We start from the raw sequence: 144,179 nt of genomic DNA on the forward strand, positions 1-144,179 counted from the left end.
CAGTTTACACTTACTGCGTCACCACTGACTAGCTTTACTGTATAGTTTATGCCATAGCATGGATGCTGCGGTAGCGCACAGATGACTGCGGTGGGAATGCGGCAGTTTATCTTCTTCCATCACAGTGCATTGCATTAAAGAGACTCTGAAGCGTCGCTAAAATCATTTTTTTATTTGAAATCCCTGTTAAAGGGAACCAGAAACCAGAGAGGATGAAGACAAGCTTTTATACATATCTGGGGCTTCCTCCAGCTTCATACGCCTGGATCGCTCCCGCGCCGCCGTTCTCCGCTGCCTGGATCCGCCGGTACCGGGTCCCGTCATTGCCACGAGTCGGCCGGCGGACGCGGCCAATTCTCCGCATCACAGGGGGCTCCCTCCATACAGGTACGCGTGTGGCTGCTTACTGCGCAGCCGCATGCATACGGTTATGGAGGGAGCCCCTGTGATGCAGACAATTGGGCGCCAGTGACGGCGCTACACTGGGGCTTGCCGGGGCTGAAGCCCCAGCTGACAAACTGTAAGCCCCTATGAAAGCCCCCCCAGTCGCTGCTGCCCCTGCCGCTTTGCTTGGCTCGCCTGTGGCCTCAACCCCTGCAGGGTGCTCGGGTTGGGCGGCTGCCGCCTGCCCCCCATGTTCCCCTCCCTCTCATCAGACCTGCAGATCAGCGCGGCGAGCGGAACAAGCAGAACTACAGACAGCGTGGGACCCGACTACGTCATAATGCGGAAGTGACGTCACTCGTAACCTCCTGCATATGAACTGACTCGCGCGGCTGCTCACTGTGTGCCGCTCTGTCAGCCGGGTCCCACGCTGATCTGAGGTCTCTGTCCCTGCTCGCCGCGCTGATCTGCAGGTCTGATGGGAGGAGGAGGGGGGAGAGAAACACTACCTACCTACATAACCACTTACTGCTACCTACCTATCCTCTCTACCTACCAGAAACCACCCACTTCTGCCTGCCTACCTACCTACCTACCTAAACCTTACCAACCTACCTAACCACCCACTGCTACCTAAACTTTACCTAGCTACCCAAATAACCACCCACTCAAACACTGCTACCTACCTACCTATCCGCACACTTACCTACCTGCCTACCTAAAACCTCACAAGCTCCTACTTATCTACTTTAACCCACACATTGCTATCTACCTACCTAAAAAAAAAAAAAAAAATGGGCTACCTACCTACCCACACAGTGCTATCTACCTACCTAATACACTGCTACACACCTACCTAAACCCCACACACTGCTACCTACCTACCCACCCAACCACCACCTGGGGACACCCTACTACCTGTACTGGGGGGGGGGGGGGCACCTTACCACCTACTGGGTGCAGAGTCACTGACTTCTAGTCAGTAACACTCAGTCACATCCAGTGGCAGTGAGTGACCCAGGCACCCACGGACAGCGCACAGGACTGAAGGCTGGACTCTGGAGCCGAGCCAGTCAGTCAGCTAGACAGCCAGCAGGACTCAGGAGTCGAAACTCCGACAAGGTGGGTGTGGTGGGTCAGGGTGTCCTGTCCTGTTTACTCCAGCCAGCCAACTGCTAAATTGTTTTTTTGCAACTGTGCACCAGGCAGCCACCCAGGCCTAGGGCAGCTCAGCAGGCACCACCACCAACCACCAGGCCTGACTCTGAGCACCCCCCTGGGGGGCCTCAGAACACCCACCACCCAGGCCTGAGCTGTGCTGCGGCCCCCAGCCCACCACCAGCCATGCCTTAGCTGCCCTGGGGCCCCCAACCTACCACCACCACCAAGGCCTGAGGCCTTCAGCCCACCACCAGCTAGGCCTGAGCTGCCCTGGGGGTCCCAGCCCACCACCACCAGCCAGGCCTGAGGCCTCCAGCCCACCACTAGCCAGGCCTGAGGTGCCCTGGGGCCCCCAACCTACCACCACCACCAAGGCCTGAGGCCTTCAGCCCACCACCAGCTAGGCCTGAGCTGCCCTGGGGGTCCCAGCCCACCACCACCAGCCAGGCCTGAGGCCTCCAGCCCACCACTAGCCAGGCCTGAGGTGCCCTGGGGCCCCCAGTCCACCATCACTAGCCTGACTACATATACTGGGGACATCTATACACCTGGGGACACTGGCTGTCTGTCATTATGTGCATTAACTGGTGAAATGCTGTCTCTCATTACATGCATTTACTGGGGAAATGCTGTCTGTCACGTGCATTTACTGGTAAAAAGCTGTCTCTTATGTGCATTTACTGCAGAAACGCTGTCTGTCATTACGTGCATTTACTGGTGAAAAGCTGTCTCTTATGTGCATTTAATGGGGAAATGCTGTGTTATTACATGCATTTACTGGTGAAAAGCTGTCATTACGTGCATTTACTGGTGAAAAGCTGTCTCTTATGTGCATTTACTGGTGAAAGGCTGTCTGTCATTACGTGCGTTAGCTGGTGAAAAGCTGTCTCTTATGTGCATTTACTGGTGAAAAGCTGTCTCTTATGGGCATTAACTGGTGAAAGGCTGTCTGTCATGTGCATTAACTGGTGAAAAGCTGTCTCTTATGTGCATTTACTGGAGAAATGCTGTCTGTCATTATGTGCATGAACTGGTGAAAAGTTGTCCCTTATGTGCATTTACTGCGGAAACGCAGTCTGTCATTATGTGCATTAACTGGTGAAAAGCTGTCCCTTATGTGCATTTACTGCGGAAACGCAGTCTATCATTATGTGAATTAACTGGTGAAAAGCTGTCTCTTATGTGCATTTAATGGGGAAATTGTCTGTCATTACATGCATTAACTGGTGAAAAGCAGGCTCTTATGTGCATTTACTGCAGAAACGCAGTCTGTCATTATGTGCATTAACTGGTGAAAAGCTGTCTCTTATGTGCATTTAATGGGGAAACTGTCTGTCATTACATGCATTAACTGGTGAAAAGCAGGCTCTTATGTGCATTTACTGCAGAAACGCAGTCTGTCATTACGTGCAATAACTGCTGAAAAGCTGATTCTTATGTGCATTTACTGGTGAAAGGCTACCTGTCATTATGTGCGTTTACTTCATTTTTTTTTTCCATGTAACTACGTTAGCTGGTACAACTACATTACAGTTAGCCCCGCCCACATGACATCATGACCACGCCCAATTTTTCGCAAAATTCCCCTCCCCCCCGAGCCCGGCCTGCCAGCCCTCGTGCCCCCTTTGAGCCCCCCCAAAAATCTGAAGCTGGAGCCGCCTTGGGCGCGTCCGCCGGGAAGTGACGGGCCCGGTACCGGCGGATCCAGGAAACGGAGGATGGCGGCGTGGGAACAATCCAGGCTTATGAGGCTGGAAAAAGCCCCCAGGTATGTATAAAATCTTTTTTCTATTTTACAGAAGCATTCCTCTCTGGTTCCCTTTAAACAGGATTGCAGCACCTAAAACGTTGCATCCCCGCGGCTGAAAATTCAATTAATCACCCCAAACTCCCTGGGGCTGATTGCGGGGCTCCTGCTTCCGTGGAGAGGCAGAGTTTTGGGCTGTAGCTCTGCCTCTACACCCGTCCGTCTGTGGCGGATCTCCGCCTCTCCCAGCCCCTCTCTGTCTTCTTTCACTGAGAGGGGCGGGGAGAGGCGGTGATTAGGGCTAATTGACGCGCATGGAGGCAGAGCTACAGCTCAAAGCTCTGCCTCCCCCAGGCAGCAAAATGCACGACCAAGAAAGTTGTGGATTTTGCCCGGGGTGTTAGGGGTGATTAAGTTTGTTTTCAGCCACTGCGTTTTAGGTGGTGCAAACACCATTTTTAAAATAAAAACATGATTTTAGCGAGGCTTCAGAGTCTCTTTAAAGGGAAGCTTAACTGAGAGGGATTTGGATGTTTCCTTTTAAACAATACCAGTTGCCTGGCAGTCCTGCTGATCTCTTTGGCTGCAGTAGTGGCTGAATCACACACCTGAAACAAGCATACAGCTAATCCAACCTGACTTCAGTCAGAGCACCTGATCTGCATGCTTGTTCCGGGGCTGTGGCTAAAAGTATTACAGACACAGGATCAGCAGGAGAGTCAGGCAACTGGTATTATTTTAAAAGGAAAAATCCATATCCTTCTCAGTTTAGGTTCCCTTTAAGTATGAAAGCCTCATAGTGTAAAAGTCCCCCACCCACACCACACACACAAATACACACTCACACACAGACACACACAAGATTGGAAAATCGAAAAATTGATAGTAATTCAAATCAGACATGTAGGAAATAATCGATCTGGCAGGTAAATCTGTCAGACAATTGTATGGTGTGTACCTAGCATTAGGCATGTCGCCCATCGCTGAGCCCTGGGGCAACCGTGCAGAGCTGTACAGATGAGTCACAAGCCTGCAGGCTAGCGACATGTTTTGTTGCCATGTGTGGGGGGAAGGATGATGGAGTAGGGCTGGTGTGACATTACACAAGAGTCAGCTGAGTGTGATGAGTGAAGGAGGTCGGGGATTCTCCCCAGAGGTGGTCGATATTAAATGCCCGCCACGGCCGAGTCCCATCTAGCGTGTGTACATACTGTAGCTTAGAGTGGCCCTGAACTCAGTACAGAAGTAAAACATGGAGAAAGCCACCCTGTGTGTGTTTAGAGAGTTTAACCTGTTTAATTTCCTCTCATCTGTGACTAGTGACAAGTTGTAATGTGATTTCTCAGCTGTGTCAGCTAATTGCCATGGCAGAGCAGCTAATTTGTAAACATAGGATGTTAACCCAATGTCTGCTTCCATGAAAGCAGGAAGAATACACACTGCAGATTTATTGCAGGATTTGTATCAGCTGAAACAAATAAATATTTTTTTTCTGTAAAGTTTATTATGCTGTTGCTTATCTTTAGACGTTCTGAGTTCAGGTCCCCTTTAAATCTCTCTCACACATCCCCACAACTTCCTGGGAGACCTCGACCTTCTCCAAATGAGCCACACTGCTCCCCCTCAAACCTAAGCCAGCTTCCTGTGTCCCTCAGGCCACGCCCCTTTACATATTGAACACCAGCAGGCAGCTTCAAGGACAACTGTAGTGAGAAAAATATGGAGGAAAGTGGATACGAGATAAACTTTTACTCATTGCATAATTGTGGTCCTTACATATAGTTTATAGGGCATTCCTCAAGCCAAATACCTATTTATTTATTTGTTTTAATACTCTAATTCCCTATAAACTAAACAAGCCTCGCCCACAGCTCAAAGTGCCTTGGCACTCCATGTAGCAAGGGCTTATGGGAGCTCAGTCTGGGCAGGAAGAGGTTACTAGCCAGAGATTTCAGAGGCAGAGGGGAGGAGGGAGGAGGAGAGGGGAGTGAGCTGAGGGCTGAAGATGCTATCAGCTTGCCTGTGTGTAATGTGGCAAACAGAACATGGCTGCCCTCAATGTATCAAAGGGATAAATAAACATGAAACTGTTTGCAGCTAGATTTGCTGTGTAAATGATCTAAACTTTAGATAAGATATATAGACAAGTTATTTGTCATAGTTCGTTTTTCATCTCGGATCCACTTTAAACAATACCAGTTGCCTGGCAGTCCTGATGATCTATTTGGCTGCAGTAGTGTCTGAACCACACCACAAACAAGCATGCAGCTAATCTTGTCAGATCTGACAATAATGTCAGAAACACCTGATCTGCTGCATGCTTGTTCAGGGGCTATAGCTAAAAGTATTAGAGGCAGAGGATCAGCGGGACTGCCAGGCAACTGGTATTGTTTAAATGGAAGTGAAATATGGCAGCCTCCATATCCCTCTCGCTACAGTTGTCCTTTAAGTGGTTAGCCCCGCCCTCCTCTCACAACCTTGGACACTGCATCCCACAATGCTTTGCGGTACATCCCACAATCCCCAGTGCCAAAGCCACCATATACTCTCCTAGAATGGAAGGCTTCAAGGATGTAACAGCCATCAATAGATAACCTGAGAAACAGATTATTGTCATGATCAATGCCATGTACACATGTTAGATAAAAGTTGTTTGAAACATCCAATGAATGACAGATTTCACCGATTTGGATGAAAACCGTTGTTAAAAAAAAGATGAGCGACCAATATCAAGTATTCTACTTAATCTTACTGGCAGATCAACTATTGTGCAGATACAGTATTGTACAATCAATCGACATTGTTCCAGAGCATGCTCACCTGTTGTGAGTATCGCCAGTTCTGCTTGCAGGAAGTTTTTGGACAACACAATCGTTTAGAGTACTGGTGTGTATGTACTGTAGAGTACTGGTGTGTATGTACTGTAGAGTACTGGTGTGTATGTACTGTAGAGTACTGGTGTGTATGTACTGTAGAGTACTGGTGTGTATGTACTGTAGAGTACTGGTGTGTATGTACTGTAGAGTACTGGTGTGCATGTACTGTAGAGTACTGGTGTGCATGTACTGTAGAGTACTGGTGTGCATGTACTGTAGAGTACTGGTGTGCATGTACTGTAGAGTACTGGTGTGTATGTACTGTAGAGTACTGGTGTGTATGTACTGTAGAGTACTGGTGTGTATGTACTGTAGAGTACTGGTGTGTATGTACTGTAGAGTACTGGTGTGTATGTACTGTAGAGTACTGGTGTGTATGTACTGTAGAGTACTGGTGTGTATGTACTGTAGAGTACTGGTGTGTATGTACTGTAGAGTACTGGTGTGTATGTACTGTAGAGTACTGGTGTGTATGTACTGTAGAGTACTGGTGTGTATGTACTGTAGAGTACTGGTGTGCATGTACTGTAGAGTACTGGTGTGCATGTACTGTAGAGTACTGGTGTGCATGTACTGTAGAGTACTGGTGTGCATGTACTGTAGAGTACTGGTGTGCATGTACTGTAGAGTACTGGTGTGCATGTACTGTAGAGTACTGGTGTGCATGTACTGTAGAGTACTGGTGTGCATGTACTGTAGAGTACTGGTGTGCATGTACTGTAGAGTACTGGTGTGCATGTACTGTAGAGTACTGGTGTGCATGTACTGTAGAGTACTGGTGTGCATGTACTGTAGAGTACTGGTGTGCATGTACTGTAGAGTACTGGTGTGCATGTACTGTAGAGTACTGGTGTGCATGTACTGTAGAGTACTGGTGTGCATGTACTGTAGAGTACTGGTGTGCATGTACTGTAGAGTACTGGTGTGCATGTACTGTAGAGTACTGGTGTGCATGTACTGTAGAGTACTGGTGTGCATGTACTGTAGAGTACTGGTGTGCATGTACTGTAGAGTACTGGTGTGCATGTACTGTAGAGTACTGGTGTGCATGTACTGTAGAGTACTGGTGTGCATGTACTGTAGAGTACTGGTGTGCATGTACTGTAGAGTACTGGTGTGCATGTACTGTAGAGTACTGGTGTGCATGTACTGTAGAGTACTGGTGTGCATGTACTGTAGAGTACTGGTGTGTATGTACTGTAGAGTACTGGTGTGTATGTACTGTAGAGTACTGGTGTGTATGTACTGTAGAGTACTGGTGTGTATGTACTGTAGAGTACTGGTGTGTATGTACTGTAGAGTACTGGTGTGTATGTACTGTAGAGTACTGGTGTGTATGTACTGTAGAGTACTGGTGTGTATGTACTGTAGAGTACTGGTGTGTATGTACTGTAGAGTACTGGTGTGTATGTACTGTAGAGTACTGGTGTGTATGTACTGTAGAGTACTGGTGTGTATGTACTGTAGAGTACTGGTGTGTATGTACTGTAGAGTACTGGTGTGTATGTACTGTAGAGTACTGGTGTGTATGTACTGTAGAGTACTGGTGTGTATGTACTGTAGAGTACTGGTGTGTATGTACTGTAGAGTACTGGTGTGTATGTACTGTAGAGTACTGGTGTGTATGTACTGTAGAGTACTGGTGTGTATGTACTGTAGAGTACTGGTGTGTATGTACTGTAGAGTACTGGTGTGTATGTACTGTAGAGTACTGGTGTGTATGTACTGTAGAGTACTGGTGTGTATGTACTGTAGAGTACTGGTGTGTATGTACTGTAGAGTACTGGTGTGTATGTACTGTAGAGTACTGGTGTGTATGTACTGTAGAGTACTGGTGTGTATGTACTGTAGAGTACTGGTGTGTATGTACTGTAGAGTACTGGTGTGTATGTACTGTAGAGTACTGGTGTGTATGTACTGTAGAGTACTGGTGTGTATGTACTGTAGAGTACTGGTGTGTATGTACTGTAGAGTACTGGTGTGTATGTACTGTAGAGTACTGGTGTGTATGTACTGTAGAGTACTGGTGTGTATGTACTGTAGAGTACTGGTGTGTATGTACTGTAGAGTACTGGTGTGTATGTACTGTAGAGTACTGGTGTGTATGTACTGTAGAGTACTGGTGTGTATGTACTGTAGAGTACTGGTGTGTATGAATGTCGTTTAAACAACTTGTCGTTTTTTGTGACATCGCTTGTTTGTGTGAAAAAATTCACAATTTTTCAGTTTTCGGCCATTATAGCTTTAAAATAATACCCACGTATTTTATTTGCCCATTTGTCCCGGTTATTACACCATTTAAATTATGTCCCTATCACATTGTATTAATATTTTATTTGAAAATAAAGCTTCATTTTTTTCAGTTTTGCGTCCATCACTTTTTAAAAGCTTGTAATTTAAAAAGTAATAGTAATATACCCTCTTGACATGCATATTAAAAAAAATGTATTAAACAATTTATTTTGGGTTTTTTTGGGAAGTGTGGGAAGTAAACAGTTATTGTAATATAAAATGTAATTGCTTGTGCTTTTTTTTTTTAAAAATGCATGTACATGTAGTTTTACTATTTCAGCAAGCGCTTTAGCTTACAGGAAGTGAAGGGAGGACGTGAAACTTTTTTTTTGTTTTTGGTTAGAAAGATCACGGCTTCTCATAGAAGCTGTCGGTCTTTTTAACAGGGATTTACATCAATGAATGAGAGTTGTGTTCCTATTCATTGATCTCCGGGCTAACGGGCGGCGGCACGGGAGCATGCGCGATTGTCTGCGGGAGCACGCAGCAGCCTTTTGGACGTAGCCAGCTACGTCCAAAAGGCTTAACTAGTTAAACAAAATACACCATATGGTTGTAGCTGCATATCGCTGTTTACACAATAGGCGGGGTGAAAAATCCTCCTATTTCTCATTTGGCGGCAGAGGGGGACATTTTCATGTGGGACACCTTGTAGTTCTGTTTTGATGCATTGGGAGTAAAGTTTTATGTAGCAATAACCTCACTAATGTCTGCTATTCCCTTTCAGGTTGACGACCCTCATCCGAACGCTGTCCCAGGTATGTGCTGTCTCGTATTTCGCGTGGGCGTAGTGGGGCAGAGGACATTTGGGCGTAATGTGAATTAAGGATATAGTAGCGATGGTCAGAGGGTAATTTGGGCGCCGGCAGAAAACGGAGCCCAAATTACGATGAAAACAGTGTAATTTGGCCACCAGCAAAAGCTGAAAGCTGAACTGCATCTTACGCACGCTGCACAGCGCCTTGGAGGGGGAATGGTAATTAACACCGCTGGGAAATTTGCCGCAGCAGGGTGAGGCATTTCGGCTTTACCCTGCATCCAAAATTCCCAGCGCCATTTTTACATGTATTTCAGTGTCTCCTGACATCAAATAAAGATCCAGCATAACCGGGCCTATCCACAGTACAATTTTTTGTGAATATATTCCGGTATGTGTAAGGAGTAGTTGGCCAACACAGGGTTTAAAGGAAACAAAAGGTGAAAGTAAACTGATGAGAGGAACAATTGTATCTATCCTCCTTCTACTGAAATTGACTTTTTTTTTAGATATCCCACAGTTTTATTGTATATTTAAATCTAGTTTTTAAGTTTTTACTGTTTCATTGCCTCTGCTTAATGACACATGCATTGAAGTATGCCAGAGCTCAAATCTATGAACTATTTTCCCTTTTTATCTCTTTCCTGCTCTCAGAAGCCATTTCCTGACAGGAAAGTGTTTTATATCTGGAATTCCTTATCAGTGAGGGCTGAGCTATCGTCAGACCCGGTCTGACCAGGACAGAAACTGCCACTTGCATACCTGATGTTTAACTCTTTCAGGCAGAGAAAGAAAATAAGAAACAAGAGCGGTCAGGACGGAGGGGGAGGGCGTGGCCGTACACATGCTGGATTCTCGGCAGAGGGATCGCTGGCCGAGTGGTCAGGATGGAGGGGGAGGGGTGGGACGCTGCCGTACATATGCTGGATTCTCGGCAGAGGGATCGCTGGCCGAGCGGTCAGGACGGAGGGGTAGGGGTAGGACGCTGCCGTACACATGCTGGATTCTCGGCAGGGGGATCGCTGGCCAAGCAGTCAGGACGGAGGGGGAGGGGTGGGAGGCTACCGTACACATGCTGGATTCTCAGCAGAGGGATCGCTGGCCGAGCGGTCAGGATGGAGGGGGAGGGGTGGGAGGCTGCCGTACATATGCTGGATTCTCGGCAGAGGGATCGCTGGCCGAGCGGTCAGGACGGAGGGGGAGGGCGTGGCCGTACACATGCTGGATTCTCGGCAGAGGGATCGCTGGCCGAGTGGTCAGGACGGAGGGGGAGGGGTGGGACGCTGCCGTACACATGCTGGATTCTCGGCAGAGGGATCGCTGGCCGAGCGGTCAGGATGGAGTGGGAGGGCGTGGCCGTACACATGCTGGATTCTCGGCAGAGGGATCGCTGGCCGAGCGGTCAGGACGGAGGGGGAGGGGTGGGAGGCTGCCGTACACATGCTGGATTCTCGGCAGAGGGATCGCTGGCCGAGCGGTCAGGATGGAGTGGGAGGGCGCGGCCGTACACATGCTGGATTCTCGGCAGAGGGATCGTCGGCCGAGCGGTCAGGATGGAGGGGGAGGGGTGGGAGGCTGCCGTACACATGCTGGATTCTCGGCAGAGGGATCGCTGGCCGAGCGGTCAAGACGGAGGGGGAGGGGTGGGAGGCTGCCGTACACATGCTGGATTCTCGGCAGAGGGATCGCTGGCCGAGCGGTCAGGACGGAGGGGGAGGGCGTGGCCGTACACATGCTGGATTCTCGGCAGATGTTGCCATCTACGGTGGCGTAGTGGTTAGCTCTCTCGCCTTGCAGCGCTGGGTCCCTGGTTTGAATCCCAGCCAGGGCACTATCTGCAAAGAGTTTGTATGTTCTCTCCGTGTCTGCGTGGGTTTCCTCCGGGCACTCTGGTTTCCTCCCACATTCCAAAAACATACGGATAAGTTAATTGGCTCCCTCTAAAAATTGGCCCTAGACTACAGTACTTACACTACATAATATAGACATATGGCAATGGTAGGAATTAGATTGTGAGCTCCTTTGAGGGACAGTTAGTGACAAGACAATATATATATACACTGTACAGCGCTGCGTAATATGTCGGCGCTATATAAATACTAAATAATAATAATAATAATTATCAGTCATTACCATGAAACTAAACTTTATTCACTCTTCTGCCTTTCAGAGACATCCGGAGTTCCCGTTGGGCGCGGCGTGAAGCCTCCAGTTGGCCGGAAGCCGCTGAGGTGCAGATACTGTCAATGGAGCAAATCAGCAGAAGGAATCGTTACTGTCCCCTACATCATGTTTCCAAAATACTGTATGTCCAGCTCAATATAAACAACGTTATTAGTTCTCTCCCAGCACAGTCGCATGGTCTAATGGCCTTACATACAGAACACTTGTTATTAGGGGTGTGCTGATGTGCACACCAGTGACATGTACCCTTGTAAGGTCAGGTGGCGGGCCCCAGGCTGTCATACTCACCAGGGCAAGGGAAAGGGTGTGACCACTGTCACCCCATATATATATATTTTATTAGTTTTTGTGGAATACACTATTGTTTGTGGATGTACTCTATTATGCGGAAAAGACCTTTCCTATTGGCGCCTGTAGATAACTACGGCATTCTCTGAGTGGCCTAATAATTCTGAGTCTTCTGATTGGCCTAACATTTCCATGGTAATCCAATTTCTGCGGTAGACTACCACATTCTCTCTGATTGGTCCAATGCTTCCTTTTTTTTTAACATAATTTTATTGACACATTTTGTAAAGAACAATATACATATTTTCCCGAGGGATTGAATAAACAGTGTCAACATGACATATAGGTTAGGCTATACAATGATTTGTACGTGTATCGACAATCTTATGTTATAAATCCAGATAGCTGTTATACATATATAAATAACCATATGATGGATAGCTATTTGTTTCCCCTCTCAAGAACAGATTGTCGAGCTGATGGGTCGAAATCGGCCCACTAATATTTAGTGTATCTTCGACGTATTCTAAACTTATAAAGCTAGATGAACTAAGGGTCAGAAATATTGTTGTATAGTCATAACCCGCTCCTAATAGGCTAACGTAGCCTATTGTTTAAGAATGTAATGTAAAGGTAAACAACCACATGAACAAAAATAATAAAATTCAAACAGTAGTTTTCCCCATTTGGCTGGCCTACTTTCTGTCGGCTCTAAAATTACAGACATTAATAGTATTTCGTATCGACACTAGAGGATAATTCTCTTATATTTGTCGGAGTCCTGGAAATCTAACCAGACAGCCCACATGCCATAATATTTATCGAATAAGTCTTTGCTTGTTAGTAAAGTTTCTTCGATTTTATGAATATCATTCACTTTGCTTAGCCATTCTCGAATAGTAGGAATTCTTACTGATCTCCAATAAAGCGGGATCAGGCTTTTAGCTGCATTAGGTAGGTGTGGGACTTTACAATTCCTGTATTTTTTAGCTTTGGAAAGCTGAAGAAGGGCAGACCAGGGGGTATCTTCGATGTGCTGTGTTGAGATTTGGCGGCTGATATCTATAACCTCTCTCCAATACGGTTGAATTTTAGGACAAGACCATAGTAGGTGCAAGAGAGTTCCCTCATTTCCACAGCCCCTCCAGCAAGTATTGCTCACACCTCTATACATTTTGGCCAATCTAGTGGGAGTTCAATACCATCTTGTAAGAGCCTTATAATTGCTTTCTTGTATTTTAGAATTAATAGATGAGGTGTGGACATTTCTTAGGATAGTATCTAGCTGATCATTTGTTAATGAAGATCCTATTTCCCTTTCCCATTACCTTATATATCGTAAGGGGGATTCACTTTCTTCCATTAATAGGAGTTTATATAGTTCTGAAATGGCGTGTTCCAGTTTGGATTGTTTAGTGAATAGGGCTACCCACACATGGGGGCTTCCTCTGTCGCATAGCGTAATAGACCATTCCTTGAACCAGGACCTGATCTGTGCAAGCCTCCAGAAGTCGAAAGGGAATTGGCCATATATGTCTCGTAATTCTAGAAGAGTTTTAAAATTTGTACCTGACCAAAGATGCCCTAAACACACTGATTTTCCCTCTCCCCACTTGGGGAGCCCATAAGGTCCAATGCTTCCTAGTCCTCTGATTGGCTTAACAATTTTGAGTGTCGATCTCCACCACAAATAGCGAATTTCCGATCAGAAACTTGGAAATGAGAAATCCGCGGAATTGAGAATCTCATCTCTACCTATTGTGAGATTGTGCAGAATCCACCTCTGATCCGGAGATTCCGGGTTCCCCATACAGAGAGCAATTCCCTCTTCCTTGTTTGTCTGTCTTCCCATAATGCACGGGCCCCTTGGGCGATTTCATCTTAGGGATTTTTAGTTAGAGTTATGGCTAGTGAACCAGTCACTGACAGCTAACGAGTTGTAGTTAACAAGAGAGACTAGAAAACAAAGCAAGCAGCCAGCTCAGAAGGCTTAAAAGTGGACCTGAACTCAGAACTTCCTCTCTGCTCTATAAGATACACAACAGCACAATAACATTTACAGAAAAACATTTCTTTGTTACAGCTGATACAAATCCTCCAATAATAAATCTGCAATGTGTCTACTTCCTGCTTTCATGGTAGCAGACATAGGGCTCGATTCACAAAGCGGTGATAACCCAGTTAAAGACTTTGGGCTTGATTCAGTAAACGGTGCTAACCTACTTAGCACGCCTAAAGACTTTAGGCGTGTTAACCAGGGTGCTAAGCAGGTTAGCACTGTTTCTACAATCAGATCTCGCGCAAAGACCCGTGCGCAAAACTTTGCGCGCGCACGGCGCGGTGCGCGCGGAACTTCGCATAGATGTGAATGGGCACTTTGCGCGCACTGCGCCGTGCGCGCGATCTGATTTTAACACGCCCAAACTGAGATAAGGCATGATAATGGCCTTTTCAGAAGCGTGCTAACAGTTAGGGCTCGATTCACAAAGCGGTGCTAACCCAGTTAGCATGCCTAAAAGACTTTAGGCATGATAACCATTGCACCATGCTGGTGAAAAGCCAGTTTAGGCGTGATAAGTTTAGGGGCTTGATTCACAAAGCGGTGCTAACAGTTAGCACGCTGGTGAAAAGCCCTTTATCATGCCTAAACTCAGTTTAGGCATGATAAGTTTAGGTGTGATAAGTTTAGGTGTGATAAGTTTAGGCATGATAAGTTTAGGTGTGATAAGTTTAGGCATGATAAGTTTAAGCGCCAACTGCGTTAGCACCGCAGTGCACAGCTGATCAAAAGTTTTACGCTAGCAAAGACTGGTGCACTTCGTATAAAGTTTAATGGCGCTGCTTTGCGTGCGGGACTTTGCAAGCGATCTAAACTTATCTAAACTTAGCATGCCTAAACTTATCACACCTAAACTTATCACGCCTAAACTTATCACGCCTAAACTGGCTTTTCACCAGCATGGTGCAATGGTTATCATGCCTAAAGTCTTTTAGGCATGCTAACTGGGTTAGCACCGCTTTGTGAATCGAGCCCTAGGTGTGATAAGTTTAGGCATGCTAAGTTTAGATAAGTTTAGATCGCTTGCAAAGTCCCGCACGCAAAGCAGCGCCATTAAACTTTATACAAAGTGCACCAGTCTTTGCTAGCGTAAAACTTTTGATCAGCTGTGCACTGCGGTGCTAACCCAGTTGGTGCTTAAACTTATCACGCCTAAAAACTTATCACACCTAAACTTATCATGCCTAAACTTATCACACCTAGGGCTCGATTCACAAAGCGGTGCAAAGTGTTAGCACCATGGTGAAAAGGCCCTTATCACGCCTAAAGTCACTTTAGGCATGATAAGAAGAAACTCGCGCGAAGTTGCAGCATGATAACCATTGCACCACTCTGGTGAAAAGCCAGTTTAGGGGCCTGATTTACAAAGCGGTGCTAACAGTTAGCACCCTGGTGAAAAGCCCTTTATCATGCCTAAACTCAGTTTAGGCATGATAAGTTTAGGTGTGATAAGTTTAGGTGTGATAAGTTTAGGCATGATAAGTTTAGGTGTGATAAGTTTAGGCACGATAAGTTTAAGCACCAACTGGGTTAGCACCGCAGTACACAGCTGATCAAAAGTTTTGCACTAGCAAAGTCTGGTGCACTTCGCATAGAGTTTAATGGCGCTGCTTTGCGTGCGGGACTTTGCACGCTATCTACACTTATCTAAACTTATCACGCCTAAACTTATCACACCTAAACTTATCACACCTAAACTTATCACGCCTAAACTGGCTTTTCACCAGCGTGGTGCAATGGTTATCATGCCTAAAGTCTCTAACTGGGTTAGCAACGCTTTGTGAATCGAGCCCTAGGTGTGATAAGTTTAGGCATGATAAGTTTAGGTGTGATATGTTTAGGCATGCTAAGTTTAGATAAGTTTAGATCGCTTGCAAAGTCCCGCACGCAAAGCAGCGCCATTAAAGTTTATACGAAGTGCACCAGACTTTGCTAGCGTAAAACTTTTGATCAGCTGTGCACTGCGGTTCTAACGCAGTTGGCGCTTAAACTTATCATGCCTAAACTTATCACACCTAAACTTATCATGCCTAAACTTATCACACCTAAACTTATCACACCTAAACTTATCATGCCTAAACTGAGTTTAGGCATGATAAAGGGCTTTTCACCAGGGTGCTAACTGTTAGCACCGCTTTGTGAATCAGGCCCAAAGTCTTTTAGGCGTGATAACTGGGTTATCACCGCTTTGTGAATCGAGGCCCTAAACTGGCTTTTCACCAGAGTGGTGCAATGGTTATCATGCCTAGGGCTCGATTCACAAAGCGGTGCTAACCCAGTTAGAGACTTTAGGGGCTCGATTCACAAAGCGGTGCTAACAGTTAGCACCCTGGTGAAAAGCCCTTTATCATGCCTAAACTCAGTTTAGGCATGATAAGTTTAGGTGTGATAAGTTTAGGTGTGATAAGTTTAGGCATGATAAGTTTAGGTGTGATAAGTTTAGGCATGATAAGTTTAAGCGCCAACTGCGTTAGCACCGCAGTGCACAGCTGATCAAAAGTTTTGCGCTAGCAAAGTCTGGTGTACTTCGTATAAAGTTTAATGGCGCTGCTTTGCGTGCCGGACTTTGAAAGCGATCTAAACTTATCTAAACTTAGCATGCCTAAACTTATCACACCTAAACTTAGCATGCCTAAACTTATCACACCTAAACTTATCACACCTAAACTTATCACGCCTAAACTGGCTTTTCACCAGCATGGTGCAATGGTTATCATGCCTAAAGTCTTTTAGGCATGCTAACTGGGTTAGCACCGCTTTGTGAATCGAGCCCCTAAACTTATCATGCCTAAACTGAGTTTAGGCATGATAAAGGGCTTTTCATCAGGGTGCTAACTGTTAGCACCGCTTTGTGAATCAGGCCCCTAAACTGGCTTTGCACCAGAGTGGTGCAATGGTTATCATGCCTAAAGTCTCTAACTGGGTTAGCACCGCTTTGTGAATCGAGCCCCTAAACTTATCATGCCTAAACTGAGTTTAGGCATGATAAAGGGCTTTTCACCAGGGTGCTAACTGTTAGCACCGCTTTGTGAATCAGGCCCACGGCGTGATAAAGAGCTTTTCACTAGCGTGCTAACTGTTAGCACCGCTCTGTGAATCAGGCCCCATATTGTTTACATCCTGTGTTTACAAATTAGCTCTCTGCAATGCAATCAACTGGCACAGGGGAGAGATCAAATTACAACCTTTGATTAGTCACAGATGACACAGGCTAAACTCTCTAAATACATACAGGGTGAATTTCTCTGATGTTTTCCTTCTGTCCTGTGCAAAAGTTCAGGTGAACTTTAAGGGCTTGATTCACAAAGCGGTGCTAACAGTTAGCATGCTGGTGAAAAGCCCTTTATCATGCCTAAACTCAGTTTAGGCATGATAAGTTTAGGTGTGATAAGTTTAAGCACCAACTGCGTTAGCACCGCAGTGCACAGCTGATCAAAAGTTTTGCGCTAGCAAAGTCTGGTGCACTTCGCATAGAGTTTAATGGTGCTGCTTTGCGTGCGGGACTTTGAACGCTATCTACACTTATCTAAACTTAGCATGCCTAAACTTATCACACCTAAACTTATCACACCTAGGGCTCGATTCACAAAGCGGTGCAAAGTGTTAGCACCGTGGTGAAAAGGCCCTTATCACGCCTAAAGTCACTTTAGGCATGATAAGAAGAAACTCGCGCGAAGTTGCCGCGCGCAAAGTTTTGCGCGCGCAACCGCGCGCGTGCGCGCGCAGCGTCCCCGCTTCGCGCGAAGCTCCCATTAAGCCCTATGGGACTTTGCGCGCGCTCTCACGCGCGAACGCGCGAACGCGCGTACGCGCGGTAACTTCGCGCGAAGAGCAGGAAAAAGCGGTGATAACTCAGTGGTGAAAAGGTCATCACGCCTAAAGTCTTTTAGGCGTGATAACTGGGTTATCACCGCTTTGTGAATCGAGCCCCTAAACTTATCATGCCTAAACTGGCTTTTCACCAGCGTGGTGCAATGGTTATCATGCCTAAAGTCTCTAACTGGGTTAGCACCGCTTTGTGAATCGAGCCCTAAGAGTTGCCTGTATTATTGAGCGTCAGCCATTGGCTTGTCAGCTGCGTTTTTCTCCCCTTCAGACACGCCCACATCGCTAATCCTCGTCTTCTCTGTTTTTCCCTCGTACAGCTGATGAAAACAAAAAATTATTCCTATCGGCTATGCTAGAATTCTCAACAATGACCTGTGTGCAATTTCAGAAAAGAACTACAGAGACCAGCTTCCTCTATTTCACAGATAAGCCAGGGTAAGTGACAAGCGTGGGTAAAATGAGAGTTCATTTACAGGACAAATTAAAATAATTAACACCTTGATGTCATGTGCTGAACAAAACAATAATTTCACCCACAAGAATGCGGCAAAAATAATTCTGGGTACACCCCCCCCCCCCTCCCCCTTTGTATTTGGCAACATAAATAATATAATGGAATCCTGGGGAGATGTTTTTCTTGTACTATCGAGGTGCTCATACACCAGGCAATGATGGGGCAGATCGACCATGAGACAGATCTTTGATCCAAGGTGGCCATACACTTATAGATTTGCATCAGATTCGCCCATCAGATAGATTTCTGTCAGATGCCTGTCAAGTCGAATCTGACAGAAATCTATCTGATGTGTGCCACACGCTAGTAACAGATTTCCAATCGATTTCAGCATCAAATCAATCGAAATCGGCCACAAATCGATCAAATGGGGAATTTGATAGAATCAATTTCTGATCATTCGATCGATTCGATAGAATGATCAGAAATTGACCAGTGTCTGGGCCTCTTAAACAGAGCGATATCTGTTGCCTGCCCATACACCACAGGCCGATCCCCCGATAGATTTTAGCATGAGATGTATTCAGAATTGGCCTAGCTCTGTGGCCTCCCCCGGCTGGCCACTGTCCCCCCAAATGTTAAATGCTCCGCCCCCCATCCCAGCCCTTGTGCTCTGAAAACTCTCACGTGCCCACTGGTGCAATTCCCGGCCTCATCCACTGTCACCCCCGTGTCCATAGTTACCACTAGTGCTGCACTGCACTTGGCGCCATGTGGTACAGGGACTCCCAATAATGGGGTGACAGCAGAGGATCCTGGGAGTCGCGCCAACGCAACAGGAGACAATTCAGAGCCCAAGAAGGGGGTGACATTTTACACTTGACGGGACAGTGGGGGTCCATCGTGTACGTTGTTTGTCACAATATTGCATGAAATCGATCGAATCATTGATCTTGCAGACATGTTGCGGCACCGATTTACCTCCTTTTCGATATAATTCTCTAATTGGATGGTTGATCAGCCCACAAAATCAGTAGATGTGTGGCCACTATAGAATTCTAAATTGTTTTACTGTCTGTAAAACTGAAAACTGAAAGAAGATTGGAGGAGCGATGTGATTTGGAAGTTTAGCGGCGTTTTGGCAATCTGTTTCCCTCTAGTTGCGGCTCATACATTGGACGGACCGGCAGCAAGCAGATCGTGAACCTCGACCACAGGAGGTGTGTGCACTATGGCGTAATTCAGCATGAACTCATGCATGCTCTCAGCTTCAACCACGAACACACCAGACCTGACAGAAACCGCCATGTGGAGGTCTTGTGGCAACATATCTCAGCGGGTGAGTAGATGGGTCTATGTTTATCGCCTGGAGTCCAAGTAAGTTTATTGTAGCTAATGCACAGGTTTTTGTGTTTTACAGAAAATCAAGCTGACTTCTTAATAGACCAAGAGACTAAACTGATCACTGACTATGACTATGCCTCAGTCATGCATTATGGCAGGTAAGCCAAAGTATCTTGTTTCACTGTAACCACTTGAAGACTGTAGGCTTACACCCCCTGGTGACCAGGCTATTGTTTTACAATTCAGGCCACTGACGCTTTAAGGGTTCGCTGCAAGGCCATACAACTGTGCACACAAGTGATTCCCTCACCACCACCCTTTTCTGCCCACCAACAGAGATTTCTGTTGGTGGGCTCAGATCACTGCTGCCATGTTTATTTTTTATTTATTTATTTGTGTGTGTGTGTGTGTGGGGGGGGGGGTTATTTTTTATAAATTTATTTATTTTTTATTTATTTATTTTCCCACCATCCCTCTCTCCCCGCCAGCCAATGACAGCGATCGGCTGTCATGGGCATCAGCCTATGGGAGCCGATCGCTCTCTGAGCCTCCCCAGGGGACATCCAAGTGACACGGCTGTCCCAAGTACAGCGCTGCCTTAGATTGCAGCGTTGTACCATGTAACTAGAAGGCGGTTTCGCTGTATAACAGTCTCCTAGCGGAGCTCCGTCATTGAAGCGGTGTGCATCAGCGTGCATGATCCCCCTGCAAACCACGCCCCCAGGACTATTACAGTTAGCCAATTGGCGTTACGCGGTCCTGGGGGAGCCGACACGTTCACGCCCATCAGCGGGACGCGGTCATTAGGTGGTTAAAAGTCAAGTGTACTTATAACAAAAAAAATAATACAAGCTGTCCCAAATGAATCCCTGCACAATGTATACGTTTATACTGACTTTACATCCATGCGTGAAGCCTTCATTTGCATACAGTATTAGTGATTTGTAGGTCAGATCTGTAGACCTCTGGTTTCCCTGGCACAGACAAGAATCACAAAAACGAAACCTAACTACAGATCACAGATGTCTCCTGTACAGCATGCACACAGGACACAGGATGATCAGACCTAACTACAGATCACAGATGTCTCATGTACAGCATGCACACAGGACAAAGGCAGATGTTACAGGAAGGGCAATTGTCCCAGGTCCCCCCCCCCCCCACAGGTCGTCCCCCCCCCAAACTTAACTGTTGCCTCCTGGGCCCCTGCATAGTCTTCTTCAACAGATTAGCTCAAAACAAACATGAAGAGCCAAAACCAAAGATACATCATGGACGCGAAATGAGTTCAACGCAAATACCAACAAATAATAATAATCCTTCCTAACATTTGTATTATTATAGCGCTTCTCTCCTGTTGGACTCGCTCAAGAGCTGCAGCCACTCAGGGCACACACAAGGGGCCACCCTGCAGTGTTAGGAAGTCTTGCCCAAGGACTTCTTACTGAATAGGGACTGACCCTAGCCAGGATTCAAACCTTGTCCTCCCATGTCAAAGGAGGTGCCCTTAACCAGCACACTCCACACTATCCAGCATTTATATAGCAAATAAATAAGTTCACTGTCCAATATAACACAATGTTTTAGGGACTTATTCCTGAATAAAAACTGCAGCAGGAAAATACACGGTATATATAATACTAATAATATATCATAGTATACAGTAATATATAATGATCCAAAAAATTGTACATTTATTGGTCACGGGCACAGCACACTCATATTTGATTACTCTATTCCGGGTTCATTATTTAATGGACTAATGCTTTAGGAAAGGGGCGATCAGGACTGTATCAGCATTTATTTATTTAGTTTATTTTAAGCATTTATATATAGTGCTGACAAATTATGCAGCACTGTACAGAGTATATTGTCCTGTCACTTAAGGCTCATACACACATCAGACTATAGTCTTTGGAAAAGGCAACATCACAGACCAATCTTACCCCCTTCCATGTAGTATGAGAGCCATACCTACACAGTCTATTCTATGGAGCTGCACTACCCCTCAGACAGAAATCTTACCCCCTTCCATGTAGTATGAGAGCCACACCTACACAGTCTATTCTATGGAGCTGAACTCCCCATCAGACAGAAATCTTACCCCCTTCCATGTAGTATGAGAGCCACACATACACAGTCTATTCTATGGAGCTGCACTCCCCATCAGACAGAAATCTTACCCCCTTCCATGTAGTATGAGAGCCACACCTACACAGTCTATTAATTCTATGGAGCTGCACTCCCCATCAGACAGAAATCTTACCCCATTCCATGTAGTATGAGAGCCACACCTACACAGTCTATTCTATGGAGCTGCACTCCCCATCAGACAGAAATCTTACCCCCTTCCATGTAGTATGAGAGCCACACCTACACAGTCTATTCTATGGAGCTGAACTCCCCATCAGACAGAAATCTTTGCAAGATGCTGCACACACAGATGCTGTACAGACACAAAAGATCCGTATCTGCAAAAGATCCGTTCCTGCAAAAGATCCGTTCCTGCAAATTGCATTTATAGTCTATGAGATCTGCAGATCCTCATACACACCTTGTTTAACTGACATTCATCTGCAGATCAGATCCACCAGGATGGATTTTCAGATCTGCAGATGATTGTCTGATCTGCAGATGAATGTCAGTTAAACAAGGTGTGTATGATGATCTGCAGATCTCGTAGACTATGAATGCAATTTGCAGGAACGGATGTTTTGCAGGAACGGATCTTTTGCAGATACTGATCTTTTGTGTCTGTACAGATCCGTGTGTGCAGCATCTTGCAAAGATTTCTGTCTGATGGGGAGTTCAGCTCCATAGAAAAGACTGTGTAGAGTATGGCTCTCATACTACATGAAGGGTGGTAAGATTGGTCTGTGATCTTTCATTTTCCAAAGACTATAGTCTGATGTGTGTATGAGCCTTAACTTTCCCTTAGAGGGGGCTCACAATCTAATCCCTACCATAGTCCTATGTCTATATAGTGTAGTGTATGTATATCGTAGTCTAGGGCCAATTTAGGGGGAAGCCAATTAACTTATCTGTATGTTTTGGGGATGTGGGACAAAATCGGAGTGCCCGGAGGAAACCCACACAGACACGGGAAGAACATACAAACTCCTTGCAGATGTTGACCTGGCTGGGATTCCAACCGGGGACCCAGCGCTGCAAGGCAAGAGGGCTAACCACTACACCACTAAGTTTAGAGGGTTGCACGTGAAATTATTTTTTGGCGCTGCTCAGTAGCAGTAGAAGCAACACAGAGCAAAGAAGGACAATGTATAGAATGGTGAGGCACAGACAGGCAAAAAAGTAGTACATAGTACAGGCGAGAAGAAAGGGGGACAAATGTATACAGTGGAGTGGCAGAGACAGACATTTACACGGGTGGTTGATGCTAGGTCAAAAGGGGGTGTGATGCACTTAGGGGGGCAGAGTTGAGGAGCTTGATGGCTTGGGGGAAGAAGGAGCTCTTGTGTCTGGTGGTCTTAATTGGTAGGGACCTCTGGCGGCGGGCTAAAGGCAGCAGATTGATATAGTGGTTGCCAAGGTAGGGGTCATTAGCAATCCTGATGGCCCTGGACTGCAGTCTGGAGGAGTAGAGAAGGTCAAGTGGTGGGAGGGGGTACCAATGATCCTTTCTGCAGTGTTCATGACTCTCTGTAGTCAGGGCCGGTTCTAGACTTTGTGCTGCCTGAGGCAAACTTGTGCGGATGTGCTCGAACCTCCCCCCCCCCCCCCCCCCCCACACACACACACACACACACACACACCCTCGAGCTGGAAAGATCGCACAGCATTTGACAATTTGCACCGCACGTTATAGCTGTGGTGAGCCCCAAAAATCCAGGAGGAGTATCCTGGTATAGGTTTTTGGCCTGTCTAGGTCGTTAAGGCTGTGCTCCAGACAGAACCAAACTCTTGATGATCTTCATGACGTTTGATGTTAGAGTGACTGGTCTGAAGTCATTGAGCTCAGCGGCTCTTGTTTTTTTGGGGATAGAGGTGATTGTGGACCTCTTTAGGCTGGAGGGGAACTTGTGTTCTTTTAGGTACTGTGTGAAAAGGGTGGTGAGGACTGAGGCCAACTGGGTTTTCAGGCATTGGTTTGACACACCATCTAGGCCTGATGTTTTCCTGGGGTTAAGTTTCCTTGGGTGCTTGAGTGCCTCTGCTTCTTCAGCTATCAGTGCTGCCGGAGGTCTTGGGCTGGTTGGTACAGAGGGAGCAATGGACAGATGGTGCACAAGGTCTTGGGTTGAGTTTTGCTTGGTTGTCCTCAAACCTAAAATAAAACCTATTTAGATCTTCTGCTAGCTTGATGCTGGGAGTTGTATGTTGAAAGGGGGCTTTTAAAGTTTGTGGCCGTTTTTGAGACCCTTCCAGACTTTACGTGAGTTGTTAGAGCTGAAGCTTGTCTGCAGTTTGTTGGAGAACTTCCTTTTTTCGACTCTCTGTTCTCTGTTGAGGTGATTTTTGGCCTGCCTGTGCTTTTCCAGGGCACCGCTCTTGTGGGTCACCTCTTTGGCTCTATGTAGCAGGCGTAACTTATTGTTAAACCAACGTTTGTTGTCGGGATATTGTCTGTAGGACTTTGATGGGATGCACGTTTCCTCACAGATGTTGATGTAGGACTGTGGGGGGGAAGGGGGCGTCTGTTAGTGGGGCCCTCAGGTCAGTTTAGTCCGCGGCCTTATTGTAGCTAGAACTGGCCCTGGTGGGAGGATTACAGAGAGCAGTAAGCGGGCATGACAGAGTTGTGTGCAATATACAGGGAAGGGATGGACTTACTGAAGTCTAACTTCACAACCTGAGCAACATTGATTGAGAGAAGTATAAGAAAGTCATTTTTGCCCAATCTGTAGGGAGCTGTCACATTTACTTGTTCCATGTGGCTGGATTGGCTTTTCCCCTCCACTCGCGGCACTGCAATGCATTATGGTACAAAAGGTAGTGATGTAACAATAAACTATGTTACAAAACAGGTATCAAATAATGTGACAGCAAACTTATAGCATGTCTTCTTGTTCCTCCAGCAAGACATTTACTAATACCACCGGAAAGAAGACCATCGTTGTCAAGAGCAACTACACAGGACAAATCGGACAGCGGGCGGGGATCAGCAGTCTGGATGTGAAGAAGATCAATACTCTCTACAGCTGCAGTATGTTTCTTGGGAGCCACTCCCCTGCACTCCCTTCTTTCTGTCTCCACCCCTTTCCCAGAACCCCTTTCATTGGACAATATCACCCCCTCCCAATCACGGGACAAAGTTCTCCAACAACATAGGTGGAGATTCCAAAGCAGCAGATGTGGCCCCAGTATTATGTAGGGTGCCCCGTCCCCCAGAATAGGTAGCCAGATGTGCCTGCACTGTTATACATCCCCCGTCCCCAGTATACACAGCCAGATGTACCCCCAGTATTAGGCAGCCCCCTCCCCAGTATAGATAGCCAGATGTGCCCCCAGTATTAGCCAGGCAGACCCCTTCTCCAGTATAGATAGCCAGATGTGCCCAGAGTATTCACCAGGCAGCCTACCTCCTCAGGAGAGATATGCTCCCCCAGTATTAGGCAAGTGTACCACAGTCATAGCAGCAAGAGGCTGGTGCCTCCCCAGCCTCTGCCTCGACCTGGCACTGCCTACCCCCCACCCCCTTTCAAGCTCCTTCCTTCCACTATAGCTCCCTTCCCACCTCCAAACTCTCTAAGATGCAGCACAAGTTTCTAATTTACTCCACATTCTGCAACCTCATTCCGATAAGACCCCCGTGAGGATGGCAAACACATTGGGATCAGTGAATAATGGCGCACAGCGCCTATGCATAAAAATGGCGCCGCATTAAAAAGATACTCTTATCGCTATTTATCGTTAGTACTGCATAATAATGGCGCACAGGGAAAAAAGAAGAAAAACGGCACACACTAACGTTGTTTATCAATAGTGGCACACACTAACGTTATTTATCAATAGTGGCACACACTAACGTTATTTATCAATAGTGGCACACACTAACGTTATTTATCAATAGTGGCCCACACTAATGTTATTTATCAATAGTGGCACACACTAACGTTATTTATCAATAGTGACACACACTAACGTTATTTATCAATAGTGACCCACACTAATGTTATTTATCAATAGCGTCCTACATAAGCCAAACTGCAGACGTAATTTAACTGCAAAACGGGGAATGGATTTAATGTAACACTGTCAAGGTTAGGGTTAGGCACCACTGGGGGGGTCTTAGGGTTAGGCACCATCAGGGGGGTCTTAGGGTTAGGCACCACCAGGGGGGTCTTAGGGTTAGGCACCACTAGGCGGGTGGTTAGTGTTAGGCACCACCAGGGGGGTGGTTAGGATTAGGCACCACCAGGGGGATCTTAGGGTTAGGCACCACCAGGGGGGTCTTAGGGTTAGGCACCAACCAGGGGGGTCTTAGGGTTAGGCACCACCATGGGGGTCTTAGGGTTAGGCACCACCAGGGGGGTCTTAGGGCTAGGCACCACCAGGGGGGTCTTAGGGCTAGGCACCACAAGGGGGGTCTTAGGGTTAGGCAACACCAGGGGGGGTTTTAGGGTTAGGGGGGTTTAGGGGTTAGGGATAGGTACAGAGAGGGTTCTGTGTATTAACGGTAAATAACAATAAGGCTTTAACGTTAAATAACAATAAGTCTTTAACGTTAAATAGCGATAAGCGGCAAACGGATTAGCAGCAACACCGTGCGCCATTATTCGCAGGCGCCATTTTCAGATGGATGCAACACATTGTCCCCCTAATAGCAGAGAGGGGTTTTTTTTAATACTGTAAACCCAGCCAGATGATCTCTTTCTGCAGGATATGTGCTTTGCGGTGACTGACCACCATAATAATTCTAGTATCTGTCTCTCGGTGCAGATCTGTGCAGGACCAAGTTCTTGGGTCCCTCAGGAAACCTCTCCTCCAGTGATATCACCCCGGTGACCGAAGAAGACAACTGCCTGTGGCTTCTACACACCCCCTCCCACATGGTATCATTTCACCATACTGTACCGTATTTCTGCTGCTAAGTCATAATGCTAGTGATAGATTACAGCATTGCCTCCTGTAGTGCAAGACTGGGAGAGGACTCAGAGATTAGCCTCTTCCCTACTAAGGGGCTTTTCCCTTGTGGACCAAAGCAATTTTCACATTTCAGTGCTCCTCCCATTCATTCGCCAATAACTTTATCACTACTTATCACAATGAAATGATCTATAGCTTGTGTTTTGTGCCACCAACTAGGCTTTCTTTGGGTGGTACATTTTGCTAAGAGTTATTGTATTGTAAATGCATTTTAATGAGAATAATAAAAAAAAAGGGGGAAAAAATCCATTATCTCTCAGTTTTCAGCCATTATAGTTTTAAAATGAAACGTTCTACTGTGGAGAAAACCCACACATTTCATTTGCCCATTAGTCCTGGTTATTACAACGTATAAAATATTTCCCTAGTACAGTGATCTGCAAACTTTGCTCTCCAGCTGTTAAGGAACTTTATGAATCATGACTGTGACTGTCAGACCCGCAATGCATTGTAGTTCCTTAACAGCTGGAGAGCCACGTTTGCAGATCACTGCCCTAGTACAATGTATGGCGCTAATATTTTACTTGGAAATAAAGGTGAATTTTTTTTTCAGTTTTTTGCGTCCATCACTAATTACAAGCCCATAATTGCAAAAATAACAGTAATATACCTCCATGACATACATAGTAAAACAATCCCAAAAAGTTCAGTCTCTAAGGTGACTATTTATGTATTTTTTGGTCCTTTTTAAAAAAAAAATGCAAATGTTTAATTTGTGTAACTATGGGAGAGTGGGGGGGGGGGGGGGGGGGTAAGGGATTGATTTTAATAGTATATGTATGTAGGTGTAATTTTACTATTTGGCCACAAGATGTCCCCTCACACCTTCTTCCTGCTGTGGCTGTTAGTACGCAAACAGGAAGTAATGCGTGTATGTGTTACTTTGTTTGTTTCAATGACCGCGGGCATCTCATTGATGATGCCTCCCTCTGCCCTGACTGGTTGCTGTACTTTAACTCTTCTGTGGTTCAATAAAATCAGAATCAGAATTTATTATCGCCAAGTACAACGGTGGATTGTACCCGGAATTGGTTTTGGCGCATACAGGGTCGTTGATGAAGAAACAAGAAATAGCATACAGTTAAAGCATGGCACATACATAGACATGGGACAGCATACATAGGACAACATTACAGCTTGTGCGTACAATTAAGCAGAGTGCAGCATTGCATACAGTTAAGCATGGTACATACATATAAACAATAAAAACAATTAAACGCAAAAAAAAAAAAAACAAGACAGAGAGCATTACGGCATACACGCATATTACGGCATAACGTAATGCAAGCATAGCAAAGCATACATTGATAGCAGGAACAGAAAAGAGTAGGACTGGAGGAGCAGCCTGAGAGCTGATATGAGCGCTGCCATTTTCGGCACTGGACGCTACACAGCGACACGCTCCCAACAAGACAGGTGCACCGATTTGTCCACGAAAGTAGAGAAAGCTGAGAAAGCCTGGAAAAGAGTGGATAGAGAGAAGAGAGAGAGAGAAGGGATAGCTAAAGAGAGAATTGAAAGAGAGAGAACCAAAGCACGAGGAGAGAGGCAGAGAGTTCCTTCAGGGCTGCAGATTGACACCCCTGGGTACAGTCCGACAATCAGTCCGAAACCATGTGTTGAGCCCCGTTTAAGCAAGCCCTGGCTTGCTGACCAAATCTGAGTTGGTCAGGACCAGAAGAATCCATTTGATGGTGGTTGCAGGCCGAGAGGGGCCCGGTGCTCCTGGGAACAAAAAGAACACAGAGCCAGTTCTGGTGGGCCTTCCAGGGCTTACGGGGAACTAGGGCTGCTCATAGGCTGGTCTGAGTGGCCTGGTGGATGAGAGCAGAGGGGACTACAGAGCTGCACTGTGCTGTTGAGGACTGCAGGCTCGGTGGTGGGGAGCAGGGCCTGGCTTGTTTTCAGTGGAGTGTATGGAGCAGGAGAGCAGTGGTGCAGGGGCGACAGCAGCCTTGAATCTCGGTGGTCGTGAGGGAGCAGAGAGAGTGTTGGTGCACATACCTCTCCGGGCTGCGGCGGTGGAGCTGCCTGCTTGTTACTGTGATGGCATCCCCGGGTGGCGGTGGTGTAGTGGCCCCGCATGGAGTGGCGGATCAGGCATCTTCCGGGTCCTCAGATGGTGTCAGGGCAGGGCAGTGGAGGCAGCGGCAGAGGATCAACAGGCTCCAGTCCCCGGGTCCTCTGATAGCAGCTGCATTCCGTGAGCGGCGTCTGGTTGCCCCGGCAGCAGTGTTGTGGCTGCCCCACGTGGAATCCTGTCCCTCCTAACGATGGTCCGAAGGCGATATAGCAGCCAGCAGGGATGGAGATGTGCGGTGGCAGAGGGGCTGGCTCAAGAGTCAGGCAGCGAGCAGCGGGAGTACCCAAACAGCTGATCAGCTGTCGGCCGCAGCCCGCAGCTAGCAGGCGCCCCGGGCTAGCGGGGAGGCCTGCATAGTGTTCTTTGCAGGCTGGAACGTGTGAAGGACGGGGGCCTCTCTGCTGGGAGCCGTCCCGGAACACAAGCTGCGGTGCCGTGGTGGGATCAGCGCAGGTGGCGGCGCTGGTGGTCTGGAGGCAGCGGCAGAGGATCGACAGGTTCGAGTCACCTCTCCATGCCTGCGCACTGCACGTGGCCCCAAACAGCTGATTCCCTCGGCGACCTGCAGACCGCGGCGCGTGGCTGCAGCAGAGCGAGACCATCGTGTCCATGTCCTCCGCATCTCTCCCCGGCATGGAGAGGAGTTCAGAGGTGAGTGGAGGAGAGGTTACATCTCTAAAAGAGTAAAGAAGACCGGAGCCCTGTGGCCGTGGCGTCCGAGTCCGGCGCCATCTTAGAGATATAGAGATAAATGATATACTTATTGCTTACAACTAATTATGGCTTACAACCTTGGTGGTGCAGCCCATGTTTTCGGGATTTCCTTTTCTTCTAAATCACATTGTGAAAGATTTTGGAGGAAGGGAGTGTCCAAACAGCTACTCAATAGAAACAAGCGTTTTTTCCCCCTGTTAGAAAGCTAAACATGTATTTTGATTGCCTTTTCTTACTTTACAGATTCTTCTGAAATTTGACTACTTTAATTGTTCTTCTGACAAATGTAACTCCACAATCAAAGTATATAATGGAGCAAGCAAGAGTTGTCCTGTTCTGGCCACGGTCAGCGCTGACCAGTCTCTACCTGCGCTGGTGTCATCTGGTAGATTCTTGCTGCTGGAATATATCACCGATCAACCTCCCGAGAGCAGCTTCAAGGGATCCTACAGCACCGGTATGTGGCAATCTCTGGCAGATATATCGAGGGGCCACTTAAGAACCCAATATGTAGTAGGGGAACCTGAAATATCTTAGGGCAGCTCAACTTTGCAATCAGCTATTCTTCCTCTCTATCAAACTGTTCACTGGCAGCCAGTTAATCAGAGGATCCACTTCAAACTCATAACTTTAGCATGGTGCACTTCTTATAAACTTTCTCCACTATACGTGGCCACACTAGTTTCCAGATACCACGCCAACCACAACCTCCACTTTGCACCCAACCCTCTTCTGTCCCCCACTAAAATCGCCTCACATTTGCACATACAGGATTTCTCACAAGCTTATCCATTCCTCTGGTATTCCCATCTAAGACACATCCGTCACTCTCAGACCTTTGAGCACACCTTTAAAACTATGCTGTCTGCAGCATTGTAGTATGTTTTATCGTCTGTATCGTGTGCCCATGTTTACCGTACCACACAATTTACTTAATTCGCTAAACCGGGATAACGCATATCACGGCCATGCTAGCGGTTTCACGCGTGTTTTCATGCACAACCGCAAATTTTTGCCCACTATTGCGCACGAAAACGCGTGCAAAAACGCTAGCACCCATGATATGAGTTATCACTGTTTCCTGAATCAAGCCCAATGTGTGATGGCACTAAAGTATGTAAATAGAAAAAATAACTGTTATTGAGATGCTGGGTGGGGTAACTAGCTAAGCTTAGGAGGCAGAGAGAGTTTCTGTGGCAACAAAATAGAATCAATGCGACTTGTGTCTGACTTATCAGGTGTACAACTTGTGCAGCAACATAAAGAGGTCCATCTGTGTATCGATTATTAGGCACTGTGTTGCTATGTAAAAGTCAAGCATTATGTACCATTTATGGTGGTTTTGGCAGAACATGGGAGAGGGATGTGGCCAGCATGTCACCCCACCCCTCTCACATAGGGGTCAATGAAAGGGGAGTGGTACAGGCAGTGGGGTGGGAGGAGTTTGGGCTATAGAGTCAATGAAAGGGGAGTGGAAAAGGCAGTGGGTTGGGAGGAGTTTGGGCTATAGAGTAAATGAAAGGGGAGTGGTGCAGGCGGTGGGGTGGGAGGAGTTTGGGCTACAGGGTAAGTGAGAGGAGAATGGTACAGACAGTGGAGTGGGAGGGGTTTGGGCTACAGAGTCAATGAAAGGGGAGTGGTACAGGCAATGGGTGGGAGGAGTTTGGGCTACAGATTCAATGAAAGGGGAGTGGTACAGGCAGCTGGTGGGAGGAGTTTGGGCTACAGACGTTTGAATTATTCATGCAAGAAACTGCCGTTCAGGGACAAGCAGGGGTCACTTTTCTATTCATTTAGATATTTTAGGAGTACTGTTTATTAATAAATGAAAGGTAACTTATGTGATCAGAGGGATTTGTTAGTGGAATAAAGTTTTTAAAGTATAATGTGCATGCTTATTTAATATTTATTTGCATCTGAGTTTCCTTCATATCCACAGTGGAGTATGGCGGTACTTTCTCTACACCTAAGAGAACTGTGGTCTCCCCAAAATATCCTCACAGCTACCCTGCAAATGTCACAGCCACATACTCCATCATTGCTCCCGCTGGACATAGAGTGAGTATCTCGCACACACACAGCTAAGGAGCAGTGTAAGATGTACAGTGCAAAATGTTATTTACACTTTAACAATTAACAATTGTGGGCTGGAGCAGGGGAGGCTGAAGGGCTACAGGCAGGAGCAGAGGAGGAAGGAGTGCTACGGTAAGGAGCAGGGGAGGCGGGAGGGCTGTGGGAGGGAGCAGGGGAGGTGGGAGGGAGGAGGGGAGGCTGAAGGGCTACAGGCAGGAGCAGGGGAGGAAGGAGTGCTACGGTAAGGAGCAGGGGAGGCGGGAGGGCTGTGGGAGGGAGCAGGGGAGGCGGGAGGGCTGTGGGCTGGAGCAGGGGAGGCTGAAGGGCTACAGGCAGGAGCAGGGGAGGAAGGAGTGCTACGGTAAGGAGCAGGGGAGGCGGGAGGGCTGTGGGAGGGAGCAGGGGAGGCTGAAGGGCTGTGGGCTGGAGCAGGGGAGGCTGAAGGGCTACAGGCAGGAGCAGGGGAGGAAGAAGTGCTATGGGAAGGAGCCGAGGAGGCTTGAGGGCTGTGGGAGGGAGCAGGGGAGGAAGGAGTGCTATGGGAAGGAGCCGGGGAGGCGGGAGGGTTGTGGGAGGAAGGAGGGGAGGTGGGAGGGCTGTGGGAGGGAGCAGGGGAGGCGGGAGGGCTGTGGGAGGGAGCAGGGGAGGTGGGAGGGAGCAGGGGATGCGGGGGGGCTGTGGGAGGGAGCAGAGAGATGGGAGGGCTGTGGGAGGGATCAGGGGAGGCGGAAGGGCTGTGGGAGGGAGCAGGGGAGGCGGGAGGGCTGTGGGCTGGAGCAGGGGAGGCTGAAGGGCTGTGGGAGGGAGCAGGGGAGGTGGGAGGGCTGTGGGAGGGAGGAGGGGAGGCTGAAGGGCTACAAGCAGGACCAGGGGAAGAAGGAGTGCTGTGGGAGGGAGCAGGGGAGGCGGGAGGGTTGTGGGAGGAAGCAGGGGAGGTGGGAGGGAGCAGGGGATGCGGGGGGGCTGTGGGAGGGAGCAGAGAGATGGGACTGAGCAGGGGAGGCGGGAGGGCTGTGGGAGGGAGCAGGGGAGCCTGGAAGTAGATATCAATTGTTTACCACATCTTCTAGTATATGCATAACTGAAGCCTAATTTAGATACTCCATCTAGCCAGTTTCTCTGGTTCATGAAAGCTCGTTATGAACTGTAATATGATATAATTTATGACTCTTATGACAATTTGTTATCTTCCAGGTTCAGCTGACCTTCATAGAGTTCAGCATTGAGTTCTCTGCCGGTTGCACCGGGGACTTCCTGTTGGCCAGAGATGGTGGGAGAGATGCTGCTGTGTTGGGAGTTTACTGTGGACAGAAATCTAATTTATCCATCACATCCAGCGGGTCATCACTGCTCCTCCACTTCTCCAGCAACAACGTCACAACCAGAACCACCGGAACCAGATTCAAGGCAAAGTATTGCTTCGGTAAGTGGAAGGTATCCACGTTATCCAGGTGAACGAGGACGCCATGCAGTGTTCAGTAACTGAAGCAGGGTTCTCAGCTGTATTTCACCATATACAGTTAAAGTTCAAAGTGGAGCTGATCTCTTGCACAGGACAGAAGAAAAACACAGAGAAATGCACCTTGTATGTATTTAGAGAGTTTAGCCTGTCTAATTCCCCCTCATCTGTGACTAACCACAAGTTGTAATTTGATCCTTCAGCTGTATCAGCTGACTGTCATGGCAGATAAGGTAATTTGAAAACACAGGATGTTAACTATATGTCTGCTTCCATGAAAGCAGGAAGTAGAAACAGTGCAGATGTATTGCAGGATTTTTATCAGCTGTAACAAATAAATGATTTTCTTTAAAGAGAACCAGAGACGAGGCACCCTCATGTATTTTATTACATTTATCAGTGGGAAAATGACAGTAAACACCTACCCTGCTTTTAGTTTCATTCTTTTCTGCTTAATTAGTCTATTATCAGCTGTGATAAGAATCCCCGACTGGCTCAGTCGAGGTTTGACCTGGAATCATTGTAGCTGAGTCACTCTTCTGTGGAGTCTTTTCAAGCCCAAGCCTGCCACCTCCTGGCTCAGATTTCCTGCTTTGCATACTGAGAGCTGTGATTACATGGGAGGGGCTGCTGCTGCTGAGAGAGAAGCTCTGTGGCTGCAATATGATCCCTGTGTGCTCTGTGTGCACTCTGCATAGATACTGATGATGACTGCAGTTTCATTCCTATGAGAGACACTTCCTACAGGCAGCTGCACATCATACCAAAATGAAAGCACACAGATGAAAGGCTGCAGCAGCCTTTCTCATATAGCCTAGATAGCAGCCTAGTCTCATATAGCCTAGACAGCACATCCAGAACAACTCATAACCCGGAAGCAGAAGGGATATGAGCCGGCGGCCATATTGGATTTTTCCTGGAGCAATAATGGATAAAAAACACTAAAAAAGGCACACCAGAGCGGCAAAATTATCAGGTAGAGCATTTATTCTTTACAAGCTATCGACCGATATGTTTATTTTGTGTGAAACGTTCATCTCTGGTTCCCTTTAAAGGTTATTATGATGTTGCGTATCTTTTAGAGCAGATAGGAAGTTCTGAGTTCAGGTCCGCTTGAATTACAATAACTGATAGAAGTAGGAGGAGTTACATATTTTCCACAGATCCGGGAGTTCACCTTAAAAGTACACTTCTTCAACACATACTTACACTTTATATTAATAATGATAATAAAATATAATAGCAATAATACCATCATTAATCATCAATGGAACGATCTGAATGATTACATTATATCCAGTCTCATGTGTTATGACACAAATATCAGAGCCAGACCAGGAAAAATAACACTGGAGAAGAAATGGTAGAAAACTGGGACAGCTGCCCATAACACGGATTCAAAACCCTGGTACATACAGGTATGTACATCCAATTTTTATTGGCCAATAATTGGCCAATCTTACCACCTCCATGTAGCATGAGAGCTTCTCTACACAGTCTGTTCATAGTATTCACCATCTGTAAGCTCTCATACCACATGGAGGTGGACAATTTGATTGATCAATCAAAATTGGATGTGTGTATCCGCCCTACTGCTCCACTCCTTCATCAGATTTGCTCCATTTATCCTTGTGCTGGTTCTGATAAATCCTCTATGACTGCCCTTGTCATGGATCCATCCTAAACTCATTACATTTTCCTTTGTTTTGATGTTAGTGTCCTCCTGATGAAGACTCGAGCTGGACCTAAGCTGATTGGACGACATCGGTGTGAAGACGCACGTTGTTTGATCTGCACAATGAAAGCAACACAGAATAGAGTTACAGGAAACCGGAGATATAAATTACTGAAGCATTTCTACTTGCCTGAGGCTTCCTTCGGCCCACTGTAGGCTGTTGGCTCCCTCGTCCGAGGGCTGTTACAACAGCGCAGGAGATTTGGGCAAAGCCGGCGCCACTGTAGGCCGTAATGGGAATTACGACTATAGCGGCGCACAGTGAGAAATTTATGCACCATTAAAAGACGGAGCTGAAGTTACTTTTAAAACACTGTAATTCGTCCGCCAGCAACAGCTGGAAGCCCAATTACTTCATTCTCTCACTATCCATGTGGACCTGGAGCTGGAATAGTAATTAACGCTATTTCATAGGTAAGCCCCTCGTCATCCTCCCTGATCACTGCGCTCTTCAGCCGGCTGGCCGGTCTCTTCTTCCAGTCGCTGCGAGTCCCACTGTATGCGTCTCAGCCATGCACACGCACCCAGGATGGGATTCACGTGCACCCGGACCAAGCATGCACAGTACAGCACGACTAAGCCAGAAGAGACCAGGCCGGCCAGCGGGCGATTGGACCGGGAGGATGCTGAGGGAGCCAACAGTCTAAAGTGCGCGGAGGAAGCCCCAGGCAAGTATAAATGCTTTAATAGTTTCCTTCTCAGATACACTTTAACCACTTAAGCTTAACTGGACGAAAATTCTCGTCCAGTTAGGCTGCATGCACTCCCGCGGGGGCTCCCGTAGGCGCTGCCGCCGCCGGCCGTTAGCCCAGCGATCAATGAAAGGGATTATAGATCCCTTTCACTGATCGAAGCCTCCTGAAGAAAAGCCGACAACGTCTCTTCAGACTCTGCGGCTTTTCTGAGTTCGAAAAGTTCCTGGTCTTCATTCTTACTTTTTGACTGTGGCCATCTTGTGGCCAAATAGTAAAATTACACCCACAACCACTTTCTATTAAATAAATACATTTTTTAACATTTAAAATTAGCTGTTTACCTCCCACATTAAAAAATACCCAAATAAAATGTTTACTAAAAAAAAAATTACAATAATAACAAAACAAACATAAATAATTACCTAAGGGTCTGAACTTTTTAAATATGCATGTCAAAGGAGTATATCAATATAATTTATTAAATGATGGGCTTTTAAATAGTGATGGACGCAAATTGAAAAAATGCACCTTTATTTCCAAATAAAATAACGGCGCCACACATTGAGATAGGGACAATTTAAAGGGAGTAATAAGCGGGACAAATGGGCAAATGAAATACATGGGTTTTAATTATGGTAGCATGTATTAATTTCAAACTATAATGGCCAAAAACTGAGAAATAATGATTTTTTTTTCCATTTCTTTCTTAATGTTCCTGTTAAAATGGATTTAGAATAAATTAATTCTTAGCAAAATGTATCACCCAAAGAAAGCCTAATTGGTGGCGGAAGAAACAAGATATAGATCAATTCATTGTGATGAGTAGTGATAAAGTTATTGGCAAATGAATGGGAGGTGAAAGTTGCTCAGATGCAAAAAAAATCTCAACCCTGTGAGCTTAAAGAGGAACTCCAGTGAAAATAATGCAATAAAAAAGTGCTTCATTTTTTACCATAATTATGTATAAATGATTTAGTCAGTGTTTGCTCATTGTAAAATCTTTCCTCTCCCCGATTTACATTCTGACATTTATTACATGGTGACATTGTTACTGTGGGCAGGTTATGTAGCTGCTCCTAGCTGTTTTGGCTGTTAGAGACAGCTGTAAACAGCTTATTCCTGTCTGTGAACCTTGTTACATTGTAACAAACTGCCAAAAGTACCGCGGTCCCAGAGTTTCTTGTGGGAGGGGTTTCAGCACAAAATCAGTCATACAGTGCCCCCCCCCGATGGTCTGTTTGTGAAAAGCAATATATTTCTCATGTAAAAGGGGGTATCAGCTACTGATTGGGATAAAGTTCAATTCTTGGTTGGAGTTTCTCTTTAAGTGGTTAAATACAGTTTATACATTTTGCATAAATACTGATTGTAAATTGGGCTGAGGTCCTCTTGTGTCCTATGTTGCCATTTGTAAGGTTCTGTGTTGCCCTTTGTAAAGGTAGCCATACATCTGTCGACTTGTCAGCCGATCGACCATCCAGAAGTGCTGCAAGGTGTGAAACGGCCGTCGGGCTCCGGCTACAATCCACTGTCCATTATAAGCTGCTATGCTTTAATGTTTGCATAATATTTTCTCTGCAATATGTACTTTCATGATTAAAAGTATCGCAGGAATTGAACAGAGGCGCCAACAGGATAAATGCTAAAAACTTTAAAATTGCTGAGGAGGCAGCTGTGGACCTCAAAGCAGACATGAAACTGTCAGTTTTCAAATATATTGGGCTCTTGGTGTTTCTCTTTTTGGTTTCATGATTAAAAAGACACTTTGCATTGACACGCAGAGGTGCCAGGGAACTGTCCCATTCTCATTAATGTCACGTAGTAATAACAACCACACCACAGACATGCAATTAGATCTGATGCTATATCCAGGGTCGCATTTAAAGCAAAGCCACCTAGGCCATGGCCTAGGGCACCACAGGATCGAGGGCGGATGGGGGGCAGGCTATACTCTTGGGGGAATTGTTACCTGGCTACCTATACTGAAGGAAGAGGGTAATCAGGTTATCTATAAGGAAGGCGGGGGGGCATCTGGCTTCTTATGGGGGAGGAGTCATCAGGCCACCAATACTAGAGGGAAGGCGGGGTCATCGATCTAAACTGGATGGGGGGATTGTAATCTGGCTAACTATACTGTAGGGGGGCGGCTGCTGCCTTGGGTGGTAAAGAGTACAAATCTGGCCTTGGCTATATCCAATTTAAAAGCACCGATTTCCACATCCTGAAGGGAAAAAGTGTCCCTGGGGGTACTTATCTCAGGAGGGGGAAGCTTCTGGGCCCTAAAGAGGCTCCCCCCATCCTCCTCAGCAGAGGGGATCCAGCGCTGGGAGCCGCTTGTCACCGCTGCACGCAGGGGCACTACCGGCTCTCCCCTCTTCCCTAGCGGCTATTTCCACCGGAGTCCAGGCAGAAAGCTGCTAGTGCTCCTGCGCAGGCAACTTGTTTTGGTTAGTTTGGGGGTCTCTTTGCAATCAGGGCCCTTATGCTAGGTACACATGATGCAATTTTCAGACAGATTTACTGTCAGATTGACTATTTCCAACAGGTCCGATGTGATTTTCATTCGATTGTACAATCGATTTTCCATATAAGTGAACAGAAAGTCGATTGGAAAATTGATCGGAAATCAGAACAAACTTGTCGGAAATAGTTGATCTGACAGTAAATCTGTCAGAAAATTGTATCGTGTGTGCCTAGCATAACGCATGTTTGCGCATATCATTCAATTAAAGGGGAACTGAAGTGAGAGGTATATGGAGGCTGCCATGTTTATTTCCTTTTAAGCAATACCAGTTGCCTGGCTGCCCTGCTGATCCTCTGCCTCTACTACTATTAGCCATAGCCCCTGAACAAGCATGCAGCAGATCACGTGTTTCAGACTTTAAAGTCAGATCTGACAAGACTAGCTGCATGCTTGTTTCTGGTGTTATTCAGATACTACTGCAGAGAAATAGACCATCAGGGCTGCCAGGCAACTGGTATTGATTAAAAGGAAATAAATATGGCAGCCTCCGTATACCTCTTACTTCAGTTCCCCTTTAAACAAACTGCTTCAGAGCAGTATTACACAAATTGCCCGCTCTCCACACCCAACCAGGTTTCGCCTTCCGCCGTTGTCGGGGGTTAATTAGTGGCGAAAGGCCAAAAACCTGGGGCTCCGAAATGGCCAGAAATGGCCCTGAACTGAAGGTTCTGGATTATTGATCACTACATATATTATACCGTATTTATGGTTTGAAGGAGCCCCAAATGATTTTTATAATTTCAACTCGACTGTTTAAAATAATTGTCCCAAGGTAAGCAATGTATATGTCCCTTATTTCTCTATATACTTATATTGCCTGTGCCTTTTGTTACACCCAGTGCCTTAAAGAGGAACTCCGGTGAATATAATGTAATAAAAAAGTGCTTAATTTTTACAATAATTATGTATAAATGATTTAGTCAGAGTTTGCCTGTTGTAAAATCTTTCCTCTCCCCGATTTACATTCTGACATTAATCTCATGGTGACATTTTTACTGCTGGCAGGTGATGCAGCTGCTGCTTGCTTTCTTGTCAGTTGGAAACAGCTGTAAACAGCTTTTTCCCACAATGCAACAAGGTTCACAGACAGGAAACTGCCAGGACCATGGTCCTCACAGTTTCCTGTGGGAGGGGATTCACCACAATATCAGCCATACAGACCTCCCTGATGATCTGTTTGAGAAAAGTAAAGATTTCTCATAGGAAAGGGGGTATCAGCTACTGATTGCAATTGAAGTTAAATTCTTGGTCACGGTTTCTCTTTAAGTAAAGGTGCCCATACACACAGCAATTTTCCCATTCGATTCCCGGAAAATCTGATCGCTCTGATGACTGAATCTGCTCAGAATCAATAACCTCAAGATGTTTAATCGTTTTTTTTACCAAAATTTGATTGAAAGCATCAGTCAAACAGGCTGGAAAATCGATGTCAATTGGGAGTGGTAGTCTATCAGCAGTTCATAGCATTGCATTGCATTGAACATCCCAACTCTGTGGTTCCATTCATTTTCAATAGATTCCATGCTGTAATCTACTGAAAATCAACGTACTGTGTGTGTGGTAGGAATCGATTCCAATCAAATGAATCTATGAATGTATGGCCAGCTTGCTATTTAATATCTAGGACTTTGGAACAAGGATGCTTATAGTTTAAAATTAGTAATAAGGTGGAGAGTCAGAGACAAATCCAATCCATTATTTATTTACTCTTATTTTCCTCCTTCTGCTTCCTCTTGGTCCATTCTCCTATCCCTTTTCCACTTCATCCTCTCCTCTCTATTTTACGACAGCTTTAGTCATTTTATACTCTTTCTTATGGTCATTTTGACTGGACTCCTGAAGAAGTGAACCCTAATCACGAAACACGTTACATCATTGGGTCTCTCCTGCGGTAGAATTTATGGAATCCCAATCTTCTTGAATGTTTTTGAAGATGTGTAAATATATGTAGTTTGGTCAAGAGAAAAAAACAACTTTTTGAGCATTGTAGTAGACCAAATATTTACTTTTCTCTATTCTATGTGAAACAATTATGAACATGCATTTAAAGAGAGTCTGAAGCGAGATAAATCTCGCTTCAGACCTCATAGATAGCAGGGGCATGTGTGCCCCTGCTAAACCGCCGCTATCGCGCCGCTAAACTGGGTCCCTGATCCCCCAAATCCCCTCGGTGCAGCGGGGGAGCGCTTCCTGGTTGGGGCAGGGCTAACCACCGCAGCCCTGCCCCACGCGCGTCTGTCAGCGCGTATCTCCGCCTCTCCCCCGCCCCTCTCAGTCTTCCTTCACTGAGAGGGGCGGGGGAGAGGCGGGATGCGCGTCTGATAGACGAGACTGGGGGCAGGGCTGCGGCCGTTAGCCCTGCCTCAAGGAAGGGAAGATTTACGACCAAGACTACGACCAAGTGTCGCAGTGGGGGGTTTGGGGGTGAAGGGACCCCCGTTTAGCTGCGGGATAGCGGCGGTTTAGCAGGGGCACACGTGCCCCTGCTAACTATGAGCTCTGAAGTGAGATTTATTCTCGCTTCAGAGTCTCTTTAAAGATCCTACCTAACTGGTGTATAGATAGACCTTGTTTAGTCTTTTTTTTTAATCACTCTTTCACAATAAAATGTATAGGTTTTATAAAAATCTCTTCTACATTTGGGTGATTCAATGAATGTAATAATTAGGATGTTGGGCTTAAAGCGGATCCGATAACTATAACAAGTAACTTGTCTATATATCTTATCTAAAATTTAGATGGTTTACACAGCATATCTATCTGCAAACAGTTTTAATAGAATATGATTATTTCTTCCTGTGATACAATGAGGGCAGCCATGTTGTTTGTACACATTACACAGAGGCAGGCTTATCTGCATCTTGAGCCATCAGCCTAATCCCCCCTCCTCCCCTCTGCCTCTGAAATTAATGGCTAGTAACACCTCCCCCTCCTCCTGCCCAGACTGAGCTCCCATGATCCCTTGCTACTGTATGAAAATGCCTTGGCTCTCTGAAAACCTGTGGGCGTGGCTTGTTTAGTTTATAGGGAATTAGAGTATTAAAACAAAAACAAAAAAGTATTTGGCTTGAGGAAAGCCCTATAAACAATAGGAAAGGAACACAATTATGCAATGAGTAAAAGTTCACCTCGGATCCACTTTAGATTATGAGCCTTGCCAACATCTTTTAAATGCTACCTTAAAGTGCACCTGAGATGGGTTTACTAAAAGATACTAACCCGGGGCTTCCTCCAGCCCCATGAGCAGCGATGCGTCCCTGGCCGCCCTCCTGCGTGCCTCCGTTCAGCTGTAATCAGCCCCGGTAATCTGGCTCAGGCACGCCAGTCGAGCTCTTCATGCACGGAAGGGCCGCGCTTGTGCAGAAGAGACAACTGGTGCAGGCACGTATGTTCCGGCCGCCAGTGAGTTGGGTGCAAGGTGAGGCGAATGATGGCTCTCCCTGCTGCCGCTAAACTCCCCGACGGTGTAAATTACTATTTTATTCTGGCATCAGCCCTTCAATCTCTGGACATGACTAGTGGTGGCGAATGAGATTCTAATGCTTTCACTTTGCATGCTTAGGCAATGCAAACGGTATGCAGATTGTAACAAATCCAATTAAAAACTACAGGAAGTGGTTTTAATTGGCTCAGTTCCAAACTGTATACAATTTGCATTACATTTGAATGCAAGCCGGGATTCTTAGCATCCCATTGGCCATCTGTAATCATCAAGTTAAGTACTGCTTCTTTAATTTACAACTGGCTGCTATCATATTCCCTACCACAGGTTATTTCCCTATAAAACCACAGCAGTCTTCACATCACACTCCTCCCATCCATTCGCCAATAGCTTTATCTCTATGGGCCTGATTCACAAAGCGGTGCTAACAGTTAGCACCCTGGTGAAAAGCCCTTTATCACGCCTAAACTCAGTTTAGGGGCTCGATTCACAAAGCGGTGCTAACCCAGTTAGAGACTTTAGGGACTTGATTTACAAAGCGGTGATAACTCAGTTATCACGCCTAAAAGACTTTAGGCATGATAACCTTTGCACCACTGAGTTATCACCGATTTTCGCGCGCAAAGTCCCATAGGGCTTAATGGGAGCTTCGCGCGAAGCGGGGACGCTTCTTATCATGCCTAAAGTGAGTTTAGGCGTGATAAGGGGCTTTTCACTGGCGTGCAAACACTTTGCACCGCTTTGTGAATCAAGCCCTAGGCATGATAACCATTGCACCACTCTGGTGAAAAGCCAGTTTAGGGGCCTGATTCACAAAGCGGTGCTAACAGTTAGCACGCTGGTGAAAAGCCCTTTATCATGCCTAAACTCAGTTTAGGCATGATAAGTTTAGGTGTGATAAGTTTAGGTGTGATAAGTTTAGGCATGATAAGTTTAGGTGTGATAAGTTTAGGCATGCTAAGTTTAGATAAGTTTAGATCGTTTGCAAAGTACTGCACGCAAAGAAGCGCCATTAAACTTTATACGAAGTGCACCAGTCTTTGCTAGCGTAAAACTTTTGATCAGCTGTGCACTGCGGTGCTAACGCAGTTGGCGCTTAAACTTATCATGCCTAAACTTATCACACCTAAACTTATCATGCCTAAACTTATCACACCTAAACTTATCACACCTAAACTTATCATGCCTAAACTGAGTTTAGGCATGATAAAGGGCTTTTCACCAGCGTGCTAATGTTAGCACCGCTTTGTGAATCAGGCCCCTAAACTTATCACACCTGGGCCTCGATTCACAAAGCGGTGATAACCCAGTTATCACGCCTAAAAGACTTTAGGCGTGATGACCTTTTCACCACTGAGTTATCACCGATTTTTCCTGCTCTTCGCGCGAAGTTACCGCGCGTAAGCGCGTTCGCGCGTACGCGCGTAAGAGCGCGCGCAAAGTCCCATAGGGCTTAATGGGAGCTTCGCGCGAAGCGTCGGGTGTTGCGCGCGCACTTACGCGCGTACGCGCGGCAACTTCGCGCGAGTTTCTTCTTATCATGCCTAAAGTGACTTTAGGCGTGATAAGGGCCTTTTCACCATGGTGCTAACACTTTGCACCGCTTTGTGAATCGAGCCCATCATGCCTAAACTTATCACACCTAGGGCCTGATTCACAAAGCGGTGCTAACAGTTAGCACCCTCGTGAAAAGCCCTTTATCATGCCTAAACTCAGTTTAGGCATGATAAGTTTAGGTGTGATAAGTTTAGGTGTGATAAGTTTAGGCATGATAAGTTTAGGTGTGATAAGTTTAGGTGTGATAAGTTTAAGCGCCAACTGCGTTAGAACCGCAGTGCACAGCTGATCAAAAGTTTTACGCTAGCAAAGACTGGTGCACTTCGTATAAAGTTTAATGGCGCTGCTTTGCGTGCGGGACTTTGCAAGCGATCTAAACTTATCTACACTTAGCATGCCTAAACTTATCACACCTAAACTTATCACACCTAAACTTATCACACCTAAACTGGCTTTTCACCAGAGTGGTGCAATGGTTATCATGCCTAAAGTCTCTAACTGGGTTATCACCACTTTGTGAATCGAGCCCCTAAACTGGCTTTTCACCAGAGTGGTGCAATGGTTATCATGCCTAGGCCTCGATTCACAAAGTGGTGATAACCCAGTTATCACGCCTAAAAGACTTTAGGCGTGATGACCTTTTCACCACTGAGTTATCACCGATTTTTCCTGCTCTTCGCGCGAAGTTACCGCGCGTAAGCGCGTGAGTGCGCGCGCAAAGTCCCATAGGGCTTAATGGGAGCTTCGCGCGAAGCGTCGGGTGTTGCGCGCGCACTTACGCGCGTACGCGCGGCAACTTCGCGCGAGTTTCTTCTTATCATGCCTAAAGTGACTTTAGGCGTGATAAGGGCCTTTTCACCACGGTGCTAACACTTTGCACCGCTTGGTGAATCGAGCCCCTAAAGGGCTTGATTCACAAAGCGGTGCTAACCTACTTAGCACGTCTAAAGTCTTTAGACGCGCTAACCAGAGTGCTAAGTAGGTTAGCACCGGATTTCTCAATCAGATCGTGCGCTAACTTTGCGCGCGTAAAGTTTTACGCGCGCAAAGTTTTATGCGCGCTAAGTCCCATAGGCTTTAATGGGCACTTCGCGCGGTGCGCCCTGTGCTCTGTGCAGTACGCGCGTAAAGTTTTACGCGCATAAAGTTTTGCGCGCGTAAAGTTTTATGCGCGAAAAGCTTGTTTAGACGTGCTAAGGGGGTTTTCACAGGCGTGCTAACAGTTAGCACCGCTTTGTGAATCAAGCCCAAAGTCTCTAACTGGGTTAGCACCGCTTTGTGAATCAAGCCCAATGGGCTCGATTCACAAAGCGGTGCTAACCCAGTTAGCATGCCTAAAAGACTTTAGGCATGATAACCATTGCACCATGCTGGTGAAAAGCCAGTTTAGGCGTGATAAGTTTAGGCGTGATAAGTTTAGGTGTGATAAGTTTAGGCATGATAAGTTTAGATAAGTTTAGATCGCTTGCAAAGTCCCGCACGCAAAGCAGCGCCATTAAACTTTATACAAAGTGCACCAGTGTTTGCTAGCGTAAAGCTTTTGATCAGCTGTGCACTGCGGTGCTAACGCAGTTGCCGCTTAAACTTATCATGCCTAAACTTATCACACCTAAACTTATCATGCCTAAACTGAGTTTAGACATGATAAAGGGCTTTTCACCAGGGTGCTAACTGTTAGCACCGCTTTGTGAATCAGGCCCAATATGTTATTTAGAAATAAAGGTGCATTTTTTCCTGTGTTCCTTTTCAGACCACCTCCAACCAAAAAAAGGTCTGAATGGCAATACTATGGGCTCGATTCACCAAGCGGTGCAAAGTGTTAGCACCGTGGTGAAAAGGCCCTTATCACGCCTAAACTCAGTTTAGGCATGATAAGAAGGGCTTCGCGCGAAGTTACCGCGCGTACGCGCGTAAGTGCGCGCGCAGCACCCGACGCTTCGCGCGAAGCTCCCATTAAACCCTATGGGACTTTGCGCGCGCTCTTACGCGCTTATGCGCGGTAACTTCGCGCGAAGAGCAGGAAAAATCGGTGATAACTCAGTGGTGAAAAGGTCATCACGCCTAAAGGGCCTGATTCACAAAGCGGTGCTAACAGTTAGCACGCTGGTGAAAAGCCCTTTATCATGCCTAAACTCAGTTTAGGCATGATAAGTTTAGGTGTGATAAGTTTAGGTGTGATAAGTTTAGGCATGATAAGTTTAGGTGTGATAAGTTTAGGCATGATAAGTTTAAGCACCAACTGCGTTAGCACCGCAGTGCACAGCTGATCAAAAGTTTTGCGCTAGCAAAGTCTGGTGCACTTCGCATAGAGTTTAATGGCGCTGCTTTGCGTTCGGGACTTTGCACGCTATCTACACTTATCTAAACTTAGCATGCCTAAACTTATCACACCTAAACTTATCACACCTAAACTTATCACACCTAAACTGGCTTTTCACCAGCATGGTGCAATGGTTATCATGCCTAAAGTCTTTTAGGAGTGCTAACTGGGTTAGCACCGCTTTGTGAATCAGGCCCAAAGTCTTTTAGGCGTGATAACTGGGTTATCACCGCTTTGTGAATCGAGGCCTATATGTAGCCAGGCACTGTGTACAATTAGATGACCATATAACGTTTATATCTGGTACATCATAGTGGATAGAATTATATTTCTATAAGTATCACTCCCTTATTTCTCCCGAAGCTGAAGCCTTGCTATAGCATTGTGCTTTAACCTCCAGTCTGGTTCCCTCCCCTGCCTCTCCCTCCCCTGCTCTCTTCCAGCCTGGATCAAATTACTTCTCTTTTCACGGTGTGTAGGAGAGAGAAGAGACAGGAGAACTGCTGCAGCCTGTCTTATCCTGTCTATTTGCTATAATTCTTATTTCAGATGTCTGTCTGTCTGCCTAGATTAGATCGCATGGACATAAGGGGTGGAGTTATGACAACAATCCCCCAGCATCCTTTGCACCTATGGTTTGGAAAGAAAACAAATAGGCCAGTTCCCCAATTCCACATTGAGGGTGGGGATGTCAAGACCATATGTGGAATATGGACCTTGGGGACGAGAAAATCACACTTTATCATGTGTGAGTTTATATATCTTGGCAACTTATTAGGTTTAAAGAAAACTGTAATTTATAATTTAGGTACTCTTTAAACTATATCCATAATTATAAGCCCTTATTTGCAAAAGTAATAGTGATATACCCTCACGACATACATATACAAAAAAAAGTCCCTAAGATAACTATTTATGTTTGTTTTGTTTTTTTTTAAATGGTGTAAGTGTTTTATTTTGGTAACCATGGGGTAGGAGGTGAAAGGGTTAATAGCTAATGAGGGATTTATTTTTATATATATTTATTTTAGTGTTTGTGAGTGTATTTTTACTTTTCGTCCACTAGATGCCCCATACTTTATTCCTGTGTACTGTGAACAGTACACAGGAAGTGTTGTATATGCATTTTTTTTTTTTACTTTCACTTTGTGAATGAACACCGGCATCTTGCTGATTACAAGAAAATTGATCAGCTTTGGGAACACATGTTCCCATTCGCCAATCACGGATTGCCAAGAGTCTGATGGGAGTGCCCGACAACAAGGAAGAGGTGAATTTCTACGCCACTGAGATGAAGTTCACTGGGGCGTAGAAAAGTGTAGCTGAGCTAGGGAAGCAGTTAAAGGATGTCCAAATTTAGGCTCCATTTATCCACAATTTGTGCCTCAATGATGTGAAGTCATCAGTGCCTATAGACAGGCGTACAATAACCACAAAAGGGCAATTTTTTTTTTTTTTTTTTAATAAAAGTTTTTTTTATTATATTCACATTGTTTAAACAGTTTAAATGATATATTTTTTGGTAGTGTGTTTGTATATATAAATCCATCTCACATTCCCTATATACAGTAGAGCAAGCAGACATACATGTGATAAGGTCCCGGGTCCATAGCTCTGCATGCTTCATGGTGAAAGTTGTCTGGCTTTCCTCTCAGCTGTCAGTGAGATGGGAGTGACTGTGTCATGGAAGCAGCACTGGGGGAGACATTAACAATTGCAAATTACCATGTGAAATTATAATTATGCAAAATACGTGCTCATCACTAATTGCAACAGACCAATGGGAATCCTCCCTCAAAGGGTTCTCATTGGTCTGTTGCAGTCCAGGGGGAGGGGGCTGCGATTTGTATACCAGCGCTCCTCCTGTGCAGCGGACTGAGCGACATTGGTAGCAGCAGCGGAGGACTCAAATGTGACCGCGGCAAGTTAGTGAGATTGTGCAAACGTACGACCAGCCATGTGAGAACGGACACCGTCTACCCTCATAGGCTACCACTGATTCCATCAACATCCGCTTCACCCAACCGATCCATGAACAACCGTGCACCGCACATCTTTGCATTGCGCTCATTGGAACGATCAGGTCCGTTCTGAATGGATTGATGTGGAAGGGTCTTGTTGCTTTGCATGGGATCCGAACACATCTGTCCGTATACATAAACCAATAATAATAGATACATACCGTTTCCTTCCGCTACGTGGAATGTTTCTTATGCTTGTGTGATCCAGGCATAAAACGATCAAAAAAGTAAAGCTAGCAATAACCCAATGTGCCAAGTCGACCGATCCCTATCCAATTGGAGTTCACTCAAACTACTCAGTTCCAATACATTTCACCAGAAACCAATCCAGCATCAAGTGTTGTGCCACTCGAAGCAGTGCAACATTATGAGTCATTCATCTCCTACTGCTCCTGCCCCGCCCCCCAGGGCCGGCGCTACCATTAAGGCAAAGGAGGCAGCTGCCCCAGGGCCCCAGAGCTTGTACGGGCCCCCAGGGGCTACAAGAGGAAAAAAAAAATTTTCAAATCGGCCTTATAGTTTTTGAGAAAATCGATTTTAAAGTTTCAAAGGAAAAAAAAATACACATTTAAAAACCTGCCGACTTTAATGGTTAATAGCAAATCCACCTTAAATGCTAGAAACCCTAAATTTGCAGGATATGTTAAGGAGATCATTAGGAATAAGAGGAAAAAACAATTTTTCAAAAAGACTTTATAGTTTTTGAGAAAATCGATTTTAAAGTTTCGAAGGAAAAAAGTATACTTTTAAATGCGGTAAATGTCACTTTTAGTAGTAAACCTAACGGTAGTGTAATTTTACATGCATCAAACGAAAGCGCAATAAATTTCCTGACGGGGTTTCCAGGGGGTCTATACGCAGCCGCAGCGCTTTGGCCAGGGATCGCTATACAGCCGCAATATGGCTGTATGAAGATCCCTGGCATTTTTTCCTATTTTCCCAATTTTTTTTTTATGTTTAGAGTGTGGGAATTTTTTTTTTAAAAAAATTATGTGGGGTCCCCCCTCCTGAAACTTTTTAACCCCTTGTCCCCCATGCAGGCTGGGATAACCAGAATGTGGAGCTCTGACCGATTGGGACTTCACACCCTGACTATACCAGCTGCAAAAAAGGTCCCCTAATGCCGATTTTTGTTCCGGGGTATATGTTGGGGGGGCCCCCCAGGTTTATTTTGCCCTGGGGCCCCATTGTTGCTTAAACCGGCCCTGCCGCCCCCATCATCACATGCACATTTGAGGGGAACTATCCCATATTTTGTTTTTCGAAAAGCGTTCCAGAGCTTAAGTGCGTTAAAGCCTTGTACACATCATGCTCTGTAATTACTGCCTGGAATAATCATTGGTGATGGTTTGGGGGTGTCCAGATGATTGCTTTACAGACAATCTGGTATCACCTGAGCAGCCTGTTTTGTTCTATAGAAAGATAGAGGGAAGGGGAGCAATTAGCAGTGGATGAGCGAGGCCATTGGTTGTTTACTGATGCGTTATGATGACTGGTTAAAGTGTAACTGTCGGGCATAAAATCTAAAATCAATTCTTTATTTTTATCTGGTAAACAAGTAATAGGGATGCTAATCAGGCAATCCAAAAGTTAAAAATCACTCTTAAGGGACCCATACATTTGCCGACCAACCAACCAATCGATCATTCCAATTCGATTATTATAATCGAATTGGATTAAAATTGGTGCTGCCAAGTGCATGCCCGACTGACAAAGCGACCAATTTCGGGGACAGAAATTGGCTGCACGGTCGATCGTGCATGCTGGAAAATTTCAGACCGAGGTTGGTTGTTTCGGTGTGCAGCAGTACGCCGGCCGAATTGCGAACAAGTGATGAGATGACGAAACCCCCACCACTGCCGCCGCAATGTATAAATGTATGTAGTGTAGTGCATTATACATTACATTACATATACATTAACTGTCTGGTGTCAGCCTCCACGCAGTTTCCGTCCATCTCACCGGGTTCCACATACACGCCGGCGGCGCATAGCGGCTGACGTCAGACGCTATGTGCCGCTAGCGTGTATGCGGCTTACCGGCTAGATGGACGGACACCGTGCGGAAGCTGCTACAGGACAGGTAATGTATAAATGCCCTACACTACATACATTTATACATCTCTCTAGCCGCCGCTCTTCCCCCCTCACCTTGCAGCAACTTCAGACCTCGATCAGCGGCGACCTGACCAGTAATGCGGGCGCCGGACGCACCCGCTCTATATGCGGAAGTGATGTCACTTCCGCATATCAGTGCGGGCGCTGGGTCCTAGCGCCCGCACTATTGGTCGCCGCCTGATCGAGGTCTGACGCGGCAGCCAGGAGGGGGTGAGCAGCGGCTACAGGGGAGGTGAGCGGCGGCCAGGGGGGGCAGCGGGCGGCCAGGGGGAGGCAGCGGCACCCCCTGGCTCTATGTGCGGACGCCCATGTTGGTATTCCGTATGCGCTACTGGCGTGTGACGTCTCACTTCGGCGCATAGTGTCTGACATCAGACGCTAGGTACCAGTAGCATGTACGAATAGCCACCCGGAGGTTACAGACATCGCGCGGAGGCTGCAACAGGACAAGTAATTTATACATTGCGGTGAGAGTTTCGTAATCACGTCACTCGTTCCAGAAATCATTGCCGTACCGCCGCACACCCGACCAAGAAACTTCGGCGAAAAAACGACAAATTTCTGTCCCGAAATTGGTCGCTTTGTCGGTCGGGCATGCACTTGGCAGCAACGATTTTCATCCAATTTGATAATATTCGAATTGGATGGTTGATTTGATAATAATCAAATTGGATGGTCGATCCGCCGCCAAGTCGCCTGATGTACGGGCACCTTAGTCTTGTAAGCAATTTAAAAATCTGTGGTAAACGCACGTCCAATAAAAGGGTAACACTCTATGGGAGCGCTCCTCCTTCTTGTCTCTCAGCTTATAATGGGGCCTGCTGGCAATCAATGGGGGTCAGTTTACAAGCTCTGACAAGGTCAAGGCTACAGCTTCTATACGAGACATTCAGGTTTACTGAGGAGACACGTATATGAATACATTAGTGATGACAGAACTCACCAAAGGTGTATGTGGCGAGGAAGCCTTTTCTAACCACAGAGTAGTCACTACGGAAGGCCAGAAGCATGGAATGGCTGGTGGAGGTCACTGGTGCAGAAGGGACGGAGGAACCACACAAGGGACCCAAGAGAGGAACCTTTGGAGAACTTGCGTCATATATGGTCAAGTGGTCGTAACCACATTTCTCATCATTCTCCACATCAAGAGTCACGATCGTCAGCCGCACCTAGAAGTGGAACAATGGAAGTTTCTTATAGTTTTCTAGGATGAAGTTCAACCACTTGACACTCACTGCACCTCAATCCCGAGGAAAGAACAGCCACGAGGGTAAAAATGATCTCCCCCAAGTGGATAGAGGTACTTTACAGCATATTAGAAATAATTAATGAAATGCTAATTATGCTGGTTTTCATGCAGATGTAATCCAAATAGTATCAATTTATTTCATCAACAAGTCCATACAGTGACAGGGAGACAGAACAAGCACAACAGCTACTCCGGTGTCCTGGCCAAGCGGCCACTGTGATTGGTTGTCATAGTGTTGAAGGGGTCTGGAACTAATTAGGGGGCTCTTGATCACTCCTCGATCATATCAGGCGTCCAATGACAGCCTAGCTCAGTTGGGGAGAGTGACTATGTTTGCCCAGCAGTATAAACCATGGGTTAGCATTTACTGTGTTCTGAAACACCGTTATTTTAATATATGCAGGCATGAAATAGTTATGAAATTTGACTGAGGTGCTCGTGTCTGATTTCCCTAGCTTTTTAACATATTTTTGTGGTTGCTGTTTTACCCGAGGAAGCAGGAAAACCCACAAAACGTGTTGTTGAAAATGTTCTGTGTGCAGCAAACCTCTTAAAAGCATACCGAGGCAATGTGACTACTTTGAGAGAGGCGATCCAACCATACCTCTCCTTCATAAACTGTTTTTAATGGTTGTATAATGTTTGGGCTCCTATACTCTTAGCATGTAACTATTAGGCCCGGTTCACATTAGCGTTCGCTATCCGGATTTTCCGGATCTGATCCGGACCGCATACTGTACAAACGGAACGTACGTTCTGCATAGCAATGTAAAGTCTATGCGGACGTTCACACGTGTCCGTTCCGTACAGTACGGAGCCGGATCGGATCCGGACTCCGGACTCTTTTCCAACATGCGCTATTTTTTGGCTCCGGATCTCCGGCCCACGCACCCGGACCGGAGCCGGACCTGAGCCTGACTGCAGCATCCGGAACACAGAAACCAATGGGGAACGGAAGGCACAGAACACACTGCCTACAGAAACCTGACGTTCTACCCCACTTCCTATGCGTATCCAAGCGGCCATTTCGGATGGGGACACATGGGCCAAGCATGTCTGGAGTGGAGCAGCAGTGACAGACGTGCTGGAGCTGTTTGGCAGAATGTCGGAGGTGGAGGTGAGGCCTACAGCGGAGGAACCTGATTCTACAGGTGCACCAGGTGCACCTTCTGCTGACCCCAACATTTTCTTATTTAAATTTAACTATTTTTTGCCCACGGATCCGGATGGCAGCCTGATGCATGCCTGATGCAAACTGTACGGTTCTGATCAGGATCAGGTCAGGATCCGATCAGGATCCGGTCCATTTACTTGCCAAAACGCAAGTGTGAACAGGGCCTTACTGTGAACTTACCTTCAGGTTTCCTGGCGCGTTTATGACCCACACGCAGTCCACATCAAGAGGGTAATCCTGCGGGTAGCCCGGGGAGGTGATATTTAATTTAACCGTGTTGATAACACTCCCACATTGAACTGCCAGAAAAAAAGAATACATACAATATCAGTTATTAAAGCACACCTGTGAAGGATAACATGGCTGGAAACAGGAGGCAGTGGGGACTTTTTTTTATATAGGAAAATTGAAAAGACTAAGTAAGCGAATTGGTGAACGTGTTGCTAATATTCGTGATGCAGACTTTTAAAGCCCGCTAGACAAACACTTCCTTGATTTCCATAAAGGGCGTTTGTAAATTTCGGACGCCACGGAAAATCGGGCGCAGGAACAGTACCGATAGTAGAATATCAGTAAATGTACCGATATTGTACAATTTAAAGTGTTAACTTTCGTTAGTAAAATATAAGTAATTGTTACCGATATTTTACTATAGCTAAACCTAGCCCTACTCTCACACAGAACTCTCCATCTACCGATGCCTAACGCTTAAACCCCCACACCCGGCGGTGCCTAAACATAAGACCACCACTGGTGCCTAACCCCTGCTCCGGTGATGCCTAACCCTAAACCACCCCTGGTGGTGCCTAAACCCCCTGGTAATGCCTAACCCTAAACCCCTCCCCTCCAGTGGTGCCTAACCTTAAGACCCCCCCTGGTGGTGCCTAACCCAAAGACCCTAAGATGAGTTAAAGTTCAAAAACACACGAAACAAAGGAAAGTACCCTGAAGAAACAGCACAACACTGACCGTAACTCTATTAGAATAATCAAATAATCTTTATTGGACAACAAACAACACTAATAATTAAAAACAACAATTAATTAAAATCACCCACAGGGGACAAGCAGGGTGTCCATATTAATGATGCAACAATATTCAAATGAATAACACCTGACCCTCAAAAAATATATGAATATAAATAATAATATATTATATTAGTGCAGACATATATGCAGCAGCAAAGTGCATTGGTGCTAGCAGCATAAATAATGAAACAGTGAAGAACAATGATTTTATGCAAACATTCCAAGCCCAATAGCTCCTGTATGGCTGGTGGGAGAAAGTGCAAAGTGCCAGCAGCAATGAAAAAAGAGAGCGATCTCTCAAGAATAAAAGTGCATACGTGTAAAGAAGATGGTAGGAGACCAGGGATGGCCGAGCCGATATAAGAGCCTTACCGCATCACGCGGGCAAAGCTACTGCTTCACAACAAAGCTGCCGCTTCAGAAGAGTCAGAAGCAGTAGCTTTGCCCGTGTGAGGCCTCACTGAAGCCTATGCACTGAGAATCTCCCGCTACTCCCTGGATTACCTGATTCGTAAGAGGCCTGGAAGCCGCTGCCAGTCACGGTGCTGTCTGTGATGAACTCCATGAGGAGGTGCCGGGAGGAGGACACGACAGGAGGTGGCAGGGAGCTGCCACAGGTTCTGCCCGCCAACAGGGGAGAGGCCTTGCTGGGCCCATCGTATATCTTGATGTAATCCGAGGAGCATGAGGGGGTCAGCTGCACGTCAAAGGCCAGGAAACTCAGGAATATCTGTTACAAAGAAACCAAGAAACCAATAAATAAACTCTATCTCTCATTGGCAGCGCTATTCCCCCTCACCCCATACCTCACACCTTTTTCAGATAAGAAAGAAGGGGCAGTTAATGACACACCACACCCCTAGTCACACCCCTGGTAAACACCACCACACCCCTAGTCAGGCCACCAACACACCCCTAGTCATGCCACCGCCACACCCTTAGCCACACCACCACCACACCACTAGTCACTCCCCGCCACATCCCTAGTCATGCCATGTCACACCCCTAGTCATGCCCTGCCACACCCCTAGTCACGCCACCACCATACCCCTAGTCACACCCCCACCACACCCTTAGTCATACCCCTGCCACACCCCTAGTCACGCCCCCACCACACCCCTAGTCAGGCCACCAACACACCCCTAGCCATACCCCTGCCACACCCCTAGTCATACCACTGACACACCCCTAGCCACACCACCACCACACCCTAGTCATGCCACGTCACACCCCTAGTCACTCCCTGCCACGCCCCTAGTCACGCCACCACCACACCCCTAGTCACGCCACCGCCACACCCCTAGTCTTGCCACTGCCACGCCTCTAGTCATGCCCCTGCCACACCCCTCGTCATTCCCCCACACCCCTAGTCATGCCCCTGCCACACCCCTAGTCAGTGCCACACCCCTAATCACGCCACCACCACACCCCTAGTCATGCCACTGCCACACACCTAGTCACTTCACTGCTACACCCCATAGTCACGCCACCACCACACCCCTAGTCATGCCCCTGCCACGCCCCTAGTCACGCCACCACCACACCCCTAGTCATGACCCTGCCACGCCCCTAGTCACGCCACCATCACAGCCCTAGTCATGCCACCGCCACACCACTAGTCACACACAACACAAAAACGAAACACATTTTTCAGTATAAAAATACATATCATCAAAAACAGCTGCGCACTGATGTTCCTGTGACCAAGACACTACTTCAATATATAAAGTTCAGTTCCAGATTTTCATCAGGTGTACAGATTTGCTCACGCAGTCAGCTGCCACTATTACCACTTCGGCGATACACCACCACCACACCCCAAGCAGTGGGCACTCACCGCATCAATTTGACCCTCTGTTAGATGGGTCTCCAGCGCTTATGGGGTCATATGGCCACCCCCTGCCTTATCGAGCAAACTTGTTCACTGCTTCCACCTTTCTCACCAGGGACATCACACCTCAAAAGATAATATTTGGGATACCATAGCGTAAAACCATAAAACTTATTTATTAATAAAATCAGTTTGCACTCACAAGCTTAGACGTTTTCTCAGGCACAGAGTTTTTATGGGCTCTACCCCAATCGTTGGCCGCTGGGTGGGCTTGCTGCGCTGGTGTAGTCAGCTCCTCCCGGCTTCCCCCTCTGGCTCCACGTCCCTCCTTGGCCACTAGCTTTACTAGTTTCGTCGCTATCTGCGACTCATCAGAAGCATGTGCGGCCATTATCCTATCTTCCTTATATACCCTTACTGACATCCCTCCCCCCCCGGATGTGACCTCTATTGCCCTCTTTCATCTTATAGATTGCTTGCCCAAGCGCCATCTAATGACGCTGCACATTGCAACCTTACTTCCGGGGTCAGGAACGCCATATCCATGGTTACGTAAACTCAATGTAGGCGTTTACCCGCCCCTCATCCTGGACGCGTGTATGCATCTCACCAGGCTTGTATTACGTCACTTCCATATACTCAGTGCGCACGCGTCCATTTGGACGCCTGCATCCCCATTCATATTATAGTAACACAATGCGAAGTTCATTCTACGGCCACTATCATACTCCACCCAGTGGCCGCTTTGGGGTATAGCCCTTACATCATATATATATTCCATATCAGATAGCGACGAAACTAGTAAAGCTAGTGGCCAAGGAGGGACGTGGAGCCAGAGGGGGAAGCCGGGAGGAGCTGACTACACCAGCGCAGCAAGCCCACCCAGCGGCCAACGATTGGGGTAGAGCCCATAAAAACTCTGTGCCTGAGAAAACGTCTAAGCTTGTGAGTGCAAACTGATTTTATTAATAAATAAGTTTTATGGTTTTACGCTATGATATCCCAAATATTATCTTTTGAGGTGTGATGTCCCTGGTGAGAAAGGTGGAAGCAGTGAACAAGTTTGCTCGATAAGGCAGGGGGTGGCCATATGACCCCATAAGCGCTGGAGACCCATCTAACAGAGGGTGAAATTGATGCGGTGAGTGCCCACTGCTTGGGGTGTGGTGGTGGTGTATCGCCGAAGTGGTAATAGTGGCAGCTGACTGCGTGAGCAAATCTGTACACCTGATGAAAATCTGGAACTGAACTTTATATATTGAAGTAGTGTCTTGGTCACAGGAACATCAGTGCGCAGCTGTTTTTGATGATTTAGAGTGGATTTTGTAACTTTCAAGCAGCGCACCGCCAAATTTGTTTCACCCGAGCATTGATATCAGCGCGGTTTATTTGATTGTATTGTTTTAAAGAGATTTTTTACTGCAGCAGATATGGATATATTTGAGGAAAGACTTAAAAAGCGGACTGATTTAGATGATATTTTTAACATTGAACAAGTAAATGTACCCAATACTGACAATGATTTTAAGGGGCTACAAGGGTTAATGCTCAAAGAACAAGCAACTTGGTGGGATATAGTAACACTGGGGAAGTATGAAAAAGAGGGTATAGTTCCCAAAAGATTAAGGTGGGACTTGACAGCCAATGATGGGGAAGATAATGAAGAAAACGATGCGGAATGGGAGGAGTATTTTGATAAATGTGGTGTTGGTTTGGTACAAATCTTGATAAAAAGAAAGAAAAGGAAACTGGCTAGGTTAGGAAGAGAAAATGAAGAAATTAGAATAAGGTTGGAAATATACAAAGGGACGGAGGAATATAATAAAAAAACTCAGCGAATTAGTGAAATTTTACAGAAGGCAGAGAAAGAAATTATAGTCGCAAAGAGACAGAAATTTCTGACAGACTAGCAGGCCCATAAAGGTAAAGAAGCATACAGATGGCAAATAAAAAAGAAGCAAAACCAGCAAACTATAACAGAACCAGGAACCGGGAGTTCCCAACCCCAGGTACCCCAAGAACAAAATCCGGGACCTAAGCAGGATGTAGGGAACCAGGGGTCTGAACTGGGAAATGGGGGTGCAAGAGGGGGAGGTAGAGGAAATAGGGGGGGAATTCCCTTAAGGGAAAACCCCAGACCAGCATACCAGAATGGCCCCCACCCAGTGGGATCCCAACCTATGGGACCACGCCTTTTATCTAACATGTCCAATTGGAGACCCTATGGGGGAATAAATAACAGGGGAAGGGGAAGACCAATGGGAGGACAGGGAGGCCATCAATATGGATCAGATGGGTACCAAAACCCATATCAGAATCCAGGTTACATGGTACCCCTAAGCAACAGATATGACCCACTAAACCATCAAAATCAATTTGAGCCTTTTTTGGAGGAGGGGACGAGATATCAGCAAACAGATTGGGAGGGAGAAAGCATGTATCTCACAGGGAAAAGAAGCGTAGAAGGGGCAATAGGGGAGGGAGAAGGAAGTGCCAAGAAGAGGAAAAAGTAGAAGGCAAAGGCATATTCAACTTGAGTGGAGTCACCCTGTCTAATAGGGAACTAAAAGTGCTGGATGAAGGGCTAAAATTTGCCCCCAAGCAGGGATTAGATAAATTTAGTACATACATCGATCTTGAAAAGTTTACGCGAAAATTAAATCTTAAAAAATACTATCTGAAGAGAGAGGGGCCAACAAACAGGATGAACCCAGTGGGAGGGTTAAATGCAAATGTACAATATAAACACACAAATCTTAAAAATAACTCTACTTTTCACCCCCAGGAGACTGGCTTCCATGCCATAGGGGCATTTAAGAAACTGGTGGGAAATGAAATCAGGGAATTGCCAGATAAAAAATATCCAGGGATTAAAAACATAGCCAGGGACCTAATAGAAAACAAGGGCCTGGTGGTCCGACCGGCGGACAAAGGAGGTGGGGTAGTAGTGCTCAACAAAACTCAATATGGTGAGGAATTACTCAGCTATGATTAAGGACAGTTAGTCCGAAACATGTCAGCTATCTGATGTTTGCCTCAGATGTTTTGGATATGTCCAACAATAAAGGAAACCTTCATTGACAAGTGCGGACCATTTCTTTTTGTTGATGGTGAGGAATTAGATAGACTGGTTAATGATGAAGAAACTTATGAAAAATTAAGAGGGGATCCGACCCAGGAGTATATGAGCCAATTACGGAAAATGTTAAAGGAGGGACTGGATAAGGGATTTCTGGGTGATGCGGAATTTAGATTTCTGGTTCCAAGTGCACCCAGGATCCCGGTAATTTATCAAGTTCCAAAGATTCATAAAAACCCAACCCACCCACCAGGAAGACCAATCTTGAGTGGAATTGGATCAGTAACCCACAGATTAGGACAATACCTGGATACATTCCTTCAGCCATTGGTAGGTATGCTTCCCCACGTATTAAGGGACACTAAACATACCATACAACAGATAGAGGGAATTAGAGTGGAGGATGGAACGATGATGGTTATAGCAGACGTTTCATCACTCTACACGAGTATCCCACAGGATAAAGGAATAGCAGCCGTGGAATACTTTATGAGGAAAAGTGGAGAAATCAAAACTGAACAAGTTCAGTTCCTAATGGAGGTCCTAAGGTTTGCCCTTCAGAAAAACTATTTTTGGCACAAGGGAAAGTTTTATAGACAACACAGGGGGTGTGCAATGGGGGCGGGGTTTGCACCCAGCCTCGCAAATTTGTATATGGGGAGATGGGAAGAAGGGGTATTGGCACAAGACGCTTCACAGGGGGTAAAAATGTGGAAAAGGTACATAGATGATTTGTTAATATTCTGGGAGGGCACGGAAATACAATTACAACAATTTTTCAGCATACTTAATGACAATGATTTAAATATCACTTTAACCTATGAGAGTAATGTAGAACAAATTAACTTTTTAGATTTGAATTTGATGGTGGTGGAAGGGGAGATTAGAACCAAAACATTTTTTAAGAGCACAGATAGAAATGGGTATATATCTACACATAGTGGTCATCACCCAAAGTGGATAAAGGGTGTCCCTAGGGGACAACTCATGAGAATAAGGAGGAATTGCACTGATATAGGAGATTTTGAAGCACAATCACTTATACTGAAGGACAGATTTATTGAGAAGGGGTATGAGGAAAACTTCTTGGATGAAGAAATAAAAAGGGTAAGAGAACAAGACAGAATAGAGCTTATTAATAGAGAGAGGAATGGGCACACTGATTGAAATGAGCACAATTATGCCTTTATTACACAGTACAACGCACAATATAAGCAGGTGGAGCAAATAATCCAAAAACATTGGGAGATACTATTATCAGATACCGAGCTGAGTAAAATATTACCCTCAAGGCCCAATTTCATATACAGAAAGGCCCCCAATCTCAAAAATTACATGGCCCCTAGTTGTGTTGAACCAAAGAAAGAACCACCCCGATTTTTAGGGTGGCAAAAACCAGGCTTTTTCCCATGCAGGGACTGTAAGGGATGCAGGGAGGCGAAAGCAGGGAAGGTAGAAAGGGTAGTTGGATATTCCAACAATAAAAAAGTAAAAATAAGGGACTTCATCACATGCAATGATAGATATGTGGTGTACCTGGCATGGTGCCCGTGTGGGCTACAATACGTGGGGAGGACCACCAGACCCTTGAAGGAAAGGATAGGGGAGCATGTGAGGAATATCAGAAATGGTTTGAAGGGTCACACTCTATCTGCACATTTTAAAGAGGCACATGGTAGTAATCCAACATTACTGACTTTTTGTGGGGTGGAAAAGGTGAATCGCCCATGGAGAGGCAGGAACATGGTGAGGGAAATATCACAGAGAGAAACTAAATGGATACATTTATTAAATACATTGAAACCGAGAGGTTTAAATGCAGATATAGATTTAATATGTTTTTTGAGTAATGACTGAAACAGATAAAAAAGGATGGAATATAAGTGGTGAGCAGCAGCACTCGTGCCTAGATGTCCGGAGTGGTTTTTTTGATGTGGTGGGCACGGTTATAAATATTTAATATTTTATCACAAAGAAGATGTGAAACTAAAGTTATGCACATTATGATTATAATTACAATGTTGGAATAGTTTAAAATGGTTTAAATGGGGGGATGGGATAAGGGTGGACTGACAGGCAGAGTGGATAAGCACACCACTTAAGAAGAAAAAAACTTGGAATAAAAGACTGTATAAATGTTATATTTCCCTGAAAGAATTGGTTGATATGGAATATATATATGATGTAAGGGCTATACCCCAAAGCGGCCACTGGGTGGAGTATGATAGTGGCCGTAGAATGAACTTCGCATTGTGTTACTATAATATGAATGGGGATGCAGGCGTCCAAATGGACGCGTGCGCACTGAGTATATGGAAGTGACGTAATACAAGCCTGGTGAGACGCATACACGCGTCCAGGATGAGGGGCGGGTAAACGCCTACATTGAGTTTACGTAACCATGGATATGGCGTTCCTGACCCCGGAAGTAAGGTTGCAATGTGCAGCGTCATTAGATGGCGCTTGGGCAAGCAATCTATAAGATGAAAGAGGGCAATAGAGGTCACATCCGGGGGGGGAGGGATGTCAGTAAGGGTATATAAGGAAGATAGGATAATGGCCGCACATGCTTCTGATGAGTCGCAGATAGCGACGAAACTAGTAAAGCTAGTGGCCAAGGAGGGACGTGGAGCCAGAGGGGGAAGCCGGGAGGAGCTGACTACACCAGCGCAGCAAGCCCACCCAGCGGCCAACGATTGGGGTAGAGCCCATAAAAACTCTGTGCCTGAGAAAACGTCTAAGCTTGTGAGTGCAAACTGATTTTATTAATAAATAAGTTTTATGGTTTTACGCTATGATATCCCAAATATTATCTTTTGAGGTGTGATGTCCCTGGTGAGAAAGGTGGAAGCAGTGAACAAGTTTGCTCGATAAGGCAGGGGGTGGCCATATGACCCCATAAGCGCTGGAGACCCATCTAACAGAGGGTCAAATTGATGCGGTGAGTGCCCACTGCTTGGGGTGTGGTGGTGGTGTATCGCCGAAGTGGTAATAGTGGCAGCTGACTGCGTGAGCAAATCTGTACACCTGATGAAAATCTGGAACTGAACTTTATATATTGAAGTAGTGTCTTGGTCACAGGAACATCAGTGCGCAGCTGTTTTTGATGATTTAGAGTGGATTTTGTAACTTTCAAGCAGCGCACCGCCAAATTTGTTTCACCCGAGCATTGATATCAGCGCGGTTTATTTGATTGTATAAAAATACATATATTTACACAAATCTGTACATCAGTCCGGAAAGAGGGACAGAGGGATTTATTTATTTTATTTTTATTTATTGGATGCACAAGAGTTGCTGATAGAGGTGAGCGTAATGACTTAATTACGATTTCGCGAAATTTCGCGTTATTAGTGTAAGTACGATTATGGCTGTAAGTACATAATCGTAATAAAGAAGGATTTCGCGAAATTCCGCGTAAGCGTAATTTTCGCATAGCTTTCGCATTACAGTGGGTATCGCGAAATTACGTTTGCCTTGCATGCAACCGTTTGTAAGCGTAGTTACATAACGTAATTTCGCGATAGTTCATATTACTGTAAGCGTTAATTTTCGCGTAGTTTTCGCGTTACGGTGGGTATCGCGAAATTACGTTTGCCTTGCATGCAAACGTTTGTAAGCGTAGTTACGTAACGTAATTTCGCGATAGTTCATATTACTCTCATTGATCACAGTGCAATTATTGTGAAAAAGCTTGCTCTATGCGTAGAAACATTCGTGTCAATACACCCTTGAACTGCGCATGCTTAGTTTTTACATTATTTAACGCGAAAAAGTGTTCATATGCGAAAATTTGTTAGCGTTCGTCTGACTACCGCTGATTCGCTTCTGATTGGCTAATGCGAACAAAAACAGGAAGTTGAGGATGTATCTCAAAAGAAGCCTGTAATATGATTGGACTTTCATTTTCAAAATTAAAATGTATTTCTTTTTATAGCTAACAAGTAATTATGAAATTCGCGAAATTACGAAGAAATGCGAAATTACGTTATGGTTTAACGTGAAATTACGGTATAGTTGTACGTGAAATTACGTTATGACCGAAACGCGAAATTACGCGTTGGAAATTACGCTTACGGTATTATCAATTACGATTTTAATGGCAATTACGCTACCATCATTTCGCGCCGTAATAGCAAATTTCGCATGCGTAATTATAGTAACGCGAAATTTCGGCTCAACCCTAGTTGCTGACAGTAAAAAAAATACTGATCATTTAAAGAGAGTCTGAAGCCATTATAAAATCTTCTTTTTACCTTCTATTTATCTTAAGAAGTACGAATAGAGCTGAAACGCCACATTCCCCCGGCAGAACGAGGGCTTTATACCCCCAAAGATCCATGACTTTCCTGGTCATGGATTTTGCTGCCCGGGGAGTGGCGGAGCTTTGTGCTGCAGCTCTGCCTCTACTGGAGTCAATCTCCGCCGATCTCTGCCTATCCCAGTGAAGGAAGAGTCAGAGGGGCGGGGAGAGGAGGAGATCGGGAGAGGAGGAGATTGGTGGAGATTGACTCCGGTAGAGGCAGCTCTACAGCGCTAAGCTCTGCCTGTAAAAGTGCTTAGAAAAGCGCTTTTCACAAAAACAGAACGCGCACCCGAGCGCTGGGAATCGGAAAAAAAATCGCTACAAAAAACATCCAACGCAAACGCTAACGTGAGCAGAATGCAATGTGAATGAGCCCTAAGGGAGGAAATGACATCAGTATTGGCTTCAGTCAGAGGGAATATTTACTAAAGACAAACCTGGTGCCCAGTTGCACTTGACCCCTCCCCCTGATGCTTCACACTAACATCTCCCCACACACATACACATACATACAAACACACACACAGACACACACACACCTAATGCCTAAAACTACCTCCTTCCCCAACACACACACAGCTAATGCCTAAAACCTATCTCCCGTCCTCGTACACAGTAACACACCTGACTTAAGTCGGCTGAGGCAGTCAATAACAACCTCTTCAGCTGATAATCAGGCATGTGTACAGCAGCCGGTGACCCCCAACCCACAAGCAATCCGCCAGGCAGATCTACTCAATCCCAGCGCCACCAATTCTCCACCAATCCCATTGTACGCGCCGCTCCCCCACACGCCACGTGACGTCATGCATGGGCCAATTGTCATCCCCCCACCCCCTCCCCACATAGCAACACAGTGCATCGCCAGCTACTCAGCTGACACACGTGTGTGCAGGCCGGCCTAGCGATGTCGCCCAAGGGGATCAGGTCCTGATTGACGACAGGCGACATTTATTGGAAGTGTGTATGCTGTACGCGCCTATGGCTTGGAGGTTTCCTGCAGGTTTTACCTTATTGCTGGTTACGGGATTTCTAATCAGATACAAACAGCTGGTGTTGTTTGAATACTGAGAGGGGTAATCATCTGAAGTCAGGTTTCCAGACCATTTAGAGTGGATTTGGCCGCAGGAAGACGCTACAAAGAGAATAAAACAAAATGAACAAATCTGGGCACTGATAACAACATTCATGAAGACTGGTGCATTAATAACAGGATAGAAGCAAGATAGAATGTTTAACAGTCAGGGAGGGTGTCCAAGGATGGGACAATTTTCATTGAAACAAATTGATCCAATGATTCCCATCATATTGTGTGGAAATCGGAAGCTGGTGGACCCAATCGATCTTGAATCTGCAGTAAGCTGCAATTTTTCCACCAAATGCAATCTTTCAATGCGATTTTAATGATCAAATTGTACATAAAATGTGCCATTTGTGAAGGCAATCGATAAGGAATAATTCTTTGGTTGATTGCTTAATAGGATATTATCATTCCGAAAGTTGCCTTTTTTGATCGGATTTGAAGAAAGTCTGCCATGGGGATCAACATTCTGTAGCTAGACCACTGATATAAACTATTTAAAACCTTAACTTCAAAAGGACCTTTGTGTGCAAATATTGTCTTTAGCACCATTGTACAACTCTCCATGTATACTTAGAGAACAATGGCTGACACAGTGGTGGTCTCACTTGAAGGCTAACTAATCAGTCCTGTAAACACAGTACGTTTCAGATCACCATAATTAGAAACATGGTGGCCACAGTCCCTGGATAGCCTGATCAACATGTTTATCAGAGCTCCAGTTTTAGGAGAAATCTGTGCATCCGCTATCCCTGGGTCCAGTGTTGACCAATTTAACTGACACTCTTCAGATCATCACTTAGCATTGCTCCACTTTTATATTGTAAGTAGAGATGGGCCGAACTGTTCTGCCGGTGAATAGTTTGCAGTGAATAAGTCTGGGTGTTACCCTGGACTCCGCACTCTCCTTCACTCCCCACATCCAAAACTTCACAAAGTCCTGCAACTTCCACCTCCATAACATCTGCAAGATCTGCCCTTTCCTGACCTCTGCCACCACCAAACTCCTCATCCATGCCCTCATATTTTCCCGCCTTGACTACTGCAATGCCCTTCTGTCTGGTCTCCCTATGACCCGAACAGCCCCACTGCAGTCCATCATGAATGCGGCAGCCAGAATTATCCACTGCTCCCATTGCTCCACCACGGCAGATCCCCTCCTAGAATCCCTCCACTGGCTTCCTATCCAGTCCAGAATCAGATTCAAGATACTGTGTCTGACCTACAAATCTGTCCACAAAACCTGTCCAACCTACACTTCCGATTTTACTCAGAGATACACTACAAGCCGCTTACTCCGCTCCTCCAATGAACTTCGCCTGACCGCTCCCCTCATCTCCCAGTCCTATGCACGCCTCCAGGACTTCTCTAGAGCTGCTCCAACACTATGGAACTCCCTACCTCCACCCATTAGGGCAGCCCCCTCCTTCAACATCTTCAAGAAGGCCCTCAAAATTCACCTTTTCACTCTAGCCTACCCCAACCTAGATTGTAAGCCTTTGGGCAGGGTCCTCCTCCTGTGTCCTACCTGATCATGCACCCCCATTACTGTGAACCCATGCTAGGCATCTGAGTGAACCTAACTTGCCTAATCTCCATGCTCCCCTCCAGTGACTGACTAAGCATTACCTGGTACTCATACTGTGCTGTGTGATCTGGTTTTCTTGTATTCCTGTATTGTCATATTGCTGTATGTCACCCCTAAATATTGTCTGTAACCTAAACTAATGTCCAGCGCTGCGTAATATGTTGGCGCTTTATAAATACAATATATAAATAAATAAACAAGGGGTGTTCACATTTACACCCTATACTTTATAATGGAGCCAAACTTTGACCCGTCACCCCAGAGTCAGCATACACATGGCAGCCAATCAGCTATTCCTCCCGCCTGGACTGCCCCCACCTATCAGAAAGCCAGCACAGCAGCCATAGTGTTGTGGTTGTGGCTTTTGCCACCCCCGGCTTATATGCGGGTGAAACGTTTTTCCAGTTTTTTAAGGTAAAAGTTGGGGTCAGCTTATACTGGAGTACTTGTACCTTTTATTGTCTCAAGTGCACTAAGCTTCCTACAGATTGGTCATTTGCTGACCATTCAGTGTGAGAAGGGCCAAAAACATTATCAAGGACAACACTCACCCTGGAAATGCCCTGTTTGAGCTCCTTCCATCAGGTAAACAATTTAGATCAATCCGCACACACACAAACAGACTGAAAGGCAGCTTTTTCCCATCCGCCATAAACTTGATGAACTCTGAATCCTCTCTGAAATAATTAACACTGTGTACAAATTGTTTAAACATCTGTAATACCTGGCATACTTGTATAATTTCTTCTCTTCCTTGTTACTATCACTATGTTCCCTATATGCACCGTGGGGTTGTCATGAAAAGTAATTTTGTTGTGTTACACAATGACAATAAAGTTAATTGAAATTCACAGCACCCCTGAGGGGACATATCTGGCCTACACCGGAGGAGATCTTGGGAGGACACCATGTAATTTTCTTTCAACAGGTTAATTTCTCAACTATGACCCATCTACCCTGCCGAGGCCATAAGCAGTCTGTCAGGAAGGCTAAGCAATAAACTCACAACAATTATATAGGCGGTTGATTTTGGTGATGTCCATAGTGTTGAGTCCATCCGCGCCCCCCAGAACCATATTGGGGTCCATTCGAGCCACCATGGAAGGCTGTCTAGAGGTGTTGCTGAAAGCGTAGCTGTGAGGGAAGAATAAGAACCCATCACAAGGTCAGTCTTCAGAGTGGACAGCACTGCTGGTGCTATAAATACGCGGGGCAGACATGTAGTACTTACTTCCCATAATGCATCACTGAGTTGTAGTCGTACGGCATGCCAAAGCTGGTCGTGTTCACTGTGTCAAAGCTGCCAAGATGTTCTAAAGGAGAGAAAAAGAAATAACCGTCATTCAAAGGTGGGTGGGTCTTTAAGAAGAACTGTAATGTAGATTAGAACAGAATTAAACTGTCTGCTCGACAAAGAATGCAATATTAAATTCAAAAAAGTTAACAGACAGCTAAGAAAGGGCAGGAATAAAGTAGGTAAGACACTAGAAAGGTAATCAAATCTCGGATGCGTCTGGGATTGGTAGAATCTTTTCGAGATTTTATGAACAGCTGTATAACTTATAAAACCTACTAGAACCTCCCTCAACTTTTTTGAATAGCATTATGGGGGTAAAAATTAATCAGGAAGAAAAGGATGAGCTAGAAAAACCAATCGATGAAGAAGAATTTAACTTAGCGGTACAGGAAAATTGGGGAAATGTCCCGGGCCAGGTGGATAAAGTATGGAATTCTATAAGGCCTTTTCGAAAGAACTTGCTCCTACTTTCTGTAAATTGGTGACTGAAGAAGGGGAAACCACCTTCTCTAACGATAATAATAACGCAATTATTAATGTTATTCTGAAAGCTGGTAAAGAGGATATAGATTGTTCTCATTTTAGACCAATCTCCCTGATTAATAATGAAATATAAAAATTTACGCAAGAATACTAGCTATAAGAATGGAAAAAATATCCGATAGTATAATAAGTAAATCGCAAAGTGGCTTCAGAAAAAAAAGCACATTCAGGATGACATATACACATCCATTCATTTGATATACAAATGTAATAAAGATAAAAAAGAGGCAATATTAGTTACAATCAATGCTGAAAAAGGATTCAACAGAATATCTAGACCTTTTCTATGTGAGACAATCAAAAATTACAATATAGGAGAACAAATGTTGTTAAATAGAATCAAGAGGTTATATAAAAACCAAACAGCCCAGGTGTTGGTCAATGGAAAAGCGGCAGAAAAAATGTCAATAGCTAATGGGGTCCGATAAGGTTGTCCCTTGTCACCTATTTTATTTAATTTATGCATGGAGACCTTGATCACTGCCATCCAAAGTTCGGGGGGAGTCAAGGGCATTCAGTCTGGAGGTACAAACATTCAAATTATAGCATACGCAGATGGTCTGCTATTACCTTTAACAGATGCAGTAAAATCACTACATAATTGCAGAGAAATAATAAAGAGTTGTAGCAAAAGCTCTAATTTTAAAATCAATTAAAGAGACTCTGAAGCGAGAATAAATCTTGCTTCAGAGCTCATAGTTAGCAGGAGCACGTGTGCCCCTGCTAAACCGCCGCAATAGCGCCGCTAAACGGGGGTCCCTTGACCCCCAAACCCCCCACTGCGACACTTGGTCGCAGACTTGGTCGCTCCTGGAGGCAGGGCTAACGGCTGCAGCCCTGCCTCCAGTCGCGTCTCCCCGCCCCTCTCAGTGAAGGAAGACTGAGAGGGGCGGGGGAGAGGCGGAGATACGCGCTGACAGACGCGCGTGGGGCAGGGCTGCGGTGGTTAGCCCTGCCCCAACCAGGAAGCGCTCCCCCGCTGCACCGAGGGGATTTGGGGGATCAGGGACCCAGTTTAGCGGCGCGATAGCGGCGGTTTAGCAGGGGCACACATGCCCCTGCTATCTATGAGGTCTGAAGCGAGATTTATTCTCGCTTCAGACTCCCTTTAAGTCAAATCTAATATTTTGAATTTGGGGAGCTCATTACGTACACAAAGGAAAGTCCAATTAGAATGTAAGTACTTATGGAAGAGTTTGATAAAATATTTGGGGATTAATCTTTGTAGAGATGTACGAAAACTCTTTGCTGCCAATTTTAAGTCAGGTCTTATAAAATATAACAAAAAATTGGATAACTGGGATCGTTCTTTAATGAATTAGGTAGGATTGCGATAATCAAAATGGTTATTCTCCCTAAAATACTTTTTATGATGCAATGCTTGCCGATTGGCTTACCAAAGACATGGTTCTCTCATTTTAATAAGATCTTTCAGAACTTTATATGGTCTAGAACCAAAAGAAGAATTAAGTGAGTCTGTGTTCATGGATAGGGAACTGGCTAATGGACAGAAAGCAAAGAGTTGTGGTCAATGGATCATACTCAAAATGGGAGACTGTTAGCAGTGGGGTCCCACAGGGGTCTGTTCTGGGTCCAGTGCTCTTCAATTTATTTATTAATGACCTAGTAGATGCAGTAGTGAGCAATGTTGCTATTTTTGCAGATGATACAAAATTGTGCAGAATCATTAACTCTCAGGAAGATAGTGTCATATTGCAACAGGATCTGGATAGGATGGCTATATGGGCACATACATGGCAGATGAAATTCAATGTTGACAAATGTAAGGTCATGCATTTTGGACGTACTAATGGTCTAGCACCATACAAAATAAATGGGATACAGTTGGGGACATCAAACTTGGAGAAGGACTTAGGAGTACTCATTGACAACAAGTTAAATAATCGTACTCAATGCCAAGCAGCTGCAGCTAAAGCTAACAAAATTTTGGGATGCATTAAAAGGGAAATAAAAACTCGAGATGCTAGCATAATATTGCCCCTGTTTAACTCTCTAGTAAGGCCACATCTGGAATATGGAATTCAGTTCTGGGCACCACATTACAAAAAAGATATTGCAGTTTTAGAGCAGGTGCAGAGACGAGCAACAAAATTGATGCGTGGGATGGAAGGTCTCACTTATCGAGAAAGGTTAGATAAACTGGGTTTATTTAGTCTAGAGAAAAGACGCCTTAGAGGGGATCTAATTAACATGTATAAATACATCAGAGGGCAATATAATACCTTGGCGGATGAGCTTTTTGTCCCTAGGCCTTCTCAAAGGACTAGAGGACATGATCTGCGCATGGAGGAAAAACGTTTTAGCCATTTATTTAGGAAAGGGTTCTTTACAGTAAGAGTGATTAAGATGTGGAATGCATTGCCACAGGAAGTCGTTATGGCAAACTCTATACCTGCATTTAAAGGGGGCTTAGATGCTTTCCTTGAGTTGAAAGACATCCATGGCTACAATTACTAGGTAATGCCTAATGATGTTGATCCAGGGATTTTATCTGATTGCCATCTGGAGTCGGGAAGGAATTTTTCCCTTTAGGGGCTAATTGGACCATGCCTTGTAAGGGTTTTTTCGCCTTCCTCTGGATCAACAGGGATATGTGAGGGAGCAGGCTGGTGTTGTACTTTATACTGGTTGAACTCGATGGACGTATGTCTTTTTTCAACCAAAATAACTATGTAACTATGTAACTATGTAAAAATATAGCATTCTCTGTAGAGCCAAAAGAAGTGGAGGATTGGCAGCACACAACCTGTGCATATATTATAAGAGTATACATCTTACCAGGGTTATGGAATAGCGGATGTTATAGGCACAAGGTTCCTCCCGGCGATTATGGGCAATTTTGGAGATCAAAGCAGTTCCTGTGATTGGGGGTCCTGTGATTAGGGGTCCTATGACTGGGGGTCCTGCGATTGGGGGTCCTGTAAATGGGGGATCCTGCTATTGGGGGTCCTGTGATTGGGAGATCCTGTGATTGGGGGTCCTGTGATTGGGAGATCCTGCCATTGGTGGTCCTGCGATTGGGGGTCCTGCGATTAGGGGATCCTGCAATTGGGGGTCCTGTGACTGGGGTACCTCTTTCTGTGATGTTTTAGCAATGATTAGGGGTACCTGGAGAGATGTACTGTCTCCTCACGATGATGTAGTTGTCGCGGTCCATCCTGCTGTGCTCATGCACCATGCCCACAACGTGGTTGAGCTCATGCTGGATGACAGCATATGAGGTACAGGCACCCGGCTGCAGTGACAGAGTCTGGACTCCGCCCACCTTTCCGATGTATGACCAACAGCTGGAATAGACAAGGAGAGAAGTCAGGGATGGTGTATCGGGGCCCACAGCCAAATCCCATGAAGCAACGCACGCACTTTGTATGACATTTTGTGATAGCTTCAGGTGAACATGTGCCCCTCCCCTCCTGTGTGCAGGTGAGATTCCAGCCCCTTGCGCAAGCATCTCATTCTGTTCTATGGAGAGGGGAAGGGGAGAATGAGTAGGTGGTTTCCCCAAGTCACACATGCAAAAAGAACGTGCTGAAAATGTCTCATCCTGCTGTTGCAAATCTCCCAGCGGCATAGATTCCGATCCCGGCTCCAGGCCGTCGTGGACACACGGTTAAAGTGCAATCTGGCTATTGCTGGTGGCCAAATTACGCTGGTTTTTTTTCTTCCCAATTTGGGCTCCGTGTTTTGTCAGCTTCCAATTTACCAACTGAGCACTGCTATAGCCGAAATTCCCAATATAGTCTATGGCCGCGCCCAAATGTCTGATGACCTTTTTACCTGTCTCATCCCCCAATAGCTCACAGCAGCCACTACAGAACACCAACCTTTCCTATGTGGGTGGTTTGTGGTTTAGGAGTTTTTCCTCAACCTCTGGTCCTCTTCTACCAACAGGGACGTCACTTAAAGTAAGCCTCTGAGACCCAGAGCTAGAAGGGGATCCTAACTACTACTTAACTCCCTCCGATAAAGGGGACCATCCTTAAAGGGCAACTGTAGTGAGAAGACTATGGAGGCTGCCATGTTTATTTCCTTTAACCGGTTCAGAAACGCAGTGGCGAAAATCTCATGCATCCAAGCAACGTTCACCTCCCATTCATTCGTCTATAACTTTATTGCTACTTATCACAATTAATTGATCTATATCTTGTTTTTTCCGCTACTAATTAGGCTTTCTTTGGGTAGTACATTTTGCTAAGAATTATTTTTTTTCTGCATGCATTTTAACAGAAAGATTAAGAAAGAAATGAAAAAAAAATCATTATTTCTCAGTTTTTGGCCACTATAGTTTGAAATTTATATACGCTACCATAATTAAAACTCATGTATTTTATTTGCCCATCTGTCCCGGTTATTACCCCATTTAAATAATGTCCCTATCACAATTTTTGGTGCCGATATTTCATTTAGAAATAAAGGTGCATTTTTTCAATTTGCGTCCATCACTATTTATAAGCTTGTAATTTTAAATAATATTATAGCATACTCTCTTGACATGCATATTTAAAAAGTTCAGACCATTGGGTAACTATTTATGTTGTTTTTGTTTTGTTTTTCATTGTATTTTTTTTTTTATTTATTTTTTAATAAAAAATGTATGTGGGTAATTTTTGGTGTGGGAGGGAAACTGCTTATTTTAAATGTAAAATAATATTATTGTTTAATTAAAAATGTATGTGAGTGCAGTTTACTATTTGGCCATAAGATGGCCACAGTGAAAAAAGTCCTGGATGCGAACGATCTCTCATCCAGGAACTAAAAAGCAGAGGAGAAGTTTCCTGGGGGCAGAATTACCGCGCTCTCTGAATAGAAAGCGTTGGTATTTCTGCGGGGAAGTTAGATCGGTGAAAGGGAATTATATTCCCATTCACTGATCGGGGGGATAGCAGTGGGCGGCGGGAGCGCGCCCGATCGCGCGTACCATGCGGCGGGAGCAGCAGAGCCTATCTGGATGAGGAAGCTCATCCAGATAGGCCGAACTGGTTAAACCACTTCAGCCTTCGGTCTTTTTTCACCTCCCATTCATTCGCCAATAAATGTCTCACTAATTATCACAATTAATTGATCTATATCTTGTTTTTCCGCCACCAATTAGGCTTTATTTGGGTGGTACATTTTGCTAAGAATTCTTTTTTAATAGGAATAGTAAGAAAAAATGGGGGGAAAAAAGTATTTCTCAATTTTCAGCCAATATAGCTTTAAAATAATACATGCTACCATAATTAAAACCTATGTATTTTATTTGCCCATTTGTCCTGGTTATTACACCATTTAAAGGGAACCTTAACCGAGAGGGATATGGATGTTTTCTTATAAACAATACCAGTTGCCTGGCAGTCCTGCTGATCTCTTTGGGGCAGTAGTGGCTGAATCACAGACCTAAAACAAGCATGCAGCTAATCCAGTCTGATTTCAGTCAGAGCACCTGATCTGCATGCTTGTTGAGGGGTTGTGGCTAAAAGTATTAGAGACACAGGATCAGCAGGGGAGTCGGGCAACTGGTATTATTTTAAAAGGAAAAATCCATATACTTCTCAGTTTAGGTTCCCTTTAAATTATGTCCCTATCACAATGTGTGGTGCCGATATTTTACTTGGAAATAAAGGTGCATTTTTTCAGTTTTGCATCCATCACTATTTACAAGCTTATAATTTTAAAAATATTAATATACCCTCTTCACACGCATATTAAAAAAGTTCAGACCCTTAGGTAACTATTTTTTTTTGTTTAATTGTAATTAAAGTATTACATGTAATCCATCTTGCAGGAAATCCAGCATCAGACCTTCACAGGAACTGTGCGAGAAATTTGCCCACTTCTTCTCAGACAAAGTCTCCTCCATACGATCTGCCATTCAATTCACAGCCCCAGAAACCCATGCAGAGCCATATAACAGGTGCAAAAATAGCCTACCACCATGGTCTGATTTTAAGGTAATCACTGAAAAAGACATCGTGGATATCCTCTCAAACCTTCGCCAGACTACCTGCGATCTGGACCCTGGCCCCACTAAGTTCATGTTGAAATGCCCTGAACTATTTACACCGGCATTCCACAAAATAGTCAACGGCTCCTTACAAGAAGGGTGGTTTCCCTCTACTCTGAAAGAAGCAATCGTCAGGCCTCTACTCAAGAAACCATCCTTAGACCCAGATGCTCTAAACAGCTACCTGTCTCAAACCTCCCCTTTCTGGGAAAAGTTATTGAAAAGGCAGTCTACCTCCAACTTGAAGCCAGGCTCTCCAGAAACAACATCCTTGACCCTCTTCAATCTGGTTTCAGGAAATATCACAGCTGTGAAACAGCCCTCACCCAGATTTGCAATGATCTGCTCATTGCAAGAGACAAGGGTCAATGTTCCATCCTGATTTTGCTCGACCTCTCAGCGGCTTTTGACACAGCCGATCATGAAATCTTACTCAACAGGCTACAAGAGTACTGTGGCATAGATGGCATTGTTCTCCGGTGGTTCAACTCCTTCCTGGCTGGCAGAACACAAAGGGTAGCCTTAGGGCCCTTCCTCTCCAACCCTGTACCACTAAAATACGGTGTACCTCAGGGCGCAATATTATCCCCTTTACTGTTCACCATATACATGCTGCCACTTGGAGAAATCATACAAAAACATGGCCTGACATATCATTGCTATGCTGATGACACCCAGCTATATTTGTCATTCAAACCTGATGTCACAGACCCTACTCCACAAATAAACACATGCTTAGCTGAGCTTCAGGAGTGGATGAATAATAATTGGCTAAAACTTAATGCTGACAAAACTGAGGTTCTTGTTATCGAGGGCCAGGGCTCAACAGCAAAGCAGCTCCAGTCTCAACCAACACCGCTAAGGATAGGGAGCTCAGACCTGAACAACTCAGACTGTGTGCGCAGCCTGGGAGTACTGATTGATGGGAAATTAAGCTTCAGGAATCAAATCTCAGCTGTTGTGAAACATTCCTTCTTTCACCTAAGGAATATTGCAAGGATTAAACACCTAATTCCTTCAGAGGATCTTCCAACCCTAGTTCATGCCTTCGTCACATCAAGGTTAGACTACTGCAACGTCGTCTACACAGGCCTGCATAAGAAAGACTTACGCCGCCTGCAATTAGTACAGAATGCCGCCGCAAGGCTGTTAACGAGCCAACCCCGCCATTGCCACATAACACCAACCCTGAGCTCACTCCACTGGCTACCGATAAAATGGAGAATTCTGTTTAAGATTGGCTTACTGACATTCAAATCCTTGCACAATCTGGGCCCTGGATACCTGAAGGACTTGTTGCAACTACATCATACCCCCCACAATCTTAGATCAAAAGGACGTAACACCTTGGTCACCCGCAGAGTCCACCTCAAAACCTTTGGAGACAGATCATTTTGTCATGCTGCCCCTACACTTTGGAACTCCCTGCCACTCCCAATCAGGACAGCCCCATCCCTGGAAGTATTTAAGTCTAAACTGAAAACCTACCTTTTCAGTCTGGCATTCATGAACATCTGACTATCTCCTCTGTAACACAACCCAGCCTGAAACCCTGTATTAATCTGAGACACAGCTATGCGCTTTGAGTCCTATGGGAGAAAAGCGCTTTACAAATGTTATTGTATTGTATTATTGTATTCCATAATTAAAATCTACGTATTTTATTAGGCCATTTGTCCCGGCTATTACACCATTTAAATTATGTCCCTATCACATGGTATGGCACCAATATTTTATTTGGAAATAAAGGTGCATTTTTCAGCTTTGCGTCCATCACTATTTACAAGCTTATAATTTAAAAATAATAGTAATATACCCTCTTCACTTGCATATTAAAATAAAAGTTCAGGGGGGGGCGTGTCCGCCGCGCAGTCACGCTGGACGTGTAGTTCCCGAGCTCTGCAAAGAGATACCACTAAAGCGGCCAAAAAGCACTCCAGAGTGGGAGATTCTTTCTCTAACCTACACCACAACATGTCGGAGACACCGATGGACATGGAGGCCACCATGAAGCGGAAGAAGAACCAGACAAAGCTGCACAAAATACCGGAGATATTTGCAGGCATGCAGGCCCGGGTTAACAGCAAAGATGGCGGAGGAGGAAGGAACACAGCGGCAACAGCGGCCACAAACAACACGGATTCCGGAGGAAATCAAGCGAACTCACCCTCTGCAGACCTCCCAGGAGACTCCTCATCAGATTCTGGCACTCCGACGTCCAGAAGCCCAGTCAAGTCCAAACTGAAGCTCTCAGCTCCCGGGGATGAGGTAAGCCCGACAGCCATCTTAACCTCTCCCCCCCCTGAGCAACATACACCACTAGAAAGCTTCCCTGCTTCCGAGCAAAACATCACGCAGGCTTACCTCAAAGAACTCCTGATCACACTAAAATCCTCCCTCTCAGCAGACTTTTTGCAAGTAACAAACCACCTACAGCATTCTATAAACGTCCTTGGTGACAGAGTCGCCACAGTCGAGCAGAGTGTAACACTACTAACCACAGAACACAACAAGGCAGTAGATTGCTGGGAAGATAATCAACAGGAGATAGCCTGGTTAAAACAAAAGGCAGCCAATCTAGAAGACCGGAACAGAAGAAGCAATTTAAAATTCAGGGGAGTAGACGAGTCTGTACAGCAAGCACAGTTAAAGGAGTATATTGGATCCTTAGTCCAAAAAGTTCTACCTCACCTATCAGATATAGAGAGGTCAATTGAGAGAATCCACAGACTCCCCAAACCGCAGCATCTTCCGGATAGTGTCCCTAGGGATGTGATATGTAACTTCCAATTCTACCACACAAAAGAAAGTCTTCTACAGCACATTAAGAAGCACGGATCCCTCCCGGACCCATATAAAGGGATTACTCTGTACTCAGACCTATCACAGGCCACCCTTACCAAAAGGAGGTCCCTAAATCCGATCACTAGAATCTTAAGAGAAAATAAAATTTTATACCACTGGGGCTTCCCAACTAAACTACTGGTCCCCAGAGGAGGGAAAATGATATCTATCCAAGCGACTGAAGACGGATATAAACTCTTATCCTCATGGGGCCTGCAATTCACCAAAGACACCCCTAAGCTCCAGCGACACCCACCTACCACAAAAGTCCCACAAAACTGGCAAGTAGTATCCTAATCGGTATCTCAGGGCTCAATTAAGCCAACCTGATTATATGCTGATGTCAATGATCACATCCCTATCCTGGGCTCTGTGTCATTTTTTCCCCCACCAGGGAGACTACTTCTCCTACCGAGATCACCCTGGTAAAAAGAGTTCAGCTCAGATTGTATATAGACACTCACTTCACCAACCGTGTACCTTGATGCCCTTTAAGAAAACATCACAAAGAAAGTCGTTTTCCTCCCCCCCTCCCACTTCCTTGGAGCGTTTCTGGACTATCATTATCATTCTATCCTCGCTACAATGGTGGATGTTTGGAACCTCTAAAAGCATAAGCTCCACACAAGATGGTGACCCTTACCTCTATTAACGCCAAAGGTCTTAACACGCCAGCCAAAAGACATTGCTTATGGAAAGAAGCATCTCGCCTTAAAACGGACATACTTTTTGTCCAGGAAACGCATTTCATGGACACCAAAGCACCTCCTTGTTCTCACCTAGTGTTGGGCGAACATCTAGATGTTCGGGTTCGGGCCGAACAGGCCGAACATGGCCGCGATGTTCGGGTGTTCGACCCGAACTCCGAACATAATGGAAGTCAATGGGGACCCGAACTTTTGTGGTTTGTAAAGCCTCCTTACATGCTACATACCCCAAATTTACAGGGTATGTGCACCTTGGGAGTGGGTACAAGAGGAAAAAAAAATTAGCAAAAAGAGCTTATAGTTTTTGAGAAAATCGATTTTAAAGTTTCAAAGGGAAAACTGTCTTTTAAATGCGGGAAATGTCTGTTTTCTTTGCACAGGTAACATGTTTTTTGTCGGCATGCAGTCATAAATGTAATACATATAAGAGGTTCCAGGAAAAGGGACCGGTAACGCTAACCCAGCAGCAGCACACGTGATGGAACAGGAGGAGGCGCAGGAGGAGAAGGCCACGCTTTGTGAGACACAACAACCCCGGCCTTGCATGAGGGCAAGAAGCGTGCGGATAGCATGCTTTGTACCGCCATGCAGTCATAAATGTAATAAAGATAAGAGGTTCCATAAACAAGGACCGGCAACGCTAACCCAGCAGCAGCAGCAGCAGCACACGTGATGGAACAGGAGGAGGCGCAGGAGGAGAAGGCCACGCTTTGTGAGACACAACAACCCAGGCCTTGCATGAGGACAAGAAGCGTGCGGATAGCATGCTTTGTACCGCCATGCAGTCATAAATGTAATAAAGATAAGAGGTTCCATAAACAGGGACCGGCAACGCTAACCCAGCAGCAGCAGCACACGTGATGGAACAGGAGGAGGCGCAGGAGGAGAAGGCCACGCTTTGTGAGACACAACAACCCAGGCCTTGCATGAGGACAAAAAGCGTGCGGATAGCATGCTTTTTACCGCCATGCATGCAGTCATAAATGTAATAAAGATAAGAGGTTCTATAAACAGGGACCGGCAACGCTAACCCAGCAGCAGCAGCACACGTGATGGAACAGGAGGAGGCGCAGGAGGAGAAGGCCACGCTTTGTGAGACACAACAACCCAGGCCTTGCATGAGGACAAGAAGCGTGCGGATAGCATGCTTTGTACCGCCATGCAGTCATAAATGTAATACAGATGAGAGGTTCAATAAACAGGGACCGGAAACGCTAAACCATCCCAGATGTTCATTGGTCATGTTACTTGGTTGGGGTCCTGGAGTGTTGCGTAGTCGTTTCCAATCCAGGATTGATTCATTTTAATTTGAGTCAGACGGTCTGCATTTTCTGTGGAGAGGCGGATACGCCGATCTGTGACGATGCCTCCGGCAGCACTGAAACAGCGTTCCGACATAACGCTGGCTGCCGGGCAAGCCAGCACCTCTATTGCGTACATTGCCAGTTCGTGCCAGGTGTCTAGCTTCATGCCCGGTTTCAGGTCCAGCGGTGCCAGCCACAAATCTGTCTGTTCCTTTATTCCCCTCCAAATTTCCTCCCCTGTGTTCTGCTTATCCCCAAGGCAGATCAGCTTCAGCAACGCTTGCTGACGCATGCCAACAGCTGTGCTGCACTGCTTCCACGATCCTACTGCTGCTGGTGCTGGGTTAGCGTTTCCGGATGAGGTACAGCTTTGAGATGCGTTGGAGGAGAAGGAGTCAGAGAGGTAGGTGCTGCTGTTGTTATCCAGTGGGAGGGACGGCGGTGCAGCTGTTTGCGGCGTGGGCAACACCCGCGCCGTAGCAGGTGAGGAATCGCTGCCAGGCTCCACAAGGTTCACCCAGTGCGCGGTAAGGGAGATGTATCGACCCTGGCCGAACGCACTCGTCCAGGTGTCAGTGGTGAGGTGAACCTTGCAGGCAACGGCATTCTTCAAGCTTCGGGTTATTTAGCTGACCACGTGCTCATGCAACTCAGGCACTGCAGAGCGCGCAAAGTGGTAGCGGCTGGGAACCACGTAACGTGGGATGGCCACTGACATCATGCCCTTGAAGCTGTTTGTCTCCACCACTCGATATGGCAGCATTTCGCAGGCCAGAACCTTGGCTATGCTGGCTGGCTGTTACTGCCACGGCCCGGGGGTCATTTGCTGGCAATTTCCTCTTGCGCTCAAACATCTCAGAGACAGACAACTCAACCGTAGGGCTGCACACCGAAGGGCTGTTGGTTGTTGTGTTTGATGAACACTGGGAGACCTCAAGAGCACTAGTCCGGAAAGTGACAGTGTCAGCATCGTCTGATGTTTGTGAATGTTGTGAACCACGCAATGGCTGGACTACTGCTGCTGCTGAGGCGGGTCTGGTGGTGAGTCTGGTGAACCCAAGGGAGGCAGTGTTGCTGGTGGTACCCTGTCCTGCCGCGTTTGCCCACAGTGTGGGATGTTTGGATAGAATGTGGCGGCTCATGCTGGTGGTGGAGAGGTTGTTAATACTTTTCCCCCTGCTCAGGCGGGTCTTGCACACCTTGCAAATCGCCATGGTAACATCCTCAGTGCAGTCTTCAAAGAAAGCCCAGACTTTGGAGCACCTGCCTTGCTGGCGATTTCTGTTTGCGCCTCTTTTGCCTCTCACTTGAACCATGCTTGCGGTGCCTGAAATTGCGCGCCGCCTACCTTGTGGCACAAGGCGAACTCGTGCAGCAGTGGGTTCCTCAACAGACTCATCTGTGCTGCTGCTACGATGGCGATGTTCTCGTTCACAAACAAAATCTGGGTCTATGTCCACATTGTCCATACCCTCCTCTTCCATCTCCTCAAACTCGTCATATGTCATTGTGGGGGGCCGCCGCCGTGGAGTAGAGCTCCCCAGAACAACCTCTGCGCAGCTCACTCCAACGTCGTCTGGTTATCTGGCAGTTGTGTGCGTGGTGTCGCTGCCGGTTGTGTCAGCTTTGTGCCCACTGGCTCCTTGTAACTGGCTGAGGACTCGGACCTCGTGCGTGATGTGCTGGTGCTGCTTAACCCACTGCTGGACGCTTGAGAGGTCATCCAAGTAATTATCTGGTCCTGTTCTTTTGGATCTGTGAGGGTTGTTGTCCTGGACAACATGGGCGGTATTGAGTGGGTTTTCTTGGGTGCTCCCCTGTGGCCTGTACGTGAACCGTCAGGGGAAACACCTCTTCCCTTGCCCCTCCCTCTTTCACCGGATTTCTTCCTCATTTCACTTATCCTTAAAGTACACGCTGACTGGCAGCAGTACAGTGGCAGTACAGAAATGCTATACAGTGGTGGGTGAGCGGTGTACCACTTTTGTCAGCAGCGACACAGAGCACAATGCTATACAGTGGCGGGTGAGCGGTGTACTACTGTTCCCAGCAGACACAGAGTGGAAGTAAACACAATGCTATATAGTGTGGCTGAGCCGTGTACACAGAGTGGCATTAAACACAATGCTATATAGTCTGCTATATAGTCACCCCGAACAGGGTGATGTTCTGCAGAACCCGAACAGTGGCAAACACTGTTCGCCCAACACTACTGGGAGGGAACGCAGATTTTAGTACCTAAACACACGATACAACATGTTTTCCGGGGTCAGACTCTGAGGCACATACAGATGGTCCCGATCATCATCCTCATCATACAACTCTTCTCCTGAGTCTGACCCACCCACCACCTCTGCCACCCCAACATCCCCAGACACAGACCCCTCATCGTCCTCAACATTAACTTGGGATGCTGGCCTGAGCCAGACCTCCTCCTCCACATCAGGCCCCATCATCTCCTCAATGGCAGCCCTCATTAATCGCTCTGGCGCCGGACCGATGGACACAACGTTCTCCTCCGGGGAGGGCTGCTGCTGACCACTGGCTGCTGGGGTGGATGTTATAGCTTGCGTGGGGCGTTGGCTGTTGCTGTTGTTGGGAGTGCTGCTCACAGCGGAGGTCTCTGGGGAACTCATGTTGAGCTCATATAGTGGTTGACGGTGAGTGGAGTATTACTGATCCCAGCAATATACACACTGACTGGCAGAGTACGCAATGCTATATAGTGTGGCTGAGCGGTGTACACAGAGTGGCAGTAAACACAATGCCATATAGTCTAGCTGAGTGAGCGGTGTACTACTGTTCCCAGCAGAATCAGAGTGGCAGTAAACAATGGTATATAGTCTGGCTGAGCAGTGTACACAGAGTGTCAGTAAACAATGGTATATAGTCTGGCTGAGCAGTGTACATAGAGTGTCAGTAAACAATGGTATATAGTCTGGCTGAGCGGTGTACACAGAGTGTCAGTAAACAATGGTATATAGTCTGGCTGAGCGGTGTACACAGAGTGTCAGTAAACAATGGTATATAGTCTGGCTGAGCGGTGTACACAGAGTGTCAGTAAACAATGGTATATAGTCTGGCTGAGCGGTGTACACAGAGTGTCAGTAAACAATGGTATATAGTCTGGCTGAGCGGTGTACACAGAGTGTCAGTAAACAATGGTATATAGTCTGGCTGAGCGGTGTACACAGAGTGTCAGTAAACAATGCAATATAGTCTGGCTGAGAGGTGTACACAGAGTGTCAGTAAACAATGGTATATAGTCTGGCTGAGCGGTGTACACAGAGTGTCAGTAAACAATGGTATATAGTCTGGCTGAGCGGTGTACACAGAGTGTCAGTAAACAATGGTATATAGTCTGGCTGAGCGGTGTACACAGAGTGTCAGTAAACAATGGTATATAGTCTGGCTGAGTGGTGTACACAGAGTGTCAGTAAACAACGGTATATAGTCTGGCTGAGCGGTGTACACAGAGTGGCAGTAAACACAATGCTATATATAGCGTGGCTGAACGAGGTGCACAGTGGCAGTACACACAATGCTATATTAGTCAGGCTAAGCCGTGTACACAGAGTGTCAGAAAACACAATGCTATATATAGCGTGGCTGAGCGAGGTGCACAGTGGCAGTACACACAATGCTATATATAGCGTGGCTGAGCGAGGTGCACAGTGGCAGTACACACAATGCTATATTAGTCAGGCTAAGCCGTGTACACAGAGTGTCAGAAAACACAATGCTATATATATAGCGTGGCTGAGCGAGGTGCACAGTGGCAGTACACACAATGCTATATATAGCGTGGCTGAGCGAGGTGCACAGTGGCAGTACACACAATGCTATATATAGCGTGGCTGAGCGAGGTGCACAGTGGCAGTACACACAATGCTATATATAGCGTGGCTGAGCGAGGTGCACAGTGGCAGTACACACAATGCTATATTAGTCAGGCTAAGCCGTGTACACAGAGTGTCAGAAAACACAATGCTATATATATAGCGTGGCTGAGCGAGGTACACAGTGGCAGTAAACAATGCTATATATAGTGTGGCTGAGCGAGCGGTGTACTACTGTTCCCAGCAGCGACACACAATGACTGGGGGGGACCCTGGCTAGCGTGGCTGGAGAGCGAACTACCCTGCCTGCCTACCCAAAGCTAAACCCACCACAGACAAATGGCGGAGATATGACGTGGTTCGGGTATTTATTTACCCGAACCACGTGACCGTTCGGCCAATCAGAGCGCGTTCGGGCCCGAACCACGTGACCCGTTCGGCCAATCACAGCGCTAGCCGAACGTTCGGGGAACGTTCGGCCATGCGCTCTTAGTTCGGCCATGTGGCCGAACGGTTTGGCCGAGCACCGTCAGGTGTTCGGCCGAACTCGAACATCACCCGAACAGGGTGATGTTCTGCAGAACCCGAACAGTGGCGAACACTGTTCGCCCAACACTATTCTCACCCTAACTTTCCACAGGTAATATACAACAACTTCTGTAAGAAGAAAAGGGGATTATTAGTAGCCTTTCACAAAGACTTGGACATAAATATTATCTCCACGGACAAAGACACTCAGGGACGATACCTTCGGATCACCTGCACCATCAACAAAATCCCCTTTACCCTACTCAACATTTATGCCCCAAATACAGGCCAACTCAAGTTCCTTAGAAACATCCTCTCCAAAACCCGTGATTTAAAACACCAAGCCTTGATTATAGGCGGCGACTTCAATCTAATAGCAGACACAAAACTGGACACTTCTAATAAACATGCCAAACCCTCCACAGGCTTCACCTCACTAGCCAACAAATGGGACCTGTATGACTCATGGAGAATCTTACATGGAAGAGAAATGGACTTCACCTTCTTCTCCCAAGTGCACCACTCCTACTCCAGGATCGACTATTTTTTGATCAATAGATGGCTCCTACAAAGAATGGCGGACTCAACCATTCAGCCCATTACCTGGTCTGACCACTCCCCCATCACCTTAAAAGTGGACCTCTTAGCCCCCCCTCGGTCCAATCCCCCCTGGAGGCTGAACAACGCCCTCCTCCTCCCAGAGATCAACAAAAAAAGAGATTCTAACTAATATACAGGAATATTTCCAAATGAATGAAAGGACGGAAGTTGGAACAACTACAGTCTGGCTAGCCTTTAAGGCGGTTATTAGGGGCCTCCTAATAAAACTAGGAGCACGCACTAAAAAGCTTAAGGATGCAGAATTTAATAAGGTTCTCACCCTAATAAAAGAGGCTGAAGCAGCCCATAAGCTTTCTCCCTCCCTTTCTGGTGAACGAAATCTCTTTACGCTAAAACAGAGACTAAGAGAATTCCTAACTGCAGAATATGAAACTAAGATTCACAGACTGAAACTTTCTCACTACCACCAGCACAATAAAGCTAGCCCTATGATGGCCAAGCTTATACAGCATAAGCAATCCAAAGCAAAAATAGCCAAAATAGTTCATCCTTTCTCTAAAAAGGAACTGAACAACCCACAAGATATTGCAGACGCATTTAGCGACTTCTATAAAGAGTTATACAATCTTAAAGATGACAAGCAAACACCTCAACCCACACATCAAACTATTTCAAAATTTCTATCTGCAATCAGCCTCCCAAAAATTTCAAAACAACAGTTAGACTCCCTCAACTCCCAGTTTTCAGTCTCTGAAGTACTCACCACCATAATGAAATCTAAATCCAACAAAGCCCCTGGCCCAGATGGCTTCTCGAATGAATTCTACAAGACATTCGCTCCTTATCTTGCCCCCAAACTGACTAAATTATTTAATGAATTCTCACAGTCAGGCTCAATACCCTCCGAATTCACCAAAGCTATCATAACGGTAATCCCCAAGCCAGGGAAAGATCAGACAAATACTTCCAACTTCCGTCCTATCTCTTTATTGAACTGTGACCTAAAAATGTATGCCAAGCTCCTTGCTAACCGTTTATTTGACATGTTACCTGATCTACTGGAGTTAGACCAAGTGGGTTTTACAAAGAGCAGACAGGCGGCAGATGGAACCAGGAGAATTCTCAATATTCTTCACTCGGGTGGGCCTGGATCGGAGGCCTTCTCTGCTTCTGGCTTTGGACGCAGAGAAGGCCTTTGACAGGGTCCACTGGGGATTCCTGAGTGAGGTCCTGAGGAAATTTGGGTTGGAAGGGAGAATCCATCAAGCCATCATGGCACTTTATAAAACCCCATCTGCAAATGTAAATGTGTCTAGATTTCTATCAAAACCATTTGAAATCACGAACGGAACTAGGCAGGGGTGCCCGCTCTCCCCCCTTATCTTCGTCCTTGTCATGGAAACCCTGGCTGAAACCATTAGAACTAATCCAGAGATTAAAGGTATCCCCTCGGGCAAGTCATCCCCCAAAATCAGCTTATTTGCTGATGACGTACTCTTATCCCTCACAAATCCCCTCTCCTCCCTTAAGCACGTCTGCCAGACCCTATCGGACTTCTCTAAAGCCTCCCTTTATAAAGTCAATGAAGCTAAATCATCCATGCTCCCGATCCAACTCCCACAAGCCCAAAAACAACAAATCTCCAGAATGTATCCCTTCCCTTGGGCAACTAAACATATTTCATACCTGGGTATATCAATCCCAGCAACAACCAAGGAGATATATACATCTAACTTCCCCAGCCTCCTATCTAATATAAAAACAGACCTTACACACTTATCCAAATTCGAATTCTCAATGATGGGAAAGATAGCTGCATACAAAATGGCAGTATTCCCCAAAATCCTATATTACTTTAGAACCCTCCCTATCAAGATCCCAACGTCATTCTTTAAAGAATTAAATAAAATAATATCTCACTATTTATGGGGGAAAAGTAAGCACAGACTCTCCCTATCCACATTAATGACCCCGGCCCAAAAAGGAGGCCTTGGCCTTCCTAACCCCCAACTTTACTACTATGCGTCCATATTAGATATGTCCCAATTTTGGTCCCCTAATGCTCTAGAAAAGTACTGGGTCAATCAAGAATCACAGTACAGTAAGACTCAATTACTGAACTCGATCCTTCTCCCTTGGGGCAACCTCCCAGTCAAACCCACATCCCACCCTTTAATAGAACCCACACTTTCAGCTTGGAATTATGTGAGAAATAATACCTCTCACCTACCCCAAGGTAAATTCATCAATACCCCTATTCAAGCCCTTCAAGCAGCAATACCAGATTTAAAATTAACTAAATGGGTAGCAGCCGGAATTCTTCACATTGAAGACATCCATGAGTCCAAAATATTGCCTTTCTCGTATCTGAAATGGAAATACAAACTTCCAATCTCAGAAATGTTCACATACATACGGATCGCAAATTTTCTTTCCATACATAAACCCCAAAAAATTATACTCCACACAGATATTTGGAATTTTCTATACACAGACAAATACAGGAGAGGTGGCATTTCCTTCTGGTACAAATTACTTACTGCAGATAAACCCTCTCCATTACTCAAACACTTAAAAACATGGGAACAGGACCTTGGGATACCCCTCCCAATTAAAGAAATCTTTACATCACTAACACTAATCAAGAGACACTCCAAATGCCTATCCCACGCGGAAACAGCCAGGAAAATTATCTATAAATGGTATCTATCTCCCTGCTCACTTTCCAAAATGTCAATTAAACACTCCCCGGATTGCTGGAGAAACTGCAGCCAATTGGGCTCTACCTCACACATACTATGGTTCTGTCCAAAATTGACTCCCTTCTGGAATCAAATAGCATACCTACTCTCAGCCATAACCGGCATGACAACCCGCATGACGCCCCAATTAGCTCTATTCTTGATCAGCCTAGACCAATTTCCACCTGAACTACATCTGGTCGTTACCCACATCATATGCGCAGCGAGACACTTAATACTAAGCAGCTGGAAACAAGCTAATATCCCTACCATAACACAACTACTAAACCTCGTAGACCAAAACCTCAAAATGGAATACTCGCTTAGGCTAAGACAGAACCATAGCAGCATATGGAGAAGCAAATGGTCCTTTGACTGGATGACCTTCCTACAGTAACTCTAATCACCAACTCCCATTGAATAATCACTAATAACCTAATAAAGGAAAAGTCCTTCACCCACCATATAAGCCAGAAACCCCTAGCTAATCCCCTCCAGTCCCTCTCCCCCTTAAGTTCCGGCCGACGGACTTTCTTTACCATAAACTGTATGCCCCAGTCAGGTTGATTGAAGACTGAGGCCTCTACAGATCAGACCCTACAACAACGAGGCTCTCATCGATACACTACACTGTGTTGTTACTTTCCTAACACCTTACTTATATAACTAACCTAGTTCATGTTCATGTTCATGTATTATGCAAGTTGAACGCTTTCATTATAACCCATGCTTAGTGAGATTACAAATGTACCTTTGATGGTTGTATGACAATACCCTGTACTAACCCAAGATGGCTCTTCTAGAGCAAACAACTGTTCACCTATTCTCTTCAAGATGTTAAGAGACTTGTTAGTCATGTTTAAAATGCTAATAAAAAGATTTACATAAAAAAAAAAAAAAAGTTCAGACCCTTAGGTAACTATTTATGTTTTGTTTTTTTTGTAAAACATTTTTTTGTAAGTATTTAAAAAAATGAATGTAGATGTAGTTTTACTATTTGGCCACAAGATGGCCTCAGTCATTTTTGTTCCCCTTCCTGTAAGCGAGCGATCATGCTTACAGGAAGTGAACGGATGATGTGAAACTTTTTCTTTCTTTAGAAAGCTTGTGACTTCTCATAGAAGCTGTCGGTCTTTCTAACGGGGACTTAGATCAGTGAATGGGAACTGTGTTCTCATTCATTGATCTCCGAGCTAACGGGGGGCATGCAGGATCGGCTGCGGGAGCGCGCAACAGCATGGCAGCAGCCTTTTGGCCGTAGCGGATAGTTACGTCCGAAAGGCTTAAATAGTTAAAGAGCTGAGTAAGGACAGGCTCTCCTCACCGGCCTTTATACTGTGGTTGCTCCTTGACACCCATTACCTTAATTTGTGTAATTAATCACTACACTATGTGGGGCACCTGAGGGTTCTGTATCTTTTTGTTTTTTTCTGAAAGGGTCTTTGGACTTCTATAGATGGCTTCCCACAATGCCACTGAATGAATTACTTAAATTTGAAAAATCCTCTTTATACAGTACAAGCCTAATACTTGTCCCAAGCAAAAGAATTGCAATAACAACAGGTTTTACCAGCCCAAATTTAAAATGCCTTTGTCAACCTAACTCATAGCCTGTGTGCTCTCCCAGAATCTGATTCCACGCTAAACTGATCAGCTGTTTATTTCCCACCTGATCCCATCTCTCGGAGAGAACAGCAAGTCTCGGTGTGGATTTCTCATCTCAGCATCTGTCTCAAGGAGGACACAAAGATCAGCCTCGCTCACATGGCGTTCCCCTGGTGCTCTTGCCCGCGCTGAGCGATTTATTTTTTTTTCATCAAATCGCTCTGCTCTGCGTGTTATAAGTGCTTTTGTAAGCGCTCTAGCAGAGAAATTATTTAAATCACTTCCTGACGTCGGTCAGGAAGTGACTACTTTGCCCCTGGGAATGAATAAATGCAATGTATTTATTTATTAAAGCGCTGGGGAAATCTCTATACAGAGCGCTTTTTCAAGCACTTTGCGATTTCCTTATACCTTCTATTCAGGGCAAATCGCCCTGAAAATGGTACATGCAGCGCTTTTGTTAGCGACAAGCAAATGGAACGCCCCAATGAGAACTATCTCATTGGAAAGCATTGTGTAAGTGCTTTTAGGGCGATTTGTACAAATCACCTGCGCTTAAAAAATCCACAAAGCCTCTAGTGTGAACGAGACCTTCCTGAGTGGATTTTTAGTGCAGATGAGAGAAATCTGGAACATACACACACACAATCAATCAATCACTTTATCCATCTCGCTTTCTCTGCTTCAGCCAAGATGCGAGGGATGAGCACACAGATTTTGCGATCGCGCTTATGTGGCCTGGAGCGTCCTGCACAGGAGCAGAAGTCCTGTGCCTGCAGAGAATGCTCGTGGCCATGGGAGAGCGACAGTGAGCGGCACGGCCATGTTCTCACGCAGGCGCAGAAGATGCCAACCTGGCGTGGTCGGCATCTGCAACGGAGGGGACCCCGGCCACTGACTGGGAGCAGAGCTGCGACGAGGGACAGATCGGCTGCCAGGGGCTGGAGGAAGCCCCATGTAAGTAGGTGTTTTGTTTTTTTAATCCCGGACCTGTCCTTTAAAGAGAATCTGTATTGTTAAAATCGCACAAAAGTAAACATACCAGTGCGTTAGGGGACATCTCCTATTACCCTCTGACACAATTTCGCCGCTCCTCGCCGCATTAAAAGTGGTTAAAAACAGTTTTTAAAAGTTTGTTTATAAACAAACAAAATGGCCACCAAAACAGGAAGTAGGTTGATGTACAGTATGTCCACACATAGAAAATACATCCATACACAAGCAGGCTGTATACAGCATTCCTTTTGAATCTCAAGAGATCATTTGTGTGTTTCTTTCCCCCTGCATCTCTCATGCACTGAAGTTTCAGGCTGCTCTTTTCTTTCTGCAAACAGCTTTGCCCTTGTTTGTAATTCCTCAGTATGTGAAAGCCCAGCCAGCTCAGAGGACGATTTATCCAGCTTGTAAAAGATAAGAGAGAAGAGAGAAGCTGCTCTAATCCTAAATAACACACAGGCAGTGTGCATACAGGGGCCTGGAAGGGGGAGTTCATAGCAGAACCACAACACTGAAGAACTTGGCAGCCTTCCAGACACAGGCTGACAAGTCTGACAAGAGAGAGATAAGTTGATTTATTACAGAGATGGTGATAGTAGAACGTGCTGCAGTAAGCCAGAACACATTAGAATAGCTTTTTGAACTTGTAGGATGATAAAAAACAGGATGCAATTTTTGTTACGGAGCCTCTTTAAGGAAAATGACTGAGAAGATTCTTTGCAAAAAAGTAAAATTTCTATGGGAAAATCTGGAAATTCTAAGCAAATTTGTAACTTATTAGGTACATACTATTTAACCCACTTCATTCTGTTTGGATGACTATAATTGTCCAGATAGAACCTTTTAAACTCTAAATGGTCGCATATTCGTGTCCAGTGTTACACACCAGCGAACGCTCACGCCGCTTGTTCCTGGATTGTTAAAAGGGAGCAAGTTTTCCCCGAGCCAATCAAAGTGCCTGTAATGAATGGACATGACTCCGTTCACAAGCCATGTTCATTCATAATAACGAAAGTAAGAAAAAAAAAATAAAACTGTAAAAAAAAAAAAAAAATACTTCCATGATAGTTTTTCCATCACCATGTGGCAAAAAAAATTGACAGGCTCAATACATTTTTCATAAAAAAAAATAATAAAATAAATCCGATAATTTTTTTTTCTTGTTTTCCCTTTACAATGCTCATAAAATAAATAATTACTGAAAACAAGTATTGCCCACAATTTGTGGCGAGAAGAACAAGATATATAGATCATTCAGGTGTGAGAAGCAGTGATAAAGTTATGGCCAAAGGAATGGGCGGAGCACTGACAGGGGAAAAGGGTTCTTAGCAGTAAGGATAAAATGGCCCATGGGCTGAATTGTTTAAGCGCATGTTATGGTTTGTGAGCAATAAATTAAAATTTGGTGATTTTGCGATGTAAACTTTGAATTTGCAAAATTCTGAATTCATTTGGAATTTCCTGCAAAATTTTGGAATTTCCTTAGATTCAGAATTTGGCAATTCCGATCATCCCTACACAATGGGCTTGATTCACAAAGCGGTGCTAACTGTTAGCACGCTTGTGAAAAGCACCTTATCACAGCTAAAAATCCTTAGCGCTCGCACGCAAAGTACCGCGCGCAAAGGGCAGTGTGCGCAAAACCTCACATCGGGGTGCGATGAAAACGGCGCACCCAATGCGCCTATAATGGCGCATTGGGTGCACCAAAAATGGTGCATGGGTGCGACGTTTAGGGCGCACCTAATGCGCCGTTACAGGCGCATCGGATGCACCGTTTTTGTCACACCCCGATGCAACGTTTTGCGCGCAACGGCCTTTGTGCGTGCAAGTTTTGAGCGCGGTACTTTGCGTGCGATCTGATTCAGCTTGATGCGTGCTAATTACTTATTACCCTGGTTAGCACGCCCAAAGCCTTTAGGCAAGCTAACTAGGTTAGCACCGGTTAGTGAATCAGGCCCAATATGTTTACATGGCAAGTGTGGACTTCACCTGTAGCTGGTTGATGACATATCCACTATTTACCACTGTTTCAATCATTTGGACAGCAGGGTTCTGTTAGCCCCCTACATGCCTGGCTTGTTGGAAAATCTCTCTCACCATTGACAATACCAGCAGCATTATTCCCGTGTATTATATTAGATTGTATTTGATAAGTTAGTTGTGGAAAGGTTGGGCTTACCCTGTGAGTGGCTGAATGCTGACACAGTTTGTCTCTGTTGTTTGTGGTATGAACTGTACACAAGTCATGGTGGCAAATTCCTCCATAGCCGTCTTCATGATAGCAGCATGTTCCAAACCTGGACCAAACAGAGTTATAGGAAAGTTCCAATTAACACTACACCATGGGTAGTATTGTTTTTCCCTAATTCTCAGCAGAGCTGTTTCCTCGAGGTCAGACTTCCAGGGCTACAGGCTGCAGTCCTTCCTGACAGCCTTGTCCCCGCCCCGCCCCTCCCAGTCAGAACTCTAATGGTGCCCATACATGGTACAATTTTTTTCATCCAATCTTACCATTCCTATGTAGTATAAAGGGGGCCCATACACATAACGATTTTCCCACCGATATACAGCAGATTCGATCACTGTGATCACGCTGACAGAACAATCGATTTCTGTCCAAAATCAATCGTTCCCGTCGATTCTCAACGATCCGTCCGTGCGGAATATTTTGCTTGATCGCCGGCAGGTCGGGAGGGCGTCGAAATCGGCGTTCGAATGCCCGAAGACCGACACAATACAGCGGCAATATATTACCTGCTCCGGCCGGCACAACTCCCCCGGTCTCCACCGTCTTCTTCTCCGCTCCGGGCTCCAGGGCTGCAGCTTCACTGAACTTCCTGTCCCGGCAGGAAGTTTAAACAGTAGGGCGCCGTCTACTGTTTAAACTTCCCTGGACAGAAAGAAGTGAAGCCAGCCGGAACCCAGAGCCCAGCGGAGAAGAAGACAGCAGAGACCGGGGGTCTCGCGCCTGCCGGATCAGGTAATGCATGAGGGGGGGGGGGGGTATGGTGGCAGCTTCACAGATTGTGAACGGTTTCAGGCTGAAATCAATTCACAATCTGTTTGCAGTAAAGGCAGCCATATGATCCCTCTCTGATCAGATTCGATCAGAGAGGGATCTATCTGTTGGTCGATCTGATGGCAAATCGACCAGTGTATGGCTACCTTCAGGCTACTTGCACACCAAGACGTTGCGTTAGGTGCTACGTTAAGGTCACATAACGTGCACCTAATGCAACGCATGGTGGTGCGGGAGAGGACGGTAGAGTGAGCCGCGTTAGGCGGCTCTATCCGTATAAAGTCTCCCAGAGTGGCGCTGATTGGCCGGCGGGACAACGTGATGCGGAGCGAGACACTCCGCATCACGTGGTCCCGCCGGCCAATCAGCGGCCGCCAGTGCAGTGAATATTAACTAGCCATGTGCGCGGCTACTGTAGCAGCATCTCCCCGCCTCCTCTCACCCCCCACTGAGCATGTGCAAACAGTCTAACGCGGCTATAGCCGCTCTAACGCCGTAGCATGCTGCACTTTCTGGAGAACGTGCAGCGTTACATGTAACGCAACGTGGGCTGTGTGAACAGCCCACTTGTGTTACATTGCTGTGCGTTGGGGGAGCGTTACAGGTGCACTAACGTGCGCCTGTAACGTCTTGGTGTGTAAGCAGCCTAAGGGTAAATTAAGTGAATATACTGAAAGGATAATTTAGGCAGTTCCCTCATATTACATAGAAATGGTAAGATTGGATGAAAAATTGTATCATATATGGGCACCATAAGCCTGCTGTAAACTCCTACAGCCCAAAGCATATTTAGTTACAGAAGTCTTGATTTAAAAAAAAATCCTGTAACCATACTATCCAGTAATCTGTCACTGAACACGTTTCATTCTGTTTTTCTTTTTTCATTTATTCTACACCAATTCTCCTTGAGAAAAACGGATGGAATGGCGTTCAGCTGATCTGACCTCTGGGGATGAGTGAGAAAAAATATCTCACAGCGAATGAGCAACGATTTTGCTAAAGGTGGCCACACACCATTAAGCCAAAACATTAGATTTTCCCATTTAAAAAAATATCGATTGTATAGGAAAAATGTACATTTTTTGTTGATGTTTGAAAAATTTGATTGAATTTCCATTTTTTTATATTTCTTATCGACCGTGGTGGAAAATTCGGATAATTTTTTTTCCAAAAACGTTTCTGTGATAGGTGGATATTATCTATGCATTGATTTTTTTTTATTTTTTTAGATTTTTCAATATTTTTTTTTTTCATAGTTTAGGGAAAATGAATGTAATTGCTGTGAAGATACATCGGTCATATCTCTTAAACGTTTCAAATTAATGGAATAGCCATCAAAAGATTGGCACAGAAGGAGGCACAAAGGGGAGGAGGCACCAAGGGGGACAGAAGGAGGCACAAAGGGGAGGAGGCACCAAGGGGGACAGAAGGAGGCACAAAGGGGGACAGAAGGAGGCACAAAGGGGGACAGAAGGAGGCACAAAGGGGGACAGAATGAGGCACAAAGGGGAACAGAAGGAGGCACAAAGGGGAGGAGGCACCAAGGGGGACAGAAGGAGGCACAAAGGGGGACAGAAGGAGGCACAAAGGGGGACAGAAGGAGGCACAAAGGGGAGGAGGCACCAAGGGGAACAGAAGGAGGCACAAAGGGGAGGAGGCACAAAGGGGGACAGAAGGAGGCACAAAGGGGGACAGAAGGAGGCACAAAGGGGAGGAGGCACAAAGGGGAACAGAAGGAGGCACAAAGAGGAGGAGGCACAAAGGGGGACAGAAGGAGGCACAAAGGGGGACAGAAAGAGGCACAAAGGGCAGGAGACACAAAGGGGAGGAGACACAAAGGGGAGAAGGCACAAAGGGGAACAGAAGGAGGCACAAAGGGGAGGAGGCACAAAGGGGAACAGAAGGAGGCACCAAGGGGGAACAGAAGGAGGCACAAAGGGGAGGAGGCACCAAGGGGAACAGAAGGAGGCACAAAGGGGAGGAGGCACCAAGGGGAACAGAAGGAGGCACAAAGGGGAGGAGGCACAAAGGGGGACAGAAGGAGGCACAAAGGGGGACAGAAAGAGGCACAAAGGGGAGGAGACACAAAGGGGAAAGAAAGAGGCACAAAGGGGAGGAGGCACAAAGGGCAACAGAAGGAGGCACAAAAGGGAACAGAAGGAGGCACAAAGGGGGACAGAAGGAAGCGCAAAGGGGGACCGAAGGAGGCACAAAGGGGGACAGAAAGAGGCACAAAGGGAGGAGGCACAACGGGGGACAGAAGGAGGCACAAATATTTTTGCAGTAGATATTTTCTTGAACTGCGCTTGCGCAGGACGCTCCCGATGCTGGGAAAGTACACAAGGACTCGTGCGCCCAGGGCTGCACAGGCACAGTGGCCGGCGACAGGCTCAGTCGCCAAAACTGAAACTGAGCCATGGAGGAGGACAGAAGGATCGTAGAGTACCAGCGCAGGCACAGGGCGACTGCAGAGGGCCTGAAAAAGCCACAGGTCAGTAAAACTGGCTTTTTTTGTACTCTTAAGTACCCCTTTAAGAATGGATTCAGGTTAAAAATGAACCTACAGTCCCTATCTCATTCGTTCACCGGGGACTACCGGTACCTGTAAATGAAAAACCATCATGAATAGAATAGTCTTCTGTCTTCTTCCCTGATCTCCTCTTCCCACTCCCGCTTACAAGACTTCTCTCAATTATCTCCCCTTCTCTGGAACACTTTCCCTCAACACATCCATCATTTACCCACACTTACTATTTTTAGGTGCAGTCTAAAAAACTCACCTCTTCAGGCAAGCATACTCTCCTACCTAGGACCCCGCCCACTAACCACCATTTCTACCACTCCACACACAGCTTCCCCTTACCTACTGTCCTATACCTTATATGTCTAGACTGGAAGGGCTTTTGGCTAGGGCTCTCTTCCCCTGGATGGAGTAATGGTTAAGGGCTCTGCCTCTGACGCGGGAGATCTGGGTTCCAATCTAGGCTCTGCCTGTTCAGTAAGCCAGCACCTATTCAGTAGGAGACCTTAGGCAAGTCTCCCTAACACTGCTACTGCCTATAGAGCGCGTCCTAGTGGCTGCAGCTCTGGCCTAACACTGCTACTGCCTATAGAGCTCCCCCTAGTGGCTGCAGCTCTGGCCTAACACTGCTACTGCCTATAGAGCTCCCCCTAGTGGCTGCAGCTCTGGCTTACACTGCTACTGTCTATAGAGCTCCCCCTAGTGGCTGCAGCTCTGGCCTAACACTGCTACTGTCTATAGAGCTCCCCCTAGTGGCTGCAGCTCTGGCGCTTTGAGTCCGCCAGGAGAAAAGCGCGATATAAATGTTATTTGTCTTGTCTTGACAATGCTGTATAATGGGTGTACATACCTCCCACCCCTTGTATAATATGTAGTTAATTTGTTGACTGCATTAGCAGTTATACCCTCTTGTTTTGTATCAGCTGTTGTATTGTTATACCCTGTATGCTATTGTACAGCGCCACGGAAGATGCTGCCGCTATATAAATGAACAATAATAATAATAGTCTTTACTTTAATGTTCGGTGGATTTTCCTGTGATCACATGTTACCCTCCCCAGGAAGCAGGAGTACAGACATGATCACCTGACTTAGATCAGATTGATCACGTTTCTCCACCAATTCCCTTTGAGAAGACTTTCTGCAGAATACATTAATATCACTGCTACATCAAGAAATATTGCACCTAAACCTAATGTCGTTACCGTGAAGGAATTGTGAGTGTGGAAGATTATCCGGGATGGGCAATACTCACTAAAACTGCCGGAAATCTTGTAAGGTATATAGACGATGCCAGTCCTGGATTTCGGCCACCTGCAATCACTGCACTGCACTTGCGCACTGCGCTTCCTGGGGACCGCTACATCTCCATATATGAGCAGATTACCAGATTCTGGGGGAAGAGCAGAAATAGAGAAATAGTGAAATACGGAATATATTAAAGTGAACCAGAGATGAAGCACCCTCATGTTTTTACCAGATATATCAGTGGGAACATTAGAGAAAACACCTACCCTGCTCTCTGTTTCATTATTCACTGCTCAGCCTGCTTGTTATCAACCCTGATAAAATCCCCAACTGAGCATTCAGTCTGAATTTGCTCAGGAATCATTATAGCTGAGTCATTGTAACAGAGCCACAAGGGGGCAGGCTTGGGCTTGAAAAGACCTCAGAGAACACAGACTCAGCTATAATGATTCCTGAGCAAAGCCAGACTGAATGCTCAGTCAGGGAGTTTATCAGGGCTGCTAACAAGCAGGCTGAGCAGTGAAGGATGAAACAGAGAGCAGGGTAGGTGTTCTCTAATGTTCCCACTAATATATATGGTAAAATACATGAGGGTGCTTCCTCTCTGGTTCACTTTAAATCAGAAAGATTAAAGCTGGTCAGTTCTTCAGTGTGGAAGAAGCAGAAGTAGAACAGAAACCAATGATACAAATAACCGGCTATAGAGGAAGAAGAAAGTCCCGGCTACACTGGCACACATGGAAAACTGATCCGTGGAACAAATCAGCGCTTAAAAAAGAACTGTTGCGAAAAGGGGGGAAAAATTGATACATTGCAAAGTGAGACATTAAAAAAGAGATGCAAGATCAAGAAATGATTGATATTCGCCATGTAATTTGTTTGATCCACAATCAGCCTGCAGGTCCTCATCTTTACTACTGGCAGAAATGAGAGATAACAGACAGCATCAACTGCCATTATCTATAACCCCTCCCCCCAAACAATGGGATAGACTAAAAGGGTGTGTTTTTTATGGATATACATATGCACAGAGGGAGATACTGGCTGTTTAGCAGTTGGAAATCACCAATTATTTCCCATAATGCACTGAGGCTCACAGGCAACAAACTGTCAGGATCATGACATCACACTGTGGGCGGGGGTTTTACCACAATATCAGCCATACAGCGCCCCCTGATGATCCGTTTGTGAAAAGGAATAGACTTCTCATGGGAAAGGGGGCATCAGCTACTGATTGGGATGAAGTTCAATTCTTGGTTACAGATTATCTTTAAATGCATCAGTTGTCCACCTTCAATGCTCTGTTCTGTTATGATCCACTAACGGTCCATCTTTTTGTGCCAGTGAGGCAGAAAACGCGAATTACTTAACAACTATATACCCAGCCCCAGGCCGCCCATGAGGCGGGGTGAGGCAGGTTCCTCAGGCGGCGGAAGTGGTGTGAGCGCCCGCCTGGCCACGGGTGGGGGGGGCTGCCGAGCTGGAGGGGGTAGCAGCCAGGATGGGGGAGCAGCGGACACAGCGGTAGGAAGGGGGTCGAACTTCCCCTCCCCACCGCTGTGCCTGCTGCCCCCCTTACTGGCTTCTACCCCCACCAGGCTACCTATACTGAGAGCAAGGGGGGGGGGGGCATCCTGACAAGTTTGCCTCAGACAGTAAACAGTCTAGAACCAGCCCTGTATACAGCATGTGAGGCTGGGGACCAATGCCCCTCCCAGCAGATGCAGGAAGGCAGAATGGGGAAAAAGTCAGGGGCGTAGCAATAGGGAGTGCAGAGGTTGTGACTGCATCGGGGCCCTTGGGCCAGAGGGGCCCTCCCTCCACTGCAGTATTAGCTTTCTCTTGGTTCTGTGCTCATAATAACCACTTCTATAGATACATTGAATAGTGGTAATCATTAACAAACTGTTCCCCATCCCCTTGTTGCATCTCTGACACTGTAGTTGCCATTAGCAGGTTTTGGTGCGCTGTATCAATTGTTATGTATAGAGTGCTTGGGGGGCCCCATTGTAAAACTTGCACCGGGGCCCACAGCGCCTTAGCTACGCCACTGGGAAAAGTGGATCAAACTAGGTGAAATATTGTATTTGCTTTTAGCCTCGTTTTATCCACTTTTGGGCACCTCTTCCCCCTCTGTGTATTAGTTACATCACATGCTGAGGGGGATCATATATTGTACAGTCTATGCTGATTGTAAAGATATCATCACATCTTGAGATGTATGGGCAGAATCGACCTAAAGGCAGATCTCTCTTTCATCAAATCTGATCGCAGAGAGATCTGTAACCCACAGGCCGATTCCAGATCAATTTCAGCATCAAATCTTTCGGAAATCAGCCTCATGACTCCGCCTCCTCGCCCCTCCCTGCCACTGTCTCCGCCCAGGTGCACAGGCATGACTGCTGCCCCTCAATGTCTGTGCGGTACTACCGAATATCAGGTGACTACCAAAATATTACAAGTGGGGCACGTGTGAAGGGCGGAGACTCAGCCAGCACTCGGGGGAAGCTTATAGGTTAAAAGCGCACTATGGCGAAAAATTTTAAAATTTCAAATATTTCCTAACATATACAAATAAGAAGTACGTTTCTTCCAGAGTAAAATGAGCCATAAATGACTTTTCTCCTGTGTTGCTGTCACTTACAGTAGGTAGTAGAAATTTGACAGAAGTGACAGGTCTTGGACTAGTCCATCTCTTCATAGGGGACTCTCAGGGATTTATTTATTTTCAAAAGCAGCCACTTAGTGAATGGCAGTTGCTCTGTCCAACTGCCAACAAACTGTGTAGGGAGCTGGGAAGCTGGCCAGCATCATTGTTTAAATCCTTTTTAGGGAATATCTTGATAAAGAGTAAAAGCCATGCTGAGAATCCCCTATGAAGAGATGGACTAGTCCAAAACCTGTCACTTCTGTCAGATTTCTACTACCTACTGTAAGTGACAGCAACATAGGAGAAAAGTAATGTATGGCTCATGTTACTCTGGAGAAAACGTACTTCTTATTTGTCTATGTTTGCACATATTTTACATTTTACAATTTTTCGCCATAGTGCCCCTTTAAGTATTTACATGCACTAACACAGGACATTTAAAATTTGGGGTTACAGCTGGAGGGAGTATTCCGTCGCAATCGTCGATAGTCACAATATTATACGCCGTTACCGCTGCACATCCGATCGACCACATCAGCCCGAGATTTCGCACCACATACATTGTCCATCTGACATGCTTGTTGCGGCAATGCTTTTCATCCCAGTTGATAATAATAATCAATTCAGATGGTCGATCGGCCGCAAAATCAACAGATGTCTCGGTAACCAGTGACACTGCGGTCTCTGTGCTCTGCCACACAATGCGCTGGCCAGAAAACTCAGCTTTTCAACACAAAGACAATTTTAATCTATGAGGACAAATTAGTGACAATTTCTCCTTACCTTTATTTGCCTCAATAATTGGGTCGAATAAATCCGTGTTTTCTGTAACAGGAAGACAATTAAATGTAAATGTACAGGAAATACTCTGCCTCTGACTTACTAGCAGCATCAGCAGATAATATATTAATCCGCCCTCCACACCATTATATGTGTCAGTGACATGACAGTCAGTGACATGACTATGTACTCTGTAATGTGCTGCAGAAGATGTCAGTGCTATATAAATACATAATAATAATATGGTAGGACATTACACTATGACTATGGTAGGATTAGAGTGTGAGCTCCTCTGAGGACAGTCAGTGACATGACTATGTGCTCTGTAATGTGCTGCAGAAGATGTCAGTGCTATATAAATACATAATAATAATATGGTAGGACATTACACTATGACTATGGTAGGATTAGAGTGTGAGCTCCTCTGAGGACAGTCAGTGACATGACTATGTGCTCTGTAATGTGCTGCAGAAGATGTCAGTGCTATATAAATACATAATAATAATATGGCAGGACATTAGACTATGACTATGGTAGGATTAGAGTGTGAGCTCCTCTGAGGACAGTCAGTGACATGACTATGTGCTCTGTAATGTGCTGCAGAAGATGTCAGTGCTATATAAATACATAATAATAATATGGTAGGACATTACACTATGACTATGGTAGGATTAGAGTGTGAGCTCCTCTGAGGACAATCAGTGACATGACTATGTACTCTGTAATGTGCTGCAGGAGATGTCAGTGCTATATAAATACATAATAATAATATGGTAGGACATTACACTATGACTATGGTAGGATTAGAGTGTGAGCTCCTCTGAGGACAGTCAGTGACATGACTATGTACTCTGTAATGTGCTGCAGAAGATGTCAGTGCCATATAAATACATAATAATAATAATATGGTAGGACATTAGGCTATGACTATGGTAGGATTAGAGTGTAAGCTCCTCTGAGGACAGTCAGTGACATGACTATGTACTCTGTACAGTGCTGCAGGAGATGTCAGTGCTATATAAATACATAATAATAATATGGTAGGACATTAGACTATGACTATGGTAGGATTAGAGTGTGAGCTCCTCTGAGGACAGTCAGTGACATGACTATGTACTCTGTAATGTGCTGCAGAAGATGTCAGTGCCATATAAATACATAATAATAATAATATGGTAGGACATTAGGCTATGACTATGGTAGGATTAGAGTGTAAGCTCCTCTGAGGACAGTCAGTGACATGACTATGTACTCTGTACAGTGCTGCAGGAGATGTCAGTGCTATATAAATACATAATAATAATATGGTAGGACATTAGACTATGACTATGGTAGGATTAGAGTGTGAGCTCCTCTGAGGACAGTCAGTGACATGACTATGTACTCTGTAATGTGCTGCAGAAGATGTCAGTGCTATATAAATACATAATAATAATATGGTAGGACATTAGACTATGACTATGGTAGGATTAGAGTGTGAGATCCTCTGAGGACAGTCAGTGACATGACTATGCACTCTGTAATGTGCTGCAGAAGATGTCAGTGCTATATAAATACATAATAATAATATGGTAGGACATTAGACTATGACTATGGTAGGATTAGATTGTGAGCTCCTCTGAGGACAGTCAGCGACATGACTATGTACTCTGTAATGTGCTGCAGAAGATGTCAGTGCTATATAAATACATAATAATAATATGGTAGGACATTAGACTATGGCTATGGTAGGATTAGAGTGTGAGCTCCTCTGAGGACAGTCAGCGACATGACTATGTACTCTGTAATGTGCTGCAGAAGATGTCAGTGCTATATAAATACATAATAATAATATGGTAGGACATTAGACTATGGCTATGGTAGGATTAGAGTGTGAGCTCCTCTGAGGACAGTCAGTGACATGACTATGTACTCTGTAATGTGCTGCAGATGATGTCAGTGCTATATAAATACATAATAATAATAATATGGTAGGACATTAGACTATGACTATGGTAGGATTAGAGTGTGAGCTCCTCTGAGGACAGTCTGTGACATGACTATGTACTCTGTAATGTGCTGCAGAAGATGTCAGTGCTATATAAATACATAATATATGATAGGACATTAGCCTATGACTATGGTAGGATTAGAGTGTGAGCTCCTCTGAGGACAGTCAGTGACATGACTATGTACTCTGTAAAGTGCTGCAGAAGATGTCAGTGCTATATAAATACATAATAATAATATGGTACGACATTAGACTAGGACTATGGTAGGATTAGATTGTGAGCTCCTCTGAGGACAGTCAGTGACATGACTATGTACTCTGTAATGTGCTGCAGATGATGTCAGTGCTATATAAATACATAATAATAATATGGTAGGACATTAGACTATGACTATGGTAGGATTAGATTGTGAGCTCCTCTGAGGACAGTCAGTGACATGACTATGTACTCTGTAAAGTGCTGCAGAAGATGTCAGTGATATATAAATACATACTAATAATATGGTAGGACATTAGGGTATGACTATGGTAGGATTAGAGTGTGAGCTCCTCTGAGGGCAGTCAGTGACATGACTATGTACTCTGTAATGTGCTGCAGAAGATGGCAGTGCTATATAAACACATAATAATAATATGGTAGGACATTAGACTATGACCATGGTAGGATTAGAGTGTGAGCTCCTCTGAGGGCAGTCAGTGACATGACTATGTACTCTGTAATGTGCTGCAGAAGATGTCAGTGCTATATAAATACATAATAATAATATGGTAGGACATTAGACTATGACTATGCTAGGATTAGATTGTGAGATCCTCTGAGGACAGTCAGTGACATGCCTATGTACTCTGTAAAGTGCTGCAGAAGATGTCAGTGATATATAAATACATAATAATAATATGGTACGACATTAGACTATGACTATGGTAGGATTAGATTGTGAGCTCCTCTGCGGACAGTCTGTGACATGACTATGTACTCTGTAATGTGCTGCAGAAGATGTCAGTGATATATAAATACATAATAATAATATGGTACGACATTAGACTATGACTATGGTAGGATTAGATTGTGAGCTCCTCTGAGGACAGTCTGTGACATGACTATGTACTCTGTAATGTGCTGCAGGAGATGTCATGTGCTATATAAATACATAATAATAATAATATGGTAGGGCATTAGACTATGACTATGGTAGGATTAGAGTGTGAGCTCCTCTGAGGACAGTCAGTGACATGACTATGTACTCTGTAATGTGCTGCAGAAGATGTCAGTGCTATATAAATACATAATAATAATATGGTAGGACATTACACTATGACTATGGTAGGATTAGAGTGTGAGCTCCTCTGAGGACAGTCTGTGACATGACTATGTACTCTGTAATGTGCTGCAGAAGATGTCAGTGCTATATAAATACATAATAATAATATGATAGGACATTAGCCTATGACTATGGTGGGATTAGAGTGTGAGCTCCTCTGAGGACAGTCAGTGGCATGACTATGTACTCTGTAATGTGCTGCAGAAGATGTCAGTGCTATATAAATACATAATAATAATATGGTAGGACATTAGCCTATGACTATGGTAGGATTAGAGTGTGAGCTCCTCTGAGGACAGTCAGTGACATGACTATGTACTCTGTAAAGTGCTGCAGAAGATGTCAGTGCTATATAAATACATAATAATAATATGGTAGGACATTAGACTATGGCTATGGTAGGATTAGAGTGTGAGCTCCTCTGAGGACAGTCAGTGACATGACTATGTACTCTGTAATGTGCTGCAGATGATGTCAGTGCTATATAAATACATAATAATAATAATATGGTAGGACATTAGACTATGACTATGGTAGGATTAGAGTGTGAGCTCCTCTGAGGACAGTCTGTGACATGACTATGTACTCTGTAATGTGCTGCAGAAGATGTCAGTGCTATATAAATACATAATATATGATAGGACATTAGCCTATGACTATGGTAGGATTAGAGTGTGAGCTCCTCTGAGGACAGTCAGTGACATGACTATGTACTCTGTAAAGTGCTGCAGAAGATGTCAGTGCTATATAAATACATAATAATAATATGGTACGACATTAGACTAGGACTATGGTAGGATTAGATTGTGAGCTCCTCTGAGGACAGTCAGTGACATGACTATGTACTCTGTAATGTGCTGCAGATGATGTCAGTGCTATATAAATACATAATAATAATATGGTAGGACATTAGACTATGACTATGGTAGGATTAGATTGTGAGCTCCTCTGAGGACAGTCAGTGACATGACTATGTACTCTGTAAAGTGCTGCAGAAGATGTCAGTGATATATAAATACATACTAATAATATGGTAGGACATTAGGGTATGACTATGGTAGGATTAGAGTGTGAGCTCCTCTGAGGGCAGTCAGTGACATGACTATGTACTCTGTAATGTGCTGCAGAAGATGGCAGTGCTATATAAACACATAATAATAATATGGTAGGACATTAGACTATGACCATGGTAGGATTAGAGTGTGAGCTCCTCTGAGGGCAGTCAGTGACATGACTATGTACTCTGTAATGTGCTGCAGAAGATGTCAGTGCTATATAAATACATAATAATAATATGGTAGGACATTAGACTATGACTATGCTAGGATTAGATTGTGAGATCCTCTGAGGACAGTCAGTGACATGCCTATGTACTCTGTAAAGTGCTGCAGAAGATGTCAGTGATATATAAATACATAATAATAATATGGTACGACATTAGACTATGACTATGGTAGGATTAGATTGTGAGCTCCTCTGCGGACAGTCTGTGACATGACTATGTACTCTGTAATGTGCTGCAGAAGATGTCAGTGATGTATAAATACATAATAATAATATGGTACGACATTAGACTATGACTATGGTAGGATTAGATTGTGAGCTCCTCTGAGGACAGTCTGTGACATGACTATGTACTCTGTAATGTGCTGCAGGAGATGTCATGTGCTATATAAATACATAATAATAATAATATGGTAGGGCATTAGACTATGACTATGGTAGGATTAGAGTGTGAGCTCCTCTGAGGACAGTCAGTGACATGACTATGTACTCTGTAATGTGCTGCAGAAGATGTCAGTGCTATATAAATACATAATAATAATATGGTAGGACATTACACTATGACTATGGTAGGATTAGAGTGTGAGCTCCTCTGAGGACAGTCTGTGACATGACTATGTACTCTGTAATGTGCTGCAGAAGATGTCAGTGCTATATAAATACATAATAATAATATGATAGGACATTAGCCTATGACTATGGTGGGATTAGAGTGTGAGCTCCTCTGAGGACAGTCAGTGGCATGACTATGTACTCTGTAATGTGCTGCAGAAGATGTCAGTGCTATATAAATACATAATAATAATATGGTAGGACATTAGCCTATGACTATGGTAGGATTAGAGTGTGAGCTCCTCTGAGGACAGTCAGTGACATGACTATGTACTCTGTAAAGTGCTGCAGAAGATGTCAGTGCTATATAAATACATAATAATAATATGGTAGGACATTAGACTATGGCTATGGTAGGATTAGAGTGTGAGCTCCTCTGAGGACAGTCAGTGACATGACTATGTACTCTGTAATGTGCTGCAGATGATGTCAGTGCTATATAAATACATAATAATAATAATATGGTAGGACATTAGACTATGACTATGGTAGGATTAGAGTGTGAGCTCCTCTGAGGACAGTCTGTGACATGACTATGTACTCTGTAATGTGCTGCAGAAGATGTCAGTGCTATATAAATACATAATATATGATAGGACATTAGCCTATGACTATGGTAGGATTAGAGTGTGAGCTCCTCTGAGGACAGTCAGTGACATGACTATGTACTCTGTAAAGTGCTGCAGAAGATGTCAGTGCTATATAAATACATAATAATAATATGGTACGACATTAGACTAGGACTATGGTAGGATTAGATTGTGAGCTCCTCTGAGGACAGTCAGTGACATGACTATGTACTCTGTAATGTGCTGCAGATGATGTCAGTGCTATATAAATACATAATAATAATATGGTAGGACATTAGACTATGACTATGGTAGGATTAGATTGTGAGCTCCTCTGAGGACAGTCAGTGACATGACTATGTACTCTGTAAAGTGCTGCAGAAGATGTCAGTGATATATAAATACATACTAATAATATGGTAGGACATTAGGGTATGACTATGGTAGGATTAGAGTGTGAGCTCCTCTGAGGGCAGTCAGTGACATGACTATGTACTCTGTAATGTGCTGCAGAAGATGGCAGTGCTATATAAACACATAATAATAATATGGTAGGACATTAGACTATGACCATGGTAGGATTAGAGTGTGAGCTCCTCTGAGGGCAGTCAGTGACATGACTATGTACTCTGTAATGTGCTGCAGAAGATGTCAGTGCTATATAAATACATAATAATAATATGGTAGGACATTAGACTATGACTATGCTAGGATTAGATTGTGAGATCCTCTGAGGACAGTCAGTGACATGCCTATGTACTCTGTAAAGTGCTGCAGAAGATGTCAGTGATATATAAATACATAATAATAATATGGTACGACATTAGACTATGACTATGGTAGGATTAGATTGTGAGCTCCTCTGCGGACAGTCTGTGACATGACTATGTACTCTGTAATGTGCTGCAGAAGATGTCAGTGATGTATAAATACATAATAATAATATGGTACGACATTAGACTATGACTATGGTAGGATTAGATTGTGAGCTCCTCTGAGGACAGTCTGTGACATGACTATGTACTCTGTAATGTGCTGCAGGAGATGTCATGTGCTATATAAATACATAATAATAATAATATGGTAGGGCATTAGACTATGACTATGGTAGGATTAGAGTGTGAGCTCCTCTGAGGACAGTCAGTGACATGACTATGTACTCTGTAATGTGCTGCAGAAGATGTCAGTGCTATATAAATACATAATAATAATATGGTAGGACATTACACTATGACTATGGTAGGATTAGAGTGTGAGCTCCTCTGAGGACAGTCTGTGACATGACTATGTACTCTGTAATGTGCTGCAGAAGATGTCAGTGCTATATAAATACATAATAATAATATGATAGGACATTAGCCTATGACTATGGTGGGATTAGAGTGTGAGCTCCTCTGAGGACAGTCAGTGGCATGACTATGTACTCTGTAATGTGCTGCAGAAGATGTCAGTGCTATATAAATACATAATAATAATATGGTAGGACATTAGCCTATGACTATGGTAGGATTAGAGTGTGAGCTCCTCTGAGGACAGTCAGTGACATGACTATGTACTCTGTAAAGTGCTGCAGAAGATGTCAGTGCTATATAAATACATAATAATAATATGGTAGGACATTACACTATGACTATGGTAGGATTAGAGTGTGAGCTCCTCTGAGGACAGTCAGTGACATGACTATGTACTCTGTAAAGTGCTGCAGAAGATGTCAGTGCTATATAAATACATAATAATAATATGGTAGGACATTAGACTATGACTATGGTAGGATTAGAGTGTAAGCTCCTCTGAGGACAGTCAGTGACATGACTGTGTACTCTGCAATGTGCTGCAGGAGATGTCAGTGCTATATAAATACATAATAATAATAATATGGTAGGACATTAGACTATGACTATGGTAGGATTAGAGTGTGAGCTCTTCTGAGGACAGTCAGTGGCATGACTATGTACTCTGTAATGTGCTGCAGAAGATGTCAGTGCTATATAAATACATAATAATAATATGGTAGGACATTAGACTATGACTATGGTAGGATTAGAGTGTGAGCTCCTCTGAGGACAGTCAGTGACATGACTATGTACTCTGTAATGTGCTGCAGAAGATGTCAGTGCTATATAAATACATAATAATAATATGGTAGGACATTAGACTATGACTATGGTAGGATTAGAGTGTGAGCTCCTCTGAGGACAGTCAGTGACATGACTATGTACTCTGTAATGTGCTGCAGGAGATGTCAGTGCTATATAAATACATAATAATAATATGATAGGACATTAGACTATGACTATGGTAGGATTAGAGTGTGAGCTCCTCTGAGGACAGTCAGTGACATGACTATGTACTCTGTAATGTGCTGCAGAAGATGTCACTGCTATATAAATACATAATAATAATATGGTAGGACATTAGACTATGACTATGGTAGGATTAGAGTGTGAGCTCCTGTGAGGACAGTCAGTGACATGACTATGTACTCTGTAATGTGCTGCAGGAGATGTCAGTGATATATAAATACATAATAATAATATGGTAGGACATTAGACTATGACTATGGCAGGATTAGATTGTGAGATCCTCTGGGGACAGTCAGTGACATGGCTATGTACTCTGTAATGTGCTGCAGAAGATGTCAGTGCTATATAAATACATAATAATAATATGGTACGACATTAGACTATGACTATGGTAGGATTAGAGTGTGAGCTCCTCTGAGGATAGTCAGTGACATGACTCTGTACTCTGTAATGTACTGCAGAAGATGTCAGTGCTATATAAATACATAGTAATAATATGGTAGGACATTAGACTATGACTATGGTAGGATTAGATTGTGAGCTCCTCTGAGGACAGTCAGTGACATGACTATGTACTCTGTAAAGTGCTGCAGAAGATGTCAGTGCTATATAAATACATAATAATAATATGGTACGACATTAGACTATGACTATGGTAGGATTAGATTGTGAGCTCCTCTGAGGACAGTCAGTGACAGGACTATGTACTCTGTAATGTGCTGCAGAAGATGTCAGTGCTATATAAATACATAATAATAATATGGTAGGACATTAGCCTATGACTATGGTAGGATTAGAGTGTGAGCTCCTCTGAGGACAGTCAGTGACATGACTATGTACTCTGTAATGTGCTGCAGAAGATGTCAGTGCTATATAAATACATAATAATAATATGGTACGACATTAGACTATGACTATGATGGGATTAGAGTGTGAGCTCCTCTGAGGACAGTCAGTCACATGACTATGTACTCTGTACAGTGCTGCAGAAGATGTCAGTGCTATATAAATACATAATAATAATATGGTAGGACATTAGACTATGACTATGGTAGGATTAGATTGTGAGGTTCCTCTGAGGACAGTCAGTGACATGACTATGTACTCTGTAATGTGCTGCAGAAGATGTCAGTGCTATATAAATACATAATAATAATATGGTAGGACATTACACTTTGACTATGGTAGGATTAGAGTGTGAGCTCCTCTGAGGACAGTCAGTGGCATGACTATGTACTCTGTAATGTGCTGCAGAAGATGTCAGTGCTATATAAATACATAATAATAATATGGTAGGACATTAGACTATGACTATGGTAGGATTAGATTGTGAGCTCCTCTGAGGACAGTCAGTGGCATGACTATGTACTCTGTAATGTGCTGCAGAAGATGTCAGTGCTATATAAATACATAATAATAATATGGTAGGACATTAGACTATGACTATGGTAGGATTAGAGTGTGAGCTCCTCTGAGGACAGCCAGTGACAGGATTATGTACTCTGTAATGTGCTGCAGGAGATGTCAGTGCTATATAAATATATAATAACTAGCTGATTGCCCGGCGTTGCCCGGGTATGTATTTGGCTGGTGTTGGCTCCGCACACTTTCTAACCCTAACGCACAAACACTCAATGACCAAGTTTGTGAGCTTTGGGATCCTTGGCATCAATAATTTGTATATTCCCATAGAAATTAAACAAATCTGATAGGCTGTTTGTGGCTCTGTCCCCTTTTCTGAATTTGAACCCCAGTGACCCAATGACCGACTGTACCAGGTTTGAGGCTTGTGCCATTAACAGTGCAAGAATGGCAGCGATTTTAATATTCTCCTTGAAAAGCGACATGTAATTTTGGATTGGCATTTTTAAGCTCCAGACACTTTTCTGAATATTAATCCCAGTCACCCAGTAACCAGCTGTGCAAAGTTTGAAAACCCTGCCATTAACAGTGAAGAAGGGCTGCAGTTTACAATATTCCGGAAAAATCTGTTTTTAACTCCATCCACTTTTTTTAACCTTGACACACAGTCACTACTCAATGACCAAGTTTGTGAGCTTTTGGGTTCCTGGCATTAAAATTGTGTGACTGGAAGCAGTTTATCCAGCAAAGAAATCTGGATGTTTGTGGCTCCACCCCTTTAATGAATTTGAACCCCAGACACTTAACAACCAACTGTACCAGGTTTGAGGCCTCTGCCATTAACAGTGTAAGAATGACTGCAGTTTCAATATTCCCCTTGAAAATCAATAGGTGAATTTTGATTGGCTACTGTAGGCTCCACCCACTTTCCTGAATATTAGTCCTAGTCATCCAGTGACCAACTGTGTCACCCACCCAGTTTGAGAACACTGCCAATAACAGAATGGCTGAAATCAATCTAACAAATCTGATTGGCTGTTTGTGGCTAGACCCCTTTAGTAAATTTGGACCCCAGTCACCCAATGACTGACTGTATCAGGTTTGAGGCCTCTGCCATTAACAGTGTAAGAATGGTAGCAATGTGAATATTCCCCTTGAAAATCAATAGGTACATGTTGATTGGCTGTTGTAGGCTCCACGTACGATTATGAATATTGATCCCAGTCACCCAGTGGCCAATTGTGTCAAGTTTGGGAACCCTGCCATGTTAAAAATGTAGTTGTTGGCACCGTCCACTTTTTCTAACCTTGACATACAGTCACTCAGTTATCAAGTTTATCGGCTTTGGGGTCCTTGGTATCAATACTTTGTATATTCCCATTGAAAAATAAACAAATCTGGCTGTTTGAGGCTCCGCCCTATTTCTGAATTTGCACCCCAGTCACCCAGTGACCAATTGTACCAGGTTTGAGGCATCTGCTATTAACAGTATAAGAGAATGGTAGCAGCTTAAATATTCCCTTTTAAAATCAAAAGGTGAATTTTTATTTGCTGTTGTAGGCTCCACCCACCTTCCAAAATCTTAATCTCATTCACCCAGTGACCAACTGTGCAAAGTTTGAGAGCCCTGCCATTAACGGTGTAAGAATGGCTGCAGTTTATATTTTCCCAGGGAAATGTATATTTGACTCCGCCCACTTTTTGTAACCTTGACACACAGTCACTCAATGACCAAGTTTGTGAGCTTTCAGGTTCCTGGCTTCAAAAATGTGTGAATGGAAGCAGTTTATCCACCAAGGAAATCTGATTGGCTGTTTGTGGCCCCGCCCCTTCAGTGAATTTGGACCCCAGTCGCCCAATGACCGACTGTAGCAAGTTTGAAGCCTCTGCCATTAAAAGTGTAAGAATGGCAGTAGTTTAAATATTCCCCTTTAAACGCAATAGGTGAATTTTGATTGGCTGTTGTAGGCTCCACCCACTTTCTTGAATCTTAATCGCATTCACCCAGTGATCAACTGTGGCAAGTTTGAGAACCCTGTGATTAACAGTCTAAGAATGGCTGCAGTTTACATTTTCCCATGTAAAATGAATGGCTGAAATTTGATTGGCTGTTTTATGCTCTGCCCACTTTTCCTGGATTTGTAGCCTCGGTCAGCAAGTGACCAACTGTGCCAAGTGTGGGGACTCTGGCTTGATTACTGTGAGAATGGCAGCCTTTTACATTTTTTCCATTGACATGAATGGGTGAAATCTGATTTGCTGTTTATAGCTCCGCCCACATGTACAGGAGGGGGCGCGAGACCCCCAGAACATATCATCCCAGGTAGTAAGGGATCTGTATACCAAGTTTCGTTCAAATCGGTCAAGCCGGTTTAAATATGCATGTCAAGAGAATATGTTATTATATTGTTTAAAATTATAAGCTTATAAATAGTGATGGACGCAAATTGAAAAAATGCACCTTTATTTCTAAATGAAATATCGGCACCATAAATTGTGATAGGGACATCGGTTTAACGGTGTAATAACCGGGACAGATGGGCAAATAAAATACATGCGTTTTAATTACGGTAGCGTATATTAATTTCAAACTATAATGGCCAAAAACTGAGAAATAATGAATTTTTTCAGTTTTTTTCTTATTCTTCCTGTTAAAATGCATTTACAGTAAAGTGGCTCTTAGCAAAATGTATCCACCAAAGAAAGCCTAATTGGTGGCGGAAAAAACAAGATATAGATCAATTCATTCTGATAACTAGCAATAAAGTTATAGGCGAATGAATGGGAGGTGAACGTTGCTCGGATGCATGAGATTTTCGGCACTGCGGTGCTGAACCGGTTAATAATATGGTAGGACATTAGACTATGACTATGGTAGGATTAGAGTGTGAGCTCCTCTGAGGACAGTCTGTGACATGACTATGTACTCTGTAATGTGCTGCAGAAGATATCACTGCTATATAAATACGTAATAATAATATGGTAGGACATTAGGGTATGACTATGGTAGGATTAGAGTGTGAGCTCCTCTGAGGGCAGTCAGTGACATGACTATGTACTCTGTAATGTGCTGCAGAAGATGTCAGTGCTATATAAATACATAATAATAATATGGTAGGACATTAGACTTTGACTATGGTAGGATTAGATTGTGAGCTCCTCTGATGACAGTCAGTGACATGACTATGTACTCTGTAATGTGCTGCAGAAGATGTCAGTGCTATACAAATATATAATAATAATAATAATAATAATAATAATAATAATAATAATAATATGGCAGGACATTAGACTATGGCTATGGTAGGATTAGATTGTGAGTTCCTCTGAGGACAGTCAGTGACATGACTATGTACTCTGTAAAGTGCTGCAGAAGATATCACTGCTATATAAATACATACTAATAATATGGTAGGACATTAGACTATTAATATAGTAGGAATTAGTGTGTGAGCTCCTCTGAGGACAGTCAGTGACATGATTATGTACTCTGTAATGTGCTGCAGGAGATGTCAGTGCTATATAAATACATAATAATAATATGGTAGGACATTAGACTATGACTATGGTAGGATTAGACTGTGAGCTCCTCTGAGGACAGTCAGTGACATGACTATGTAATGTACTCTGTAATGTGCTGCAGAAGATGTCAGTGCTATATAAATACATAATAATATGGGAGGACATTAGACTATGGCTATGGTAGGATTAGATTGAGAGCTCCTCTGAGGACAGTCAGTGACATGACTATGTACTCTGTAATGTGCTGCAGAAGATGTCAGTGCTATATAAATACATAATAATAATATGATAGGACATTAGACTATGACTATGGTAGGATTAGAGTGTGAGCTCCTCTGAGGACAGTCAGTGACATGACTATGTACTCTGTAATGTGCTGCAGAAGATGTCAGTGCTATATAAATACATAATAATAATATGGTAGGACTTTAGACTATGACTATGGTAGGATTAGAGTGTGAGCTCCTCTGAGGACAGTCAGTGACATGACTATGTACTCTGTAATGTGCTGCAGGAAATGTCATTGCTATATAAATACATAATAATAATATGGCAGGACATTAGACTATGACTATGGTAGGATTAGAGTGTGAGCTCCTCTGAGGACAGTCAGTGACATGACTCTGTACTCTGTAATGTGATGCAGAGGATGTCAGTGCCATATAAATACATAATAATAATAATATGGTAGGACATTACACTTTGACTATGGTAGGATTACATTGTAAGCTCCAGTGAGCAGTCAGTGACATGACTATGTACTCGTTAATGTGCTGCAGACGATGTCAGTGCTATATAAATACATAATAATAATATGGTAGGACATTAGACTATGACTATGGTAGGATTAGAGTGTGAGCTCCTCTGAGGACAGTCAGTGACATGACTATGTACTCTGTAATGTGCTGCAAAAGATGTCAGTGCTATATAAATACATAATAATAATATGGTAGGACATTAGACTATGACTATGGCAGGGATTAGATTGTGAGCTCCTCTGAGGACAGTCAGTGACATGACTATGTACTCTGTAATGTGCTGCAAAAGATGTCAGTGCTATATAAATACATAATAATAATATGGTAGGACATTAGACTATGACTATGGTAGGATTAGATTGTGAGTTCCTCTGAGGACAGTCAGTGACATCACTATGTACTCTGTAATGTGCTGCAAAAGATGTCAGTGCTATATAAATACATAATAATAATATGGTAGGACATTAGACTATGACTATGGTAGGATTAGATTGTGAGGTTCCTCTGAGGACAGTCAGTGACATGACTATGTACTCTGTAATGTGCTGCAGAAGATGTCAGTGCTATATAAATACATAATAATAATATGGTAGGACATTACACTTTGACTATGGTAGGATTAGAGTGTGAGCTCCTCTGAGGACAGTCAGTGGCATGACTATGTACTCTGTAATGTGCTGCAGAAGATGTCAGTGCTATATAAATACATAATAATAATATGGTAGGACATTAGACTATGACTATGGTAGGATTAGATTGTGAGCTCCTCTGAGGACAGTCAGTGGCATGACTATGTACTCTGTAATGTGCTGCAGAAGATGTCAGTGCTATATAAATACATAATAATAATATGGTAGGACATTAGACTATGACTATGGTAGGATTAGATTGTGAGCTCCTCTAAGGACAGTCAGTGACATCACTATGTACTCTGTAATGTGCTGCAAAAGATGTCAGTGCTATATAAATACATAATAATAATATGGTAGGACATTAGACTATGACTATGGTAGGATTAGATTGTGAGCTCCTCTGAGGACAGTCAGTGACATTGCTATGTACTCTGTAATGTGCTGCAAAAGATGTCAGTGCTATATAAATACATAATAATAATATGGTAGGACATTAGACTATGACTATGGTAGGATTAGATTGTGAGTTCCTCTGAGGACAGTCAGTGACATCACTATGTACTCTGTAATGTGCTGCAAAAGATGTCAGTGCTATATAAATACATAATAATAATATGGTAGGACATTAGACTATGACTATGGTAGGATTAGATTGTGAGGTTCCTCTGAGGACAGTCAGTGACATGACTATGTACTCTGTAATGTGCTGCAGAAGATGTCAGTGCTATATAAATACATAATAATAATATGGTAGGACATTAGACTATGACTATGGTAGGATTAGATTGTGAGCTCCTCTGAGGACAGTCAGTGACATGACTATGTACTCTGTAATGTGCTGCAGAAGTTGTCAGTGCTATATAAATACATAATAATAATATGGTAGGGCATTAGACTATGACTATGGTAGGATTACAGTGTGAGCTCCTCTGAGGACAGTCAGTGACAGGACTATGTACTCTGTAATGTGCTGCAGGAGATGTCAGTGCTATATAAATACATAATATATGATAGGACATTACACTATGACTATGGTAGGATTAGAGTGTGAGCTCCTCTGAGGTCATGTCAGTGACATGACTATGTACTCTGTAATGTGCTGCAGAAAATGTCAGTGCTATATAAATACATAATAGTCCCAGTTTTTGCATTGCGCATCCTTTGCTGATATGTGAGCAGGCACCAGTACAGCAGATGACTGGGCACATTGTGAAACCAGATCAAATCACAGTTGTGATGCTACAGCACATGATATGTGATATAAATGGAAAATGCATTTGCATTTATGCATTGAGGACACTGATAAAGGTTTCTGACTACAATTAAATATACTTCTACAAAAAACAAGATTACCGGGAAACAATGATAAAACAAAAACAACTTACCCCCCAGTTTGGTCTTTTGGTGCTTTGGCTGTGTGTTTTTGGAGGGAAAAATATATAGTTTATTCAATATCAATAGTAGTTTATATTTACATAGAAAGAGGGACAAAGTCCTGAAAGAGGGACAAATGAGGAGGACAGAGGGACAGGGCTCCCAAAGAGGGACTGTCCCTCCAAAAGAGGGACTATGGGGGCTATGCATTAGTCCGTGGCTCTGTGCGTTCCTGTCTCCAGCCCCGCCGGCAGCATCCTGGTGAGGATGAAGATCAGGGCAGTTTCTAGGTTAAATTGCACCCAGGGCGAGGGGGTAAAAATTATGCCAGCTCCCCCCACCCTCGTGGACTCGCCAACCCTTTCTCTTTAGGGACAGTCACACAGCCACAGGTCACAAGTAGATCTGCCTACTTACTAGTGACCAGTTGCTCATCCAGTAGGAAGCAGGACCAGGAAAACACACAGGCGAAGAGAGCCCAGAAAGCCGACTCCTCCACGGGCGCCGCGCACTGACAGCCTGCAGTACCGCTGCAGGACACCCGTTGTCATCACGCGGTGGTGACAGCCTGCAGTACCGCTACAGGACACCAGGTGTCATCACGCGGTGGTGACAGCCTGCAGTACCGCTACAGAACACCAGGTGTCATCACGTGGTGGTGATGTGATGATGACTTGATGTCTGACGCAGGCAGCCCAGGAGGAGTCAAGGAAGGTGATCACTCTGGTAATCTTCTTTCTTCTTCCATTTGGCTGCACCGCACGTCACCATAAAACTAGCGGTTCTGTCCTTCTGTCTGCACCCCCCTTCTTCTACTTGCTGGTCTGTGCCCAGGGCGGTTGCCCCACCCGCACTGCCCAAAAAATGGCCCTGATGAAGATGGTAATGCACAGAGCCATGGACTAATGGAGGAAAGCAGGACCGGTGAGTCACAACACCGCCGAATACTCTACACTGCCGAAAAAGCAAACAAAAAGAATCCCAGCCGCCGCTGCGAGCAGGTACAATAGCGGCCCTCCCCTTGACCTTGCCGCAATAGCCGAGCCCAATTGGGTCCGCTCTACAGCTAATGCCACCGGAGCCCATCGGCAAGCCGCTATTGCTCTTGCGTGCACCACTGGCAAGCCCTTGTCGGCGGATCTTTGGGGGTCTTATCACTGAATCTCCTCCGGTGAGGAGGACGGAGGAAGCCTCATTACGATCCAGAGGGTAGAAAATTATCGATTCGACCCGTCTGATGGGAAATTGCATGGTGTGTACCAAGCATAAGGTACCAAGTGTACCTAATTACAGAGGGCTTCATATAAGGTGACAGCTCCTGGACAGAGGAACATCTGGACGATGATGTCTTACCTTTGCTGGAAAGCTGAGAGCAGAGGGCAGAATACAGAGCAGGAGAAGGCGGACCACCATTCCCATGTTACCGGCAGTATTCGGTACACTCATGCCTTACATTGCCTGCTCAGCTCCTTATATACCCACCAGCCTGACCCCTCGCCTTGATAAACAGGAATGTCAGTTAGCTCCTAGCAATGCCAAAACAGTGCTGTCCTCTGTAATTATGCACAAATGTTTCCACGTACTGTATAAGGAAGCAGTTTAGCGAGTTTTGTTTACTTCAGATAAGTCTGCTTTCCAAACACCATCGTATCATCCGATCCATCTACACATAATGCTCTTTTCAGAGATCCCTAGTTAGGCCCCCTGCACACTGCATGCGATTCCAATTCCGATTTTTAATCGGTTTTTACATCCGATTCCGATTTTTAATCGTTACTGCATGCTGCATATTTTGATCCGTTTTTTGTTGATTGCATTCAGGGAAAATCGGAATTGAAAATCGGAAACGGAATCAGAATCGCAAAACGGATTTGCAGTGTGCAGGGAGCCCTAGGCTCAGTTCCCACTTGAGCTGGACCAGTGGGAGGGGACAGTGTAATGTCCTAACCCCAAACCAACCCCCCTAATTCTAACAGTGTAATGTCCTAACCCCGCCCTAATCCTAACCGTGTAATATCCTAATCCCTAATCCCACCCTAATCTTAACAGGGTAATGTCATAACCCCTAACCCCGCCCTAATCCTAACTGTGTAATGTCGTAACCCCACCCTAATCCTAACAGTGTAATGTCCTAACTCCTAACCCCGCCCTAATCCTAACAGTGTAATGTCCTAACCCCACCCTAATCCTAACAGTGTAATGTCCTAACCCCTAACCCCGGCCTAATCCTAACAGTGTAATGTCCTAACTCCTAACCCTTCCCTAATCCTAACAGTGTAATGTCCTAATACCTAACCCCGTCCTAATCCTAACAGTGTAATATCCTAACCCCTAGCCCCGCCCTAATCCTAACAGTGTAATGTCCTAACTCTGTCCTAATCCTAACAGTGTAATATGTTGACCCCTAACCCCGCCCTAATCCTGACAGTGTAATGTCTGCTCCGATGGTCAGGCTGTAGCCCGGGGCAGATGAGTTACCCCCATAGGCTATATGGAGAACGCATCCACCTAGGATTATCTGCGATCTGCACAGAAGTGTGACCTGCTTACTGGAACGGATCCCGCGGATCCATTGCAGAGTGACAAGTGTGACCTGCTTACTGGAACGGATCCCGCGGATCCATTGCAGAGTGACAAGTGTGACCTGCTTACTGGAACGGATCCCGCAGATCCATTGCAGAGTGACAAGTGTGACCTGCTTACTGGATTGGATCTCGAGGCTGCACTGCAGATTGACAAGTGTGACAGGCTTACTGGAATGGATCCCGCGGATCCACTGCAGAGTGACAAGTGTGACAGGCTTACTGGAATGGATCCCGCGGATGCAATGCAGAGTGACAAGTGTGACCAGCTCCTATATAGAAAAAATAGGAACCGTTCACTTGCTGAGCGGAGAACAGACAACAATCGTAGCGCTCTCTGCTCAGCTGGGAACACAGCCTATTTGTTTGTCCCTGGCGAGCGGTTGGATTGATACATTCATTTTGTACTGGACACTTTTTTCTCAAATGTAAATAAAAACTGAGAAATGTTTTTCTCCACAATAATTCCTCTTGTACATTGTCTTATTATCTTTTGGGAAACACCTATGTCATTTCCCGTCAAAAAATGACTTGCTGGTTGAATAAAAGTAACTAAGTCAAAATTTGCCCGGGGTATGAATAATTATAGGCAGCACTGTGTGTGTGTGTGTGTATATATATATATATATATATATATATATATATATATATATATATATATATATATATATATATATATATATGTATATTTTTTTTGTACTTAAGGTTTTATCAATAGTAGAACAGTAACAGAAATACAGACAAATATCAATCGGTATAAAGGTGGTGCATACTAAATATATACAAGTGGCAACCAATGTAACGCCACCAAGAATGGTCACTCATTAATCACAGGTAAACAAATCTTGCTAACCATTGTACAAGTATTACAAACCACTAGAACTTGCAGTGAGTAATCATCAGAAAGAATGTGTATGATATACACCACTAGTAGGGCTGCTCAAATTCGGATCCGGGAGATACCCGGATAGTCCCTGGGGGGAGGGGGGGTCAATCTTACCTGTCTGACGTCTTCTTCGGTCCGTCCCTCGGCGCCTCCCACAATGCGCTCCACGCGCGTCACGTGATTACAAACACTTCCTGCTTCAACCCGGAAGGAGGAAGTGTTTGTAATCACGTGACCGCCGCTTGGACTGCATCATGGGAGGCGCCGAGGGACGGACCGAAGACGACGTCAGACAGGTGAGATTGACCCCGCCCACCCCGCATAGGTAACTGGGAGATATCCGGATAGAATTATCCGGATGTCTCCCGGATCCGGATTTGAGCAGCCCTGACCACTAGTACTTGGAAATGCATCAGTAAACTAATAGTCTCGAATTAATAATATCTGACGGGTCCGATCTGATTTTGGATCATTTTTCTGATTGATATTCTGATTACTTCTGAATAAAATCAATCACAAAAACAATTGGAAATCAGATTGGACCTGTCGATAATTTTCAATTCGACCCGTCAGAAAAATTGCATGGTATGTACTGGGCATTAAGGTGGCCACTAACACTAAAATTTGCCAAACGATTGTTTATGAACAATTCTTCGTATGAGCGATCAGAAATTATTGTTTGGGACCACTAATGGACCAAAATATCCTAACTGATCCGATCAGATTAACCATTTCAGCCCGCGGGTATTTTTCACCTTATGGACGAGAGGAATTTTCACCAGTCAACACTCCTCCCCATTCATTCCCCAATAACTTTATCACTACTTATCACAATGAAATGATCTATACCTTGTTTTTTCCGCCACCAATTAGGCTTTCTTTGGGTGGTATTATTTTATTCTAAATGCATTATAATGGAAATAATAAGAAAAATTTGAAAAAAAAATCATTATTTTTCAGTTTTCAGCCATTATAGTTTTAAAATAATTCATGCCACCATAATTAAAATCCACACATTTTATTTGGCCATTTGTCCCGGTTATTGGAATGTTAAAATTTTATCCCTAGTACAATGTATGGTGGCAATATTTTATTTGGAAATAAAGGTGCATTTTTTTCAGTTTTACATCCATCACTCATTTTTAGCCCATTATTTCATAATTATATGCCCTCTTGTCATAAATATTATTTTTTTTCTTCCCTAAAGTCAGTAGGTGCACTTTACTATTTGGCCACAAGATGTCCCCGCTGAGACTTTGTACGCTACATAGGATACAATGTATTGTTACATTGTAACTAGGGAAGTGAGGCAGGTTTCCATTGGAAACCTGAAATCACATGGCCGGCAGGGAGATTATGAATGGAGACATGGTTTCCATTTATAAATGTAACGATTGGGCAGCGGAAACCGGCAGAAACAGCGGCGGAAGAAAGCTCTGTGTAAGAATAAACACTGTTTTTGAATAAAAACAGTGTTTATTCTTGGCGGACATGCTCGGATTGGCACTGGGGACTTTTGTCCTCTGCAGCCAATCCCCCCTGCTAGCAGCAGCAGCGCGATATCAGGCATCTGCCCACACGATCGCTTGCAGACCACCCAAACTGCAGGGACGTGACTAGCGCGTCCCTACGGTTCTAGCACCTGCCGCTGCGGATGTGAAGCTCATGTCCGCGCGACATAAATGGTTACATTGATCCGATTTTCGGATTATTCACACCAATCTGATTGATTATACATAACCAATATACTTACATACAAGAAGTTTTAAATCAGGATGATACCATTTATTGACTAACTAAAAAAAGAATAAGAATAAGCAAGCTTTCGGCCTTGCAGCCTTCGTCGGGCTTACATCCTGTTAGTTTGCAGGCTGGTGGTACAGACAGCTATATACATGCAACATCAAAAGGGAAAACATAGATTTTTGTCAAGCATAAATCCATGTCATTAAGATGCCTTAAGTGAAACAGAACATCTAAATGGGGTGAGAAGTTGTTAGCTGAGATAAGGATCCTTGTTTACTCCATGCTCACAGACCTGGGATTAGGATTGACACAGAGGTATCGTAAATTCTGAGTTCACAAGTACAGCTATATAGGCTGAGAAAGAGTTTAAATATCATCAGCCTCATATCAATATAAAAAGTTGCTTTGAACCAATTTATAAATTTTGTTTCTGTTTTTGTTTTGAAGCCACCCTTCAGGGCAGTGACACGAAGATCATCCATGCTGTGTCCGTTGGACCGAAAGTGTGTAGCAACTGGGAGTCCAGATTTGGTATCATTAATAGTGTGCCTGTGTCCATTCATACGTTTGCGCAGAGTTTGTCCAGTTTCTCCCACGTACATAACATTGGGGCATTTAGCACACATGATCAGATATACCAGATTGGTGGAACCACAGGAAAATGTGCCTTGTACTCTGTACTCCTGTTGTGAACCTGGTATCGTTACCCTGTCAGTGGAGTAATAAAGCAGACAAAAGATACATAGACGACTCAATCTTCATATGGAAAGGTGCCCCCAATCTAATTTCCTCCTTTCTTGACTACCTCAACACCAACCCCGCCGGCCTGCAGTTCACTTCCCACCGTGATCCGGTTTCAATAGAATTTTTGGACGTGGTCCTATACACAGATCAACATCACATCAAAACCAAAACATTCTTTAGACCTGTTGACGCCAATAACTACTGTATAGCCACTACCACAGTTTTCACCACCGTCCCTGGACCAAAAACACTTCATATTGTCAATATAAAAGAATATACCGAAATTGTACAGATGTTTAACAATACAATATTCAATCCAAAGCCTTAACAACTAAATTCACCGACCGTAAATACTCCAAAAAAACTTTTACAAGACGCACACCATAAGGCCAAAACCTACAACCCGCCAGTACCATCATCCGATACTCAGACCAAAGATGTGCCCTGATTCATCACAAAGTACAGTTACCAACACCAGCCCATCCGTAACATCCTTAACACAAGATGGGAGATCCTCCTTCAGGACCCCCACTTACGACTCATCATACCAACCACACCTGCCATCACATACAGACGCGCCCCCAATCTCCGCAGCATACTGGTCCCCAGCAGACTACGCCAGCTACCGACTGATATCACACATTCCCCTACCACCCGGACACCAGGAAGTGCCTCGTGTAATCACAGGAGGTGCCTAGCGTGTCAATTTGTGTTCAACACCTCATCCTTTTCCTCTCAAGTCACCAATGCAGAATACCATATAAAGGACGCCATTACCTGCGAATCAAAATACATAATTTATGTCATCTCATGTCCGTGCCAGCTGCAGTATGTGGGCAGGACCACCCAATCAGCCAGAAGTAGAGTAGGGCAACATAAAATAGCATATTGAACAAATATCCGCTACACAGTGTATCACGTCACTTTTCCGCTCATCACGATCACAATCCCGCACTATTCCGTATCACATTTATTGAATCCATTCCGCACAATCGTTCAGATTCTTTTGACTCCCTCAAAAAACGCGAGATGTATTGGATACAAATTCTTAAAACTTTAACTCCAGATGGCCTCAATAAAGTACTGGAGAAAATTTACTAATTCATCCCATTAACAGTATACATTGTTTTTCTCTTTTTAATCCCGCCCTCTCTTTTTATTAGTTTTCCACATCGTTTTATCATGGTTTTATGTTGTTTATAGAAACCTTTTTATCATTGTTTCACAAATGCAATTTGCACAGTATGAATTTCTTTTATCTCTTTTATCTCTTTTATTTTTTTACTTATATTCTTCATATACAGTTTATAATCTTTCCTCAGATTGCTAAACCTACTATACCCAGGGCCGGATTTCTGGCAAGGCCACATAGGCCATGGCCTAGGGCACCAGAAATTTAGGGGAGGCTCAGTGAGGGGCAGTAAAGCTGTTCTATGCAGCCATCCCTATCTACAAAGACAGCTTTACCCTTTGAACTCTCTGTCCTGTACTTGTGTCGTCCCTGCAAGACCTGTAAGCGCTATCCTGCAGGTACACATCAGCCTAACTCTCATGGTGACACAATGGGTCCATCATTAATGAGATGCCAAACATAACGTAAAAGTTCTTAAGGAAAACATAATTTATATGCGTATTACTAAAATAGTTATTGTCTGTGGCACCAATGATGGAAAGTAAGTAGAATTCTCATTGGGGCACACAGAGATAACAACCATACAGATGGTATAGTTGGCCTTGGGCGGTAAAAAGTACAAATCTGGCCCTGACTATATCTGTATAATTTATATGTATTTTATATGTGTCATGGACATACTAGCCCATCAAGATAGAAATGATCATTGGATGATACATATTTTCAATATAACACAGGAATGTATACTTGCCACCTTTTAGTGGACACAACTAACACCTATTCTAAATATATACTACTAGATGGCAGCATCCTACTGCAACAACACACTCGTATAAGTTACACTTTGTAACTATCTGCCTTTCACAATTGTACAGTTTATTAATAGTCGCTTAGTGGAACCCCATCTATATATATACACATATGTAACCCTTTTCTTTAGTCCCTCCGATCTATGCCCTATACTCCCTCGGCGCTGTCCTACATTAAATATGGCTGCAGCAGCGCTGTCACACCAATACGCATGCGCACCTGCCGCACTAAACTCCCCATGATCTACACAGGACACGTGGGGATGTTCATAACTCACACATGCGCAATAGCCTTAAGCGGGATGACGCTCCCGGTGCACCACCCCGTCCAGCTGATCACTTAGCAACACGCGTCTCCCTAGTCCCTTCCGGCAACTTCACTCACACTGCCCGCATTCCCTGTGCGGCCTCATTGGCCAACAGCCCTCCCTGTTTCCACGTCTACCTACAGCCGGCACGGCCCCGCAATGGAATTATTGGCGCAATGTTTGGCTATTTAAAGGTCAAAAGCCGACACATGAGTACAGAGGTGCCAAGCGTTTATTGGACCATTATCTGGTAAGTGCCATCAAACTTTTGTTCAGTAAAGGACTATTTTTGACTACACCTGTCTATTCCTGCTGCCCTACGCTGCACTACTGCACTTTTTGGACCCATGCTGTTTTTTACATGTCCCCCTGCTTTACCTTCCCATCAGTTATGTTCCCATCCTGTAATGATCTGCTCAGCTGCCTGTGCAGGCAGGCAGCTTTTTGACCATTGTTTAGGTTTGCATGCTGCAGGACTCTGGAAAGAAGAGCTTCTGTCAGTTTTGCAGCTTGTGTTTGCTGAGGAATTTGCATACGTTGTCATGCAAATTGCCTGGCCACATTCATTGGAGGCGTGTACTATAAGTACTATGTGTTTCCCACAATGCTTCGCTGGTCATAAGGAGTCTTCCTGTGAAACACTCTGGAGAGTGTCAGCCATGCTCTTTGTTTGAAGATCAGCTTAGAGTAATTCCTGGAAACTGTGCTAGGCAGGTTCCCTAGTGCAGTTAGGATTGTTTATCTGTTTGTTTGTTCTGTTGCCATTGTCCTGTCCCAGCGGTGGTCGACAGGAAATGGTTCTGATCTCTGTTCTTGGAGTATAGCTGGTGCAGCGGTTGCTACCAGCTATCTCTTCTGATCTGTCTCACTTGGATCGCGCTAGCATCTTGCGCTAGCGCTGTGGATCCTTCTGTTCTGTCTCCTTGGATCGCGCTAGCCACTTTCCGCTAGTGCTGTGGATCCTTCTGTTCTGTCTTCCTGGATCGCGCTAGCCACTTTCGCTAGCACTGTGGATCCTTCTGTTCTGTCTCCTGGGATCGCGCTAGCCACTTTCCGCTAGTGCTGTGGATCCTTCTGTTCTGCTACTCTGTACCTGGATCGCACTCGCTTCGTGCTAGTGCTGTGGATCCTTCTGTTTTGTCTTCCTGGATCGCGCTAGCCACTTTTCGCTAGTGCTGTGGATCCTATCTCTCGCTTGTCCCTGTTTTCGTGTGTCTGTCTTGTCTGCTACGACCGCTTGCTGGAGGCTCGGTGAGGTAACCGTTAAGCAAGCGTTCGCATCCTCTGTTTCATGTTTGTCTGTCGATGGTTAGTTAGGCGTGCTTGTCTCTATTGTGCTTATCACATGGAGACCGCGCATAACCGCGTGCACTGTTGCGAATGAGTGCGGTGTTCGTGGTTAGCTAGCGTTTGTTGTTTTCCGCATCTCCTCATTGTATGATTTGCTGTGCCTTTGCTATCCTCGTATTCTGTTCTGATCTGCCTTGTGTCACTTCTGGCAATCGCCTTTCTTGCGGTGGCGTTTCTGTTTCGTATCTGCTGTTGTGTGTGTGTGCGCGGTCGCGGGGTGGCGACTAGATTGGCGCACACACATACAATCTGTCCCTTTGCTCGTTCTCATTCGCAATCGCTTCTCTTGCGATTGCGTTCTGTGCTTCATACAATTCCTGTCTGGCATTTGTGGAGTCACAGAGGATTGGTTCCTCTGCACTCCCCAGCGCCATCTGCCGACAGGAATTTCCCTCTACGGGTGCGTAGCACTTTTTGCTGGGTGCCTGCAAATATGCGCTTGTGGAGGATTTCCGCCGTATCAGCGCACGCGTTGTGCGCTGATCACGGAGAAAGTTCCACAATCGTTACAGTATGACCAGCCCAACCCAAAACCCCAGTGTAGACGGAATTCCTGATTTGTACGATTTTGTCGAGTTTGGGTCCTGTGTCTTTAAGAACTTTAAAAGGCTAAACTCAGAGACCAAAGCGGAATTTCTCTCTGAATGTGTGAGGTTTTGCCTGGATCCCACCTTTCAGATTACTGATCCGTCTACGTCGGCTCTTCAGTTTGCCTATGTGCTCTTAAAAGACGATTTGTTCACCTGGGCATATGATGTGCTAAAAAATAATTCTTGGAATGGTAATCTGTATCAGTTGCTTGCAGTGATATTCTCTCACTGGTTTAAACTGCCTGGCTTACCACCTGCTCTGATTAAATGTGTAGCTGCTGATAAGTCAGCTGATCTTTCCCTTCCATGCAAAACTTTTCAGTATGACAATCAGTTCAATGTGTCTGTTGCCACTTCAGGTTTTAAACAGCAGACATGCAAAGTGGCTAAAAAGAGAAAAACTAAAAAACGCAAGCATCGGAATAAAACACTCCCTATTGATGTTTACTATGATGTTGATCTGTCTCCTGTTTTTTTGCCTCAATCCCAAGCTTATGTGGATCCTATTATAGGTAGGATCGCACACTATATTAAAGCAGTTAAAAAATCTGTTCTTGTCCCTGAACTCCACCCCTATGGAGATTATCTGGATACTGGCCTGTTTGAGCCCCCATTTGCTTCCTGGGATGTTGGGGCCTTGCTGGAGGAATTCGATTTTGATTGGAAAGCCTTTTGCGATTTTTACATCGCAAAAAGCAAGGATGTCTTGAATGATTGTCTCGATTCTATGTACCTTTTGATTGATTCCGATGAATGTGACGAGGGTGATGTGGATCTGGTGATTTATGTGTGGCAGACGATTTTGGATGAGTTGCACACACACCAACCAATTGATTCCAATAAAGAGACATCGTTGTCGGATGATTGTTCCTGCCTTTCTGGGGTAAAGCATGAGATTCTTGACTTTGTGCAATCTGAAATGAATGAGTGTGCCGCTGTGGTTGGTTCCTGTGCGAATCCTGAAGGATTAGCACCTGACAGTGTGCAGTTTGAATCTGTGCGATCTGATGCCTGTTTCTTGGATGTTCCTGCAGATTGTGATCGGCATGAGTCTGCCGGTTTCCTCAAGGATGTGTGGGATCCTTTGTCATTTAGAAACAGATCTTTGAGATCTTCCGTCTGTGACCCTGCTATGGGGAAAATTTCTCGACTATGCAGCGTCAAAAGTAAAATTAATATGCCTAATAAAGTTTGTCCTGTTGATGTTGCTATTTCTTCTACAGATGAGTCTCTGTCTCACCCTGTTCACACCTGTAAGGGCCCGTTGCCTGGGGACAGTTGCTCCAGTGTTTCTGTCCTGAACGCCTTACAGTCTGCCCCGCAGATCACGGAGGTTTGCGATATGGAAGCGTCAGTTTCACAACCTAAAGTGAATTTTGATTCGCAGGTTTTGCGTTCTGACTCCTCGGATTTGACATTGTTAGCCGAATCTAAGAGTGAGACAGCGCTTCGGTTTTGCGAATCTGATGCTGAACCTTCTTTGCCTTGTTCAGAGACGCTTTCTCTGCACCTGCCCTGTACCATGAATGAAAACATGATTTCCTTTCACACTGACGTTTGTGAGCCCCTTTCTTGCTCTGAGGGAAGTGCTGATTCTGCACCCTGTACTCTGGATGAGTCAATGTGGCCTTGCTCAGAATCCCCTGCAGTGTCCCTAGAGGCTCGTCTAGGTATTGCCACTAAACTCACCTGTTTTTCTGCAGTTTTGGAGTTACAAGCTAGTTTGACTGCCACACAGAATTCTGGGTACAGTGAGAATGAAGTTAGGGAGTCAGTGTGTGTTCTAGTAAATATTCCTGTACATCCCGCTAATTATGATGAAGTTCAGTCTCAGGTTATGGTGGAACCATTCCTGGGACATCTACCCTGTTCACAAAATAAAGTTCCAGTTTTGCCCTGTAACATGGATAGTTCAGAATCCTTCTTAGAAAACCTGGAAAATGATGTTCCTGAGGTCTTGTTTGATGTTCTGGAGGTCTCAGAGTTCCTCCCAAAGGGTGCAGAACTTGTAGGAGATGTCTTCTGCCCCCCAAGTCCTTCTGAGGTGTTGCCCTCTTCCGTAGGCATTGCTGCCTTGCTGGCTACCTTTTCAGCTCTGGTGGAGCTTCAGTCATGGGTAGTCAATGATGAATTTCTGTCAGATACCATTACAGTCATTAAGATCTCTAAGCCTGAGACCGAGTCTTCTTTTGAAATACCAGTACCTGTGACCTCTACTCGTGATGATTTTCTGCCCGGTCCTGGTTTTGGTCTGGTCGTGCCGGACTCTGAGGTTGGCAGTTCCCCGACATGTCCTGAGGTTTCTCCTGTGCTGGTGTACCCCAGTGTGCTCTGTGACCCAGAAAGCCCAAGTGTGCCTCGGTTACCAGCATACTCAGATGCTTCCTCGATGGAGACATGTTCTGATTTAGCCTGCCTGCTTGCATGCCCAGAAGTGGTCCCTGAAAGTCTTGATCTTGATGGGTGTCCTGCTAATTCTGAATCTGGAACTGTCATAGGTTCCATGGGGGTGCTTGGTAGCTCCCCATGTGGGCCTGGTGGGCGTTCTGGCTTCTTGGAATCTCTGCGGAGCTTCAAGGCGTTCTGGGAGATTCCGAGAGAAGTTTTGCTTGGTACCCTGAATACAATCAACAGCGGCTTTTGTTTTAAAAGAGACACTTCGAACAGGTTTTGTGGCAGATTTGGTATTTTCGGACGCTCCTTGGAAGGCGGTGGGTATTGTCTGGAGGGTGTCGATGGCTTCTTCTCTGGTATCCACAGTCCTGATGGGTGTTACGCTGAGATTTGTAGTGCTGATGGGCATGTTTCGGTGGCTTCTGTTTCCGATGAGGTCGGTTTCGGGTAGACTGACTCTGGAATTGGACCTTGTCGGGCTGTCCCGACCTTCATGAGTCTTCGGTTGGAGTCTTTTGCTAATAGCAGTTTTAAGGGTCGTCTGGAATTCGGCCCTGGAGGGGGGGGGGGGTACTGTAATGATGTGCTCAGCTGCCTGTGCAGGCAGGCAGCTTTTTGACCATTGTTTAGGTTTGCATGCTGCAGGACTCTGGAAAGAAGAGCTTCTGTCAGTTTTGCAGCTTGTGCTTGCTGAGGAATTTGCATACGTTGTCATGCAAATTGCCTGGCCACATTCATTGGAGGCATGTACTATAAGTACTATGTGTTTCCCACAATGCTTCGCTGGTCATAAGGAGTCTTCCTGTGAAACACTCTGGAGAGTGTCAGCCATGCTCTTTGTTTGAAGATCGGCTTAGAGTAATTCCTGGAAACTGTGCTAGGCAGGTTCCCTAGTGCAGTTAGGATTGTTTATCTGTTTGTTTGTTCTGTTGCTGTTGTCCTGTCCCAGCGGTGGTCGACAGGAAATGGTTCTGATCTCTGTTCTTGGAGTATAGCTGGTGCAGTGGTTGCTACCAGCTATCTCTTCTGATCTGTCTCACTTGGATCGCATCTTGCGCTAGCGCTGTGGATCCTTCTGTTCTGTCTCCTTGGATCACGCTAGCCACTTTCCGCTAGTGCTGTGGATCCTTCTGTTCTGCTACTCTGTACCTGGATCGCACTCGCTTCGCGCTAGTGCTGTGGATCCTTCTGTTCTGTCTTCCTGGATCGCGCTAGCCACTTTTCGCTAGTGCTGTGGATCCTATCTCTCGCTTGTCCCTGTTTTCGTGTGTCTGTCTTGTCTGCTACGACCGCTTGCTGGAGGCTCGGTGAGGTAACCGTTAAGCAAGCGTTCGCGTCCTCTGTTTCATGTTTGTCTGTCGATGGTTAGTTAGGCGTGCTTGTCTCTATTGTGCTTATCACATGGAGACCGCGCATAACCACGTGCACTGTTGCGAATGAGTGCGGTGTTCGCGGTTAGCTAGCGTTTGTTGATTTCCGCATCTCCTCATTGTATGATTTGCTGTGCCTTTGCTATCCTCGTATTCTGTTCTAATCTGCCTTGTGTCACTTCTGGCAATCGCCTTTCTTGCGGTTGCGTTTCTGTTTCGTATCTGCTGTTGTGTGTGTGTGCGCGGTCGCGGGGTGGCGACTAGATTGGCGCACACACATACAACCTGTCCCTTTGCTCGTCTCATTCGCCATCGCCTCTCTTGCGATTGCGTTCTGCGCTTCGTACAATTCCTGTCTGGCATTTGTGGAGGTACAGAGGATTGGTTCCTCTGCACTCCCCAGCGCCATCTGCCGACAGGAATTTCCCTCTACAGGTGCGTAGCACTTTTTGCTGGGTGCCTGCAAATATACGCTTGTGGAGGATTTCCGCCGTGTCAGCACACACGTTGTGCGCTGATCACGGAGAAAGTTCCACAATCGTTACACATCCTCACTACTTTCCCTTCCTTACCACTATATCGTCCTTACCACACCACATCACCTACCTGGACCAAGCTAATGCATTTACCCTCCACCAAAAAAAAAAACCTCCCCCCCCCCCTCCCCATACCTTGTGCAATAATTTTAATCTCCTTCTGGCTTCTAATATACATATCTGTATAGGCGCACTATTCAGATCAGTCACACTTTCATCCTATGACATCACCGTTCACCGCTAACTCACTCCTTATGCCCATCACTATTATACAAATATCTTCACCCTGGTCTACCATATCCCTCGCTATTACACTATATATTATTATATCTATATATACACATGATGCTATCATCCACATACAGCACTCTGATATGCTCTTCATCTCTGTCATTTATAGTGTGATACTTCGGTTGTTCTAATGCCTGATGAAGCGGGATTGTGCCCGTGAAACGCGTTGCAGTTTTTATCTTGGAGTATGTGAATAAATTATCTTAATCTCAAGCAACAGCATTGTGTCTGTTTTGGAGTGGCTGGTCCACCACCGCCACCCGGATGTTTTAAACTTTTATCCTTTTGGCGCCTCTGTACATCGATATGTCAGTGGAGTAGAGGTGTCTGCAGGTCCCACACCTTTTTTGTCGGCAGGGTGATGTTCCGTTTTGTTGAAGCCTATTCATGTTTCATCATGGTGTAAACAAGGATCCTTATCTCAACCACCCCTCACCCCATTTAGATGTTCTGTTTCAATTAAGGCATCTTAAAGCGGTATTTTCACCATAAAAATCAAATTTCAACAGCAACTGGTCTGAGTGTATTAAGTGATAAAGATGCTAAACCTGCATTTAAAACTTTCAAAACTTTTTCTACTGTTATGATTTAGAGTTATCACATACTTAAGGAACACTGGCCCTTTAGTAGTCATGCCAAAGAATTGCATGCTGGGGGTTCTTTTTATCTATAATATATTCCTCCTCTTCCCTTTATTTCCCTGCCAGCTGCTTATCTGAAACCTAATCCCCTGCTCACTTGTGTTTACAAGCAAGGCTGAGGTGACTCAGCGATTGGAGGAGAAAAGAAAAAAAGTAAAGGGCAGAAATGACATCACGAGTTAGCCTTAACTGTGGGCAAAAGACATGGCCCCCACCAGGAACAGAATTCTTGTCATTTACTATATAACATTCACTGAAATCAAAACGTGGACAGTATAATACATGTGTTATGTAAGTAGATCAAGTATTTATCTACTTATATATGTGTTTTTTTTCCCTGCAATAGTATGGCTGATCCTACTGCTTTAATGACATGTATTTATGCTTGAAAAAAATCTATGTTTTCCCTTTTGATGTTGCATGTATATAGCTGTCTGTACCACCAGCCTGCAAACTAACAGGATATAAGCCCGACGACGGCTGCAAGGCCGAAAGCTTGTTTATTCTTATTCATTTGTAGTTAGCCAATAAATGGTATCATCCTGATTTAAAACTTCTTGCTTTTACTGATGGCTAACACGGTACAATACCCTACTGCTACTACTATACTTGCATACACTCATGATTTTTCCAAAAATATCAAACATATGATCGAATCGAAATGTATGTTTTTATACTTTTCTTTCTGATTTTCCAACACATCCAATCAGATTTTTATCAAAAAAACTGAATAATTGTCTGTTTTGTCTTGATCGAAAAAAAAAGATTATTTTCAATTTGCCCTGTATGTGATCATTTTGGTTAAATAAATGGGAAAATCGAACAACTTGATTGTACCATGAATGTCACTGTCTTACGAACTGTAGAACAGGAACTCGGCATAATTAAAGCGGACCCAAACCAAACATTTTTTTTAATTCACAATATTTAGTTACACCACTCTGACACATACAAAGATACATAAACATTCCTTCAAGCCTATGAGCATTTCAGTGCATGCTTTTCACCCTTCTCTTTCCATAACTAGAGTTATACAGGTGGCAGCCATTACTTCTGAGCTTAGTAGGAGGTTTTAGATCATCGGTGTGTTTGTCATCAGCTACCCTCCCTCACAGGGGCGTGGTCTATGTGACATCTCACACAAGCTGAGATCACCTTCCCTGTGACATCATCAGTAGCAGCCTGTGTTTTGTTTTTGATCTCCTCCACCAGTCTGCCGGATTCTGTCCCGGCAATATGAAAGGAAGGGAGGGGTTCCTCCAATAAATGTAAAATATTTTATATTTGTCATCATGCAGCTGAAAAAGGCTGCTATTTATTGTTATAATTTAGAAAATAGATTTTATTTCTGAAATCTTGTATTTTTAATTTGGGTCCACTTTAAGAGGAACAGAAACGCACACAACACAGTTGTTGACTTTTAAGCCGTGATTATTAAAGTTTAATGTATTCAATCAAGACCTGTGTATAGTTTTTTTATACCTGTTCATCACATTCTGTTTATTTCTATAAATATAAATCAAACTGTGAGCACGAGACAAATCCCGCGCAGATATTCCGGTTCCGAATCGCTCTTTATCTGGATAGGTTCCCCCTCTCTGCAGCGCATGGAGGTCGTCGATCCATCAATCGATCACTTTTCTCTCGTATTGTGAGGTTGATAATCAGGATGCATTCAAAGAATAAGTAGTAAACATGAAATGACAATAAAATTCCACTCCAGTCACTTAGGCGTTTGTTCCATTTACTTTGTTCGGAACTGCAAAGGAGGCACAAAAGTATCATTAATAAAAATAAATAAAGACAAATTTAAAAGACACGTCCAAGGTGCATAAAAATCAAAAACCTACTTGCCTCGGCTTCCTCCAGCCCCTGGCAGCCGTCCTGTGCCCTGGCCGCAGCCATGCTTCCCGGACTCCCCTCTGGTACAGGAGGCCTACTTGCGCTCCAGTGTGCTTCTCACGTAGTCGGCTGACGTCATCCAGACTGTACTGCACAGGTGCGGTAGTTCTGTGCCTGCACAATACAGTCCGGATGAAGTGTGACTCCGTGAGCCGCATGGTGAAGCGCAAGCCTGGCGAGGTCGGCATCTGCACCGGAGGGGCCCGGGAGACACTGGAGCTGCGGCGAGGGAACAGGAAGGTTGTCAGGGGCTGGAGGAATCCCCAGGTAAGTAGATTTTTTATTTTTATGCTTTTCGGACCTTCCCTTTAAAGCCTTTCTATTACAGGCCTCATTCAGAGTGGTGCGTTGTGGCATAATGACCATTGCATTTACAGTGCGCTGGGTGGGCCCGCTGGGTCCCCTTTTTCTTACAAATTAGTGGTTGCGAGCAAATTTCCGGGAGCAGGGAGCGGCCGCTGGTCTATGAGGTTTCCCACTAGGTCACCTGAAGTAGACTAGCAGAAATATTGACCTTCTGCACTCCTGCGGACTACCCTTTCATGCAAATGCTGAAATAGCTGAGCCCGAACAGGTCAGCTCTACTCGCCTGTGTTGTAGATCGGACTTGATCAGGCTCGGATATTTCCTCCTGAGCCCAATCGGAAAGCTGCTATTGCTCCTGTGCTGGATCGTGGAAGGTAAATATTTACATCGCTGCGGTTCGGGTGCTGCCAGCGCTGCATCCCGGAGGGTGAAGAGGATGCGGAAATCCTTATTAGGTTCCAGAGGCTTCTCCCTCTCGAGGTAAGCATCCCCCAGGAACTGTTTCATTATTTCTTTTTTTACAGATTTTCTTTAAGAATAAAAGGAGGAGGAAACGTTTTTAGGCTATTGTGAGTGTCTCTTGCTTGAGGTGGAAGTCGGGAGGCTGTACCTTAGGATCAGCCGGGGTTGTTTGGTGTGGGGGGGGGCACAGTTAATGTCCCACAAGCTCTATGAGACCCATGTGATGAGAAATGTGATGAGGGTTTTGGGGCTCCATGTCAATAGAGTGCTTGGGGACCCATGGAAAACTCGCACTGGGACCCCAAACTCCCTAGTTACACCACTGAAGAGAGGGGCCACTAGACACCAGGGAACTCTATAGGGAAGAGAGGGGTTACTAGACACCAGGGAACTGTATAGGGGAGGAAAGGGGGGGGGGGGGCACAAGACAACAGGGGGATTAATAGGGGAGGTTGGACCACTAAACACCAGGAAGCTCAATAGGGGAGGCAGGACCACTAAAAACCAGATAACTCTATAGGGAACGGAGGAGACATTAGACACTAGGGAAGTGTATACAGGAGGCGGGCCCACTAGACACCAGGGAAGTGTATAGGGGAGGGAGGGGCCACTAGACACCAGGGGACTGTATAGTGGAAGTAGGGGCAACTAGACACCAGGGAACTGTATAAAGGAGGAAGGTGGGGGGGGGGGCACAAGACAACAGGGGGATCAATAGGGGAGGTTGGACCACTAAACACCAGTAAGCTCAATAGGGGAGGCAGGACCACTAAAAACCAGATAACTCTATAGGTAAAGGAGGAGGCATTAGACACTAGGGAAGTGTATAGAGGAGGGGGCCCACTAGACACCAGGGGACTGTATAGGCTGTATAGGGGAAGGAGGGGCCACTAGTCACAAGGGAACTGCATAGGGGGGGGGGGCACTAGACACCAGGGAACTGTATAAGGGAGCTATTAGACACAAGGGAAATTTATGAGGTAGGGAGGTGGTCACTAGACATTGTGGTTGGCCAGTGACTCAGTCCCAGTGGTCAACTTTGGCCCACTTTTTGAGATGAGTTTGACACACCTGTCATGCCCTCATTCCACCGCTGTCCCCTATGGAATTTCTGCACCTTTGGTAATCCTTGCCATGCTTTGGAAGTACTAGCATCCCCGAGTGCTTCAGAAAAAGCATGTGCCAGTACTGCACATGCGTGAGCCAGTACATAACTGTCTCACGATGCAAGTATTTCTGAAGCTGAACGAGGAGGGCCAAAGAGGGATTCAACCTGAAGGTCAAATAATGTCAACCGGGGACAGCGGTGGATTGAGTGGAGCGGAGCGAGGAGGTGGAGCAAGGGGGCAGAGAGAGGAGACGGAGCGAGGGTGCGGAGCGAGGAGGTGGAGCGAGGGGGCGGAGCGAGGAGGGCCAAAGAGGGATTCAACCCGAAGGTCAAATAATGTCAACGGGGGGCAGCGGTGGATTGAGGGGGCGGAGCTAGGAGGTGGAGCGAGGGGGCAGAGAGAGGAGGCGGAGCGAGGGGGCGGAGTGAGGAGGTGGAGCGAGGGGGCAGAGCGAGGAGGGCCAAAGAGGGATTCAACCTGAAGGTCAAATAATGTCAACGGGGGGCAGCGGTGGATTGAGGGGGCGGAGCGAGGAGGTGGAGCGAGGGGGCAGAGAGAGGAGACGGAGCGAGGGTGCGGAGCGAGGAGGTGGAGCGAGGGGGCGGAGCGAGGAGGGCCAAAGAGGGATTCAACCTGAAGGTCAAATAATGTCAACGGGGGGCAGCGGTGGATTGAGGGGGCGGAGCTAGGAGGTGGAGCGAGGGGGCAGAGAGAGGAGGCGGAGCGAGGGGGCGGAGTGAGGAGGTGGAGCGAGGGGGCAGAGCGAGGGGGCGGAGCGAGGAGGCAGAGCAAGAACTGGGAAGGCTCTATAAGATCCAGAGCCTTTTCTCTACACAAGTGAGTATCTAACTTTTATTTTTCTGGCCCAGTTCAGGTTCACTTTATGTTTTTAAATTCTGTCCATGATACAAAACCTCCTCCATGAGGTCTTTGCTTTACACATTTTTGCCCTATAAATTTCTCCTCTGAACTTACCAAAGACGTAACTGGCAGAGAACCCTCGTAGCTGAATTGAACTGTCACTCCGGAACTGCGTCAGTACGGTACTCGCTTTGGAGGTGAAATTCTTCTGACCGACTGAGCCACAATATCTTGCAAGCTGTGGGGAGGTGGTCTTCGGTCCATCGTAAGCCACCACATAATCGTTACTGCATTTCCTGTCCACCTCCAGCCTAAAATCAGTCATATTAACGAAGACCTGAAAGAGATAAAAGATAAAAGATTACATATCCGTTCGGCTTTACAGTAAATGAAATATTCAGTACAGTCCCGGTTATCCGGAACCCAACTAACCGGAAGTCTCAGCCAACCAGCACAAACCCCCCGGCAGTACTCAGTGGTGGAGGCCAACTTCTTAGGCCCCATTTACATTTGGAACCACAAATCACGATTGCAGTCGCAGTCACGATTTTACATTGCGGTGTTCCATGATTTTCGGTGATTGCGTTTGGCGATTCTCATTCCAGTGAACGCAATCGGTGGTACAATGCTAGAGGCAGCACATCTGCGTTCATCGGACATCGCAAGCATGCCACAATCGCAGCAGTGGGAGTAATCCCTATTTAGGGCCCATTCACACTTAAAAACGCTAGCGATTTGCATTAACGTTTTTGCGGGTGATTTTTTTGCGATAGAATGCAGAAAAATCACGTTTTTGGAGTGATCGCGATTACCGGTTCTATGCATGCTACTGGCAATCGTTTCAAAATTGCCTGAAATCTGTTGCGTTTGCGATTAGTGATAATCACAAAAATACCCATAATCGCGGCAGTGAGAACACTGCCAGAGGCTATAATAGCACTAGCATTTTAAAAAAACTCTAGCGTTTTGCGATTCCCCCTTAAATGTGAATGGGCCCTTACTATACAAGCTGATGGCCCAGCATTGACCGGGTATACGTTCGGCTGGTGTTGGCTCCACCCACTTTTCCTAACACTAACACACAATTACTTCAATTATTCAATGACCTAGTTTGTGAGCTTTTGAGTCCTTGGCATCAATAATTTATGTTTTCCCATTGAAATTAAGCAAATCTGATTGGCTGTTTGTGGCTCCACCCCTTTTCTAAATTTGAACCCCAGTCACCCAATGACCAACTGTACCAGGTTTGAGGCCTGTGCCATTAACAGTGCAAGAATGGTAGCAATGAAATATTCCCCTTGAAAATCAATAGGTGAATTTTGATTGGCTTTTGTAGGCTCCACCCACTTTTCAGAATATTAATCCCAGTCACCCAGTGACCAGCTGTGCAAAGTTTGAGCACCCTGCCATTAACAGTGTAAGAATGGCTGCAGTTTATAGTTTCCCGGTGAAATTTGTATTTGTTTCTGCCTACTTTTTGGTTATGGGGACACAAAGGGCTTGATTCAGTAAACGGTGCTAACCCAGTTAGCACGCCTAAAGACTTTGGGCGTGATAACTAGCGTGCTAACTGGGTTAGCACCGTTTACTAAATTTACATCGCACGCAAAGTCCCACACTGAAAACTTTGCGTGCCCACAGCGCGGTGTGCGCGAAATGTTGCATCGCGGTGCGACGAAAACGGTGCGTTGATGCGCCTATAAGGTCGCATTGCGTGCGACTTTAACGTCACATGGTGCGACATTAAGGTCGCACCCAATGCGACCTTATAGGCGCATCGGGTGCGCTGTTTTCGCGGTGCGCGTGCAAAGTTTTGCGTGCGGGACTGTGCGCGCGATGTGAATTTAGTAAAGGGTGCTAACCCAGTTAGCACCCTAGTTATCACGCCTAAAGTCTTTAGATGTGAATTTATCATGCCTAAACTAACTTTAGGCATGCTATAGGGCTTTTCACAGGCATGCTAACACTTAGCACGGTTTACTGAATCGAGCCCAAAGGGCTTGATTCACTAACCGGCGCTAAGCACCTAATCTGAGGTTAGTGTGCCTTATCTGAGGATAGTGTGCCTTATCTGAGGATAGTGTGCCTTATCTGAGGTTAGTGTGCCTTATCTGAGGTTAGTGTGCCTTATATGAGTTAGTGTGCCTTATCTGAGGTTAGTGTGCCTTATCTGAGGATAGTGTGCCTTATCTGAGGATAGTGTGCCTTATCTGAGGTTAGTGTGCCTTATATGAGTTAGTGTGCCTTATCTGAGGTTAGTGTGCCTTATCTGAGGTTAGTGTGCCTTATCTGAGGTTAGTGTGCCTTATCTGAGGTTAGTGTGCCTTATCTGAACTTAGTGCCCCTTAAGTAGCTTTGTGCACACTAAAAGATGCACAAAGCTACATCGCGCACTGCACGATAACATCGTACCTGCTATACCGTACATGATGTGACCTTAAGGTCGCATAGATTGCGACCTAAATGGCGCATCAGTGCACCGTTATCGTCGCATCCTATGCGACCTTATGGTCGCATCATATACAGTACAGCGGCTGCGACATTATCGTCACACTGCGCGCAAAGATTGGCGCATTACGCTGTGCACGCTGTGCGCGGTGGAGTGCGCGATGTAGCTTTGTGCATCTTTTAGTGTGCACAAAGCTACTTAAGGGGCACTAAGTTCAGATAAGGCACACTAACCTCAGATAAGGCACGCTAACCTCAGATAAGGCACGCTAACCTCAGATAAGACACGCTAACATCAGATAAGGCACACTAACCTCAGATAAGGCGCACTAACCTCAGATAAGGCACACTAACCTCAGAAAAGGCACACTAACCTCAGAAAAGGCACACTAACCTCAAAAAAGGCACACTAACCTCAGATAAGGCACACTAACCTTAGATAAGGCACACTAACCTCAGATAAGGCACACTACCTCAGATAAGGCACACTAACCTCAGATAAGGCGCGCTAACCTCAGATAAGGCGCACTAACCTCAGAAAAGGCACACTAACCTCAGAAAAGGCACACTAACCTCAGATAAGGCACACTAACCTCAGATAAGGCACACTAACCTCAGATAAGGCACACTACCTCAGATAAGGCACGCTAACCTCAGATAAGACACGCTAACCTCAGATAAGGCGCACTAACCTCAGAAAAGGCACACTAACCTCAGATAAGGCACACTAACCTCAGAAAAGGCACACTAACCTCAGATAAGGCACACTAACCTCAGATAAGGCACACTAACCTCAGATAAGGCACACTAACCTCAGATAAGGTTAGCCCTCTAGTTTGTGCCCACTAAGTGATAAGGCACACTAACCAGCTTAGTGCCGGTTAGTGAATCAAGGCCAAAGTATCCTATATGTTATTCCAGGTAATGTATTATGTGTGTGCCAAATTTCATTCTAATCCGTTCAGCCATTGTTGTGTGATCGAGTAACAAACATCCAAACTTTCACATTTATAATATTAGCGAGATAAGGCTTAACAAGATCATGCTGCATGCTGGTTCCAGGGCCCATCCAAAGGTGACTATAGGGCAGAGGATGGAGCAGTTCATTTTAGCACGATGGCAACTGGCGCTTTTCAGCTGTCCCATAGACAACAACAAATAGCATTTGTAATCGCTTTTCTCCTGTAGGACTCAAATTGCATAAGCTTGTCTCAGAACAGTAATTGGTTGATTGGTATATTATGGAACAGAGGAAGAACTCTATAAGTCCGGCAATGCCAGGCTAAACAGGTGGCTTTTCAGTCTGGATTTGAATAACTCCAGGGAAGGGGCTTTCTTTATCTGGTGTGGTAGAGAATTCCAAAGGGGAAGTATGACAGAAAGCACTGCTGGCTTCAAAGATTTTGAGGTGCACTCTGGGAGTGACCAAGTTTATGGATTCTGCTGATCTGAGGTTGTGAGGTGTGGTGCAGTTTCAGAAAGTCCCTCATGTACCCAAGGGCCTAAATTGCGCAGGGATTTGAATGTTAGCATACCAATTTTGGGATTCTTTAAAAGGATTCTCGATTTTATGTGTAGCCAGTGTAATGAGTGAAGGATTGGTGTTATTTGGCAATGGCGGGTTTGGTTTGGTAACAATCTTGCGGCAACCTTCTGTACTAGCTGCCAATTCCCCATCGATCAGTACACCAAGGCTGCGCACAAGGTCAGAGCTGTTTATGTTTGAATTCCTGATTGGTGTTGATTTAGGATAGAGCTGTTTTGATGCCAAGCGATGGCTTTGGACAAAGAGGACCTCAGTTTTATCAACATTCAGTTTCAGCCAGTTGTCATTTATCCACGCCTGTAACTCAGCTAAGGAAGAATTTATTTATTTTTATATCTTCTTTTTTTTAGGAAGGGGGGGGGGGGGGTAGGATCTGTTCCACCAGGTTTGAAGGACTAGTATAGCTGTGTGTCATTGGTATGGCATAATGGCAGTGGTAGCCCAGACTAGTGTTGGGCGAACAGTGTTCGCCACTGTTCGGGTTCTGCAGAACATCACCCTGTTCGGGTGATGTTCGAGTTCGGCCGAACACCTGGTGGTGTTCGGCCAAACTGTTCGGGGTTCGCCCGAACTGCAGAATGCATGGCCGAACATGGCCGAACAGGGCCCCTGTTCGGCCGAACAGGGCCCTGTTCGGCCGAATACTGCCCCCCTATGCCCCCTATGGGGTCGCAGGCATAAGGGGGGAGCATGCCCCGATCGCGGGGGGGGTCGGAAATTCCCCCCACCCCCTCCGCTAGCGCTCCCCCCTCTGCCCGCTTCCCCATACAAAAAGTTTGAAACAAGTTCAATAGTACCTGGGCTGGTGGCACTGGCTGGCAGTGGAGTGAGGAGGAGTCCGAGTAGCAGAGTGACGTTGAGGCCGGGCAGCGGGCGGTTCAGCGCTAGTACCCTTGTGGTACTTCCGCCCTTTCTCTGACCTCACGTCCTCTGCATACGAGGGTACGCATCACGCGTACCCTCGTATGCGTCATCACGCAGAGGACGTGAGGTCAGAGAAAGGGCGGAAGTACCACAAGGGTACTAGCGCTGAACCGCCCGCTGCCCGGCCTCAACGTCACTCTGCTACTCGGACTCCTCCTCCTCCTCACTCCACTGCCAGCCAGTGCCACCAGCCCAGGTACTATTGAACTTGTTTCAAACTTTTTGTATGGAGAAGCGGGCAGAGGGGGGAGCGCTAGCGGAGGGGGTGGGGGGAATTTCCGACCCCCCCCCGCGACCGGGGCATGCTCCCCCCTTATGCCTGCGACCCCATAGGGCCCCCAAAATGGGCATGTTCGGGGGTCCCATTGACTCCCATTGAGTTCGGCGTTCGGGCCGAACATGCCGAACATCTGGCCCATGTTCGGCCTGTTCGGCCCGAACCCGAACATCCAGGTGTTCGCCCAACACTAGCCCAGACCACGACCACAATATTGACTGCAGCTAGAGGCATCGTGGAGGTTGTTTTATGCTGTGATAATGGTTAAGCTTTGCAAGTGCTGCAGTGATGAGTTTGAGAACCAGCATCAGGCAGGTTCTTTCTGCTGCCAGTTACCGGCAAGCAGCAAAGGAAGACTGGCGCGAGTGTAAAGGTGGCCACACACCATACAGTTAAAAGATCCAGTTTTTCACCAATTAAATAATTTCAATCGGTTGTCCCGAATAGGGATGGTCGGAAATGCCAATTTCCGATTCCGCGGTAAATCCGAATTCCGCCATTGCCAAATACCGATTCTGCTTTCCGCTACCAATTTCCGCATTCCGATGCGGAATTTCCGCCGGAAATCGCGGAAATTCCGCCCGACTTTAACATCGATTTTCTCAAAAACTATAAGGTCTTTTTGAAAACTTTTTTTTGCATCTGTTTAACAAACTCTGAAAATTTGGTGTTTCTAGGACTTACGGGGGCTTTGCTATTAACCGCTAAAGTCGGCGGATTTTTACTGTAATGTAAAATGCAGAAAATAGGCAGATGCAGATTTTCTGCATTTTACATTACAGTAAAAATCCGCCGACTTTAGCTGTTAATAGCAAAGCCCCTGTAAGTCCTAGAAACATCAAATTTTCAAGGTTTATTAAACTGAATCTCCTGAACAAGATGCAAAAAAAGTTTTCAAAAAGACCTTATAGTTTTTGAGAAAATCGATGTTAAAGTCGGGCGGAAATTCCGCGATTTCCGGCGGACATCCGCCTAACGCACTTGCATTACCGATTTCCGCATTCCGATGCGGAAATGCAATTTCCGATCGGAATTTCGCGGAATCCGAATGAGCATCCCTAGTCCCGAAAAATTGAGACTTTTTCTTTGTTTTCAATCGGTAAATCCGATCAAATTTCATGTTTTTTTTTTTCAATTTTGGAGATTGGACATGTTGGAAATTTCAGACCAACTTTATCAAGAGTTGTATGGTGTGTGATGGATTGGCAATTACTTGATGTACAGTTCCAATCAATTTTTTCTGAGCTTTGAATTATTTTATTCATGATTGGGGAAAAATGTAACATACAGTGCTGTCCATAGTTATTCATACCCCTGACAAATTTTGACTTTAAGTTACTTTTATTCAACCAGCACGTAATTTTTTGACAGGAAATGACATAGGTGTCTCCCAAAAGATAATAAGACGATGTACAAGAGGCCTTAATGTGGGGGAAAAAAACATTTTTCAACTTTTATTTACATTTGAGCAAAAAGTGTCCAGTCCAAAATTATTCATACCTTTCACAAACTGTCCCAGTCTGTGGGAAAATCCAAAATTCTATACCATTCCAAATAGTCCAAGCTGTTCTAAATCATCCTAATTCCCTGATTGACTGGGGACAGCTGTTTTAATCAACTCAACAGGTAAAAAACAGCAGCTCTCTGCAGTTGCTTTGTGGACAGTCATGGCTAAGACAAAGGAGCTCAGTGAGGACCTGCGGCTGCGCATTGTGGCTGCTCACAAGTCAGGAAAGGGCAACAAGGCCATTTCTAAAAGTTTTCAAGTTCCAGTGGCTACAGTGAAAAGTATTATTAAAAAATACAAGATGTTCCACTCTGTGGAAAATCTCAGAGGATGTGTTTACTTACCACAAATCCAGGTGGGGCAGTTATTACCCAGGAGCACTCCATGTTAGGGTTGTAGGCAGAGGGGTAGTTGGGAGAACTGAAAGTCCCCTCAGAGCTGGTCAGCATGGCACCACAGGACACTGAGAGAGGCAGATAGAGTTATCATAATATAAAGGCCTGGACTATAAAAATACATTACTATCAGGAAACTGAGAGAGGCAGATAGAGTTATCATAATATAAAGGCCTGAATTATAAAAATACATTACTATCAGGAAACTGCGAGGGGCAGATAGAGTTATCATAATATAAAGGCCTGACCTATAGGAATACATTACTATCAGGACACTGAGAGAGGCAGATAGAGTTATCATAATATAAAGGCCTGACCTATAAGAATACATTACTATCAGGACACTGAGAGAGGCAGATAGAGTTATCATAATATAAAGGCCTGAATTATAGGAATACATTACTATCAGGATACTGAGAGAGGCAGATAGAGTTATCATAATATAAAGGCCTGAATTATAGGAATACATTACTATCAGGATTCTGAGAGAGGCAGATAGAGTTATCATAATATAAAGGCCTGACCTATAAGAATACATTACTATCAGGACACTGAGAGAGGCAGATAGAGTTATCATAATATAAAGGCCTGAATTATAGGAATACATTACTATCAGGATACTGAGAGAGGCAGATAGAGTTATCATAATATAAAGGCCTGACCTATAGGAATACATTACTATCAGGACACTGAGAGAGGCAGATAGAGTTATCATAATATAAAGGTCTGACCTATAGGAATGCATTACTATCAGGACACTGAGAGAGGCAGATAGAGTTATCATAATATAAAGGCCTGCCCTATAAGAATACATTACTATCAGGACACTGAGAGAGGCAGATAGAGTTATCATAATATAAAGGCCTGACCTATAGGAATACATATACAATAAGGACACTGAGAGAGGCAGATAGAGTTATCATAATATACAGGCCTGCCCTATAGGAATGCATTACTATCAGGAAACAGAGAGGCAGATAGAGTTATCATAATATAAAGGCCTGACCTATAGGAATACATATACAATAAGGACACTGAGAGAGGCAGATAGAGTTATCATAATATAAAGGCCTGCCCTATAAGAATACATTACTATTAGGACACTGAGAGAGGCAGATAGAGTTATCATAATATAAAGGCCTGGACTATAAGAATACATTACTATTAGGACACTGAGAGAGGCAGATAGAGTTATCATAATATAAAGGCCTGGACTATAAGAATACATTACTATTAGGACACTGACAGAGGCAGATAGAGTTATCATAACATAAAGGTCTGAATTATAGGAATACATTACCATCAGGAAACTGAGAGAGGCAGATAGAGTTATCATAATATAAAGGCCTGACCTATAAGAATACATTACTATCAGGACACTGAGAGAGGCAGATAGAGTTATCATAATATAAAGGCCTGCCCTATAAGAATACATTACTATTAGGGCACTGAGAGAGGCAGATAGAGTTATCATAATATAAAGGCCTGACCTATAAGAATACATTACTATCAGGACACTGAGAGAGGCAGATAGAGTTATCATAATATAAAGGCCTGACCTATAGGAATGTATTACTATCAGGACACTGAGAGAGGCAGATAGAGTTATCATAATATAAAGGCCTGACCTATAAGAATACATTACTATCAGGACAGTGAGAGAGGCAGATAGAGTTATCATAATATAAAGGCCTGGACTATAAGAATACATTACTATTAGGACACTGACAGAGGCAGATAGAGTTATCATAATATAAAGGTTTGACCTATAGGAATACATTACTATCAGGACACTGAGAGAGGCAGATAGAGTTATCATAATATAAAGGCCTGACCTATAGGAATGTATTACTATCAGGACACTGAGAGAGGCAGATAGAGTTATCATAATATAAAGGCCTGACCTATAGGAATGTATTACTATCAGGAAACTGAGAGAGGCAGATAGAGTTATCATAATATAAAGGCCTGCCCTATAAGAATACATTACTATCAGGACACTGTGAGAGGCAGATAGAGTTATCATAATATAAAGGCCTGACCTATAGGAATACATATACAATAAGGACACTGAGAGAGGCAGATAGTAATGTATTCTTATAGGGCAGGCCTTTATATTATGATAACTCTATCTGCCTCTCTCAGTGTCCTGATAGTAATGTATTCCCATAGGTCAGGCCTTTATATTATGATAACTCTATCTGCCTCTCTCAGTGTCCTAATAGTAATGTATTCTTATAGGGCAGGCCTTTATATTATGATAACTCTATTAGGACACTGAGAGAGGCAGATAGAGTTATCATAATATAAAGGCCTGACCTATGGGAATACATTACTATCAGGACACTGAGAGAGGCAGATAGAGTTATCATAATATAAAGGCCTGCCCTATAAGAATACATTACTATTAGGACACTGAGAGAGGCAGATAGAGTTATCATAACATAAAGGTCTGAATTATAGGAATACATTACTATCAGGAAACTGAGAGAGGCAGATAGAGTTATCATAATATAAAGGCCTGACCTATAGGAATACATTACTATTAGGACACTGACAGAGGCAGATAGAGTTATCATAACATAAAGGTCTGAATTATAGGAATACATTACTATCAGGAAACTGAGAGAGGCAGATAAAGTTATCATAATATAAAGGCCTGACCTATAGGAATACATTACTAACAGGACACTGAGAGAGGCAGATAGAGTTATCATAATATAAAGGCCTGCCCTATAAGAATACATTACTATTAGGACACTGACAGAGGCAGATAGAGTTATCATAACATAAAGGTCTGAATTATAGGAATACATTACTATCAGGAAACTGAGAGAGGCAGATAGAGTTATCATAATATAAAGGCCTGGACTAATTCTAATCCAATTCCTTACATGGTTCAAAACCAGACAATGGTAAAAGGCAAGGCAATCCTCAGAGCTAGTTCATCCACAAGACAAGCTAGGCAGATGCCTAGGGCTCTATGGGTTTCCTGGCTGCCACCTGTTCTGATTGCCCATGTTCTCCTTGCTTAATAGGTCAGGTGACTAGTACAGACTTTGTGCTTATTGAGGAACATTATGTTTGCTGCAGGAATCTAAGGTGCTTCTACTGATATATGGGAGTTATTTGAATTTAGTGATCACTTCAAACAAACTTTACCCCTGTATGTATGAGTGTGTGTTTGGTGGGTGTGATGCAATATGAGGGTCGGCCAACCTCACTACGGGTACATCGGGCTCGATTCACAAAGCGGTGCTAACCCAGTTAGCATGCCTAAAAAACTTTAGGCATGATAACCATTGCACCATGCTGGTGGAAAGCCAGTTTAGGCATGATAAATTTAGGTGTGATAAGTTTAGGTGTGATAAGTTTAGGCATGATAAGTTTAGATAAGTTTAGATCGCTTGCAAAGTCTCGCACACAAAGCAGCGCCATTAAACTTTATACGAAGTGCACCAGTCTTTGCTAGCGTAAAACTTTTGATCAGTTGTGCACTGCGGTGCTAACGCAGTTGGCGCTTAAACTTATCATGCCTAAACTTATCACACCTAAACTTATCATGCCTAAACTTATCACACCTAAACT

General features: G+C 44.9%; 2 protein-coding genes across 2 annotated transcripts in view; both read right to left on the reverse strand.

The window, feature by feature from the left end:
* Nucleotides 1-11,383: 11,383 nt before the first annotated feature.
* Nucleotides 11,384-114,894, reverse strand: LOC137537977 (astacin-like metalloendopeptidase). The gene is made up of 13 exons (XM_068259898.1): nt 114,829-114,894; nt 113,487-113,514; nt 97,751-97,792; nt 94,325-94,462; nt 89,709-89,826; nt 69,527-69,705; nt 65,789-65,870; nt 65,564-65,691; nt 62,899-63,023; nt 53,177-53,402; nt 51,825-51,943; nt 50,165-50,390; nt 11,384-11,457 (listed from the first exon to the last, which is right to left on the reverse strand). The coding sequence occupies exons 1-13, from the start codon at nt 114,892-114,894 to the stop codon at nt 11,384-11,386; spliced, it is 1,551 nt and encodes a 516-aa protein (XP_068115999.1).
* A 15,370-nt stretch (nt 114,895-130,264) lies between these two features.
* LOC137537979 (embryonic protein UVS.2-like) overlaps nt 130,265-144,179 on the reverse strand; it is a 55,141-nt gene continuing 41,226 nt past the window's right edge. Inside the window, exons 11-13 of the mRNA XM_068259899.1 lie at nt 140,541-140,659; nt 133,609-133,831; nt 130,265-130,613 (exon numbers count right to left, since the gene is read on the reverse strand). Of these exons, the coding sequence (XP_068116000.1) occupies nt 130,582-130,613; nt 133,609-133,831; nt 140,541-140,659 (374 nt within the window). The 3' untranslated portion in view covers nt 130,265-130,581. The remainder of the gene's footprint in view (nt 130,614-133,608; nt 133,832-140,540; nt 140,660-144,179) is intronic.

This window comes from Hyperolius riggenbachi, chromosome 11 (genome assembly GCF_040937935.1).
Source record: "Hyperolius riggenbachi isolate aHypRig1 chromosome 11, aHypRig1.pri, whole genome shotgun sequence".
Classification (NCBI taxonomy): domain Eukaryota; kingdom Metazoa; phylum Chordata; class Amphibia; order Anura; family Hyperoliidae; genus Hyperolius; species Hyperolius riggenbachi.

Coding starts and splice junctions, on each gene's coding strand:
- LOC137537977 (XM_068259898.1), bottom strand. CDS start 114,894: ATGGGAATGGTGGTCCGCCTTCTCCTGCTCTGTATTCTGCCCTCTGCT. Junction 97,793..113,486: donor CCAAAAGACCAAACTGGGGG/GTAAGTTGTTTT, acceptor TTCCTGTTACAG/AAAACACGGATTTATTCGAC. Junction 69,706..89,708: donor AGCATTCAGCCACTCACAGG/GTAAGCCCAACC, acceptor TGTCTATTCCAG/CTGTTGGTCATACATCGGAA.